The 144,179-nt window shown below is 34.1% G+C and overlaps 2 protein-coding genes and 1 pseudogene across 3 annotated transcripts; 1 reads left to right on the forward strand and 2 right to left on the reverse strand.

Annotated features, from left to right (window-relative positions):
- Nucleotides 1-29,057: 29,057 nt before the first annotated feature.
- Nucleotides 29,058-29,176, reverse strand: LOC145269003 (5S ribosomal RNA; annotated as a pseudogene).
- An 18,449-nt stretch (nt 29,177-47,625) lies between these two features.
- LOC145268697 (uncharacterized) lies at nt 47,626-76,742 on the reverse strand. Of its 2 annotated transcripts, none has more exons than XM_080124226.1 (5): nt 76,631-76,742; nt 68,264-68,357; nt 60,694-60,853; nt 56,310-56,465; nt 47,626-48,226 (listed from the first exon to the last, which is right to left on the reverse strand). In XM_080124226.1, coding segments are annotated over exons 1-5 (633 nt in total). In that variant the 5' UTR covers nt 76,633-76,742; the 3' UTR covers nt 47,626-48,005. The 2 variants fall into 2 exon arrangements, with proteins under 2 accessions (XP_079980352.1, XP_079980351.1); XM_080124225.1 differs by lacking the exon at nt 76,631-76,742 and adding an exon at nt 73,292-73,499.
- Nucleotides 76,743-84,914: 8,172 nt separating this feature from the next.
- LOC145268698 (uncharacterized) lies at nt 84,915-115,560 on the forward strand. Its single transcript, XM_080124227.1, has 2 exons — nt 84,915-84,936; nt 114,411-115,560. Exon 2 carries the CDS (start codon nt 114,447-114,449, stop codon nt 115,542-115,544), a length of 1,098 nt encoding a protein of 365 aa, XP_079980353.1. The 5' UTR covers nt 84,915-84,936; nt 114,411-114,446; the 3' UTR covers nt 115,545-115,560.
- Nucleotides 115,561-144,179: the final 28,619 nt, after the last annotated feature.

Raw genomic sequence — 144,179 nt, forward strand, 5'->3', positions numbered from 1 at the left:
TTAATATAATACATTTTTGAAATTACGAAACTACCGCTAAAAAGGTGTTACATTTCAATATTTAATGTAAAACATTGTTAACAATTACGAAACTATCACTACAAAAAGTGTTGTATTATAATATTTACTCCAAATCATTTTTTTATTATTATTGCAAAACTATCGCTATAAAAAGTATTGCATTTCTATATTTAATGCAAAACTTATTTTAAAATTACGAAACTATTGCTAGTATTGCATTTCAATATTTAAGGTAAACGTTTTTTTAATTACGAAACTATCGCTACAAAATGTGCTGTATTTCAATACTTAAATCATGTTTTTCCTTAAAATGATACTTGCACCATTTTATTTTTTAGTTTGAAATTAAAATCATCTTTTTGTCTGCGTGTAGATTTAATATATTCGCCATTTTCCTCGAATAATTGACTTAGTTTTCTGAATTGTTAAAAAAAAACTCGTCTTTGGTAACAATGGGGAAAAAGTAGGAAACAACAATAGAAAAGAGGATATAAAAAACAAGAAATGTAATTAAATCCAGTTTTATTACTTTGAAGAAATAAAAGCTGTTGCTTTTGCTTTTAAAAACGCAGTTAACTGCATTAACTGAAGTAACAATTTTAAAAAAACGTAAAATTAACACATAAAAAAGGGAATCTCTATAAAAGAGACAATTCTCACCCAAAATGATGATCACGATGTGGAGAAAAACGGGAACTAGTATGGCTTTTAAACAAAAGTTAGCAGGCCGCCCAGCGTTGCCCGGTTGTAAGAAGGTTGTAAGAATACGCTTAAATATATTATTTTAGTGTATTTATTCTTATAGTATCAATTCTATAATAATTATGATAATGTACCCAATATATAGTAGAAATCCTCTGCCGTGCCACGGTCGTAAAATACACTTAAATATTTTAATCTGTGCAGACGTTGTATTTATTATTATAGTGCCAATTCTCAATTGATTACTATATTGTGCCCAATAAATAATAGTGGTCTGCTGGCATAGCCCAGTCGTAAAATACGCTTAAATATGATATTTTAATGTATGCAGACTTTGTATTTATTATTACAGTGCCAATTCTCTATTAATTATTATATTGTACTCGGAGTGGTTTTGTGGACTGTTGGTCAGCAAAGTGTCTCCCACAGCAGGGGAAGGATGCTAACATTTTCCCTACACTATTTGGTCAAGGTCGAGTACCCACTTAGGCCCCCGATCAGGGTTAAATATTGCCAACCCCAACTGCCTGTGGTGAAAACTGCTTCGCTAACGGGGCTCTAGCTATGGGCGAGCGGTCAGCGCTCTAAAAAGTAATTGACGGCCGGCTGTCTTGCAGTCTAGATTTCTTTTCTTGCGCCAAAGGTTAAGGGTAAGGTCCCAAACAGAAATCTTGGAGGATCAGCACCCCATAGCACGAGCATCATTGCCCACCGGTGTGTGGACACGCCCTGGTGTTGGTGCATGCTGACCCAGCTATAGGCTAAATAGTAATAACCAGTGGGGAGTCTGTCGGGTTAGGCCGACTTTCGACAGACTGGATTTCTGGCAGGTCGCTGCAGCCAACTAATGAGACAGTCGTCACGGCTCTCATCCGTGCCACTGGAACCCTCTGAGAGCGGTCAAGATAGTGGACTGGGGTTTATGCACCCCTCTTACACTTATAATTATATTTATCACTCACACCCGAGACCTGCGGCGATGGGCTAACAGGTGACAGGGGCAGGTTGGATGAAGTTGGGGGCCTCTAGCTCGTTTTCTGCGCGTTAGGAGATCCTGACAAGATGGTCGTTGAGAGTTTAGCACCGGAACAGCGTCTCTCTTCGATCCTACCAAGGTGACTGAGCAGTCCTATTCCGGAACCGCACTGCTCACCTCCAAATAAAGGAGGAGCCTGAAAAAGGTTGCCTAAACACTGTCTGTTCAATATTTCCTGTGTGGACAACCGCATCCACCAGGACAACTCACTTGCGGTCAAAACATAAAAAATAGCCAACAGCGGCCTCTGACAGTCGCTATCTGGAATGTCAGAACCCTTCTAAACTTTATCACAGAAAATCGCCTTTGGCGTCGCACCACCCTTGTTGCCATGGAACTCGCCCGCTATAACATTGATATCGCTGTCCTTAGTGAGACGAGGTCTACTGGTGAGGTGTCCCTTGAGGAGGTCGGGGAGGGCTACATATTTCTCTAGAAAGGTCTCCCAGAGGATGCCCGTCGCATTCACGGTATCAGTTTTGCCATTCGGTCATCTCTGCTTCGCCATCTACCCTAGACACCGGCTACAATCGATGAACGTCTTATGACCTTACAGCTTTCACTAACCAAGAATCAGTGCCTATGCTCCCACGCTTTACTCGAAGGAGGACGTGAAAGAACGTTTCTATGACAACCTCACAACTACCATTAGGAACACCCCAAGAAGCGACAAGATCATTCCGCTGGGCGATTTTAACGCCAGAGTTGACAGAAACCATGAGATATAGTAAGGAGTCATTGGACACATGGTGTCGGAAACATGAACAAAAATGGTCTCCGATTTCTGTCTCTCTGTGCGGAGCTGAGTTTTATCATTACCAGCACCACCTTTCAGTTTTGTGACATGTACAGAACGTCCTCGATGCACTCAAGGTCCAAACACTGGCACCTTATCGGTTTCGTCATCGTCAGACACTGTGATCTGTGTGATGTGCTCTTGACTCGTTCCATATGTAGTGTTGAATGCTCCATTGATCACCGCCTGATTCACTCGTCTCCAATTAAACGCGCGTCCATCTGCCCGACAATCTCAGCCAAATTGTGTGATGCCATCTCCGAGTCTCTCTCTGCCCCCGCTGCTGTCTCAGCAGCAACCAACACTACTCTCACGGCAGAATGGCAAGAAATCTCGGTCGCTCTTTATGGTGCCGCAGATTCCATCCTTGGCTATTCTAGTTCGACGATTGTGCAGGAGACATCAAAGCCCTCATACGTGAGAAAAATGGCGCTCATGATGCCCTTCTTAGAAATCCAGCATCTTCCACACGTTTCTCCTCCTTCCGTGCCGCGATGCAGCGAGAATTGCGTCGGATGAAAAATGAGTGGTGGCTGAAGAAGGCTAAGGAGATCCAAAGCCGTGCGGATCTTGCCGACACCCAAAGTTCTACGAGGCAGAAAAGTTGATTCATGGTCCAGGGTAACGCTCAACGCACCGTGTTCGTAATAGGGATGGTGCTCTAATCAAAGAGGTGAATGGTATCCTAGAGAGATGGGCTAAGCACCTGCGGGAGCTGCTTAATAAGATCAATGACACCGATCCCTCCATTGTTGATGCTCTCCCCACTCTGCCATCCATTCCCGTGCTGGACAACTCACCATTCCTCAGCAAAAGGAAAGCGGCCGTTCACAGCCTAAAAACAACAAGGCAGCTGGTTTCCGACATCATACCCGCTGAGATCCTCAAGTCTGGCGGAGTTGACCTCCTCCCACGTCTCCATTGCTTCATTCTGGACTGCTGGTTTCCCACAGCAGTAGAAGGGTGTTACTATCATCGTCGTCTACAAACGGAAGGGTGACCACGCTGTCTGTCTGGCAACAGCTGGGGCATCTCTTTCCTCTCTGTGGCCGGCAAAGTATTGGCTAAGATTATGCTCACGCGATTTCTGGAGACTGTTGTCGCTCTTTTCGTCCCAGAATCATAATGTATTTTCTGTCGAGAGCGTAGTACCACTGACATGATTTTCGTTGCTCGTCTCCTCCAGGAGAAGTGTTCCTATTTATAATGCCTCCCCACGGGACAGAGTTAGACACCAGGGGCGTTTTTTAACGTGGAGAAAAGAAACAAAAATAAAAATTGTCTCAGTCGTGAAGGATTTCTCCTCCACTGACAGAGAACAAGAAATTGAAGTGCAGCATCTGAAGAACAGATACTACACTTTGAGGTATTCATTTGCTCCCCCACTGAGCAAATTAGGCACAAGGCCGATTTTTAATGTGAGGAGTGAAGGGGAAATGGGGACCAACTCCCCGGGGAGTAGGGGAGCAGGATAGTGACAATTGGTATGAAGGGTTGCCCCTACATTGACCAAGGTTTTATCTGTGGAGTTGCCCCCACATATGGTCTTTGCTTGCAGTAGGTATTTAATCTCTCCCCCAAAGCTTCTTTATTAGAACTGCACGCCTATGGAATTGTCTTCTGTTTTCCTGCTTTCCAGCTATGGTTGTGTTCAAGTCTAACGTAAACAAGTTTTTGATGAGCCGTTCCATATAAGTTAACAAATTTACCAAATCTCCATTACTAACGGTTACTATATTGTCCAATTTCTACTGTACACTCTTTAACCCTTATCCTCGAGTGGCCTCTTGGCCTTGATAAGTGGTGATTCCCATGTAAAAAAACACACACACACACGTGCACAATACCACGCTGCCAAATACTCAAATACACACATATTCACATAACGAACATTTTGACTTGTAACTTCAATACACTCAAGCTCTTCAGAAAAACACATGTTGAACTATAAACATCTTTGTTACTGTAAAATATCTTATTTGTTCTCGTATAAAAGGTTTTGTATTAAAATTTTGTTTTATATCTGTGGATTGTACTACAAACACGAAACGTTTTATAGCAAAAAGACGGGCAGAATTCAGACGTCATCAGACTGAAAAGGGAACTCCAAGAGTGCATTCTCTCCAAACCATCCCCGTAAACCTCTGGTGCACCCGGGAGTGGCAAATAGAAAAGGACTCTACGACTTCATCTACACACATGCACACACATATGTACATGATTATATATATATATATATATATATATATATATATATATATATGAACAAATGATTAATAAAACGTGTTAAAAGACATCTTGAAAAAGAGTTAAAAACATATTTAATTTTAAAAAAGGAAGCACAAGATAAGTGGATAGTCCTTAATCCGCGGAGTTTCGAAGAAATACTCTCCTTCTCATCAGAGGGCAGGAATTAGCAAAATGCGGGATCGGATTTTGCATATAAAAGTATTTAATGAAACTACAAGTAAGTAACAGATCTTACTTGGTTAAAAAAAAAAAAAGGGTGAGGGGAACAGGAGACAAAAGAAAAATGATAAAAAGATTTCACATGAATGGATAGTCCGGTGAAGGGTAAAAATCCAAAAATGGTAAAATCCAAAACGGTCAAATTTTATTATATATATATATATATATATATATATATATATATATATATATATATTCCATCCCATGTAACAACTGTCAACAAGCGTACATAGGTGAAACACAGCGAAAATTGAAATAAAGACTTTATGAACACAGAAGAGATATAAGGAATGGTAACGCCCTAAATGCACTCTTTTGTCATTTAATTTAGATCATGCGAAAATTATAAAATACGTGATAGATAGAGCTAAAAGAAGACTTTTAGAATCAGCACTAATATTAAATACTAATACTATTACGCAAAGAAAAGGCTTCTGCCATTTAGCCCCTAGCATAGGGAAAATAATAATTAAAGAACAAAATATTAAAACAGATCCTGGTTAACCGTTTTTCCTTAAATATTTCAACAAAATGAATAAGTTTATAGAGAGGAAAAAAATGTACATATTTATTTAACGCATTTTTAAAAGTGTATATATGGACATTGAACAACCCAACCTTCCCATACGCACACACATATTTGTCCTTCCTGACATGGGTAGGATTCAAAAACTGTTCTCTTTTTCGTATGGTCTATGACTTTTTCTTTTCTCGCATTTTTACTTCAATATCCTGAAGATGTCCCCTGAAATAGGGACGAAACGTTGATTTATTTTTAATAATTTCATTCGGTTTTTCTATTTTTCTCAAAACATATATATATATATATATATATATATATATATATATATATATATATATATATATACGCACTGCAAGAACAAAGAAAACGTACACACATACAAATTGCCACGCTGCCAAATACTCAAATGCGCACATATCCATACAATGAACATTTTGTAACTACTATTCACTCAACTATTGAACATTTACTAGAACGAAATTAACTTTTATATTCTCATTTCTTGTGTAAAATGTTTTCTCATAAACTTTCTCCATTCTTCATTCGTAAACTATTCTTTGTGTTTTAGGTAGCACTTGCCACCTGGTGACCCATCTATTATTTCAATATTTCATTTTATTATCCATGCATGTTTAATATATAATCCTTATTGTCTGCCTTTCGCTGTAGCATGACCTTTATACCCCCGTTCACATTAAATGTCGGTGTGGCCTTGGACTATGCACAAAGATGTTAGCGTCGTTCAAAGCCAGAAACCATATTACAAACTTAAGTATCGCAAAAGAAGCGTAAGTCCGCGGATCGTTCGTGTTCATTGCCGGAATTATCCAGGTCGATGCTTTTATTCTCCCTGTACCATGTCTTTATTTTGTGACGTAATAACTGATGATTGTATCGCAGAAGAAACAGGATATATGGTAGTACAAGCTTATGTGGCCTACACAATATGATTAGACTACCAATCTTCGGGGGGGGGGTTGATTTGCTTTGAGATTTCGAGTGATGTGTGTTTGGGGATTACATAATAGAATTGAATTCACCGACCAGCGAGAGTGGCAAATAATAATTGTTTAGGTTAAAGATTTAATTCTGCGCAAAAAGTTAAACAATTAATAATTAATAGTTTAATCATTACAAGTAACCTTCTCAACCACTAATGGCTATAGCTAAAGATACATTACTTGAAAGTGTTGTATATTATAGGAGATTATAATAATATTAAAATGTGTCATGTTATCTAGTGGATGTGAGATATTGTTCTTTTAACGGACAGATAATAAACGTATAAATCGTATGTATGTTGTTTAGATAAGAGGATATGATATTGACGTGTAAACTGAGTCATGTTGTATCAGACTTATCACATCGGAATATTTTACAGTTCATATATAACAATAATAATATATGCTTCATACCTTTTTTCTTGAAGAGTTCTTCTATCTTCCTGCTGCTCCGTGACGAACCAGGAAACGACCAGCATCATCCAATTGAGACATCAGTTTTTACTTGTGAAACCACAAAACAACTCTTTATATTTTTATAGTATAAATTTATTACAGTTGTCTCAAATGGTTTTCACGGGATCTGCAGTTCGTCTACATTTTCTATTCTTACAGCCCGCTCCCTGGCTGTCTGTCCACTCCTGTCTAGATCGTCTGTCCGCTCTCGTGGTCAAAACTCAACTCTCTCAATCTCTCCAAAACTAATTGCATCACGTGTTCCTTTACGTCACCTCATTACGTGCCTCCGACCAACCTAATGCCCTCATCTAGTTATTTGTTTATCCAAACCCAAAATAATGTTTACATCTATTTTCTATTTTCGCATTCCTTTTGCGATTCCACGTCAATCATCTCTTCCAATTTAATTGTTTATTCTTCTAATCATAATAACTGATCCAGCGACCATCCGTCGCTCAAATCAATTAATAATAATAATAATAATAATAATAATAATAATAATAATAATAATAATAATGTTTAATACCTTTAAAACGACAAATTATAGTAGCATATCCCTTTTTTACTGTATTCTTGTTTTATTTTCTCACTGACAAGGAAACAAAACCAAACGCCGCTTCTGTAAGGTTTCTTGTCTTTTGATTCGACATGTTTAGGGAAAATATCCCAAGCGATTATTTTCCCACCGGTATTTTTTTTTTTTTGTACTAAATTCTCGTTTTATTAAAATTCTTTATTTAGACTCAATCTCTTCCAAATATGATATTAATTCCAGTCAGTGATTAAATTCAAATGTATCTAAAATATCCCCCCAGCCCAAGAAAGAAGAAAGAGAAAAAAGAAAAAAAAAGATGGGTTTTTTTAGGACTATCTGTATATTTTCTCTAAGTATAAACGGGTCTTTTAGTATGCCACTGGTACATTATTTCTCCTTCCGCCTGGAAAAGCACAGCCACCCCGACAGACGTGGTTCGATAAATGGAAACCTACAACGCATTGGATACGTGTCAGATAAGTAGAAAAATGTTTAATACCTTTAAAACGACAAATTATAGTAACATATCCCTGTTTTTACTGTATTTTTGTTTTATTTTCTCACTGACCAGGAAGTCAAACCAACCGCCGCTTCTGTAAGGTTTCTTGTCTTTTGAGTCGACATGTTTGGGGAAAATATCACAAGTGATTATTTTCCCACCGGTATCTTTTTTGCTGCTAAATTCTCGTTTTATTAAATTAAATTCCTTAAATTTTTAATTTTTATTATTATTATTTTTTTTTGAAATTTTTGTCCATGTCTCATATGTATGTGTGATAGTGCACGATACCTCCTGTATACATGGGAGCGTTACACTATCCCTGCAGCAGAACCACAGGTAAAACAACTCTGGGCCCGGTGTTGCCACAAACACCAAAATATGAAAAATGTTAATTACAAATAATCCAAACCGTGGGACCCAGAAGAAAGATCTGAGTGTCATGATCGGCAGGTGCTCATTCGGTAGCCAGCATGGCGGACCCGGTCGTCATCCTGCGAATGTTGGCCAACTTTCTAATTTCAGAAACTCAAGTAACACGGATGCTGAACAGGTAAGTATAACCTCTAATTTCAGGGAACAAAATGATACCGAACAAAGACAGCACAGCCATGATAACAATCAAAAGGGGAAAAAAACGAAGAAAGAAATGGACAACAAAAGAGAATAGACTCGTAATGGAATGCTACTATAGAAGTCATCCTAAATATAGATATGGAGGTTATCGGAAACGAATGAAAAAACTATGGGACCTCTCCAGTGACCACCAAGCGACAGAACAAAGAATTGCGGACCAAGCAAGACTGATACTCAAGAAAGGTTGGCTCTCTAAACTAGAACTAACAGAAATACAGTGAAAAATAAATGATGAAACTGAACAAGAAGCAGCCCCAACGGAACTGCACGTAGAGCAACACCACAAGTTGAAGCCTCACAAGTAAAAACACCAAAGGCCAAGGACCAACAAAGAACGAAGTCTACAAGCGTGGAAACCGAGAACAATGAAACAGAACTAACAGGGAATGAAGCAAATGAAGTAAATAAAATAACACAGCTGATGAACGAGGAAAAAACAAAGCTCCCATCGTTAAGGAACCAAGAGCAGAAGAAACTAAAAACAGAAACAGAGAAGGTTAACAAGCTCCTCCCACATATCCCAACAAATACAATCACAGACTTAAACAACCTAATTTACGCAGGTGCCAAAATGGTAAGTATGAGTCTCAAATCAGAAAAACAACCGGAGACAAGCGGACCAACAAAACCTGGATGGGAAATAAGACTAGAAACCCAAATACACAAACATAAAAAAGAAACCAAAATGGTCAACAGGAAGAAAGCCATGTGGAGAAAACGGAATATTGGAAATGTAACTGACAGGGAGAGGCCAAACAAGAAGCATGAAGAACTGGACCAAAAAGTAAAAGCAAAAGAAGCGAGATTGAGACGATATAGATATAAATCTGAACAATGCAAACAAAACAGAACATTTGAAACTAATGAAAACCAATTTTACCAAAATGTGAACGGAGGAAAAACAAAAACAGAACAACCAAATCCGACAGAAACAAAACTCTACTGGAGTAAAATATGGGAAGAGCGACGAGATCACAATAGAAATGCCGAATGGCTGAAAGACATGAAAGAAGAGTTACAACAAATAGAAGAAGGAACAATGAATGAAATCAACACGGAAACCCTAAAGAAAACCATAGGAAAAATGGCAAACTGGAGAACACCAGGGCACGACGGGATACATGCATAATGACACGAAAAAAAACCAACAAAACAGAAAACAGAGAGACAAACGACAAAACGAGAAAAGAGAAATGAGAAGAGAAACAACTCCACGGAAGATTCATAAGAATGACAAAAGATGAGAATAATGAAAACACCTGGACATGGCTGCGAAAAGGACATATAAACCGAGAAACTGAATCTCTAATAACTGCAGCACAAGATAACTTGATAAGATCCAACCATATCAAAGCAAGGATCGATAAAACACAAGAAAATAGCAAATGCAAACTATGTGGACAAAGAGACGAAACGATAAACCTTATAGTAAGTGAATGCAGCAAACTGGCCTAAAAAGAATTAAAAAAACAGGCATGATCAAGTGGGGAGGGTGGTACACTGGGAATTGAGCAAACGACTGCATTTTGAGCGTACAGACAAATGGTACAAGCATAAACCCGCAACAGCACTTGAAAACGAGAACCACAAAATCCTATGGGACATGGACATACAGACGGACAAACCCATCCAAGCAAGAAGACCAGATGTCGTAAAAATTAACAAGAAAGAAAAATCTTGTCAGATCGTAGACTTTGCTGTCCCAGCTGACCACAGGGTGAGTATGAAAGAAAAGGAGAAACGAAGCAAATACACAGACCTAGCCAGAGAGTTAAAAGGGATTTGGATGATGAAGAAAATCAAAATAGTAACGATAATAGTAGGAGCACTAGGAACAATTCCGAAAACTTCGAAAAAAGAATGGCAGAAAGTGGAATCAGAGGAATAACTGCAAAAATACAACGCCTAAAGATAAAGAAAACGGCTGAAATATTAAGGAAAACCCTAGAATGTGGGGAATAACGCAAGACAATATAACAAAGAAGCGTTACAGGGAATGAAGAACACCGAAGCTGTATATCTACAAGTTCTACGCTACCATCATGCATCCCCCATTGTCTCATCGCCGTTCCTCCCCCACCCCAATAGAAAAGTGATACCAAAGAGGCGAGAAGGGTCAAGGAGGATGGAAAGACCGAGGAGAGAGCACTGGCCAGACCTCCGCTGGACAAGCGCGAAGAGAACTGGGATCGTGAGGAGGCTTAGTACCACTCAAATTCCAGTATAAACCAATGGCCACTACCAGCGAGAAATCAATGGTAAATGGCTCTTGCGATGATGCAAATTCATTTGCAAATGCTATCGAAAGAGGTGGAGAGAGCTGGACGTCTGGGGAGACTTGTTGCCACTCAGCTTCCAGAGAACACCACAGGTTTCCAATCAGATCGTTTGTTGACTTGTGTGAAAGCTCCATGTGAGCCAATAATAATAATAATGTTTTTGCCCTTGGCCATGCTTGCCAGAGTTAACACAGATACTACGCTATGATCACAATCTAAAAGGGTCATAACATTAGAAAAGTACTTCGTTCAAACTCCGCGGTTTAACGTTCACAGAGAACATGAGTTGGAACAGATATATCGAGACCATTGCCAAGGCTGCTGCGAAGAAGGTGGGCTCTCTCTACCATGCTAGAAAGTTACTTATGCTTGAAAATATCCTGTACCTCTACAAGGCCACCATTCGCCCATGTATGGAATAATGTTGTCACATTTGGGCTGGTGCATCTGCTACTTGTCTCTCACTTCTGGACAGGGTTCAAAAGAGAGCAACCAACCTGATAGGTCCTGAACTGTAATCTAGGCCCATCCCATCGACGAAATGTTGCATCCCTCTGCCTGTTTTACAAGTATTTTAATGGTGAATGCTCCGACGAACTACAAGCCCGTGTACCCCTTCGACGTAAATACCCCCGACAAACCCAAAAAGCAGCAAAGACTCATCCCTACACACTAGAGATCCCTAGACGTAAGAATAGTCCCCCCCCCAGAACTGCTAGACTTTTGAATTCCCTTCCGGATTCCTGTTTCCCCAACTGTATTGACATGCATGTTCGTGTTCGTGTAGTTTGAACAGACATCTTGCTACTCAACTCCCTACATAGTGTCCCTGCAACTTATGTCTCTGATAGTAGCTCCCTACATCAAAGTGACACTGTGCCTTGTTAGGGGTGAAAATGTTTTTTTGTTTTTTTTTTTCAATTTTTAAAGTCGGTTCGCTTATCATTTTGACTCGCTGAGTAATGGAATTGAGCGCACCGACAGGGACGAGCATGGTTTGAGTAATCGGTTATTTATTTTCAATTTGTTAAAACACACAAACGGAAAAACCAGTTCGTGTTGAGATTTCGATTGAAAGGATTAATTTAAAATTGGTTATTAAAGATTGTCTCCGAAAAAAAAAAAAAAAAAAAAAAAAAAAAAAAAAGGAAAAGTCATTTTGATTGATGATAAAGGAAATCGCCAAAACCGGAGAATTCACCTATTGACCCTGGCTAAACCCTGAGGCATATAGTCATCGCGTGTCATTGGGGAAACCCTGAATTGAGTTCGCCGGTCTGACGTGTCCGATTGACCAATCCACTCCTGCATGAGTCGATGTGGCACATAAAAATTGATACAGGGGGGACAACATAAGCAGCAAAACTAGCCTGCCAGGACACTATATTTATACAAATGTAGGCAAATTTGGCCATATTTTATTGGTTTGAAAATATAGGTTCTTTTTTACTTATTGTCATAAAATTTTAACAATAGAATAGTATTATAATCTTCAGAAAGACTACAAATTTTCAGGTAGTTTTGTCCTACAGAACCAAAGATATGAGCATTCCAATAAGAAAATCGAAAAATAATCTAATAGGGAATTAATTTAAACGAATGTTTAAAAGAATATGTAAATTAGCTAGATCTTTTGCAAATTAATACAATTCCACGACACATATATAACAAAGTTGTATTTTATTTTTAAATAAATAGAAAAAAAAGGGTTTTCACATGAATATCAATACACAAAAAAAATTATAAAAGTAAATATATATGCGTAGATCACTCTGACTGACATTAAAAGCATTTAATAAGAATAAATGTTTAGATTCAACTGTATCCCTCGCGGTTTACGATAACCGAGTGGTTCGGGTCCTTGATAATGAAACCAGACATGACTTCTGTTGCCGGGGTTCGAATCTCTCGATTGGCATTAATCGTGACACCCTGCACGGATGATTACCAAAAGGATGAAACACTAGTGTCTTTAGGTATTTAATAATCAGTACAGTAAATAATAATTTTTATATATATATATATATATATATATATATATATATATATATATATATATATATATATATATATACACACACACGTGGATGCGCCGTGAAATAAATCAAACCGGATGTCTATTTTTGGGTTTGTATTACTGTATACATAGATTCGAAAAAGTTGTCAAAAAAACAAATATATAACAAATAAATGTTATCAAAGGCAAGATAAGTTACTTTTCTGCCAAACTGGATATAGTTTTCGTGTTTTTATTCAATGTAACATATTTATTCAGCTCGAAAAACATACAGTGTTTACCGATGCATTCGAAAATTCAAGATGGCGTCTCACACCCTCTTTAACACCCTAAGTTTGGAAAAAGGTGTTATAAATAAAAAACTATACAAAATACTATTAAAAACCCGCCGAATATATGTCAACCTATGTCACAGTAACATGTATTCAGCAAGTTTTTAACAGTATTTTATCCGGTTTTTTATTTATAACATCTTTTCCCAAACTTACCGTGTTAAAGAGAGAATCATATTCCATCTTAAATGTTCCAATACATCGGTAAACACTGTATGGTTTTCGAGCTGAATAAACATGTTACATTGAATAAAAACACGAAAAATATATCCAGTTAGGTAGAAAAGTAACTTATCTTGCCTTTGATAACATTTATTTGTTATATATTTGTTTTTTGACAACTTTTTCGAATCTATGTGTACAGTAATACAAACCCCTATTTTTATTTTATTTTGTTTTTATAAATCAAACCGGATGTTTTTTATAAATCAACCCGGGTGTCTATTTCTATTTTGTTTTGTTTGTTTTTTGTTTAATTTTGTTTTGTTTTGTTTTGTTTTGCTTCTTGTGGCTTTATTTTGTTTATTGTTGGTTTTTTTTTTGTTTTTGCGTTCGTTTTTTTGTTTATTAGTGTTACCTTTTTGTTATTTTTTTTTTTTTTAATTTGTTGTTTTGTTGCTGTTTTGTTTATTTTGGGTTTTTTTTTGTTCGTTGTTGTTTTGTTTTTGTTGTTTTTTTTTTTTGCATTCATATTGTTTAATTTTGTTTGTTTTTGTTTTGTGTTTATATATGGGTTTTGTTGGGTTTTTTTGTGTGTTGGTTTTGCTTTGTTTTTTCGTTTGTTTGTTTGTTGTTTTTTTTTTGTTTTTGTTTTTTTTTGCTTGTTATGTTTTGTGTTTTCGCTTGATTATTGTTTGTTTATTCTTTTCTTTAAGTAGTTAAAACACGCGCACACGTCTTCCGTACGAATACTAAACACGGATCTAACATACGCGTTTCTCTGATTCTCATACATACATGCACACACACACATATATATACACACACATACACACACAAACATATATATATATACACACACACACACACACATATATACACATACATACACACACACACATATTGTTTAATTTTGTTTGTATTTGTTTTGTTTTTATATATGGGTTTTGTTGGGGTTTTTTTGTGTGTTGGTTTTGCTTTGTTTTTTTGTTTGTTTGTTTTTTGCTTGTTATGTTTTGTGTTTTCGCTTGATTATTGTTTGTTTATTCTTTTCGATTCGTCAACCATACTGAACAAAACGATCAATTAATTACAATATTCCATTAGCGACATTAATATTAATTACGACACTTCTTCGGTAGCAGGCTAGGTCAACACGTACCAGAGGACTCCCACGACCTTTGAAAGAAACTAATTAACACTAATTATTGCAATTCAGTTAAGTAGGAGATCAGGCCGACCAACTCACCGGCCTGTCGAGATAATAGCCTTTAAGTAGTTAAAACACGCGCACACGTCTTCCGTACGAATACTAAACACGGATCTAACATACGCGTTTCTCTGATTCTCATACATACATGCACACACACACACACACACACACACACACACACACATATATATATGTAGGTATTTAATTATTATAGTAAAAAAAAAAAATAATAATAATTATATATATATATATATATATATATATATATATATATATATATATATATACTAGCAAAAGTACCCGTCGTTGACTGGGTTCAAAAACAGCCTACAGAAAATGGGCTCTGATTTATGAAAGTATGATAGGTTATGAAAACGAAGGGTTGTAAAGAGATAGTTTCGAATTTGGGGGTATCAAAACCAAAGCAAAATATGATGAAAGTAAAAATAAAATAGATAATTTATTATACCATACCTGTTCACGCTGAAACACTTATCACAATATTCTGTGGGTCTATATTAAAAATCCTTGTAAAACTTTGTGACATATTTCCATTCTATGGAGGTTAGGCGCGAACGAACACCCCATAATTTTCTCATACCATATTTCTTCAAACTGAAACATAATTATCAAAGTATACTTACGCAGATAGATATGAAAAGTCTTTATTAAAGTTTGTGCCTATTTCCAATCTATGGAGGCCAGGCGCGAACACAGACCCCACAATTTTATTATAACATCCCTATTTAAGTTAAAACATACTTATCAAAGTATTATTATGTGCATCTATATCAAAAATACTTGTAAACGTTTTTTTTTTAATTTTTTATTTCCATACTTTGTTGACCAAGCACGTACGCAGAACCCACAATTTTAATGAATCATCATTATGCCAGATCAAACATAACCATTCCTGTGTCTCGATACATCTTCTATCATTATATGTGATCAGTTTTCTATAATAGTCAACCATATAGGAGCCTATTCGTGACCAGACACACACACACACAGACGTTCACCTTTATATATATATATATATATATATATATATATAATTACTTCATTTTCTCACATAAAATTAATATACGAAAGTATAAATTTATGCGTAAACTTTAAATATTTACTTCAAAAGTATTCAATACGTTGGTAGAGCTAGTTAGTAAGTTATAAAATATATATGGCGATTAAGCTACACTGAATAGTCCGCGTTTCATCCACTCTAGGACTCTTCAGGCTTATGCGCATAATCGCCATATATATTTTATAACTTATATATATATATATATATATATATATATATATATATATATATATATCCTGCATAGGCTGTGACCACAGTGTTGTGAGTGTGTCTTTCAGCGTGTGTGTGTCTCTCTCTCTTTCTCTCTCTCTCTCTCTCTCTTTCTCTCTCTCTCTCTCTCTCTCTCTCTCTCTCTGTGTTTCTCTCTTGGTGTTTTTCTCTCCGTATTCGTCTCTCATTCTCTCTACCTCTTCCTTCCTCCTACGGAGTATGAGAGCGTAGTGTTTTCCCTGTAACAGCTTTCTGTTCCGCATTTAAGCTCCAATACCCAACCCATCGCCGATGCGTGAAAAGTCCGTAATGAAAGCTATACATTCAATATACGTGACTTGCCAACCGGAATATCACACGCCATCCTTGTCCTTCATGTTGTCAAGATCTCCCGGCCATTATTCACTTCGTTTGATAATTCGATGCAAATGCATTTAGCCCACTCCGTAATTCCACGCTCCCAAAATTGGATGGCCGCGTTTGTTCTCAAAACTAAGAGAGATCGGTTAGAGTACGCTATGCCAACAATCTGCGCCGTCCGGATACAAAGAAAACTGAGTGTTAAACAGTACGTTTATCCGTTGCGCCATGTGTCCATGTATAAAATTATTGTATTATTTGCATAAACTTTTAAGCGCATCTTTACTATGAGTGCACTATTAACTAAAGTATAAACTAATAACTCACTTATGTTGTCCTTTAATCATCATATTCCTATGTGCGATGTTTCTGACAATGGGGAAAGAATTGCTGTTTTCTAGGTCGAAATCTATGCATATAACACTTGTCGTTCACTAATTTAAAAAAAATTTTTTTTTAAATCTTACATAAAATTGCTTGTTTGGAGTGATTTCCATAATATATATATATATATATATATATATATATATATATATATATATATATATACTCGGGTTTTTGTTATTCAAAAGTAATAGACTAGTGAATTCAACGAGGTTGTTAGATAGTGCTCAATAAAAAGAGCTAATAATACTTGTTTATTGTTATATAAACATGTTTACATCCCGCTGCTACAAACAGCCATTTGTTTCAATCAAACAACAGATATCATCAGGCAGCGACTTGACTATTCAAATGTTTTAATAATTTTGATATATTGTTTTATCATTATTTTTATATATTTATTTAATAAAAATGTGAAAACTTTAAACTTATATCATTTAGTATAAAGGGCTTTATTAATTGTAGACGTATGTTTAAACTGCGTTGATATTACTCGTGGACGTATGTGAGATGATAAATATGTTGGTTGCTTACATTCGCTGTCACTTTTGACATGTACACTTTTAACGCTAAGATTGTATTTTTTGTTTGTGTTGTAATTACGCGTCTCGTTATTGTAATGTATAATTGTCCATAAATTAGTTGACACGCAGATCTTTTCCCTTTCTATATCCTCTCAACATTCTAAACTTCCCTTCCTATTAATTCTTACTTTCACTCTTTCTCTCTTAAACTATATTTCATCATTCTTTCTTTTCTCTTCTAACCCTTGTTTTCTTTATAATAACCCTTTATATCGTTTTTTTCTTTTTCTTCCCCATATTTTTCTCTATTTATTTTCTTTCTCTATTTATTTTTCTCCTCTTAATCATTCTCTCTCCATTATAATTTTTGAACTTTACTTAGATTGCCCCTCCCTCTTTACATCTTATAATTAAAGTTCTGTGTTTTAAGATTTTTTAACTCCAACTTTTAAAGAGTTCCTACCTAAAAAAAAAATCCATTATTCATTGAACATTTGAATAGTCAAGTCGCTGCCTGATGATATCTGTTGTTTGATTGAAACAAATGGCTGTTTGTAGCAGCGGGATGTAAACATGCTTATAAAACAATAAACAAGTATATATATATATATATACATATATATATAGTCATCCACATACAGTACTGTTTCGCAGCTCATCAGTACAGCTAGATAAGTAACTACCTCAAGCCAGGAGGCTTGTTTAAAAGGATCGAAACCCGACCTCCCAAACGACAGTCAAAGCTTCTAACCATTGCGCTATACGGCTGCTGCTATGAGGGTAGTGAATTAACAGTGTTTTGAAAATGTCCAAATATCTAAGCTCAATTTGTTTACACAAAGAGCATCATATATATATATATATATATATATATATATATATATATATAAATATTAGGAAGCCGCCCGGCATTGTCCGGTCGTAAAATACGCTTAAATATGATATTCTGATTAATATAGATTTCGTATTTATTATTATATCATATTGGACCCAATATATAGTAATGATTTTAAAAGTTTTTAAAAGATGTCTCGTGCGCCACCACCGAGAATCGAAACCAAAACGTTTAGCTTACGATTTACTTTTTCCTTTGACATTAATGCATGAGCTATGAAGACATGTTTGCTGCATGGATAAAAATTTAAAACATGAATCAATAGCTATTACATTACGCATGCATATTCGTAAAACCGTCGCTCGACCTTCACCTGGCAAATTCCATTTTTTTTTTTTTTAACTTTCACACTTTTGCACCGATTTTCGCAGGCTAAAACCCAAATCTAAAGGTTCGCATTGTTCGAAAATCCTGTATATGAAGTTTCATGTCTGTAGACCAAAAACTGACGGAGGAGTTTGGTAAGCAATTTTTTTTAACAAATATTTACACGCATACATAAATATATATAGAAAGAGGTTTGTGTTTACTATAAGCTTTTTATGCAAATATTACGCAAGTGTAAATCACATATAATATCTGCATGAATATAATTACACGTAATAGTTAACTAAAGTTGATCATCCCATAAGAAAACCGAAAAAACTAATAGGGAATTAATTAAAATGAATGTTTAAAAGAATATGCAAATTAGCTAGATCTTTTGCAGATAAATGCAATTCCATGAACCATATATAACAAGTTGTATTTTATTTTTAAATAAATAGAAAAAAGAGTTTTCATATAAATATCGATACATATTCAACTATAAATATGAATGCTAATTTCATATAAGAAAGCGAGCGTATTATACCATTGAAAACTTCGATATTGTTTAAAATTTTAAATGAATGCTTATTTTACTGTTTTCGTGTTATATACCATTTTAAACTGTTATATTCCGTCGATTTAAAAAGTGAATTCTAATGTTATACCAATGAAAACTGAAAGATTGTTTAAAATTTTAAATGAATGCTTATAATACAGTGTTAGTATCATATACTATATTAAATTATAATATTCCTTCAATGTACAGAATAAATGCTCATGCCAAATGCTAGCGTATTATACGAATGAAAGCTGCAATATTGTTTACAATTTTAAATGAATGCTTATTAGTCCCTCAACAAAGGGAGGGTGGCCCTGAAAATTCATTCTTGTCCGTTCGTCTGTCCGCACTTTTCACAATAACTACACCTTGGATTTTTTTTTTTTTAATTTGCACAAACATTAAACATGATATGAGTAAAAAGTAACAGAACGGATTTTCCAGGAAAACTTCGGTTGCCCTCCCCCCAGGGGTGCCTTTCGTGTTAAAATGGCTAAAATTTACACTTTTGTGCTTATTAATAACAATTGATGCCTTGGATTTTTATAAAACTTTCTGAAAAGTTGTAGCTAACTGATTTCTATATCATTTTGTTTGTCTATACATCGCGATAACTCTTGGGTGTTCCCGCCCCAGGGACTCTTTTAGGGTAATAAAAACACTCCAGTTTTGGGACTATTTTACTATATTTGTCCAAAATTTTCTGTATACGTCTATTTAACAGTTTTGCATGGTGCTGAACTCAAATATGGCGACTTTGGGACTAAATGGGCGGGGGGGGGCAAATGATGGACTAAGTCATTTCTTTTCTTTTTTTTTTGCATGGTGCAGAACTCAAATTTACATATGTTAAAGCCTAAAACTGCACCGTTTGTTCATTTTCACCATGATTTGACGTCCCCTAAGGACTTTTGGGGCTAAATGGAGGGAAGGATGCTGAACTTAGTCATTTTTTTATGCCTCGTTCACTGTGCACTCACGGGGGACCATGCATGCTTCACTTGATCTATTATGCTGGCGTTATATACCATTTAAAACTGTAATATTTCCTTAATTTTAAAAAGGAATGCTAATGTTATACTAATGAAAACTGCAATACTGTTTGCAAATTAAAATGAATGCTTATTTTACTGCGTTAGCGTTATATACAATTTTCGACTGTCATCCTACTTCAATTAAACAAATGAATGCTAATGTTAATATGCTAGCGTATTATAGCGATCAAAACTGTTTAAAATTTTTAATGAATGCTTATTTGACTGTTTTAATGTTACCATTTTAAACTGTAATATACCAGCTTTGAAATGAATGTTTATGGATGACAGTTTATTCTTTCAACTTTGTAATGAATGCTTATTTAATGTTTTAATGTTAAACTCCATTTTAAACTGCAGTATGCGATGAATTTTGTAATTAATGTTTATTTTAGCATGTTAGCGTAGCTTACCATTTTCAAGTGCAATATTCCACCAATTTAGAAATGAATGCTTATTATTTTTACATGTTAGTTTTATATGCGATTTTAATCGCAATATTTCTTCAATTTTGAACGGAATGCATGCTAAAATGTGGATGCTGAATATCAATTTAAAGCGAATATTTATAGATGAATTATATTTAAACATGTTAGTGCGGAAGGTCAACATGCCTCAGCTGTATGAACGCAACAGTTTTTATGCCGTGCAATTTTTTTTTCATATATAGTTATTATTTTTAATTTTTATTATTATTTATTTTTATTATTCTTAATTCTGTATTTCTTTATCAAACACACGCTCGCTTCTTCGCGCCATTTTTACAACTTACATCTTTCACGTTCACGCGTACACAAAAAACACGATCGGACATCTTTTGAAGACAGGGGGGGGGAGGCGTTCGAAATGAATGTTTCTGTTTAGAGCACAACTGAACCATGATACTTGACTTTTTCATTTTACACTTTAAGTATAGCCATTATTTACAAAATAATTTTATAAAATAAACAGTAGATTCTCTACAGTGCAATGTAGACTATAATGTATTGTGGACTAAGTCACTACGGGAAGGCATGTGAAGCTTCCTCCCGGTACATTACATGGGGGGAAGTCCTTAACAATGCAATCAATCGATTTGATTTTACAAAATTGATGATTTCAACGATTTTCATGAGCAAAAAAAAAAATAGGGGAATATGAAATATTTGTTGAACCTCATTCAATCCCGAACAACGTCGGGTCTCCCTGCTAGTAAATTATATAAATTAATGTTGTCAATGAACTGATTAGATTCGATCCCTTATACATTTCTGCGCTCCCTTAAGCTTTGTTTGCCTAAAATAGGAAGTTCCCTTCATTATTCCTACTACTGCTAGCCAAAAAAGTCACTAGGTCGCTGAAAAAATGGTGGGATCCTTCTACCGCTCCTCTGCAATTCTGTACGTAAATAAAAGCCAGGTACGTTCAAGGATGTAGTACTGTTGCCACATCTGGTCGGGAGCTGCAGTTTAATTTGTTGCTGGCTATCTTGCTCTTGCTTGTTGCTGGATCTCAACATTTTGAACTGAGATCTTGACATCTTGGGCTATTTGGCGAATAGTAATGCGCCAATCTTACAAGAGAGATTTACGAGGAGCGTGCAATAAGTAATGCCCCTGACCCACTTCCAGTTGTCTGATCTAGCTGAAATTTTATATGTGCAATGACATATCTCTAGGGGTTATGTGGCAAATTACAGCTCTAAACTAATGGTGGTTTCTGTTTTACAGGTGTTTGAACTGAGTCAGGTGTGAAATGGAGCCTGTTGAATGTCGAGCAGTGATCCGGTTTTTGTATTTGAAAGGACGCACACCACAAGAGACTTTTGATGGAATGAAAGAAACTTACGGTGATAATGCCCCATCATATGACCTTGTAAAATGCTGGCATCGTGAATTCAAACATGGCCGGAAGTCTGTGGGAACAGCTCCCAGACCTGGTTGTCCCCCTTCTGCCATTGATGAGGCATCTGTCCGTCAAGTTGAGGCTGCCATTTTGTAAGATTGGCGCATTACTATTCGCCAAATAGCCCAAGATGTCAAGATTAGTACAGGCTGTGTGGAAACTATCATTCATGATCATTTGCATATGCATAAGGTGTCTGCCAGATGGATTCCCAGGTTGCTCACACCATTCCAGAAGCGAGAATGCGTCAAGTGCTCGAGGATGAATTTGGAGATGTGCCAAGAAGATGAGTCAAAGTTTTTCAAAAGACTGATTGCACAGGATGAAACCTGGGTCCATCACTATGATCAAGAGACCAAACCCCAGTCAATGCAGTGGAAGCACTTGGACTCACCACCTCTAAAGAAGGCAAGGGTGCTGCTCTCGACTGGCAAGGTAATGCTCACAGTCTTCTGGGACCAGGATGGAGTAGTGATGACAGATTTCCTGGCAAAGGGCACCACAATTACAGGAGCCTATTATGCTTCACTTTTGAGGAAATCAGAATCAAGAGGCGGAGCAAGATCAGCAAAAGTACCCTCCTCCTGCAGGACAACGCTCCAGTTCACAACACGCATGTCGCCAGATCAGAAGCATGGGCATGTGGTTATGAAATCCTGCCCCATCCTCCCTACTCTCCTGACCTTGCACCCTCTGACTTTCACCTCTTCCCAGCCATGAAGTTTTTGAAAGGAAACCAGATGATGCAGCCTTGATTTCTGAAGTCACATCGTGGTTGGAGGACCAACCTGGGGTGTTCTACAAAAACGGTCTCCAGAGCTGCATCAAACGATGGGAGAAACGCATAACTCTGGGTGATTCCTATGTAGAGAAAGACTAATAAGTGTGCCAAGTTTCGTTGCTGTACTGCTATGGGAAGCAGGTCAAGGGAAATTACTTATTGCACGTCCCTCGTAGCTGTCGTACAAAGCTAAGACTCTGTAACATCATCTTTGTATAGATACTCCCTCAGTCATTTGGGCTCATGGACTTTAAGTGTTTGAGAGAGTGGCACTCGTCTGACAAGACGTTGCAATCATCATGTATGTATGTGTATGTATGTATGTATGTATGTATGTGTGTGTATGTATGTATGTGTGTATGTATGTATGTGTGTATGTATGTATGTGTGTGTATGTATGTGTGTGTATGTATGTGTGTATGTATGTGTGTATATGTATGTATGTGTGTGTATGTATGTGTGTGTATGTATGTATGTATGTATGTATGTATGTGTGTATGTATGTGTGTGTATGTAAGTGTGTGTGTGTATGTAAGTGTGTGTATGTATGTGTGTGTATGCATGTATGTGTGTGTATGCATGTATGTGTGTATGTGTGTATATATGTATGTATGTGTGTTCATGTGTGTATGTATGTGTGTATGTGTGCATGTATGTGTGTATGTATGTATGTATGTATGTGTGTATGCATGTATGTATGTGTGCATGTATGTGTGTATGTATGTATGTGTGTGTATGTATGTATTATGTGTGTATGTATGTATGTGTATATATGTATGTCTATGTGTATATATATGTATGTGTGTATGTATATAAGTGTGTATGTGTGTATGTGTGTGTATGTATTATGTGTGTGTGTATGTGTATGTATGTATGTATGTATGTGTGTATGTATGTATGTGTGTATGGTTCGACAGAGCTGACGGATTTTCACGAAATCGGTATTGAAGCTCGACCCTTCAGACGACAAATATCAAACATTTGGCTAAAAACATTAATTTCTTCATACTCAACTGAGCACTTTTCTACAGGAAGGGGTCGCTTTTTTTGCCGATATTTTCGAAAGTCATCCCCTCTTTTCGATTGACTAATTTAAACCTTCACCACTTCTGGTTTGGCGATAGACACAACGACAAAGACATACCTTTTTTTTTCACGTTCTTCTCTTCCTTCGCGGTACAGGTTTGAACCTGCCTGCCTATTATCACTTTTTTTTTTTGCTCAATTCACACCTCCAAACACCCGGGCAACGCCGGGCACCCAGGTTAGTCTATTATATAAATGGCAGAATAGGCGCATGCGTTTGTGTATGTCCACGAAAGGCTTTTTGCATCGGGGTTCTCGCGTCAGTTAAATTCCGTGAGAAGTTTTTGCATACTTCCCAAATCGTAATATCTCGCATTCGCAAACGGGCATCGTGTCTATCTTTTTTTTAATTTGCTTTGATCGAGTTAAATAAAATTCCCACCGTGCTGTCATCTCGGCTGTTTGTTTGTCTTTTTTATAAAAGTTGTTGATTGGTTGTTTTTGTTTTACGGCATATCAATCCTTTTCGGGTTATTTAATGTCGAATCCAAAGATTTTGAAGAAAATTTTTTTAATAGAATATATTTGTTGTTTTCCAGTCGGTTTCTATTTAACCCATAGTTGGGACCCTAATAGGTACTACCACTCCGGGTCAGAGTGGACCTGGGAGCAATGGTAATTAAAGGGTGGCTCCACTCCCCAAAGCCCGCAAGCTGGGGTCTTACCATCGGATATAGTTTAAGGTCATATCCAGGAACCTTTTTATAAAAGATAAATAAAGCGAAACTATTCGAACGCAAACGCCTTCAGACCGACAACTTCCGGCCGGGTTGTATCTATTCTGTAATTGGTCCTTGGTCAATCTAGGGGAAACCCTTTATACTGAGACAATTACTATTTATTTGAATACTGCCAATTACTATTTATTTTAATACTGCCAGAGTGCCCCCTTTTAAAAATGACTTTGTGTCTAATTTGTTTTCCTCAACGGTTTAAAAGCAACGTCATTTCTGCAAGTCATCTTTTTTTTTTTTGATTGACTACGTTAAATTTGAATGCTTTAGACTTCTGGTCGCGTCATGGAGTAGCGGTAAGACGTCAGATTTTCTTTCATTTTCTTTTCTGCCTTCGTGTCACGGGTTCGAGCCTGCCTGCTACCACTTTTTTTTATTTTTTTTATTTTTTATTTTTATTTTTTCTCAACACACACCTCCAAATAGCCAGGCAACGCCAGGCACCCAGGCTAGTTTTTTAAATAATTGCCAGAATTTCATCCTAAAAGGCCGTAAATGACAAAGTTCTCTCTAATTCTCTCTTCTCTGATCTTGAGCGCATGGTACAATGGGGGAAGAGGTGGCTGGTCACTTTTAATGCATCCAAAACCAAGCTTCTATCTTTACATCATCAACGCTCTGATCCCCATCTGGCATCAACTGAAATGGATGGCTCTCGTCTTGGGGAGACTCCATATTTTGACAAGCTTCTGGGTTTGACCTTTACTCCTGATCTGAAATGGAACACGTACATCAAATCTGTTCCCAGGGACGCTGGGAAAATGGTGGGATCCTTCTACCGCTCCAGAAGATATCTCACTACTAATGCAATTCTCTATCTGTATAAAAGCCAAGTACGTCCAAGGATGGAGTACTGCTGCCACATCTGGGCAGGAGCTGCTAAAAACAGCCTATCCTGCCTTGACAGAGTACAAAATAGACTTTGTGGCTTAGTGGGGGATGCCCTTTTCTCTTCCCTGCAACCTCTCTCCCACAGAAGAGATGTTGCGAGCCTGTCTTTGTTTTATCGTTATTTCCATGGCAGGTGCTCGTCTGAGCTCCAATCCCTCGTCCTCCCTCGCCAATCTTTCACGAGAAACACCCATCTGGCTGAAACTACTGTCAATAATTTTCCCCACTCTTTATCTGTGCCTAAATCCAAAAGTAGATTCCATGAGCAAAGCTTCTTTCTTAGAACTGCACGCCAGTGGAACTCTCTGCCGCTTGCCTGTTTCCCACCTGACTACAACTTGGACGTCTTCAAGTCCAACATAAACAAACTCCTGACAAACCGCCCCTTTAAGTAAGACACTATCAAAACCCCCAATACTAATGATTACTACAATACTATCTCATTGATTACTGTACACTCAATAACCCTTATCCCTCATTGGCCTTCGGGCCTTGATAAGTGGTGACCCCCATGTAAAAAAAAAAAAAAGGTTGTGTCTTTTTATTGTTTTCCGTCTGTACCTTAAACAGACATATGAGGTGCCTTCAATAAGTTTCCAGACGTTTTTGTACAGACATTTAAATTGTCGTAGACTCTTGAAAATGCAATATGTTATTGCTATATATCTGAAGATATGACTTACCACTTTTTTACGATTTCAGGTGAATTTCAAAATTGCAATCTGGACGCAAGAACACTTTAGAAGAACGATATACAATAAAATTCTGTTTTAAACTTAGAAAAATATGCCACAGAAATGTATAGAATGCTTCAGACTGCTTTTGGACCATCTTGCATGAATCCAGCATCAGTTTTTGAGTGGCATAAGTGATTCAAGGAAGGCATGAGTCTGTGAGGGATGATGAGAGATGTGGGAGGAGCAAGGAAGTCGGAACACCAGAGTTGATTGGCCAAATAAAATTACTTCTTACGAGGTGACTTCAATAAGTTTGCACTCTTTTTGCGTACGGGCACTTTTATTGATAGTGCACACATGGTACTCTAGTTCCCTTCGAAGTAATCTCCTCCGGTTGCAATGCACTTGTTGTACCATTTCAACCTACTGGAGAGAACTTGAATGCCTATTAGACATTATCCTCGAGTATCTAAGGTCTCTCTGTACAGGGGTTTGTCAGACCAACCTGGCATTAGGATACTTTTCTCTAAAGGTAAACCCTGACTAAATATTTAATATCACATTTTGTATTCGCAGCTCAAATTAGCTTTCTATAATTTCTTCATATCTTCGAAACTACTTGTTTCCTGTGATTTTTATTGTAATTTTCGTTTTCAGCACCCTCGAAAACCTAAATAGTGGTGATTTTAAAGGAATTTTCGTGGGTGCAAAAACATTGCACCTTTACCAATATCATTATTTTCCTAGTTTTGCATATGAATTACAAAATATCTGATACTTCCCCAAAGCCTTTGACCTTGATGGAGGGAAGACTAAAACTTGCTGCTATGGTTTCAAATGAAATAACAGCAAGGGGAGACTTGATTCCAAATATTTCTCTTATGTTATACCTCCCTTCTTTCGGTTTTCATACATAAAGTAAATTTCACAGCATACAACGATTGTTTGATAATGGAGATATTCATAATTGTACACTATTTTTTAAAACAGGAGAGATGTAACATAAGAGACATATTTGGAATCAAGTCTCCCTTTGCTGCTATTTCAGATCATTTGAAACCATAGCAGCAAGTTTTTGTCTCCCCTCCATCAAGGCCAGAGATTTGGGGAGAAACATATGTAGAGGATGAGCCAAAAGTAGGTTTACAGTTATTAAACTACCTTTTATATGGTTGAAGTTACTTGCTAATTAAAATGTACAAACAATATAAAATACTCCTCAGAGTATAGATCTAATTTACATAAACAGCTTGGGCCCATTTTTTTTAATGGACCTGTAAATGAGGAGAACTACCTGAACATGCTTTGTGAAATAGTAGTACCACAACTCAGAACTAAACCTGACTTTGATGAACATTTCTTTCAGCAGGATGGAGCACCACCACATTATGCGTCTAGAATAAGAGACTACCTTAACCAAGTTTTTCCACAGCGTTGGTTCAGAAGAAAGGGCAGCATTGAATGACCACCATGTTCACCTGACCTAAGCCCAATGGATTTCTTTTTTTGGTGTGTTGTTAAGAACAAGGTTTGTGAGAAGAAACCCAAAACAATAAATGATTAAAAAGATTGCATTCATGTCGCATTCACAGAAATTGATGAAGATTGGAATTTATGTCGCACTGTGTGTCAAAGTGTCCTGGAGAGATTTGAAGAATGTTGCAATGTTGAAAAAGCACATTTTGAGCATCTGAGAGATTAAATAATATTTAAATTATTTTAAGTTTTTCAGATAACCTAGTTAAAGAATTTCAAATATTAAATAACTATAAACCTACTTTTGGGCCATCCTGTATATATATATATATATATATATATATATATATATATATATATATATATATATATATATATATGTGTAAAAGAGATTTAGAAGGCTGTCACAATGCGAGGAATGAATTATAGTCGCTGTTGGTAAGAGGAGACGAGAACAAGTGGCGATTTACAAATCAATAAGTACATATATATATATATATATATATATATATATATATATATATATTTTATATATATATTTATTCAGTTGCATGGTAAAATGTCTTACTTGTAAGCCTATGCGACGTATTCCATTATTAATTTCGGAAAAATTTTCCCTTTTCAAATGGTGTGCGTAACAGGTTGATTCAAAGCATGCTGGATGAAGAACCGGAAGTTGTGTAGCTATATATATATATATATATATATATATATATATATATATATATATATATATATATATATACGAGCAAACAGTTAATAAAACATGTTAAAAAAAACACTTTGAAATGAGTTAAAAACATATTTAATCTGAAAAGGAAACACTAGATAAGTGGATAGTCCTTAATCCGTGGAGTTTCGAAGAAATACTTTCCTTCTCATCAGCAGGTAGGAATTAGCAAAATGCGGGATCGAATTTTGCATACAAAAGTATTTGATGAAACAACAAGTAAGTCAAAGATCTTACTTGATAACAAAAAAAGTGAAGCAGAGGGAATATGGTGAAGAAAAAGGTGATTACACGTGAATGGATAGTCTGGTGGAAGATAAATAATCCAGTGACGGTAAAATCCAAATATATAACTTCAAGAAAGTTAATTGAATTTCCATTTGCACAAGTGTATATATATATATATATATATATATATATATATATATATATATATATATATATATATATATATATATATATATATATGTGTTAGTGTTGAGACAATAAATCCGAATCGGGAATCGGAAAAATTAGAACTTTTTTGAGTATCATTAGCTTTTACGGTGCACCTTCTCCAAGTAAGTTTACTTCAAGTAACAACACGAAGATGGACACTCCACCAGACTAGATGTCTTGTGTGTGCAGCCAGCACTAACCCTATTCAGGGTTTAACCGGCTTCCTACGAATTCACAAGCGGTCTCCAGTCGCATGTATATCCCCGTTAGGGGAGATGACGACGTTAGGTTTTTGCAACTTTTTGCAGGGAGGTGTCGATGTTCTCCTACATACAGCGCCTGGACTTCCCAAATTGGTCACCCATTTTAGTAATGACCAGGCACAAGGTTGCTTAACTTCGGTGGTCTGACGGGAACCGGTGTATCAACGTGATTATGCCGTATATATTGTCCTGTCTTGACCAAAACAACACATGAAAATGGTTAATTAGTAAGAAGAAAATGAAAATTATGTTCTCAATTTCATAAAACTAACTCAGTGTTTGAGAAATAAAAAAACTTTAATGTAACATTCGAATATCTCATATAGAGTTCAAGTGTTAAGCCCAGATAGGGGGGGGTTAGGGTTAGGGTTAGGGTTAGGGGGGGGGTCCCTTGATTTCTGAGAACTTTGACGGAAGTAAAATAAAACACAAAAAAAAAGAAAGAAAGAAATCTTTTATAATCGTTTCCAAACTTTCCAACGCGTGGATAGAGAAATCAAATTAATTCTCGGCGCACGTGGAGATGCTGCTAATAAATTTCACCACGTCTTACATTATATATATATATATATATATATATATATATATATATATATATATATTAGTTTTTCAGCCCGGCGTTGCCCGGGTGTTTGGAGGTGTATGTTAAGGAGAAAAAAAAAGTGGTCAATTTTTTAAACTTTGACCTCTATTATGACCCCTTAATATTTATTGTTTTAGGTTCAAATTAAGTTGTTAAGTTAGATCCATGTCCAAGGAACCTATATCTAAGATTTCAAGTGTTTAGACCCAAAAGTGGCGGAGGAGTTTGGTAGAGTTATCAAAGGTCAAATCGTTGAACTTTGACCCCTTAACAGCCAAATTTCTGGCCGAAAAGGGATTACAAAGATTTTCCCAAATCTCAATACCCTGTATATCAAATTTCGAGTCTGTAGACTGTAAAATTGACAGAGTTATTGCATAAGGAAATGTACACAGACACACAGACAGACACGCACACACACACACACATGTAGACACTTTCACTTTTATATATATATATATATATATATATATATATAACTAGCATTTCAGCCCGGCGTTGCTCGGGTGTTTGGATGTGTATTTTTAGCAAAAAAAAACAAAAACAAAAGTGGTAGTATGGAGGCAGGCTTGAACCCATACCGCAAAGGAGGAAAAGGACAGGGAAAAAACCTGACGTCATTGCGGTTACGACCACCGTCAAACCTGAAGTGACTTATGTTTACATTAAGGCTAGACAATCGAAAGGAGAGGATATCTTTCAAACATATCGGCGAAAAAAGTGACCCCCCCCCCTGTAGAAAAGTGCCTAGTTGAAGTTGAAGATGTTAATGTTTTTAGCCAATTTTTCGATATTTGTCGTCTGAAACGTCGAACTTCAAAACGATACTGATCTTGGTAAATTCCGTCGCCTCTGTTAAAAGTTTTAGGCAGACATGCAAACATACATACATACATACATTAATATATTGGTAACTAAAAATTGTCGACCCAAACCGATGAAAAACCTTGCCCTATCTCTGAATACCCTTTATGTAAAATTTCAAATGTTTAGACCAGAAATTGTCTGAGTAATTAGGTAGAGATCGCAGAGGTCAATTTTTTTAAATTTTGTCCTCTATTATAACCCCTTAAAATTTATTATGTTGGGCTCAAATCAAGTTATTAAGTTAGATCCATGTCTAAGACACCTATATCTAAAATTTCAAGTGTTTGAACACAAAATTGTCGGAGGAGTTTGGTAGAGTTCTCAAAAGTCAAATTGTTGAACTTTGACCCCCTTAACACCCAAATTTCTGGCTGAAAATGGATCACAAATATTTTCCCAAATCTCAGTACCCTGTATATCAAATTTCGAGTCTGTAGACTTAAAATTGACAAAGTTATTGCATAGGGAAATGTATACAGACAGACACACAGACACGTTCATTTTTATAGATATACTAGCATAGGTGCCCGGCATTACCCGGGTGTTTGGAGGTGTATGCTGAGCAAAAAAAAAAATAATGGTCTATGTTTTTAAATTTTACCCCTATTATGACCCCCTTAACATTTGTTGTTTTGGGCTCAAATCGGGTAATTAAGTTAGATCCATGTTCAAGGAATCAATATCTAAAATTTCAAGTGTTTAGACACAATATTGTCAGAGGTGTTTGGTATAGTTCTCAAAGGTCAATTCGCGGTTCTTGGACCATATAACATCCAAGTTTCTGGGCGAAAACCAATCACGAATATTTTCCCAAATCTCAGTACCCTGTACATCAAATTTTGAGTCTGTAGACTTAAAATTGACAAAGTTATTGCGTAGGGAAATGTACACAGACAGACACACAGACACGTTCACTTTTACAGATATACTAGCATAGGTGCCCGGCGTTGCCCGGGTATTTGGAGGTGTTTTTTGAGCAAAAAAAAATAATAAAAGCGGTGAATTTTTTAAACTTTGACCCCTATTGTGACCCCGTAAAAATTATTGTTTTGAACTTAAATTAAGTTATTAAGTTAGATCCATGTCCAAGGAACCTATATCTAAAATTTCAAATGTTTAGACCAAAAATTGTCGCAGGAGTTTGGTAGAGTTCTCAAAGGTCAAATCGTTGAACTTTGACTCCTTAACAGGAAAATTTCTGGCCGAAAACCGATCACATCGATTTTCCCAAATCTCAGTACCGTGTATATCAAATTTCGAGTCTGTAGACCGAAAATTGACAGAGTTATTGCGTAGGGTAATGTACACAGATAGATAGATAGATAGATAGATAGATTAAACAAAAATATATACGTATATATAAATATATATGGAAACAATATTGTGTGTCCTGTAAACTTTTTACGCAAATATTATGCAAGTATAAATCATGTAGAATATCTGCATGAATATAATTACACGTAATAGTTAACTAAAGATGATCATCCCGTAAGAAAACCGAAAACATTAATAGGGAATTAATTAAAATGAATGTTTAAAAGAATATGCAAATTAACTAGATCTTTTACAGATGAATGCAATTCCACGACCCATATATAAGAAAATTGTATTTTCTTTTTAAATAAATAGAAAAGAGAGTTTTTAATATGAATATCAATACACACAAAAGATACACGAATTTATAGGAATAAAAAGGAAAAATAAATAGATAGACTGGCATGAGTGCCCGGCGTTGCCCGGGTGTTTGGAGATGTGTGTTGAGCAAAAAAAAAGTGCTAGTAGGAAAACAGGATCGAACCCTTACCGCAAAGGAGAAAAAGCACCAGAAAAAACGTGACGTCTTTGCTGTTACGACCACCGCCAAACCAGAAGTGACGTAAGTTTAAATTAAGGCTAGACAATCGAAAAAAAGGAGATGACTTTCGAAAATATTGGTGAAAAAAGCAACCCCTCCCTGTAGAAAAATGCCCAGTTGAGGGTGAAAAAATTAATGTTTTCAGCCAATTTTTCGGTATTTGTCGTCTGAAGGGTCGAGCTTCAAAACGATACTGATCTTGTGAAAATCCGTCGCCTCAGTCGAAAGTTTTAGGCAGACATGCAAACATACATTTATATATTTGTTGCTCAAATTTTCGACCCAAACCGATTAAAAAGCTTGCCCTATCTCTGAATACGCTTTATGTAAAGTTTCAAATGGTTAGACCAGAAATTGTCTTTAGTAATTTGGTAGACACCGCAGAAGTCAAATTTGTTAAAACTTGGACCCCTATTATGACCCCTTAACATTTATTGTTTTGGGCTCAAATTAAGTTGTTAAGTTAGATCCATGTCCAAGGAACCTATATCTAAAATTTCAAGTCTTAAGACCCAAAATTGTCGAAGGAGTTTGGTAGAGTTCTCAAAGGTCAAATCATTGAACCTTGACCCCTTAACAGCCAAATTTCTGGCCGAAAAGGATCACATAGATTTCCCCAAATCTCAGTACCCTGTATATCAAATTTTGAGTCTGTAGACTGAACGTTGACGGAGTTATTGTGTAGGAAAATGTACAGATAGACAGAAAGGCAAACATACACTTTCACTTATATATACTAGAAGTTCCACCCGGCTTTGTTTGGGCCCCATGTACTGTACATAAGGTTATGTGCATATGTGTATATTAAAAAGTGTGAATATGTAAAGTAATGCCTTTCTGTATAATAGTCTTCTTTAACTACCATAGAGAAAAGACAGACAGACATTTTTACTTTTATAGATATATAGATAGATAGATAGATAGATTTGATGCAATATATAGTAATGATTTAAAAAGGATAAAAACAAGACTCATGCGCCACCACCGAGAATCAAAACCAAAATGTTCAGCTCACGATTTATTTTGCTTCTGTCGTCAATGACTGGGCTATGAAAACACGTTCACAGCAAGGCTAAAAATTAAAACATGAACCAATAGCTATTACGTTATGCATTCGTAATGCCGTCGTTCGACCTTCACTTGGCAATTTTTCTTTTTAATTTTCACACTTTTGCACCAATTTTTCTGGGCTAAACCCCAAATATAAAGTTTTGTGTCGATTAAAATACCTTATATATGAAGTTTCATGTCTGTAGACAAAAACTCTAGAAGGAGTTTAGTAGGCAAAATTTGTTAAACAAAAATATATATGTATACATAAATATATATATAGAAACAATTTTGTGTTTACTATAAAATTTTAGACAAATATTATGCAAGTATAAATCATGTAGAATATCTGCATGAATATAATTACACGTAATAGTTAACTAAAGATGATTATCCCATAAGAAAACCGAAGCAACTAATAGGGAATTAATTAAAATGAATGTTTAAAAGAATATGCAAATTAGCTAGATCTTTTGCTAGTGAATGCAATTTCACACCCCATATATAAGAAAATTGTATTTTCTTTTTAAATAAATAGAAAAGCGGGTTTTTAATATGGATATCAATACACACAAAAGAAAAACGCATTTATATATATATATATATATATATATATATATATATATATATATATATATATATATATATATATATGAGTAAAAGAAACGCGAATGTGTAAATATCCAGAGGATTTCACAATTATTCGCATAGGCGTATTATTATGCTTTAATTTTATTGGTTACTGCGTTATATTTTTTTTTATGATCCGTTTGATTGAAAAAAAGCAGAGTCAAGTGTTCACACGAATAAATAATAGAAACGGGTTTGTCGCTAACGCCTTAAATTGAATATACGCATTTGTAAGTATTTTCAATGCCCGAAGAGAAGAAATGTCCTTCAATTGAAAACGATTGAATCCTTTCTTGCCCCTCAGGATGTTTCAAGGTTAGACAACGAGTGGATGTCTTTGACGAATCTTTTCTCATCTTTTTTTCGGTTATATATATATATATATATATATATATATATATATATATATATAAAAGATAAGAAAGCTTGCCGCGCACACATATATACACACACATACATATATGCCACACGCATATACCCACACATATATATACACATATATTCGCTCATATATGCACACATATATACATATATATACAAATAAATATAAGTATATACACATGCATACACATATACAATAAATAATGCGGAGAAAGATAAACGCAGAAAAAGAATATTTTGACATTTTACAAAAGAAAGTGCGTATATATATATATATATTATATATATATACATATATGTATATATGTATACACATACATATATAATCATATATATATATATATGTATAATTGTCACTTCTTGACAGAAGCTTGCCGCTATCATATATATACACACATACATATATACACACGTGCATATACACACACACATATATATACACATACACACTCACATATTAGTGTTGGGACGATTATTCGGAATCGGGAATCGAAAAAATCGGAACTTTTGGGTATATCGGAATCGGAAGATTATAGCCTAATTTCCGATTCCAAACCGATTCTTTTAATTTTTTTTTTTTAACAATAAAAATAAAACAATCACAAATTGTTTGTTTTCATTAGAAGTTGTTCATTTACAACATAAGACTAAGAAGGACCACAGAATTTCATTTATGGATTTAACATTGATTCACAGAGTTTCATTTATTTTATTTATTGATCATTTATCAATAATTTGCCTATTTTCCTGCTTTCCAGCTGACTACAATATAGTTGTCTTCAAGTCTAACGTAAACAAGTTCTTGATGAGCCGCTCCACTTGTTAACAAATTTACCGAATTTCCATTACTAACGATTACTATATTGTTCGATTTCTACTGTACACTCTTAAACCCTTATCCTCGAGTGGCCTCTCGGCCTTGATAAGTGGTGATGCCTATGTAAAAAAAAAAAAAAATTACCTCTGTTACTTTTCGTATCTATTCGCTAAATGTCTATATGGCCCCCATCCGAGGGAGTTCACTTGACTATTAAAAGGTTTTAAATGCTCTGGACAGGGTTTTTAAATTTCGTTGGCGCCAGCTGTACATTGGCGGTGTCTATCATCGGCTTCTTCTGAAATAATGAAAGTTTTATCGCGCTTCTCTTTGGACGCAAGTGAAAAATATAGATGAAAATCTCCGATGAAAAATCTTGGATAAAATGCATAAAGATAAAACAATCTGAAGTTTGTTTGTTTTTTAATTAAAAAGAAAATTATATCTATATTTAAACTTCCTCAAAAAGGAGAATTGGATTGAGATATTTATTACTGTAATTAACAAAAAAAAATAAAAGAAATGATAAACAAAGAAAGGCAAGACTCTTCTACATATCTGAATAAATTTATTTGTGTTTAAACTTCTTTTAAAGTGCGTTTTTGGATTAAAACAAATTCAGTGTCTCCTGTTTGAGTTAGAATTTTTTTTTAAAAAATGACTGCCCAATAACCCCGGCAGAAGAGCCATTGATAACCGCTCAAAGTTGAAAATCAAACAAACGCTGGTAGAAACACATAAATAAATGTTAACAATGGATCGAAATGCTTTACGAGTATTTTGTTTAATTTTCGATTTTTGAGCGATTAAGCAATAACGGGACGGAAATTAGTAACATTTTACGTTAATTTTACTTTCGAAACAGTTTTCTTACTTTCGAAACAGTTTTCTTACTTTCGAAACAGTTTTCTTACTTTCGAAACAGTTTTCTTATGCAAAATTTTAAAAATAATTGGGGGTTTTTCTTTTTGTTTTGTTTTTTTGTTTTTTTTTTCACCACATAATCATTTAAAAATGTAAAATCCCATTTTGGGGAAGTTATTTAGCTAAACGGATTAATATATTTGCCACTGCTGCTGCTATTATTATTATTATTAGTAGTAGTAGTAGTAGTAGTAGTAGTAGTAGCAGCATCTGTGATTTGTTTTTCTTTTGCAGTAACACAAATCAATCTAATAACCGACCAAATGCGTATAATTGTGAGAAAAAAAATATGCACATTTTTCAAAGAGGGAAAGTACAGAATAGTTAACAGAAATCCCTCCTGATGTTAAGAATGTTTTTCTAAATAGTACACTATTATGTAGAACCGCATTCTTGACATTGGATGGGTTTTCTTAACTATTCTCTCCCTGCACTGTTTTCTTATTTTGCATCCCAATCGTCGGGTAATTCTTTTTAGGACGCCAGCACAACAGATATCAATCCGCCATTTTGGTTCGTTGAAAATGACGCCAAAAATGTACGCCAGCGTGCTAAATTTTATTCCGTCATAAAAACAAATTTCTACAGAAGAAAATTATTTTTACATTTTTATCTAGCGAATAAACATAAATTACATATGAAAAAAAAAACTATGTTTATTATTTAAAAAAAAGAAATCCAACTTATGCAATGATGCTGAAATTGATCTTTTCGATTCTAAAACAAACAAACATGTGCTGGTACAAGGTCGCCAATCAATAAAAGAGGCACGTGATCAAACTATAGGTAGAAACCTACTTCCAATAATAAAAATAAAGAAAATACAACCACAATAGTAAATAGAAATTAACTCAGACACAATGTCTGTATATTAAAGTAATATTTTTTTTTATTTAACCCAAGTAGCTTTATGCTGATCCAACCAGCTAATTTACCCCAAGTCAATGTCTCACAAGTAGGAGTTTTAATTCGAAAGGACGATGCCATCCAGCAATGCTAACCAAACAAGCAACTTATGATAGGATTTTCAGAATGTGAGAGATTGTATATAATAAATTCCACAGCCAAATAACGTCGCAGCCCACAAGAGCCATGACAGTCAACGAACCTACTTGTGAGACATCGGCTTGGGGTTATTAGCTGGTTGGATGATCGCGTCCCTTGTCGAGATGAAGTAGGTTCATTTCACAGTCGGATTTCGGCGCGGTTTGCTTGATATGTGTTGGTTAATAGAAATTCTTGTGTATGGGGCGTTTGCTCCGTTGGTAGAGTGCTTGCCTCGCATGCAAGAGACTCGGGTTCCGAATCCTGAGTTCGGATGTGTCTAACTGATGAGCCCAAATGAGGGCGAAACTTGAGTCTTGGACTTCCGGTTCGTTGACTGTCATGGCTCTTGTGGGCTGCAACGTCGTTTGGCTGTGGAATTTATTATATACAATCTCTCTCATTCTGAAAATCATATATATATATATATATATATATATATATAACTACTTAATTTACTCACATAAAATTAATATACGAAAGTATAGATTCATGTGTAAACTTTAAGTATTTACTTCAAAAGTGCTCAATACGTAGGTAGAGCTAGTTAGTAATTTATAAAATATATATGGCGATTAAGCTACACTGAATATTCCACGTTTCATCTACTCTAGGACTCCTCAGGCCTATGCGCGAATTCTGTGGTTGTTTATCGTTTTTATATGCTCCTCTTCTATTGAGATTTTAGTTAGCCAATCAGCTTTCTAGAATCCACCGCGCCCTTCCTATCAGCCAATGGGCATGCATTTTATCGGACAAAGGATCTGTTTTAGAACTAGGTTAGTATTTCTTTTTTTTTTATCGTTAGTTTATATATAAATATATATATGTGTACATACATATATGCACATATATATACATATATATATACATACATATATGTGTGATCGTTTATGTATATTCATGTTTATTTAATTTATTTATTTGTTTATTTTCTATTGTTTTTGTTAGTTTTAAAACTATTTTGTATCGCTATCCTAGAGTAAATTTTATCTCGTGAACACAGTTATTTGCTATTTCTCTTCTACAGTTTAATAGATGTTGGGGTTCTTTAAAGTACAGGATAGAAAATTTTTCATGAAGGCATAATCTACATGGGTCGTCTAGGTCCTACACGTGGTAGCTTGTCTTATTATTTTCCATTCGACTACCGGCGAATGTCCGCTTTCTTTGAGTTCCAAGTATTTATTCACTTAAACACCGTATAAAAACAACATTAGCAAATAAATACTGGGAACTCAAAGAAAATATAATGTAAAATGATCCCATTTCCGGTACATTCTAACTTTTTAAGCAGTAAAGTAATTGTTACCACTAATTCTAAATCCGATCAGCAAAATTATAAAATCACATGTAATTGCTTTATTTTTCGTATTACCACCCAGACTTAGGGTTAGTAATAGGAAAAGCGTGTGGCTTTTTTGAACTTTTAACAATTACATATTTTATACTAAAGTCTGATTTGGAAGATTAGCATTCCCAAGATTCAATACAAATAAAGTTGGTTACATGTCTTTAAAAACTTGTCTGGTCAACAAGGTGTCACCAAGTTATATACGAAACTTATTGTTTGGTTTTTTATTGTATTTTTACTACTAGATTTTTAAAGCTGTTTGTATGTAATCGCTTAAAAATGGAGAATCGTGTTTTTCTTTTTTAGGTGTATTACAATATAAGTGTGATTTTAATTTTTAAAAATAATAAACGTCGTTTTTCATACGTAATCTTATGTTCATTGGCTAATTAAACGGATAAGGATTCTTGTAAAAATAAACTTTATTCATTTTTATTTTCCCGGTACGCCACGCAGGGATTAATCAAAAAAGTTAATCTTGTTTCAGAAGCAACATATCGATTTAAAATGGTTTTTCATACAAAACTTTTATGTTTATTCGCTAGATAAAAATGTACAAATAATTTTTGGTCCCCAACAAAAGGAGGGTGAACCTGTAAATTCACCCTTGTCCGTTCGTCTGTCCGCACTTTTCTCAATAACTACGCTTTGGAATTTTTAAAAATTTTGTACAAACATTAACCCACCAAATTTTTATGATTAAAATAAAATGTCTAGTTCATTCATAGAGAGAAGGTACAGATTAGTTAGCAAAGCCCACGCACTCCTCATGTTAAAAATGGCTTTCTAAATAATAACAGGTATCGTCAACTATTTTCAACTGTTTATGAAAACTTTCAAGTAGCAATGTTGTACACTAACGACGAACTGATACAATCTGGTTTTGTTTTAAAATCAAAACTAATCTTTTGTTGTCTTACAATTTTCAATTAATTACAAGGAAAATATGTGAGAAAAAAATGTATGCAAAAATTACCTGGGAATTTGAAAATTTACAAAAAAAAACAAGAAATTTTTAATTAAATAGTTATTAATTTTAAAAGAATTGGAATCGGGAACCATATTGGAATTAGAAATTTAGAACGGACTTTTTAATTGTATCAGAATCGGGAAAAATTTTGAAATCGTCTCATCACTAATATATATATATATAACGTTATTTCAAGCAGTTAATGGTAGCCGAATAAATTAGGTCTCCGCTAATCGAGCCAGAGATGTCTCGTGATGCGGGGTTCGAATCGTTCGACTGGTAGTAATCGTGACACCCTGCACTGAAGATTCCCGAAAGGATGAAACACTAGTGTCTGTAGGTATTTAATTATTATAGTAGAAAATAATTATATATATATATATATATGTACCATGAGAGTGACCTCCCCTGTAAACAGAAGGATCGGGTAATAATACGAATTCAAACACCAAGCAAAAAAAGAATATTAAAATAAATACGCATAAATATAAAAATAAAATGATATAAAATTATATGATAATTGCGAAAGGAAAAAAAAAACAAAAAATTATGGGTTAAAACGGAAAACTATCTTCACTTAACACCAAAAGATGGAGGAAGTGAGGAAGCATGGCCTTGGAAATCTTTTTATCCAAATACGATGTTCAGCATGTTAAAAATATACCTTTTGTTGTACAAATCTAATGGATAAACATCTGAAGAAGTTGATGGGGACCGGATATTTTTATGGACACATAAATCGTAAAATTGCCTACTCATCAATGAAACAGCTGTAATGGAAAAAATCCAGGAAATAAACAAAGGTTATAAAAAAGAAAACGTGAGTCTTTAATTTTCAACAAAATTTTACACTAATATATATATAAATTCATATATGCACATATGGATACCTGCATATATATGTTTATAAATATATATATATAGAGAGAGAAATGGAGAAAGAGAAAGAAGGAGGGAGGGAGAGAGAGAGAGAAAGGGGAGAGAGAGAAAGACAGAGAAATATTTTTTTAAAATTGAAAATGGGTGTATATTAAATGAATTAGTCATATATATATATATACATACACAAATATATATATATATTACAATAGAAAAATGCGAGCATGAAAAGCAATATGGTTAAGCTAAAACATGGAAAAGAAAAGGACAAGATATTCTTGTAAAAGATATAATAAATTTATGATTTAAAATATTGCAACATTAAGAATTGATTATAATATAATGTTAAATTTAATTTTTAAAAAATTTTTAATGCTGCAATATTTTAAGTTATAAAATTATTATATTTTACCAGAATATCTTGTCCTTTTCTTTTCCATGTTTAAGCTTAACCATATTACTTTTCATGTTCGCATTTTTCTATTGTAATCCATGATTTTTCTAGGCTTCCAATAAATCCACTTGTTCTGTGTTTAATTTCAGTCTTATTTTTTGCCCCCATAAACATACACATATGTAATAACAATGTATGGCACTCGTCTGCTTTCAATAAAATTCCCCCAATTATCTCCCTTTCATTCTTTCATTCTCTCTGTTTCACTTGTTACTTCTCTTTTTGTGAGAGTGGTGAAATAGTTGCAACTGAAGCAACGTGGTTGCTATGGAAATCAGTCATAAAAAACGTCGCTCGGCTCCTTACAAATTTTTTACGATTTTGAACACCAGTAAATTCATCATAACTTTTGTTTTACCGAACGAAAATTGAAAAACTGTTTTTCCTAATATAGCTGAGAAGGTGATCTATAAACTGTAATAATTGTTTGAAATGTGGTCGAAAAATGAGTGAGCGATGAAGCTTTAAAGCAGTTCTAAATGACTAAAACTGCTACTTAAACATATATTCATATGTGTGCAAATGTAATATATATATATATATATATATATAGACAGAGAGAGAGAGAATCATCCACATACAGTACAGAAAGTTGGGCGCCATTTTGAATTTTCCACTACATTGGTAAACACTGTATGGTTTTCGAGCTGAATAAGCATATTACATTAAAAACACTAAAAAAGTATCCAGTTAGGTAGAAAAGTAACTTATCTTGCCTTTGATAACATTTATTTGTTAGCAACTAGCTGAAACCACCGTCAATAATTTTCCCCACCCTTTATCTGTGCCTAAATCAAAACGTAGATTCCACGAACAAAGCTTCTTTCTTAGAACTGCACGCCTGTGGAACTCTGTTCCACTTGCCTGTTTCCCTCCCGACTTCAACCTGTATGTCTTCAAGTCCAACACAAACAAATTCCTGATGAACCGCCCCCTTAAGTAATGACACCTTATCAATTCTCCAATACTATTGCTACACTATTCCATTGAGTACTGTACACACAATAATCCTTATCCCCGAGTGGCCATTGGGCCTTGATAAGTGGTGAACTCCATGTAAAAAAAAAAAATTTATATATATTTGTTATTTAACTACTTTTTCGAATCTATATGCAAAGTAATACAAACTCGAAAAAATGAATACAGATAGGCTGGTTGCATGTTTTTTCTTGCAGTGTAACCTGAACTGAATAATTACATTTTGATAAACCATTATTGATTAACCGTTTAACCCCAGACCAAACTAGGCAATGGTCCAAGGTGAGATAATCTTTGAAAAAAAAAAGTAGAAGACGAGTGCTCGCCCTTGCTTAGAACTGAACTTTTGTTTTTATAATGAACTATATACAACGACATATATACCCCTTTCTTGCATGGATATACAACTTTAGCATGATTTGTACATGTTTTTTCTTTTTTTTTTTTTTTTTTTACACAGTGATCACCACTTATCAAGGCCCGGAAGCCACTCAGGGATAAGGGTTATTGCAAGTACATTACATTAGTGTGGAGATTTAATGAAGTGTTTAATTAAGGGGGCGGTTCATTAGGAATTTGTTAACATTGAACTTGAACACATCCAAGTTGTAGTCTGGTGGGAAGCAGGCAGACGGAACAGAGTTCCACAGGCGTGCAGTTCTAAGAAAGAAGCTTTGTTCATGGAATCCACATTTTGATTTAGGCACAGATATAGAGTGGGGGAAATTTTTCACAGTGGATTCAGCTAGACGGGTGTTTTTCGTGAAAGATTGGCAAGGGGGGGACCAGAGATTGGAGTTCAGATGAGCACCTGCCATGGAAATAATGATAAAACAAGGATAGGCTCGCAAAGTCTCTTCTGTAGGAGAGAGGTTGTAGGGTAGAGAAAAGGGCATCTCCCACTAAGCCATGAAGTCTATTTTGTACTCTGTCAAGGCAGGATAGGCTGTTTTTAGCAGCTCCTGCCCAGATATGGCAACAGTTAGAAGAGGTGACACAAGGTATGTTGCATGAATTTTGATTTTTTTGCAGATGGACTTATAGTCAAAGAGATAGCCTGTACGAACCAGCTAGTGTTGTTGAGTGACAAGTTATTACTGGACATTGCTTATTCGGGACTTAAGGAGATGTGAGACTAATCACCAATAGATCAAGAACCGACAAAGGGCGTGTGGACGGCTTAGACTCAACCATTTCCTTTGGAAGCTGGGTGAGCTAAGGAGGTGAATGTGACCCAACCAGCTATGATGGTCGAAAATTGCCTCAGAGGGGAGCTAAAGAAAGCTGAATTAAAGCTTTTTATTTATGTGAACAAACCTGGGGTATTACCAGGTAACCTTGCTAGTTAAAAAGAGGCTTGATCGCAGATATGAGATATATGAAGAGAAAGAAAAACAATTTCAGGAACTTTTAACAATATTATTTGTGAACATGATTGTTTTGAGTTATCTAACCATGTTTTAGTCTAGAAGTGACCTTAAAGGTCAAGACCGAGGTTGGCCGGTGTGCGAGAACTAAATAATAGAAATGTTGGTTGCTGATGGAAAATCACTGAGTTAATATGCATAGGTGAGTTGGCCAATTAGCCAATCAAGGCAAATCAGAGTATGGCATAGTGAACAAGGATTGGTTGGATGGGAGACCCAGACTAGCTAGACATTACCAACCCCTTCGTGTAAAACTGACTGCAGAGTGAAAAAACGTCAGTGGTTGTTGGGAACCCAAGCAAGAAGAAATGTTGCCAGTGTGAACCAACCAGCTATGATGGTCGAAAATTGCCCCAGAAGGGGGCTAATGAGAGTTGAATTAGAGCCTTTATTTATGTGGACAATCTCGGGGTATTACAAGGTAACCTTACTAGATAAAAAGAGGCTTGATCGATAATGGAAATGTTGGTTGCTGACAGAAAATCACCTGATTAATATGCATAGGTGAGGTGACCAATTAGCCAATCAAAGCGAATCAGAGTAGGGTATAGTGAACAGGGATTGATTAGATGGGAAACCCAGACTAGCCAGACCCTACAAACCTCGTCATTTAAAAAGGTCTGCAGAGTGAAAAAGAATCAATTGTTAAGTTTTTGTTAGTTACGAGTCGTTGTTGAGAGCCAGCATTACTGTCCACCACCACTCCACATAAAAACACCCCATTTACTGACCGACCGATAAGTAAGGAAGAATCGGTTAAAAACAGAAAAAAAAGGATCCGTTTGAATGACTATCGAAAGACTGCGTAAGAAAATCTGAGATATTTTTTTCCTGTTGATAACATACATAATTACCATTTTTCTTTGTAATTATTTTTTTCAGCGAACGACCAACAGGGAGGAGTGGATTGCCCGCTACTGCACGACACCCAGCCTGTAGTGCCATATCAACCCAAAATTTTTTAATAGAATATATTTGTTTTTTTCCAAAGTCGGTTTCTATTTAACTCATAGTTGGGATCCTAACAGGTACTACCATGCCGAGTCAGAGTGGACCTGAGAGCAATGGAAATTAAAGGGTGGCTCCACACTCCCCAAAGTCTGCAAGCTGGGGCCTCACCATCGGATATAGTTTAAGGTCGTATCCAGGACCGGTATGGTGTGCAGGTTTAGTCTTTGGCGCAGAGTGGAAACTAGAATATGATTTCCACTGCGAAGACATTTGTATAGGCACCAGCTGAGACAGAAGGTGGGCCGGCCAATCTCAGCCACTGACAGCCGATATAGCGTGATAGTTGAGCCAAGATAAACAAAAGAATCCACATTATCTAGGTTAACTTCATCTAGCGTGAGCAACTGCCAGGTATCCTAGTCAATCAATTTGGAGACATTAATGACATCCCTATTTTGCAAATGACAGTCTACACTCGATTGGGTACAGCCTGTACCTCCTCACCAGTCGATCCAAACAAGATGACATCTGTGTAAGCAAGATAAAACATGGTTAAGTGTTGCCCAACCACAACACCCTGGTGACCTTGAATGGCTTCGTCAGGGATATCATTCAAACACTAGCATGTTTGAATATCTGGTTGAGTGTTAGTTTTAGTCATTTAGAACTGCTTAAAGCTTCACTGCTCACTCATTTTGCGATCAAATTTCAAACAACTTAGTAGTGTTGGGACGATTCCTAAATTTTTTCCAATTCCAGGGAAATGTTGATTAACGATTCCGATACCAAGTCCATGTTAATAATTACATAAACTCCGGCAAAAAAAAAAAAAGAACAAAAAAAGGAGAACAAAAAAAACCAAAAAAAAAAAGAACAGATAAAATCATAACAAAAATCGGTGAAGCTTAGATATGTAGGTCCGGCAGACGAGCCTCGTTCTGATATTTGGAAAATTTAGGTTAACAACCAGTGAAGCTACCAAAAAGTAACCCTTTTGAATGAAGATGGATATATAAACAATATTTTTTAAATTAATTTCTTAATTTTACTTAAAAACAAAATGTAAACATATATAAACAAAATGTTTTAGAAAATAATTTCTTAATTCTTATTTAAAATTGATTATAAATAATTTTTTTTTTTAAATAATTATTGAAAAATATTGCAAAGCGTTTACATAGCTGGTTCTTTGGGATAATAGGGACGCCTGAAACCTCCAATCCTAAACAAAAAAAAGTGTTTTTACTATTTTAAAGCGCTTTTCTTTTATTTTTAAGTTTGAAACACAAGTAGTGGCTAGTTACCTTAGAACAAGTGCGCATGGCGGAAATTCTTCAGAATTTAAATGTATTGTAATGCTTTTATGGTGGTCAAAAAAACGTTTTTCAGTCGCCATATTACTTCCTATTTACTTGCCTCCCCACGAGGGCAGAGTTAGACAGAAGGTCGGTTTTTAATGTAGAGAAGCATTTATTACAAAAAAAACAAAATGGTGAAATATAAAAGCAAATTAAGCTAAAAGTAAAAAAAAAAAAATTATTTCTTTAAATTTAAAGAATTAAAGAAAGAAAAAATTCAAAGAAATTTCGAAACTCATTAAGATAAATAAAGATTACCTTTAAAGTAGCTAATAAAATTCTAGTACATCATCAATATGGTTGTCTCCAAATCTTATGTAAATTGTTTTTGATGAGCCGTTCCATATAAGTTAACAAATTTACCGAATTTCCATTACTAACGAGTATTATATTATCCACATTGACTACAATATGGGTGTCTCCCAATCTAACGAAAACTTGTTTTTGATGAGCCGTTCAATATATATACAAAAAAGGTGCATGACATTAAACACCAAAAAGAAAATATTTCAAAGCAAAACCTGAAAAAATCATGGATTACATAGAAAAATGCGAGCATGAAAAGTAGTATGGTTAAGATTAAACTTAGAAAAATAAAAGGACTAGTTGATGAAACTGGAAAAGAAAAAGACAAGATATTCTCGTAAAAAATATGATTCATAGCTTAAAATATTGTAGCATTGAGAATTTTTTTTTAATTCAATTTAACATTGTATACAAATTCTTAATTCATAATTTTATGTGCATTTATATATATATATATATATATATATATATATATATTAAAAAGTTTGACTCATGTCCAAGTAACCTACATCTAAAATTTCAAATGTTTGGACACAAAATTGGGGGAGAAGTTTGGTAGAGTCTGCTAAGGTCAACTCTTTCAACTTTCACCTCTTGGCAGCCAAAATTTCGCCCAAAAACTGATTAAAAAGCTTGCTGCATGTCTGAATACCCTTTATGTAAAATTTTAGATGTTTAGACCCAAAATTGCCTGAGTAATTTGGTAGAGACTGCAGAGGTCAAATGTTTTTAACTTTGACCCCAATTTTGACCCCTTAACATTTATTGTTTTGGGTTCAAATCAAATTAAAAAGTTTGATCCATGTCCAAGTAACCTACATCTAAAATTTCAAGTGTTTAGACCCAAAATTGGTGGCGGAATTTGGTAGAGTTTTCAAAGGTCAAATTGTTGAACTTTGACCCCTTGACAGCCACATTTCTGGCCGAAAACTGATTAAAAAGGTTTTCCCAAATCTCAATACTCCTTATGTCAAATATCGAGTCTGTAGACTGAAAATTGACAGAGTAGTTTTGTAGGGAAATGTACACACACACAGAGACACACACAAACACAGAGACAAACTATTTCACTTTTAGATTTGTACTTATTGACTGTTCATCGACGGCTCTGTCATTTTGGTTTGTTCTGTAAATCAGAATCAGACAAAACATTTATGCCAATGAAAGCATGGCTTTTAAATCCGCATAAATGAAGATGGAGATATATGACTTCTGTCCGTGATAGTTGTCACACACAAACTCAAGTAATAGTGGACTAAAACTGATAGATGTAATTTGTATCATTTTATCATTGATGTGCTACACACACACAAACACACATTCATATTTGGGTCTAATCTTCTGCAAGGTTTTAATAGTTACTAACCTACCCGTTGACCCTTAAAGAGTAAAATGAAAAATATTCAAAATAAAAAGTGATTTTAAGATTATATTGTCTTTTATCGTCTTGAGAAAACATTTTTTTTTAAAGTGATGAGTGAAAAAGAAATAAAACTCAGGAAGCCTCTAGAGCACTACTGTAAGCACTAATTAAAATTAAGGAGGCCTTACTAAAAGCACTACTAAAACCAAATTTCTTCCTTCATCCCTCCTTGTAAAGAAAATATTTTTAAGCAAGGCCTGAAAAAAAAAATAAATAAATCATCAGAATCCACAGGAGCACTACTGAAAGCAGTAAATATGGTTGTAAATAAGATTTTGTATTTTTATATTCAAATCAGTTTTTTTTTTTTACTCAACAGGGTTAAATTACATTTATTTGTAAGGAAAACACGTTAAAATAAGTTAAAACAAAAAAATATTGTTGACCTTGTGCATGCTTTGAAAAGCAGCAGTGGCTTTTAATATCGGACTTAAGACAGGGCGACCATGAAATAGGTAAGAAGACAAATCTTTTGAAACCGGAAGTCACAAACCGGATGGACGGTTTAAACGCCCAAGCAAGCTGATCTGAGTTTTATAATTATATAGATGATATGCCGACGCCCCCATTCATAACATGAAATTTAATTGATTCTGAGGACATTCAATTGATTGCTATACACACACACACACACACACTCACATCTGTATTCAGAAATAATCTTCTTCAAAAATTTAAATTGTGCGTTGAGGTAAAAAGGCTGAGGATGGAGTCTCAGGGGCAAGGGATGCAACTGAACATGAATGATGTTAAAATCGTCCTCATTTACACTCTTTTCGCCTCCGCTTCGTCTTCATACCCTCTACGACAGGTTCATCTGTTTCTACGCTAGAGCTTCTTTCCTCGTTTACTCGTTTGCGTGCCTGTCCCACCATTGTTGAGCACCCGAGACTTATGCCCAATGAAGAAGCGATTGACTTCGCCCAAAGTGCCAACTCAACTTTGTGAGGGGTCCACTTGTCGTCTTTAGAAGCACCAGAATCTGCAACAACAAAGAAAACACAAATTATGTAAATACATATTTATATATCTATGAAAGTGAGAATGTGTGTCTGTGTCTGTGTGGGGGGGGGGACAACTCTCAACCTATATACTCAGCAAATGTTTGATCTACATACTTGAAATTTGGTATATAGGGTATTCAGACACGTGGAAAAATTTTTAACTGGGTTTTCATCCGAAAAAAAAAAGGGCTGTTAAGTGGTCAAAATTAAAAAATTGGCATGTGGAGGGGTCTGGTTGTCAACTGTTTCACAGCTGTGTATGCGTGAATCGTTCACATGACAGCTTCCTTATGTTAAGAATAAGTAGGTTTGAAAATACTTTTTAAAGATCATGGCAAGCTAGTCTAATGGTTATCATACTTGACTCCTTGTCTTTAGGTTTTGTTTTCGATCTTAACTCAAGTATTTTTTTTAATTTTCGAGAAATGAACGGTTTAGAAAAAACAATACCTTCATGCACATGTCTCAGTTTCTGTATGAATTAAAATATAGTACTTATATGTACTTTACAACACTTGTTACATTCACAGGTGTAAAAATTAAAATATGGACGATATGAAATATGGTTTTTGAAAAATAATATTTTCCTTTATTTTCAACAATAACAAAACAAACGAAAAGGTTTGTTCACAAATATTTACAACAATAACAAAACAAACGAAAAGGTTTGTTCACAAATATTTACAACAATAACAAAACAAACGAAAAGGTTTGTTCACAAATATTTACAACAATAACAAAACAAACGAAAAGGTTTGTTCACAAATATTTACAACAATAACAGAACAAACGAAAAGGTTTGTCCACAAATATTTACAACAATAACAAAACAAACGAAAAGGTTTGTTCACAAATATTTACAACAATAACAAAACAAACGAAAAGGTTTGTTCACAAATATTTACAACAATAACAAAACAAACGAAAAGGTTTGTTCACAAATATTTACAACAATAACAAAACAAACAAAAAGGTTTGTTCACAAATATTTACAACAGTAACAAAACAAACGAAAAGGTTTGTTCACAAATATTTACAACAATAACAAAACAAACGAAAAGGTTTGTTCACAAATATTTACAACAATAACAAAACAAACGAAAAGGTTTGTTCACAAATATTTACAACAATAACAAAACAAACGAAAAGGTTTGTTCACAAATATTTACAACAATAACAAAATAAACGAAAAAGTTTGTTCACAAATATTTACAACAATAACAAAACAAACGAAAAGGTTTGTTCACAAATATTTACAACAATAACAAAACAAACGAAAAGGTTTGTTCACAAATATTTACAATAATAACAAAACAAATGAAAAGGTTTGTTCACAAATATTTACAACAATAACAAAACAAATGAAAAGGTTTGTTCACAAATATTTACAACAATAACAAAACAAATGAAAAGGTTTGTTCATAAATATTTACAACAATAACAAAACAAATGAAAAGGTTTGTTCACAAATATTTACAACAATAACAAAACAAACGAAAAGGTTTGTTCACAAATATTTACAACAATAACAAAACAAATGAAAAGGTTTGTTCACAAATATTTACAACAATAACAAAACAAATGAAAAGGTTTGTTCACAAATATTTACAACAATAACAAAACAAACGAAAAGGTTTGTTCACAAATATTTACAACAATAACAAAACAAATGAAAAGGTTTGTTCACAAATATTTACAACAATAACAAAACAAATGAAAAGGTTTGTTCACAAATATTTACAACAATAACAAAACAAATGAAAAGGTTTGTTCACAAATATTTACAACAATAACAAAACAAATGAAAAGGTTTGTTCACAAATATTTACAACAATAACAAAACAAATGAAAAGGTTTGTTCACAAATATTTACAACAATAACAAAACAAATGAAAAGGTTTGTTCACAAATATTTACAACAATAACAAAACAAACGAAAAGGTTTGTTCACAAATATTTACAACAATAACAAAACAAATGAAAAGGTTTGTTCACAAATATTTACAACAATAACAAAACAAACGAAAAGGTTTGTTCACAAATATTTACAACAATAACAAAACAAATGAAAAGGTTTGTTCACAAATATTTACAACAATAACAAAACAAATGAAAAGGTTTGTTCACAAATATTTACAACAATAACAAAACAAACGAAAAGGTTTGTTCACAAATATTTACAACAATAACAAAACAAACAAAAAGGTTTGTTCACAAATATTTACAACAGTAACAAAACAAACGAAAAGGTTTGTTCACAAATATTTACAACAATAACAAAACAAACGAAAAGGTTTGTTCACAAATATTTACAACAATAACAAAACAAACGAAAAGGTTTGTTCACAAATATTTACAACAATAACAAAACAAATGAAAAGGTTTGTTCACAAATATTTACAACAATAACAAAACAAATGAAAAGGTTTGTTCACAAATATTTACAACAATAACAAAACAAATGAAAAGGTTTGTTCACAAATATTTACAACAATAACAAAACAAACGAAAAGGTTTGTTCACAAATATTTACAACAATAACAAAACAAATGAAAAGGTTTGTTCACAAATATTTACAACAATAACAAAACAAACGAAAAGGTTTGTTCACAAATATATACAACAATAACAAAATAAACGAAAAGGTTTGTTCACAAATATTTACAACAATAACAAAACAAATGAAAAGGTTTGTTCACAAATATTTACAACAATAACAAAACAAACGAAAAGGTTTGTTCACAAATATTTACAACAATAACAAAACAAATGAAAAGGTTTGTTCACAAATATTTACAACAATAACAAAACAAACGAAAAGGTTTGTTCACAAATATTTACAACAATAACAAAATAAACGAAAAGGTTTGTTCACAAATATTTACAACAATAACAAAACAAACGAAAAGGTTTGTTCACAAATATTTACAACAATAACAAAATAAACGAAAAGGTTTGTTCACAAATATTTACAACAATAACAAAATAAACGAAAAGGTTTGTTCACAAATATTTACAACAATAACAAAATAAACGAAAAGGTTTGTTCACAAATATTTACAACAATAACAAAACAAACGAAAAGGTTTGTTCACAAATATTTACAACAATAACAAAACAAATGAAAAGGTTTGTTCACAAATATTTACAACAATAACAAAACAAACGAAAAGGTTTGTTCACAAATATTTACAACAATAACAAAATAAACGAAAAGGTTTGTTCACAAATATTTACAACAATAACAAAACAAACGAAAAGGTTTGTTCACAAATATTTACAACAATAACAAAACAAATGAAAAGGTTTGTTCACAAATATTTACAACAATAACAAAACAAATGAAAAGGTTTGTTCACAAATATTTACAACAATAACAAAACAAATGAAAAGGTTTGTTCACAAATATTTACAACAATAACAAAACAAATGAAAAGGTTTGTTCACAAATATTTACAACAATAACAAAACAAATGAAAAGGTTTGTTCACAAATATTTACAACAATAACAAAACAAATGAAAAGGTTTGTTCACAAATATTTACAACAATAACAAAACAAATGAAAAGGTTTGTTCACAAATATTTACAACAATAACAAAACAAATGAAAAGGTTTGTTCACAAATATTTACAACAATAACAAAACAAACGAAAAGGTTTGTTCACAAATATTTACAACAATAACAAAACAAACGAAAAGGTTTGTTCACAAATATTTACAACAATAACAAAACAAACGAAAAGGTTTGTTCACAGATATTTACAACAATAACAAAACAAATGAAAAGGTTTGTTCACAAATATTTACAACAATAACAAAATAAACGAAAAGGTTTGTTCACAAATATTTACAACAATAACAAAATAAACGAAAAGGTTTGTTCACAAATATTTACAACAATAACAAAACAAACGAAAAGGTTTGTTCACAAATATTTACAACAATAACAAAACAAATGAAAAGGTTTGTTCACAAATATTTACAACAATAACAAAACAAATGAAAAGGTTTGTTCACAAATATTTACAACAATAACAAAACAAATGAAAAGGTTTGTTCACAAATATTTACAACAATAACAAAACAAACGAAAAGGTTTGTTCACAAATATTTACAACAATAACAAAACAAATGAAAAGGTTTGTTCACAAATATTTACAACAATAACAAAATAAACGAAAAGGTTTGCTCACAAATATTTACAACAATAACAAAACAAACGAAAAGGTTTGTTCACAAATATTTACAACAATAACAAAATAAACGAAAAGGTTTGTTCACAAATATTTACAACAATAACAAAACAAATGAAAAGGTTTGTTCACAAATATTTACAACAATAACAAAACAAACGAAAAGGTTTGTTCACAAATATTTACAACAATAACAAAATAAACGAAAAGGTTTGTTCACAAATATTTACAACAATAACAAAAAAACGAAAAGGTTTGTTCACAAATATTTACAACAATAACAAAACAAACGAAAAGGGTCGGTTAACAAAAGATACCGTAGTTTAGAATTACTACTATCAATATTAGAAGAAATAGCGGCTTGGTGAAACTCGGGTTAAAAACCAAGACGAGAAAGTGGAGGGTACGAGGGAGAAGGGAGGTAGTCAAAATTACGAACCGCTAACTCTGAGTGACTATTCACTCTATTAATAATGAAATTCAATGACAATAAGATTCCTTTTTGTTTTTCTTTTAAACGTTTGGTCAATGAGAAAATTTCAAAATTGTATTTACCACTAGTTCAAAAAACAGTTTCTGCAAACTTGCTGTGGGTTGAGGAGATATATTTTCCTTTTTTTGTTTTGGATTCTTTCGGCTGGACTTATCCATGAATCAGGGACGAAGTTACCTTAACAGGAACAAGCTGATAACTGATCCGTTTCCCTCTCCACCTTTATTTATATGGCACCTTAACCCATTCTAGATTATTGCAGACCCCTCTGAGACCTTCTAGATCATTCTAAAACTTCTAATCCTTCTAAACTTTCTATTACTATACTCTGGCCCTTAAACTATCTTGTGAATTAAAAACTTTTTAGATTTGATCATTAGGACTGTCTAGAATACGTTAGCACACATTTTAAACTGTTTCATTGATTTTTTTTTATTATAACACAGGGCAATGCTGGGCAGCCTACTAGTTGAATATAGATTAGAGAAAATAAAATTTAATAGCCATACAAATTTGGTGTAGCTCTTTATAAATTCCTCCACCTAGGGATGGTGCACACCAAGTTGGGGTTCGCCACTATCACAGGGGTTACCACCATGGTGCCGGCCAACTTCTTTGTGAATTTGAATAAGATCACCCTTCTCCATCCTCATCCCCTCAACCAATCTTGATGAAATTTGGCATGATAGTGGTCCCTAACATGGGCCAGAATTTATTGCACTGTATCTCTTAACTTTGACCTTCCAAAATAATGCTACCAAAAACGGATCATTATGGATTCTTATTTTCTTGAGATGCATATAATTCTCTTGAAAAATTTAAGATATCACTTTCCCCCTTTTCAGATACGTGCTAAAGATGCCACCCTGAAATAAAAGCAATTATCTTAGTTTTTTCGATGCTTAATCAACAGATTGATTTTCTTGAACATGTCGTTTTAAGCAAAAATAATATTGCAATGTCGAAAATAGTAATATATCCAAAAATTACAAAAAAATCATCGCATAAGAAGTTATTTATAGTTAAAAGTAATTTTTACGGAAAATTGCGTAAGATTGCATTTTACTTAGACGTTATAAAGTAGGCAGTAGGAGACTACATGCAGGGGGACATAACTCCGAAAGGAATATTTTGGATTACTTGTTCATTGTTGTTATATTTGTTGTCTATAGCGATACAATTTTTTTTACTAAAAACACAATAGCAATTGTTCTACACAATGAATTTTCATAATTTTGGGATATATTACTATTTTCGGCATGACAATTACGTATGTAATATTGTTTTTGCTTAAAACGATATATCTTTAAAAAAACGATTTGTCGACTGCATCTTAACAAGCGCCAAATTTGGTTAAGAAATCTTGCCTCATCCTCCATAGTCTCTTGACATATCTCCATCAGATTATCACTTATTTTAAGGATTGCAAAATCATTTAGATGGCCTTTGGTTAACATTACGAGAGAAGATTGAACACGAATCAGCTTCATATTTCATATCAAAACCTAAGAAATTTTTACAAGCAAGGCATTTATAAGCTCATTGACAGATGAAATCAAACTATAGTGGGCAAAGGTCGTTATTGTTCTTTCCCGACTGCTAGAAAACTGCTTCTGTCGTACCAGTTTTCAAGAATTCTGAAGAAAGAACTCACCCATTAAATTATCGCCCCATTAGCCTTCTCACACTTTTCGCCAAAATATTTGTCCTTAATTAATCAAGCTCTAGTCCATCACCTTACAGCTGCTAAACTCCTGACTGACAATCAATATGGATTAAGGCAAGTCCGTTCAACAGCAGATATCCTGTGATCTTTGAACGTATATACCGTTCACTGGACAAAACAGGGGAGGGTAGAGCGGTAGCCCTCAATATATCTAAACTTTTGACAGGGTATGGCACAATGGTCTTCTAAGGAAAATTAAATCATATGGTATCACTGGAAGAATACATAATGTAATTAAATCCTTGTAAAGTAAGAGAAAAATCCAGGTTGTTCTCGACGGTCGTACATCTAAACAATATGACATAAATGCGGGAGTACCTCAGGGGTCTATCCTTGGACCTTTATTATTCCTGATATTCATAAATGACCTCCCTGATAAAATTGTTTCTGAAATGGGTATATTTGCTGATTTGCTGATGACGCCACTCTCTATAACAGGCACGAGGGGAAAACAAATGAACACATATCTAAGGAAATGGCAGAAACACTAGAGGACAACCTCCAATCCATAGTGGAATGGGGACAAAAATGGTTGGTCACATTCAATGCTGCCAAGACTAAGCTTGTTTCCTTCAATAATTACAAGAAACCTTTTCTACCACCAATAGCAATGACCAAGAACACATTACCTGAAAGTACTTCCTTCAAACTCCTCGGCCTAACGTTCACAGGGAACATGAACTGGAATAGATACATTAAGAGCATTGCCAAGGCTGCTGCGAAGAAGGTGGGCTCTCTCTACTATGCTAGAAAATTACTTACGTCTGAAAGTATCCTGTACCTCTATAAGGCCACCATTTGCCTATGTATGGAGTACTGCTGTCATATTTGGAATCGTGCATCTGCTACTTGTCTCTTACTTCTGGACAGGGTTTAAAAGAGAGTCGCCAACCTGATAGGTCCTGAACTGTCATGTAAGCTTCAGCCTCTGTCCCATCGACGAAATGTTGCATCCCTCTGCCTGTTCAACAAGTACTTTAATGGTGAATGCTCTGACGAACTACAAGCACTTGTACCCCCTCAACGTGAATACCCCTGATAAACAACTAAATCCCACCCCTTCACAGTAGAGATCCCTAGATGTAAGAAAGCCTTCTAATAGTTTCTTTCCCAGGACTACTAGACTTTGGAATTCCCTTCCTGGTTCCTGTTTACCCGACTGTACTGACATGCAGAAGTTCAAGTGTAATGTGAACAGACATCTTGCTGCTCAACTCCCTACATAGTATCCCTGCAACTTATATCCCCGATAGTAGCCCCCTACATAAAAGTGGCACTGTGCTTTGTTTGGGATGAAAATTAAAAAAAAATATATATATATATATATATATATATATATATATATATATATAAAGATTTTCAAAAACTCCGCTTTTCATTTTCAAGATAAAATTTTTAAATCGGCAAAAAATTTTTACACTGATCTAATATTAAATTCTCTACGAAGTCCTCTTAGGAGACCATTGTTGTCCAGCACATAAGCTGACAAGACAAGAACAATCTATACCTGGCAGATACCTTTGCAATGATCTATTAGAATGGCTATAGTGCAGAAGTCAAATTTAGCTAGTACGGCAAATTAGTCGACTGCAAACAAATATTTACCTCCTCCTTCTTCCCCCACCCCCAACCCATCCACTCACTCACCTTCTCTGTTCAGTTTGTTCACTAAGCTTTTAATGGCATCTCGGTAATCAAGAAAATAAGGCAATGTGTATGCTTTGGGACGACCAGGAAGCACCGCCAACATACTCTCGTCTGCCATGAACGGCACTTGATCCGGAGCACCTGCAGCTAATATGGCTGAAAAAAGAAAGAAAAAAAAAATGATTAGTGTTAGAATTATGAGGTGCAGGAATTTAAAATTGTCGTAGACTCTTGAAAATTCAGTATTCCAATACAAAACCTATCTAAGAACACTGCCAGGCACATGAAGTACCTTTGTGTGAAATTTCATCAAAATAGACCCAGCCGTTTTTGAGTCCATAAGGAATGAATTCACTTATGATGTACCTTCAATTAGTTTCCAGAATTTTCGGAACAGGCATTTAAACTTGTTGTAGACTCTTGAAAATTCAGTCTTGTTATTGCTATACATCTTATGAGATGTCTGACCAATTTTTTATGATTTCAGGTTCAAATGAACAGCTACAGAAGGAATTGGAATACACCCTACTAAAGCCTGATTGTCACAGCTGATGAATTTCAAAAATGCAATCTGGATGTGAAGACACTTTAGAAGAACGATATGCAATAAAATCATGTTTTTAAACTTGGAAAAAAAATGCCACAGAAACATGAAATGCTTCAGACTGCTTTTGGATCATCTTGTATAAACCCGGCATAAGAGATTCAAGGAAGGCAGGGAGTCTGTGAGGGATGATGAGAGCTTTGGAAGGAGTAAGGAAGTCAGAACACCAGAGTTGATTGGCCAAATAAAGAATTTCATGGATAAGGATCGTCGTGTGTTTATAGAGACAATAAGTGCACAGTTTGATGTCAGTGTGGGAACTGTACACACAATTATTCGTGAGGAACGGAAGATGCGGAAGATTTGCGTGAATGCACCAGTCCAAAACTCCATCCTTGTCTCAGACTATTTGACCAAATTAGGCATCAACACAGCTCCTTGCCCTACCTATAGTCCAGACTTTGCTCCCTGTGACTTGGTTATTCCCTCAGCTCAAGGAAAATCTTAGAGGCTGTCATAAGACAATTGAGATGATAAAAGAGGCTGCGACGATGCACACAAGACGACTTCCATGGGGCTTTCCAGAAGTTGTAGGAACAGTACAACAAGTGCATTGCAGCCGGAGGAGATTACTTTGAAGGGGACTAGAGTTTCATGTGTGTACTATCAATAAAAGTGCCCATATGAAAAAGTCACCCTCTCTCAAAAACTTCAGCTTCTTACACATGCATAATGCTTCAAGCGAACTACAACAGCTTTATAATTTCTAATGTTTTACCAAAAAAAAAAAAAACCTATATAAATAAAGCAGTAAATGTATATATGTGTGTGTGTTCGCCTGTCTGTGAAAATATTTAACCGATAAACTAATAATCACATGACACTGAGATTAACAGGAAATAGTAATCATAAGCCAAGAATAGTTTACAAGTAAAATCTTTGTTTGGGTGGATGAATAACGCATACAGAAATATATCGGCAAGTTGAAATGTAAAATTTTTGTTTCAACTTGCCGATATATTTCTGTTTCTTTTGTGAAAATCCATTCATTGCTTGAAGTGGTTTAATTTTAAATCTTTCTTATCTATCTGTCGATAGCTCAAACAGTAGGGAACACAGCTGAACATATATACTTTTTAAACCGTAAAAACAAGTATAAACAATAAATAGATAAATAAAATAAATAAAGTGTGATAAAAAAAAAAAAAGAAACAATGTGAGGTCGATTCCCGGTAAGAATAGATATAAACAATGGCTGAAGAGAATCGGATGTTTTTCGACCATAAATTGGTCCGCTTATATATTCTTATATTGAATTCTTCTTTATAATTGGACACTTTTGCTGGGGTTCTTCTACACAAACACCACACAATATATGTATATTTTGCTAATTCCTACCCTCTGATGAGAAGGAAAGTATTTCTTCGAAACTCCGCGGATTAAGGACTATCCATTTATCTAGTGTTTCCTTTTCAGATTAAATATGTTTTTAACTCTTTTTCAAAGTGTTTTTTTAACATATTTTATTAACTATTTGCTCATATATATATATATATATATATATATATATAGTCATCCACATACAGCACTGTTTCATTGTATCACAACTCATCAGTGTAGCTAGACTAGCACCTTTCCCTAGCTGGGGACTGAACCTACAACCATCGCATTGAAAGTTGGCAGTTCTATCCATCGGCCCATGGGACAGGTGCTCGCAAATGACCTCAACAAATGTCTATTTAAAAAAACACTCACCCATATACATATATATATATATATATATATATATAAATATATATATATATATATATATATATATATACGAGGGGCATGCAATAAGTAATGCCCCTGACCCACTTCCAGTTGTCTGATCTAGCTGAAATTTTGCATGTGCAATGATTTATATCTCTGAGTTATGTGGCAAATTACAGCTCTGAACTAATTGTGGTTTCTGTTTTACAAGTGTTTGAACGGAGTCAGGTGTGAAATAGAGCCTGTTGAATGTCGAGCAGTGATCCGGATTTTGTATTTGAAAGGACGCACACCACAGGAGAATTTTGATGACATGAAAGAAACTTATGGTGATAATGCCCCATTCATATGACCTTGTAAAACGCTGGCATTGTGAATTCAAACATGGCCGGAAGTCTGTGGAAACAGCTCTCAGACCTGGTCGCCCCCTCCCCTTCTGCCATTGATGAGGCATCTGTCCGTCAAGTTGAGGCTGCTATTTTGGAAGATCGGCGCATTACTATTCGCCAAATAGCCCAAGATGTCAACATTAGTACAGGGTCTGTGGAAACTATCATTCATGACCATTTGCATATGCATAAGGTGTCTGCCAGATGGATTCTCAGATTGCTCACACCATTCCAAAAGCGAGAACGCGTTGTGTACTCGAGGATGAATTTGGAGATGTGCAAAGAAGATGAGTCAAAGTTTTTCAAAAGACTGATTACACAGGATGAAACCTGGGTCCATCACTATGATCCAGAGACCAAAGCCCAGTCAATGCAGTGGAAGCACTTGGACTCACCACCTCCAAAGAAGGCAAGGGTGCAGCCCTCCTCTGCTGGCAAGGTCATGCTCACAGTCTTCTGGGACCAGGACGGAGTAGTGATGACAGATTTCCTGGCAAAGGGTACCACAATTACAGGAGCCTATTATGCTTCATTTTTGAGGAAATTAAGGGAAGCTATCAAAATCAAGAGGCGGGGCAAGATCAGCAAAGGTACCCTCCTCCAGCAGGACAACGCTCCGGTCCACAACTCGCATGTCACCTGATCAGAAGCACGGGCATGTGGTTATGAAATCCTCCCCCATCCTCCCTACTCTCCTGACCTTGCACCCTCTGACTTTCACCTCTTCCCAGCCATGAAGTTATTTTTGAAAGGAAAGCGTTTCCCAGATTATGCAGCCTTGATTTCTGAAGTCAAGTCGTGGTTGGAGGACCAACCTGGGGTGTTCTACAAAAACGGTCTCCAGAGCTGCATCAAACGATAGGAGAAATGCATAACTCTGGGTGGTTCCTATGTAGAGAAAGACTAATAAGTGTGCCAAGTTTTGTTGCTCTACTGCTATGGGAAATGGGTCAGGGGCCTTACTTATTGCACGCCCCTCGTGTGTTTGTGTGTATATATATATAAAATCTGATCCCGCATTTTGCTAATTCCTACCCTCTGATGAGAAGGGAAGTATTTCTTCGAAACTCCGCGGATTAAGGACTATCCACTTATGTAGTGTTTCCTTTTCAGATTAAATAGGTTTTTAACTCATTTCAAAGTGTTTTTAACATGTTTTATTAACTGTTTGCTCGTATATATATATGTATATATATATCGTGTGTGTGTGTATATATATATATATGATGATGATACGATGTTTGTTCATTGCTTGCAAAGATGGTCGTAATCATGCAAATGTTTTGTGTGTTCCAAGATCGCTTGTTAGACCAATTCAAGCTCTTCTAAAGTATTTGGACACGTGTGGGATGATTCTGTAGCAGAGATGTTGATTGCTCTGTCTTTTCTAAAGTCATGTTTCCTCTTGCATTCTTCATTGGATTTAGCGAGTTTTCGCATGCCAAGAACATCTGTCTTGGGTTAGTTTTTCCCATGAGTTAGAATACAAACCGAACTGTTTGAGACAGACCTTCAGATTGTTCTTGAACTGTTTGTGGATTTTTTTTTTCTTTTGGACAGTTCACCGTAAAGAGGTATAGTTAAATATTTAGCGATTTATAAAGAATCAGAATCAGTAATTGTATCGGAATTGGAAAAAATATATGATTGTCTCATCATTAATATATAAGAGAAGTTAAAATGGGGCAATGATACTTACCCGAGGCCGTTGCTGGTCCGACAGCCTTGAGAACTGTCAGGGCTTTTATGGCCTGTTCCACATCAGGCAAAAGGTCAAAGGCCGATTGGCTGGCATCAAGGACAATTTGAGGACTGTTAGTCTGCACCATTTCAGTTAATCTTGGACGGAACTTTCCCCTCTGAAAAGAAAAAGATATTTATTATGCACAAGCATACAGCTTGTTTCAAAAAAGATGTATACACCCTTTGAATCATGATATTTACTGCGAGGTGACGGCGGCCAAGTGATTAACAACACGGAATGATGACGCCAAGCTTCATAAAAAAGAAAAGATTGGTATAAAGAGTGATAATTATTATCTCAATTTTTTTATATTTTCTGTTCGGACTCATCAGAAGAATAAGAACTTATCAACTTCCAAAAGAAAAGAAAGAAAAAGAATTGGGGCATGATTACATAAATCCGAAAAAACCTGAAGAGTAGTTGCAATTGTGTTTTATATTTATGCCATCTTTGATTTTTATCAAATTTTATAAATATAATAATTATAGGATTGTTTCTGTGCTACGAAACAGATATTGTTAAGAATTGAACATTTTAACATGTTGAAAGAATAAAACTGTAAGATGAACAACATCTTGGAATTTGAAATTTAGACTTTTTGTCATTTTTATATTATTCATATATATATATATATATATATATATATATATATATATATATATATATATATTTGCTTACTGTATTTTGGAGAAAGAGTTCCAACAAAGTGCTCGATTACAAAGAAAAACTTTTTCGGTATAAGAGCTAAATATTTGTTTATTAATTATACAGAAGTTCAGAAAAACATTGGTACCGTCGGTTTCAAGCCCAACACAACGGGAAACCATTAATAGTAACACTATAAATGATGTTCAGCTGACGAGAGCTGAACATTATTTACGTGTTACCATTAACGGTTTCCCATTGTGTTGGGCTTGAAACCGACGGTACCAATGTTTTTCTGAACTTCTGTATAATTAATAAACATATATATATATATATATATATTATTATTCTTTATGTAAATACCGTCATATCTTGCTACGATGTGCAGACCATTTCGATCATAACAGATCTCATCAGGCAAGAAAAATTAAAAATTAAAAAATTAAAAATTAAAAAATTAAAAATGGTTCAAGACCATTTTTAATTTTAGAGTAGATATACTTTGCCATGACTGTCGTGGAGCAAGGTTAAAGATCTTAACCTCGCTTCACCTTGAAAAAAAAAAATATATATATATATATATATATATATATATATATATATGTATATATTAATTATTATTATTATTAGGGGTATACTGATTAATCGGCAGGTAATCAGTAATCGACCACTTCACCGATTAATTGGCCTATTTGCTAATTAATCTGGCGATTAATTACTTTTCTCTTTCCTATTAAATTTAAATCATTTCATCAATGCCAAGTGACTCATCAGATAGCTTTGACACATTAACAAAGTAACTGCCAATTTAACTTAACATTTGTTACGTGTTTGACCACTATTATAGATTTTCGACTTTATCAACTAAAATTACAATTTCCAATTCTTAAATGAATATAATTAAACAATTAGATAAAAAAAACAATTACAAACCAACTACAAAGTACAATTGTAATTCTTTAAGTGAATAACTATAAGCTGAAGTTCTGTACCTGCTGCTCCTCTGCTTCCTCTTCTATTCTTGCTGTCTTCCTCCTCTGCTCTCATAGACTCGTCAGTATCTGAAGCTGAATACTTTTAAATTGTAATGTTTCTCTATTCTCAGGACACAACCTGTTCCTCGTAGGTTCATACACATAACCATCTGTATTAAAGAGCCTCTCACTCTCCACAGATCAAGGTGGTGCGTTTAAATATTTTGAAGCCAGTTTACTCAGCAGTAGTAAGGTCTCCTGTATCTTCTTCCACCACTGAAATGGATTATCACGTCTTATGAGTATTGGTAAAGCTACATAATGGTTAAGTTCTTTTTTGCACTTAAGCATAAGGGATTTACTTTTGAGTTTAGATTGTGGTTCTTGTATTTCTGTTGTATTTGCAATTTTCAGATTTAACTCAACTAAGTTTTAATAAGTTTTGATTTATTACTGTACACTTATTCGAAGCTAATTCATCAAACAGTCTTTAAAGAGATACAGTTTTACTATCACTTTGATCTTCTTGGCCCTCAACAAAGCTTGAAGAAGTGTATCCTGTTGATTCTGTTCCATCATCATCAGTAGAAGATGTAGATGTAGAATCCAATTCTTAGTGTTTTCCATGTCATTCTTTTGAAATTTAAATCTGAATCTTGGATCTAGGAAAGTGGACACACACCTATTTATCATTTTATCATTTAGATAAAAATCTTGTTTCCATTGATTCATTGGTAAGGATTTCTCCATTAAAATCAGAAATATCAGAAATAGATGGACAACTTTTGAAAAAAATAATCTCAAAGCTAAAATTGTAGGTATTATCATTGATATGGTTGAAGTCCTGTGACTTGCTTCTTTGGTGATTTCTTCAAATTGACTCGGTAACTGGACAATTTTTTGAACAAGCCCTCGTTCGTAAGTTGTTATGGTAGAAATCTTAACACCATATGCTACCAGAGCTTTTTGTTGTTCTACATTTCATTTTAGCATATAATATGTTGAATTCCACCATGTGGTCACATCTTGAATGAGTTTATATTTTTCCAAATTAAACTGATCCTGTATTTCAGTTAATTTGCTAATGGAGAATGTTTCAAATGAGAGACAATATTTCTGTTAGCTGTAATGATTGTCTTTTAACAGACTGTTGTGAAAATAATGAGTCATTTATTGAGAGTTGCGATGAATGTATAAAGAATGATATTGACTCTGAACCACATTCAATTACACCAGAATTCTGCAAAGATCAAGAACACTATGTTGAAGATTTTACCAAGAACATTATGCAATTCTTCATTTATTCTTGCACCCATGTGTGCACCAGTGCACCAGGGAATGGCCAACTCTAAGCACAGCTCTGCATGGTTCAAAGTCATTCGAAAGCCAGTGATCTGTCAAACTCAGAAAGAGAGCATTATCTGTTGTAGCTGTCCAAATGTCTGAAGTCCATGAAATGCTGTTAATTTTAGCGAGAGACAATTGAATTTTTGTTTTACTTTTATAAATATATCGAAACTTACGTTATAGTGAAGTACATTTTTGATGGAATGCTGTAATTGAACAAAGTTTTGCAATAAGCCTATTAAATCCAATGTTAGATGTTACGGAACATGGATGAATATCAACAGCAATCATTTCTCTTCTCAGATAAGTAATCTCTTGTGACCTGTGATCATTAGTATTCCAAACTTTCTTTTTCGCCAATATTGATTCTATAGTAGTTTGGTGTTTTGCTGGAGGCTCGTAGTTGCTGCCACTTGTTCCTATATTCGTGGAGCTTCGTTTTCTTATTTGCAACTTTTGCTTCTTTTGCACGTAGCTTTCTAAGATTCGTTAACATATCAGTCATTGTAAAACTTTTTGCTGATTTGCCTCCCTTTGATGTGATGATTTGACATAACTTGCAAGCAGCTGTATTCTTATTCTTGGGATTGACTTCCAGCAGAAATTGTTTGCCATAATGGTTGAAGGTTATTGTCATTATTTAATTAATTTTTTTTTTTACCTATTTGAATTACTCATGTCTGATATCTAATCAGTAAGTTAAAAAAATAAACACACACACGTTTATTTAAAAAATAAATACACACATATTATTTTAAAAAATACATACACACACATAATTTTTAAAAAATGCATACACACACACATTTATTTAAAAAATAAACACACACATATTTATTAAAAAAATGCACACACATTTATTTAAAAAAATAAACACACACATTTATTTAAAAAAAATAAACACACACACATTTATTTAAAAAAATGCACACACATTTATTTAAAAAAAATAAACACACACATTTATTTAAAAAAAATAAACACACACACATTTATTTAAAAAAATAAACACACACACATTTATTTAAAAAAAATAAACACACACACATTTATTTAAAAAAATAAACACACACACACATTTATTTAAAAAAATAAACACACAAATTTATCTAAAATAAATACAGACACATTTATTTTAAAAAAATGAACACACACATTTATTTTTAAAAAAAATGCACACACACATTTATTTTTAAAAAATAAACACACACACATTTATTTAAAAAAAATAAACACACTAATTTATTTTTTAAAAATTCACAGAAACACACATTTATTTTTTTTTAAAATGCGCACACACACACATTTATTTTTAAAAAATAAACACACACACATTTATTTAAAAAAATAAACACACACACACATTTATTTAAAAAAATAAACACACACACACATTTATTTTTTAAAAAAAATGCACACACACTTATTTAAAAAAATAAACACACACACACATTTATTTAGGTCATCTCAATAAAATATATATTATCTAAACCATAAAAATAAAAATATATATGTAATAGTAGCAAGAGTCCGAAAATGAGGAACAAGAGTATGACTGATGAAGAATGCTTTTTTTTTTTTTCGGTTCACACATTTACTGTACAATTCTTCAACATGAAAACTGAAAAGTGAAGTAATAATTTTCTTTGACAATGATTTAAAGTAAAAAATAACGATCAGACGAGAAAAGAGGGAAATTTTTCATATGCTGACATGTCTTTGCCTCAGATTCATTGAAGTTGTAAAAATCTACATGTTAACAGCGCGTCATGCCTCTTATTTGATATGGTGTAAAGATAAATCGTCACTGGCAAGCGAAAAGGGAGTTAACTTATCATCGTTTACAATATAATGTAATTAATATTCGTATCATTTTTGACAACAAAATATGCTGATAAATCGACATTAGAAAACCGATTAATCGGCCGATTACCAAATACCGATTAATCGGTAATTGATGAATTTGCTAATCGGTACATCCCTAATTATCATATATACTACTTTTAGGAAAATGTATAATATCAAGCAATCCCTTTATCATGATATCATCTAATGTAAAATATTTATATTAGTCAATTAAATACAGCATGTTTCAAAAAATGTGCTCACACTTCGAATGACGATAAAACGTTTATTTATGAACATAGAATGAAATGGAATAGTTTCAAATACAGAAGACAGATGTAATTGAAGTTTTTAGCATGTGTTTTGTGTTTAATAGCAGGTTATGAGTACGAAAAGAAAAAAAAAAGTTTATAGCATAACTTTTAATGATTCATATTTAATAATAATAATAAAAAAAAATGCATTTTGTGCATAGCGAATTAAAATGTCTCAGTTGCTTGTTTAGAAAAAGTTAAACGATTCATAATAAATTAGCGTGACCCGTGGAAATTCCACAGAATTAGAAATATATTTAATCATAAAGCTGATATCTACTACTGCCACCACCACTACTGCAACTACTACCACAACCATTACCACCACCACCACTGCAACTACTACCATAACCATTACCACCACCACTACCACCACCACCACCACCACCACTACTACCACAACCATTACCACCACCACCACTGCAACTACTACCACAACCATTACCACCACCACTACTGCAACTACTACAACTACTGCTCCTACTATTTCTATTACTAATACTACTGTTACTACTATTATTACTAATTTTTTTTTTTTTTACACAGTGGTCACCACTTATCAAGGCCCGGAAGCCACTCAGGGATAAGGGTTATTGCAAGTACATTACGTTAGTGTGGAGATTTGATGAAGTGTTTACTTAAGGGGGCGGTTCATTAGGAATTTGTTAACGTTGGACTTGAACACATCCAAGTTGTAGTCAGGTGGGAAGCAGGCAGACGGAACAGAGTTCCACAGGCGCGCAGTTCTAAGAAAGAAGCTTTGTTCATGGAATCCACGTTTTGATTTAGGCACAGATAAAGAGTGGGGGAAATTTTTCACAGTGGATTCAGCTAGACTAATACTACTTCTACTACTACTACCACCACCATGAACACCGTCACTAATTGTCAAAATTGTCATTCTGAAACCGAAAAGGTTACTTTGAATAAACAAAATATTTTATAACCAGCTGAGTGTTTTTATTTCGCTGCCAAGTGTATATATGGAGACAATGCCAAAAGTTGATTTTTTAGAAAGTGCATAGACTGAAAAACACATTTGGACGACCGGACGCAACAATAAAAACGAAGGAATTGTATCTAAATCTTATTTTCTTTCGATGTTTGGCCCGTTTTAAAAATAACAATGTTACAAGTCTACTCCAGTACTTTTATGGAATGTGCCCTGATGAACTCGTTATACTTGTGCCCCCTCATACATACATACCATCCGACTAACCCGACAACCAGTAGAATACCACCCCTTCACTGTTGAGATCCATAGATGCAGGTAAGCCTTTTACTCTAATATTGTCTTTCCACGGACTACTTAACTTTGGAATTCCCTCCCTGTTTATTGTTTCCCTGACTGTACTAACTTGCAAATGTTTAAATGTAATATGAACAGAAATCTCGTAGCTCAACTTCCCATATAGTTTCATGATCCCAATTAGTAGCTCCTTACATCCAAGTGGTAATTTCTAGATATATGTCCAGAAATTACCATTTATATATATACTAGCGAGGAGTACCCGGCGTTGCCCGGGTGTTTGGAGGTGTGTGTGTGGAAACTCCGGTGGTGGTGGTGGGGGGGGGGAACAGTAAGTATGAGGATCGAACCCGAACCGGTGAGGCAAAGTTGTAAATTAAAGTGTGAAAAAAAAAAAAAAAAACGTGCGATGTTAAGCAATGCCCCACCGCGAGATGCTAACGGAAACACGTTTGAATTTATTTAATTACTTGGATTTGGCAGGTGCCCGTTTTGATGAGTTAATGAGGTCAAGTTTGACTGCGGGATTTTTATTTTCCCAAGATGTTATAGGAAAAAGATTAACCCACATGTGGCGAGTGACAAATGTTGAATATTTATCTTCCCAAAATCGAGCAAATTAAATCGACAGGCGAGCTTCGTTGTTAACTGTGAGATATTACGACTTATATGTGATATAAAAAGTTTTTAAAAAGTTGTGAACCGACTGACCGAGCGCTTCTCTGAAAAAAGCCTTTTGTAGGCATACAGAAAAAGTGAACACACATACATACATACATTTTCGCTTTTATATTTATATATATATATATATATATATATATATATATATATATATATACTCCATTGCAAAACACAGCAACTCTGCCATAGGCGTCATCACCAATGTCAAAATTGTCATTCTGAAATCGAAAAGGTTATTTTGAATTAAGAAAATATTTTATAACCAATTGTGTGTACTTTTATTTTGCTGCCAAGTGTATATATCGAGACAATGACAAAAGTTAATTTTTTTAGAAATTATATAGACTGAAAAACGCCTTTGATGACCTGCCATAGCAAATATATATCAGAGTGGCCCCCGGGCCTTAATAAGCAGTAAGCCCCTTACCAGTAAAACAAAAAAAAAAAAAATGGATTGAGTAATTGTTTACCGTCAATTTCCATTTCATCAATTTGCATAATTCTGAATGGGTGATGAATTTCGTTTTCCTTCCCTGAATCACAACCGGGAGTTCGTGTTGATACCTGTCGGCAAAACAGAAATTTTGTTTTTTAATTAGAATTAGGAGCTGCTAAAATAAAAATATACCTATATTTTTGGGATTAATCAAACTGTTTTTAAGGAGTCGGTCACTAGCTTTTAGGGTTTTAATTTAGAGTGTTTTGTAATGGGAGAAGCACTTTTAGGATGAGCCGGATTCATAGAAATATTTTCAGTGAAAAAGGATTTGCAGGTTTTATAATCAAATGTGAGAAAAACGAGAGACATTGTCATACGATAAAACAAAAAAAAAATAATGAGTTTAAAAGACATACAATCACAAAAGAGATAATTTATATATATATATTTAAAATGGAAGGTTTACCGCTATAGGAAAACATTGAATGTTCGTGAATATTTTTAGGATATTTTTAGGATAATTTATATATATATTTAAAATGGAAGGTTTACCGCTATAGGAAAACATTGAATGTTCGTGAATATCTTTAGGATATTTTTAGGATAATTTATATATATATATATTTAAAATGGAAGGTTTACAGCTATAGGAAAACATTGAATCTTTGTGAATATTTTTAGGATATCTTTAAGATAATTTATATATATATATATTTAAAATGGAAGGTTTACAGCTATAGGAAAACATTGAACCTTCGTGAATATTTTTAGGATAATTTATATATATATGGAAGGTTTACCGCTATAGGAAAACATTGAATGTTCGTGAATATTTTTAGGATATTTTTAGGATAATTTATATATATATTTAAAATGGAAGGTTTACAGCTATAGGAAAACATTGAATGTTCGTGAATATTTTTAGGATATTTTTAGGATAATTTATATATATATTTAAAATGGAAGGTTTACCGCTATAGGAAAACATTGAATGTTCGTTAATATTTTTAGAGTTCTTGTAAAAACCAGAAGGTTCATTAGCTGAGACATTAGAAGAAGCTTGGATCGATTAAGATCCATAAGTTTCAGGGTTCAGGAAAAAGCATTTTTAAAACTTATCTGTTCGTTTATATAAATTGTAATTCATTGAAAGTTGTTCATGAAAGCCATTGTTCATTTGTTTTCACATTAGTAAAATAGTTCAGTGAAAAAGAGTGGGAATATTTCAGTTGAAGTGTTGTTATAAATGAGCAGACGATATTAAGGGATTCAAGCAGTCATTTTGTGTGTGTGTGTGTGTGTGTGCGTGTGTGTGTGTGTGTGTGTGTGTGTGTGTGTGTGTGTGTGTGTGTGTTGAAAGTTGTTCATAAGAGTCATTGTTCATTCGTTTTTATAAGATATTTCAATGAGAAAGATTGGGAATATTTCAATGAATAAAGTTTATACAGATTGACAGGGCAACCATTCGCCCATGTTTGGGATATTGTTGCCACATTCGGGCTGGTACATCTGCTACTCGTTTCTCTCTCTTAGACAGAGTTCAAAAGAGAGTCGCCAACCTAATAGGTCCCCCATTATCAGCTAGGCTTCCACCGTTGTCCCATCGACGAAATGTTGCATCCCTCTGCATGTTTTACAAGTAGTTTAATGGTAGATGCTCTGACAAACTAAAAGCCCTTGTAACCCCTTTAACGTAAATACTCCCGACAAGCAGCAAAATCTCACCCCTACACAGTAGAAATCCCTAGATGTAAGAAAGCCTCCTACTCTAACAGTTTCTTCCCTAGGATTGCTAGACTTTGGAATTCCATTCCGGGTTCCTGTTTCCCCGACTTTACTGACATGCAGAAGTTCAAGTGTAATGTAAACAGACACCTTGCTGCTCAGCTCCCCACACAGTACACCTAAAAATTATGTCCCAGATAGTAGCCCCCTACATCAAAGTGGCATTGTGCCTTGTTTGGGGTGAAAATGCAATAATATATGTGTGTGTGTGTGTGTGTGTGTGTGTGTGTGTGTGTGTGTGTGTGTGTGTGTATTTCTAAATAAAATACAAAAATCAAATAGAATTCTCTGGCGACATCATACATAAAATAAAAAAAATTGGGCCCATAAAAAATGCCAAAACAAGTAGATGGTAGGATACCAAAGAGGGTACAATTTTAATTAGTTGACAAAAAGAAACTGTTTTTATTTAGGATTCAACCTAATTAACAAAACAAAACTACAGAAAAAAAAAAAAAACTTTACGACATACGTGCTCGTCACGAAACGAAAATGCCATATTCTAAAAATCACGTAACTTGATCAAGTACCTTTAGGAGCTTATGGCAACAAAAACTCCGATCAAGGGGAGATAACCAGCATAAATATAGTAAAAAATAAGCATATTTTGTAAGGTTTAATTTGGGACGCTAAATAATCACTGAAACAAAAAATATTAAATAAAATTTAAAAAATGATTACACGAATACTATAGCAGAGTCCCGGAAATTGTCAAAACAGTTTACGAAAAGGAAACAAGTTAGCGATCACACTAGACTAGAATGAGGTTAGTTCCGGTCAATTTTTACAGTATTTTACAGTTTATTAAATTGCTAGGTGAAACTACAGAATAGTTATAAAGAAAAAAGTTTCTTGTACAGTTTAATCAAGACATTCAAAAATGAAAATATCAAAAAAAAAAAAAAAAAGGTTATATTGTACGTATCCGTTTTGGTCTGAAGATCTCAAAAAAAAAAAAATTTAATTTTATCGAGTAGATTTCTTTTTTTTTTTTTTTTTTACATCGAAAAAACACGGGGTTTGTATTACTGTACACATAGATTCGAGAAGTTGTCAAAAAACAAATATATAACAAATAAATATTATCAAAGGCAAGATAAGTTACTTTTCTGCCAAACTGGATATATTTTTTGTGTTTTTATTCAATGTAACATGTTTATTCAGCTCGAAAACCATAGTGTTTACCGATGTATTGGAACATTCAAGATGGCGTCTGATTCTCTCTTTAACACGGTAAGTGTGGGAAAAGATGTTTTAAATAAAAAACCGGATAAAATACTGTTAAAAACTCGCTCAATATATGTTACCGTGACATAGGTTGACATATATTCGGCGGGTTTTTAATAGTATTTTGTATAGTTTTTCATTTATAACACCTTTTTCTAAACTTACGGTGTTAAAGAGGGTGTGAGATGCCATCTTGAATTTTCGAATACATCGGTAAACACTGTATGTTTTTCGAGCTGAATAAACATGTTACATTGAATAAAAACACAAAAAATATATCCAGTTTGGCAGAAAAGTAACTTATCTTGCCTCTGATAACATTTATTTGTTATATATTTGTTTTTTGACAACTTTTTCGAATCTATGTGTACAGTAATACAAACCCAAAACACGTTTTTATGAGAACGCGTTGAAGTCAGCCATTATGGGATTTTTTGAACACGCCACGGGGAGATAACTCCATGTAAAGCGCCGACACTCCCTCTCCATCTTTAATACTCGCTTTTCTTCCTAAAAATCGAACTTTTTGCTCGGTATCATAAACTGTTTTTTCGCTGCAAAAAAAAAAAAAAAACTGCTTGATGAAATTAAGTGAAATTTTTATTCGGAGAACTTCATTCCATAACGGATACGTACAATATAATCTTTTTTCGATATTTTCATTTCTTAATGTTTTGATTAAACTGTATAAGTACCTTCTTTTTCTTTTTTTTTTCTTTCTTTTTTTCCAGGATGGCAACAGTGTGTCAGAAATTTCGTGAAAATAGTGAATAATTCCACCCCATCTTTCCAAGCTTATAACTCCTCGAAAAATGCAATTCAAGCCCTAATTTTTTTTTAATTAAAGGAGCAAGGACCAAGGTTTCATTAAAAAAAAAATTTTTTTAAAAAAAAAAAAAGTGTTTTTTTTTTAAAAAGGTTTTAAACTTCGGACTTTACAGGTAAATTTCTAAAAAAACTATATTTTTTTTTGTTTTAAATTTGAATATATTATGTATTGACCTTTTCTCTTCAATTTGTGAGTAAATAATTATTTACTTTTCGGTGTCTAAATTAATTATTATTAGACATTTCAAAATGGGAGGCGTGAATTATTCGACCCCCTGTCTTTCCAAGCTTATAACTCCTCGAAAAATGTAATTCAAGCCCTAATTTTTTTTTTTCAATTAAAGGAGCAAGGACCAAGGTTCCATTAAAAAAAAAAAAAGAAAAAACAAATAACGTGGTTTAAAAAAAAGGTTTTAAACTTCAAACTTTACAGGTAAAATTCTAAAACAACACTATGTTTTTTTTTTTTTTAATTTGAATATATTATTTATTGACCTTTTCTCTTCAATTTGTGAGTAAATTAATTATTTACTTTTCGGTGACTAAATTAATTAGTTACTTTTTAATAGACACTTAAAAATAGGGGGGGGCGTGAATTTAAAAAAAAACGTTTGTCTAAAATATTATATTCGATTTATTGGAAAGAACATAAAATTTCACATTGACCCTGAAAATATCGTAAAAAAGAATCAATAGAAAAATTTTGATAGATTTTTAAAGTTTAAAAATTGAAAAATATTGAGTTCGGAAAATTCATTACTGTTTTAAAAAAAAAAAAAAATATTTCTATTACTTTTAAAACAACTGTAATAGTTTATTTTGGAAGTATAATCCATAAAGAAAATAAATAACCCACTTTTAACAGAGAAATTACGAGATTTTTATATTGTATTCGAAGTTTCGTGTTAGGGGTGTCAAAAATTCCTACAAAAATTCTGATCCTGCTATAAGGCAACACGAGACAGTTCTTTGTTTACTTACTTATAAAATTTGATACAGTCTGGGTGCAATGGAGTGGAGCTCCAGCTCAGCTGTAATAACCGACAGAATAATACAAACTAAAAACTGCGTAGTTAAATATGAAAACTATTTAATCAATTTACATCATTTTTGGAAAAGACATCTTTGTTTACATATTTTATGTTTTGTTTGTTTGTTTGTTTTTAATTAGGTTCAATTCTAAATAAGAACTATAAAAAAACGATGTGGGCGCTAATACCAGTTATCGAGTTCGACAAGGGCCTTTGCGTCCGCTTTTTTCTTCATCGTGTCCGCCTTGCTCCGTAGTACTTTTTCATAAGCGTCTAAAGCTTCCCTCATCTTGACGGGAGTTTACTTCCTGAAAACCTGAAAACCACGTGTTTCCAACGCGGGAGAAATTGATTGACACAAGGGGAAAAACTCGCAACGAGCAAAGGGGAGATAATCCAGATTTTAAAATGACTTTTATCCCTACACATTTATTTTTTCGGTTTATTTTATTTTTTTTGTTTGTTTGTTTTTTTTTGTTTTTTGAATTTTTTTGTTTTAGCTTTTTTATTGATAAATTTTTCGAGATTTTTATTGCCGTTTAGTTGCATGAATACTCTAAAAAAACAACAAATATATAACAAGTAAATGTTGTCAAAAGCAAGCTAGGTTACTTTTCTACCTATGGATAATTTTTTAGTGTTTTTATTTAATGTGACATGTTTATTCACCTGAAAAAAACATAGTGTTTACCAATGTATTGGAAAATCAAAAATGGCGCCGGACTCTCTGTTGAACACAGTAAGTTTGGGAAAATGAGTTAAAAATAAAAACATATATACAAAATACTGTTAAAAATCCACCGAATATATGTCAGCCTATGTCACGGTAACAGAATTTTGTATAGTTTTTTGTTTTTTTTCTAGGCCTTCTTTCTTTCTTTTTTTTTTTGTGTCGCCATCTTGTCTTCTTGTTAGAAGCTGTGTTTGGCAGGTCTTCTGGGCGCCAAAATTGAATTATGTCATTTTGGGTTGTACCACTCCCTATATTGGTCTACCTTTCCCTACAGTTGTTCTTAGTTCTGATTGATTGTAGGTTTAGGGTGGATGGAGACTAATAAGTAAAATGGCTACTATTTTAGTAGACTCCTTGTTAAAAAAGTTAAAGTTGACTAGAGATAAATTTTTAGTCATATTCGAGTCTCTAGAATTTTCAGTTGTGGTCGAAAAATTTAAATATGCTTTGTATAAAAGTTAAATGAATAATTATTTAGCATCTGTAGGCTTATTGAAGGAGCGGATCGTGGATCTTTATTTAGCTGAAGATGCCGACGAAATCGTCGTTGAATCTTTCAGCAAAGATGGTGCCTTATTTAAGATACAGGTACTGGAAAAATTATCTGGATTACAACCTGTCCAAGTCCAATAAGAATTGGTTTTATTTTTTTGTTTGTTTTTTTTTTTAAATTGGGGAATGAGTTAGCATGCTTCAGGTATAAGACGCTTATTTTCGGATTTGTGTCTAGTCTCTTCATATTGAGTTACATCGTACCACGTAGAAAAGTATTCTTCTGGGATTGTTGGGATATGTTGCTCAATTACTTCTATGTAGATGATTTGGTGAAGACACACCTGTCGCCTTGAGTTGTATGTTGGGGCTGTAAGTATCATGCAGGCAGGTGGATTTGAACTTAAGACTTGTTGTAGTAATAGTAAATTGGTATTGTGTTGCATGACGTTTTCTTTTTTCTTTTTTTTTTTTTTTTACAAAGGAATCACCACTTATCAAGGCCCAGAGGCCACTCGAGGATAAGGGTTAAAGAGTGTACAGTAGACGAAGGGACAATATCATAGTAATCGTTGAAAGTGTAGATTTGGTAAAATTGGATTACTTAAGGGGGAACCGCTCATCAAGAACTTGTTTACATTGGACTTGAAGACGGCCATATTGTAGTCAGCTGGAAAGCTGGCACATGGAAGAGAGTTCCACAGGCGTGCAGTTCTAAGAAGGAAGCTTTGTTCATGGAATCTACGTTTAGGTTCAGGCACAGATGAAGAGTGGGGAAAATTATTGATAGTGTTTTCAGCTAGACGAGTGTTTCTCATGAATGTTTGGCGAGGGAGGACCATAGATTGGAGCTCAGACGAGGACTTTCAATGAAAATAACGATAAAGCAGAGAAAAGCTCGCAATGTCTCTTCTGTGAGAAAGAGGTTGCAGGGAAGAGAAAAGGGCATCCCCCACTAAGCTATAAAGTTTATTTTGAACTCTGTTAAGGCAGGATAAGTCCTTTCTAGCAGCTGCAAAATTTCGACTCGATCCAATCTATGAGAGGACTTTCTAGCGATCTTGGCAACATTGGACTTAAATTTATTTTTTCTACTTACCCCACTCCCTATTTAAAAAATTATTATAAAAATTGAAAAATTGATATATTCATTACAATTTTTACCATAACTGAAGAATATAGATTGGCTACTGCAAAGACATTGGGGCTCTCTCTACCATGCTAGAAGGTTACACACACCGAAGATTATCTCGTATCTCTACAAAGCCACTATTCGCCCATGCATGGAATATTGTTGTCAACTTTGGTCTGGTGCATCCGTTACTAGTCTCTCATTGCGACAGTGTGGGACCTATTAGATTAGCGATTTTATTTTAACCCTATCTTGGACAGAGTGGCAAATTTTCTGCACAAAGTTTTGGTGTTTAAGTTTGATGGACGCCAACAATTTTTTTAGCGGTGATTTTGCCAGGGTATTCCAATACTCACATTTACCATTTAAAATACATCTATGTATATTTCAGACCGGGCAAGCCTCCTCCTTAGCTAGTCTTCTATCTATAAATATAAAAGCGAAAATGTATGTATATGTGTATGCGTGTTCGCTTTTTCTGTATGTCTACAAAAGGCTTTTTTCAGAGAAGCGGTCGGTCGGTTCACAACTTTTTAAAAACTTTTTATATCACATATAAATCGTAATATCTCAGAGTTAATAACGAAGCTCGCCTGTCTATTTAATTTGCTCGATTTTTGGGAAGATAAATATTCAACATTTGTCACTCGCCGCATGTGGGTTAGTCTTTTTCCTATAACATCTTGGGAAAATAAAAATCCCGCAGTCAAACTTGACCTCATTAACTCACCTGCCAAGTCCAAGTAATTAAATAAATTCAAACATGTTTCCGCTAGCATCTCGTGGTGGGGCAATCGTTAACGTTGCACTTTTTTTTTTTTTTTTTTCACACTTTAATTTACAAACTTTGCCTCAACGGTTCGGGTTCGATCCTCATACTTACCTACCAAAACATTTTTTTTAACCCCCATCCCACCCCCGGAGTTTCCACACACACCTCCAAACACCCGGCCAACGCCGGGTACCTCTCGCTAGTCTTTAATAAAATTCAGATTCCTTTTCAACTGTCGTCGCATTTCCGACATTTTAATAGAAAGTACAATTCCTCTAAGTTGCATTGGTTTTTCCGTCGCAAATTTTCTTCTGAAAAAAACAAAAAAATGGTGTTTGTTTACATTAACGATTTTTTAACCCAACGCGTTTCAAGTGAAAACATTATTAAGTACTTACATGTCATGGGAAAATTAGTATAAATTCTAAATAATACGAAAAACGATCTAGTCACAAAAATAATTGCAAGTTAAAAATAGAATTTATGGAATTATCGCGTTTTATATGTTTTCCTGTGGAAGAGTTCTGCGGCCAATTCAGTATAACAAACAGACTTATCTCCCTTGATTTAAATTGACAAATTATGGGTACGCTATTTTTAAATCATTTCAGGATGTAATTTTGGATGATTTGTTATTTAAAATACTTCTACTGGATTCGTATTTTGTTTTTTGTTTTTTAATTTTTTCTCTTTTTTCAATATATATACTTATTTCGCCATGATACATAAGTATGTAATGTTTTCACCTGAAATGCGCTGGTTTAAAAAATCACCAAATATATATATTTTTTTTTTACACAATGGTCACCACTTATCAAGGCCCGGAAGCCACTCAGGGATAAGGATTATTGCAAGTACATTACGTTAGTGTGGAGATTTGATGAAGTGTTTACTTAAGGGGGCGGTTCATTAGGAATTTTTAACGTTGGACTTGAACACATCCAAGTTGTAGTCAGGTGGGAAGCAGGCAGACGGAACAGAGTTCCACAGGCGTGCAGTTCTAAGAAAGAAGCTTTGTTCATGGAATCCACGTTTTGATTTAGGCACAGATAAAGAGTGGGGGGAATTTAAATCTTAGCAGTTATTTCCCTTGCATCCATGTCGATATTTGTTAACGTTGTGAGATACGGTGTGATATATTCTCTCACCTCGGTTTTGCCGTTGGCAGAATGAAAGAAAGCAAACAGAAATCACAAGTGGCTCACGTTTAAACTTCAATGAGTGAGTAACACCCATATGGGTAGTAGTTCATGGTTTATCTTCGTGTTTGCAGGATCCAAGTCTCCATGCTGTTCGAAGAATAACTGCAACAAGTCAATAAGTTAGTGACGCCTTCCAAAACAACCTATCCTGCCTTGACAGACTACAAAATAGACTTCGTGGCTTAGTGGGGGATGCCCTTTTCTCTACCCTGCAACCTCTCTCCCACAGAAGATACGTTGCGTGCCTATCCTTGTTTTATCGTTATTTCCATGGTAGGTGCTCGTCTGAACTCCAATCTCTGGTCCCCCCCCCATTGCCAATCTTTCACGAAAAACACCCGTCTACCTGAATCCACTGTGAAAAATTTCCCCCACTCTTTATCTGTGCCTAAATCAAAACGTGGATTCCATGAACAAAGTTTCTTTCTTAGAAGTTCTGCACGCCTGTGGAACTCTGTTCCATCTGCCTGCTTCCCACCTGACTACAACTTGGATGTCTTCAAGTCCAACGTTAACAAATTCCTAATGAACCGCCCTCTTAAGTAAACACTTCATTAAATCTCCACACTAACGTACTGTACTTGCAATAACCCTTATCCCTGAGTGGCTTCCGGGCCTTGATAAGTGGTGACCACTGTGTAAAAAAACAAAAAAAAAAAAAAAAGGATTAATGCTGTGAGACTGGTAATCATCATGGAGTTCACTGAGAATAACCGTCCGAATGGCGGACAAAGGGCAAGTCAAAATGTAGACCTTAATTTCGTCTCTGAGAGACATTATTTAAGTCATGAAGAAAGTCGATTAGTTCGTAGAACACAACAGTGTGCGACGAATATAATATTTCACTCAACATAAGGGCATTGGTGTTTGCAAATGATAATAACATTTCGCTCCACATTCAGGCATTAATACGTCTCAACATGACAAAAAGGTTTGCGGCTCCATGCCTCAGATAAAGAGATGAGTTTTCACGTCCATTCAACTTGCTGTCCGTTTGAAAACTGGCGCCCCGAAAGATAAAATTAGCACCAAGAATACACCTCGACAGATAGTAGCAACAATCAATCTGATTGGTCCAAACAAAATTGTGGGCGGCCAAACCGACCAATGAGGTGCCTGCTTATTTCTGTAGAATTTCTGACAATATAGAGTCGACAGATCGATTTTTTTAATATGTGGTTTTAAGCAAAAACAACAGTACTTACCTAACTGTCATGTCGAAAATAGTAATATATCCAAAAATTACGAAACTTTGAGTAGAACAACTGCTATTTTCTGTAAAAATTACTTTTAACTATAAATAATTGGTATTTTTTACATTAGGTTCACCTCCACAATTGACGATAAAATGACGCATGATAAACAAGTTTACTTCGCTGTGAAGTAGACTTGTTTATCGTGTGTGTACGCGCGTAGAAACATGGCCACCAGAGAATCACAGTGCCTTATACAGGTCTTTATATCTCAAAAACTACTTGTCTCTGCAAATTTTAAATGAGATTTTCGTATTCAACATAATCGAAACCCTGAATAAGTCGTCATTTTAGAGAAAATTTTGGAGGTGGACCTTAGGCACCTCCAAAATTCATCACAGAATTACCCCCCCCCCCCGTATGTGACACGATGTAACTTTATTATAAATTAATATTATCAGCATAACTTTTATACAATTTAAAAGAAGAAGGTCAAAATAAACCAGTAATAATTTAAAAAAAATTTTTTTCATCGTACGAAAATAATGAAATTGCGAGATGAATATCGTGTTTACATAATTGGCGTTCCCATGTTACTACATTTCCAAACATGAAAATATACCAGTGTTTAATAAATCTAGCAAAAATCAACTAATCATCAGATTTTCGTGCAATTTTCGGTACTTATCCGTTTTAGAAGGAAATTACATATAAAATGCAGTTTCCACAACATATATGAACGGAAATACTTTTTTTGGTGCGTGCCCCTCACCCATTTATTTTTTCGAAATTTGAACAAAATATATTTAAATCTATCGAAATTTCTATTTATCATGAAACATAAGAGTTCAAATAAATAAAACATATATATATTTTTTTTTTAATTTAAATACACGTATTGAACAAAAACTTACCTTGAAGTTGCAATTAAAAAATTGATATAAATTTAATATTATTATGTTTTTTAAATAGCGTTTTTTCTAGGCACCGCCAAAACTGGGGGGGGGGGCAGGTCAGTACTTTTTGACGGACCGTCTTTTTAAAAATCTACCAAAAATCAGGTAATTATCTGATCAATACGAAATTTTCAGCGATTATTAAGAGAAGAATGAACTTTATAACGGTGTACTTATTTTTCATAAACGATATATATATATATATATATATATATATATATATTGCTTACAACCCCCCCTTGTTTTGAAGTGGGAACAAATATGCTTAAAATAATCATCTGAAACTGAACACAACATATTGTGTTCTTGTAAGGGACAGAATTATAGATTAAAAAAAAATTGTTTGCATACCTTATTTTGACGTCTGAATATCAGAACTTCGATTGTGTTTAATTATCCCGCTTTTGAGTTTTGAAGTGTGAAATTCGGTGAATATGTTAAGTAAAATAATTAATTTAAGTTAAGCAAAACAAAAAAAAAATTTTTTTAATATTTATACGAAAAAAGCCATTTTAAAATTTTTGATAAATAAATTAACAATTTTTTTTTTAGCGAGCCGAATAATACATGAACATTATTAAACAGGACATGCTTTGAATAATCGATACAAAAAAAAAAATTCGATAAATGTTGTGCCCTTTGTGTTAAAAATAGCATCATTTTTTTCGATTCCGTTTGAAAACGTTTGCCGCCTTTCGACTACGGTGGACCAAACGCGCTGAAATAATTTTTTTTATTCTGCTTTAAATTACCTCCCCCCCCATTTTGGGGAGCCTGGCCCCCACACACATACACATTAAAAACCAAACTCATACAAATGGTCACCCATCTGGTACTGGCCAGCCTCAGCTTAATAATACATTGAAATTTTCGTCACTGAAAAATAAGTTTTTTTGGCCTGTTTGGTCTTCCATAGTTTTCTTCTTATCAAACGCAAACGTAAACAGTGTCGATCTAGACTCTAGATCGACGCGAAATAACTGGTTATATATATGAATAAGAGGAATTATTTGAAATCCAGGTACTTATATTATAATATTTTTGCATATTCTTTTAGAAAATCATCCTAAATCTTAGTTAGACAATAAATAAATAAATTAATTATTTCAAAAACCTTTTTTTTTTAAATATTTATGTACGTTTTTTGTGCAAGACAAAAAATGTCAATTGTTAACTTTTTGGGAAAATTTAACATTTAAAATTTAATTAAAAATAGTAGAAAAAGTTTTACATTATTCTGTTTTCTATATGATAAAATTCAGGGTTTTATCTTTCTGGAAAAAAAAAGTTACTCAGAAATAATGGATTTTAATAAATGTAATTTCGTTTTAAAAAACAACAACAACTTGATTTTGCGGCCATTTTTGGCGGTGCCTAGTTTTTTCTAATTAATATATAATATAATCAGTTGAATTGCCAAGAAATAGAAACTTACTAAAAATTAATTAATTTTTAAAAGATTAAAACGATTAAAATTCCATTATTTCAAAATGTCCCGTTACAACATTGATTTTTAATTGTGTTTACATTTTTTTTTAAGTATTAAGTTTTAATATAAACATGGCTCTTGTCAGCTATTTTATCGCCAGATTAAAACCAATTTTAAAATATTATTGCACAAATATTAAGCATTTTGTAAACACCCCCTCTCCCTCATATTTTGTTTGTCTCTTTTTACCAAACAAAAGTATGGAAGCCTGTAATTAACACCCGTACATATTTGATAAAACCGTATTTCATATTTAATATACAAATGTTTATAATATTATTAATCGTTAAACTGTGTAAATCTTAAAACCTAACAAAATTATAACAAAGATTAATTATTAATTGCAGTTTGAAGAAGATAAACAAAGGTTTTAAAAAACCATTAAGCCGCTTCTGCTTTTTCATAGTTCGTATAGTTAACACAAGTCTGACGTCACGGGAACATGCGTTCCATTTTTCACAATCATTTGGCAGACCCTAGAGGACCTAATGTAAAAATTTTCCAAATAATTTTCTACCCGATGAAGTTTCGTAATTTTTAAATATATTAATATTTTCGGCATGACAATTAAGTAAGTACTGTTGTATTTTGGGGTTTGTATTACTGTATACATAGATTCGAAAAATTTGTCAAAAAAAAAAAATTAACAAATAAATGTTATCAAAGGCAAGATAAGTCACTTTTCTGCCTAACTGAATATGTTTTTAGTGTTTTTACTTAATGTAAAATGTTTATTCAGCTCAAAAAACATAGTGTTTACCGATGTATTGGAAAAAACAAAATACTGTTAAAAACCCATCGAATATATGTCAGTCTATGTCGCGGTAACATATATTGAGCGAGTTTCTAACAGTATTTTGTCTATTTTTTATTTATTTTTAACACCTTTTCCCAAACTTACCGTGTCAAAGAGAGAGTTGGGCGTCATTTTTAATTTTCCAATACATCGGTAAACACTGTATGTTTTTTCGAGCTGAATAAACATGTTACATTAAATAAAAACACTAAACAATTATCCAGTTAGGTAGAAAAGTAACCTATGATACCATTTATTTGTTATATATTTGTTTTTGACTACTTTTTCGAATCTTTCTGTACAATAATACAAACCCGTAGTTTGCTTAAAACCACATATAAAAAAAAAAATTTAAGAAAAAATCGATCTGTCTTTACAAGCACCTCCATGTCTACAAGAATACCAGCGCCAAAATGTCGAGTTCGGAGTGGAAGAGTTGTGATTGATCTAAGGGGGATAACTCCATTTTACTAAGAGATTCGTTCATTTTTATTTATACGAGAATTTACGACGCTTCTTCAATAGCGAAATCCAAAAAAAATCGAAATATTGAATTTTTATTAAGATCAATGGTATCTACTAAATCGTTGTGTCGAATTCTGTATCAAATCCAGAAAGTACGAAAAACCGCTAACATAGAAACTTAATTATTAATGAAAATAAATTTCTAAAATTGCCAGATTGGCCATTTTAAAGCCTAAAGCCAAATTGCGTGCATCATGCAGGTTTTCTTGTTTGTTTGTTTTTATTTATTTATTTATTTATTTTTTATGAGGAGGGGGATTCTGAACAGGCACAAAAATTTTTATTTATTTATTTATTATGCAAATAAATATTGGGCCCAACTTTACTATAGTGTGTCTTCGGAAAAATGTATTTCAGAGAAGAAAAAAATATTATGTAATTACGTGTCATGCCGAAATTAGTATAAATTCCAAGAATTACGAAAAATGGTCCAGTAGAAAAATAATTATAGAAAAGAGGCTTGCCTTTTTTCTGTTGTTCTTGGCCTTTTGGCCAAGATCAAAGTGTAGTATCTGGTGGAACGGGCAGTCTATCAAGTAGACGGGGTTGGGAGGGTCCTACTAACCGCCCTCGACACAAATGAATTATTGTACCATTTTTATTGTTATCTTGTTTTTTTTTACACGTCAATAAAAAATGTTTTTAAAAAAAATTGGGAGTTAAGTAGGATGTCCCCCAGTATGAAAGGGTGAATGTGGTATTATGGTGAAAGATACTAGCTGGGAGAAACTTTTGATTTTGTTTAGTTCTGGAGTGACAAAGATGACCAACGACACCCACAATCCCCCCTTTTGAGTTGGCCATGTGCCTAAGTTTTTTGTTCATTGTTGATTTTCAATGTATTTTTAACATGAATAAAGGATTTAATATCTCAAAGTGTAGTATCTGTTCCGGCAGATACTGCAAGCAAAGACCATATGTGGGAGTAGCCTCACATATCAGACCTTGGTCAATGTAGGGGAAACCCTTCATACCAATTGTCACTATCCAGCTCCCCTACTCCCCGGGGAGTTGGTCCCCATTTCCCCTTCATTCCTTACTTTAAAAATCGGCCTTGTGCCTAATTTGCTCAGCGGGGGAGCAAATAAATACCTCAAAGTGTAGTATCTGTTCTGCAGATGCTGCCACTTAAGGTAATTTGTTCCAGTCAATGGAGGGGAAGCCCTCTATACTGGGACAATAATTATTTTTGGTCTCAACCAGAGTGCCCCCTTTTTACCCTACTTTTAGGGGAGCTGGTTTTCCCCCACATTAAAAACGGCTTTGTGCCTAATTTGCTTTCGTGGGGGAAGCAAATAAATACAAAAGACAGAATTTTTCAGCGTTGCAATTTCACTGTAAATTAATCCTTCAAAGGCTTGAAATCAGGGGAGATAACCGCTGCTTTTTCTCGATAATACTACATGCTCCCCAACCCACCCCCTAAAAAATCAGCTCTCGCACGTTTTCTACTGGACGGTGTTACTATTTTCGACATGACCCGTAAGTACGTAATAATGTTTTTCTATGATATGCCTTTGATAGAAAATACATGATTGGATTGGACGACCCACTGTAGTAAAGTTGCACCAAATATTGTTCAAATGAAACGCAAGTTTGAACCAGAAAACAGGAAATATACGGGAAAAAATTACAGACGGGAATTTTTTCATCGAACACCGTTTCCAATTTTTAAACATGGTCGATCGTTCAAAGGAAACGCGCTCGCTGAAACACTTTACCAAAGGTTTTTCTTCCTTTTTATATTTTTTTTATAAAATCCAATTTTTATTATGGTCATAAAGAAATAACACAGAAACAGGTAAACGTTACTATTGCCGACATAAATTATTTTCAAATAAATAGAATTGAAAAATAGGTTTGTATTACTGTATTCGAAAAAGTTGTCAAAAAACAAATATATAACAAATAAATGTTATCAAAGTCAAGATAAGTTACTTTTCTACCAAACTGGATATAATTTCCGTGTTTTTATTCAATTTAACATGTTTATTCAGCTCGAAAAACATACAATGTTTACCGATGTGTTGGGAAATTCAAAATGGCGCCCGACTCTCTCTTTAACACGGTAAGTTCGGGAAAAGTGTTATAAATAATAAACTAGACAAAATACTGTTAGAAATTCGCTAAATATCTGTTACAGTGACATAACTTGACATATATTCAGTGGTTTTTAATAGTATTTTGTCTAGTTTATTATTTATATATTATTATTATTGTTGTTGATGTAACAGTTTATTATTTATAATAAACTATTACATCAACATCACATCCGCTCGTGCCCCCAATTGTTGGAAAAAAAAAAGTCATATAACTAAGAGTAGCTAACCTGAAGTGAGGTTGCGAAAAAAAATACAATCTTCTTCGCGACCTTCTTCTCAGGTCTTGTAACCACAGTAACATAAAAAGAATAATGAAGACTCTTCACAAAGGAGGAAGGGTTTTATAACAATTTACCTTACTCTATTAGCATAAATAACCACAATGCTATTGTTCTTCTTGATTGTTGGAAGAACATCCTCACCTCCGGCAGCTACACTCAGGTAAGCTATGTATTATTTACCACACAATGTAAACAGTAAAATCTTCAGAAAATGTTAAATGGTGTTCTAATTGATAAATGTCGGTGCGTGCGCTGCCTGCGTTACTTACGGAAAAACGTTTAACTAAACTGGAAAAGCCACATAAGTTCTATAATTGAATCCCCCTCCCGCAAAAAAAGAATGAAAAACATAAAGATGTTTGGTGCTTATGTTTTTGTAAACCACATTAAAAACTACGTGAGACAAAAAAAAAAAAAAAAAGTCCCCCAATTTGTTGTACTTTTCTTTAACTGTAAGTCATTAAAAAATGTCAGTCCGTAATTTTTTGATTGGTACGCCATGTGAGAAGGCAGTTTGCTAGGTGAAGCATGAAGCAAGCCGTCGTTCATGCTGCAGCGCACGCGCGTAGCGTAAACGGGAGCTGCAAAATGGTGGAAAGTTATTCGTGGGTTCGGGGATTAATACCATGCAAACGGTAAATTTGCCCCAAGTTTGACTATCAAATTCGTTGTCAGCGACCTCAATTACCTCTAAAAAAAAAAAAAAAAAAAAAAAACAAATTAGAGTGGTCGGTGTTCTGTAGTAGCGGATCTGGATATTTACCAAAAAAAAAAGTTCAAAATTAAGGTTTGCAATGTATTGTTTACAAAGGCATTCGACGGCAATAACGATAGACAAATTTTGCCGCTGTTTTACAATTTGTCATTGTTCTGAGGGGGGGACAACTCTGTTTTACTAAGAACAAATAGGTATTTTTTTTAGATTAGGTCCACCTCCACAATTTTCTTTTAAATTACGATTTTTATAGGTTTTCGACTATGCTGAATACGGAAAGCGTATTGAAATTTTACAGAAAGAAGTAGATATCGAGATATAAAAAGTTGTATTATGCATTGTATTCTTTAGCGGCCATCTTTGTTACGCACATAGATTTGTTTATAGCACGCGCGTAAAAAGATGGCCGTCAAAGAATGCATAATACAACTTTTTATATCTCGCTAACTACTTATTTCTGCAAAATTTCAATGCGATATCGGTATTCAGCATAGTCGAAAACCTATAGGAGTCGTAATTTAAAAGAAAATTGTGGAGGGGGACCTAATCTAAAAATTTACCAACAAATATATAACAAATAAATGTTATCATAGGCAAGATAAGTTACTTTTCTACCTAACTGGATAATTTTATAGTGTTTATGTTTGATGCAACATGTTTATTCAGTTCGAAAAACATAGTCTTTACCGATGGAAAAATTAAAATGGCGCCGGCCGGACTCTGTTGAACACGGTAAGTTTTGGAAAATGAGTTAAAAATAAAAAAAAACTATACAAAACACTGTTAGAAACCCACCGAATCAGTATCAGAATTTTTGTAGGAATTTTTGACACCCCTAACACGAAACTGCGAATAAAATATAAAAATCTCGTAATTTCTCTGTTAAAAGTGGGTTATTTATTTTCTTTATGGATTATACTTCCAAAATAAACTATTACAGTTGTTTTAAAAGTAATAGAAATATTTTTTTTTTTTAAAACAGTAATGAATTTTCCGAACTCAATATTTTTCAATTTTTAAATTTAAAAATCTATCAACATTTTTCTATTTATTCTATTTTTACAATATTTTCAGGGTCAATGTGAAATTTTATGTTCTTTCCAATAAACCGAATATAATATTTTAGACAAACGTTTTTTTTTTAATTCACGCCCCCCCCCCATTTGTGTAAGTGTCACACATTTTCAAGTTTCTCTTAAAAAGTAAATAATTAATTTATGTTTAATAGTTTTATATATCACAAATTGAAGAGAAAAGGTCAATAAATAATATATTCAAATTTAAAACAAAAAAAAAAATCCCTTTTTTAGAAATTTACCTGTAAAGTCCGAAGTTTAAAACCTTTTTTAAAAAAAAAAAAACACATTGTTTTTTTTTTGTTTTTTGTTTTTTTTAATAAAACCTTGGTCCTTGCTCCTTTAATTGAAAAAAAAAATTAGGGCTTGAATTACATTTTTCGAGGAGTTATAAGCTTGGAAAGATGGGGTGGAATTATTCACTATTTTCACGAAATTTCTGACACTGCTATGTCAGCCTATGTCACGGTAACATATATTGGCAGGATTGGAGTTTACGTGGCGATTAACCTCGAACCCAAAACAAAAGCGAAAGGGACACAAATATCGAGTCAGCGAGTCACCAGTTTGTATTTTTTTTTTTTTTTTTACACGATGGTCACCACTTATCAAGGCCCGGAGGCCACTCAGGGATAAAGGTTATTGCAAGTACAGTACGTTAGTGTGGAGATTTAATGAAGTGTTTACTTAAGAGGGCGGCTCATTAGGAATTTGTTAACGTTGGACTTGAAGACATCCAAGTTGTAGTCAGGTGGGAAGCAGGCAGACGGAACAGAGTTCCACAGGCGTGCAGTTCTAAGAAAGAAACTTTGTTCATGGAATCCACGTTTTGATTTAGGCACAGATAAAGAGTGGGGGAAATTTCTCACAGTGGATTCAGCTAGACGGGTGTTTTTTGTGAAAAATTGGCGAGGGGGGGACCAGAGATTGGAGTTCAGACGAGCACCTGCCATGGAAATAACGATAAAACAAGGATAGGCTCGCAGCGTCTCTTCTGTGGGAGAGAGGTTGCAGGGTAGAGAAAAGGGCATTCCCCCACTAAGCCACAAAGTCTATTTTGTACTTTGTCAAGGCAGGATAGGCTGTTTTTAGCAGCTCCTGCCCAGATATGGCAGCAGTATTCCATCCTTGGACCTGGAAACAGTGACCATTTTTATTTACATTGTAAACATATAGAACTTTTTATAATTTAAAAAAATTTAAATAATACGAACAGAATTGTTCTGATACTTTGGTTATCCTGACGCTCCGCACTTCTTTGTTTACCTTGGAAGTGACGTCACACAAATCTTATAATACGAATGGCTACAATTGTAAAAATAATTTGTTTTATTTTTCTTTCATTTTGAGCTCCTTTTTTCTCCCGTTTAACTTTTTTTTTTCTCCCATTTCTTATTTTGAGCGGAGAATTTATTTTATTTTCATTTTGAGCTCTTTTTCCGATCCAGCGTTACCTTTTATAAGTACTCCTGCACTGCAGTCCTGCACTTGACGACCCGAGCTATTTTTTAACGCTATTATTTAGAAATTTAACATGGGGGAAGGGAGGGTGCATTGTAACTATTCTGTACTTTCACCTAACAATTCAATTAAAAAAAAGATAAATATGAAGAATTACTCCACCCTCGAAAATTCCTTTAAAATTACCACTCTTAAAGGTTTTCGGGGTTGCTGAAAACGTAAATAACGTTTAAAATTACGGCAAACGAGTAGTTTCCCAGATATGAAGAAATGTTAGTTTTAAAAAGTGTGGATCACTAGCAGTATCAGAATTTTCAGCCGAGTCGCCATAAGAAACAGTTGTTTGAATAGACACCTGTCTATCAGATTATAACAATATGAAAACGTAATTTAAACCCGTAAATTTTATTTCAATAAAACGAGCAAAGATCAAATTTTAATATCATAAAAGCTTTAATAGAGAAATAAACAATTTTATTTATTTTTCCTTGGATTTCTTCACTTAACATTTCACGGAATGTCTAACAAAACACTAGTTGAATCTTACGATATATTTTTAAAATGGCAAAATATATAACTTACCTGGTTAATGAGTAAGATATGCTTTCTTTTAATCTTCCTGTATGAGAATTTATTCATATTTATGTATTATAATCCATGTATTTTTTAAATGGAAGGATTTTTCCAACACATATCGCGACAACGCGTGTCTTTCAAGAAAATTTTAAGAAACCGGATGTTAAGATTATCACTTTATTATCTACAGAAGCCTATAAGTGTAAAAAAACACTAATTCAGAAATGTTAGTAATCTCGATATGGGATTATATTCCTTCAAATTTTCCACTTTTAAAGGTTTTCGGGGGCGCTGAAAACAGAAATAACCATTTATATATACGGCAAACGAAACTAGTAGTTTCCAAGATAAAAAATTTTACAAATGGTCACAAAGTGGGGGGGTCACTTTTCTATAATGATGTGACGTCAAATGGGCACCCACTTTATGGCCACATTGCAATGAACAGATTTGGCCGTAATTTTAAAGGAATTTTCGATACCAAAAGGAGATAACTTATCGTCCTTTTTTTAATGTTGGCGCGTTTACGCTATCGTACATGAAAACTGGGATCTTTTATTTTTGGATTTACACGGATTACGGGATGACGTGGATATGAAATGTAAATTTTTTTTTTTTAATATCTTAAAGAAATACCTGAATTTTTTATTTATTATACTATAAATCTGCATTATATGGTATCGTATTATTTTTTTTTTATATCGAAATAAAGGAAACCAGGAATTAAATATAAAAATATACACTGACCGAAAAATATTGACTGGAAAATTCTAAACAAAAATTAAGCTCCCACGTAAAAAAAAAAAAAAACACGTGGTTATCGAAAAAAGAAGGATTTACATTTTGGACTTTACCGGTAAATTTACAGATAAGTGATATTTTTTTGTTGTTTTAAATTTGAGTATTTTATTTATTGATGTTTTATCTTCAATTTGTGATATAGAAAACGTGTCGACCAAAATTAATTATTAAAATTCTCATAGACATTTCAAAATGAGGGGGGGTGAATTTATAAAACAACGTTTGTCTAAAATATTATATTCAGTTTATCGGAAAGAGCATAAAATTTTACATTCACCCTGAAAAAAACGTAACAATTGAACGAATAGGAAAATTTTGATAGATTTTTAAAGTTTAAAAATTGAAAAATATTCATCTCATAAAAATCAATTGATTTCACTACGTAACAAGCCTGAGCGCACGCACGCACTTTGTAAACACTGTTTTTTAAAAAATGAAAAATAATATTTCTATTATTTTTCAAACAACTTAAATAGTTTATTTTGGAAGTATATTCTGTAAAGAAAATAAATAACCCACTTTAGAAAGAGAAATTACGAGTTTTCTATATTTTATTCGCAGTTTTCTGTTAGGGGTGTCAAAAATTCCCCCAAAATTCTGATACACCTAGTGGATCACTTTTCTATAATAATTTAACGTAAAATGAACATAAACTTTTTAAAACTAACATTTCTTCATATCTTGGAAACTACTCGTTTGCCGTAATTTTAAACGTTATTTTCGTTTTCAGCGACCCCGAAAACCTTTCAGAGTGGTAATTTTGAAGGAATTTTTGAGGGTGGAGTAATTCTTCATATTTACCTTTTTGTTAATTGAATTGTTAGGTGAAAGTACAGAATAGTTACAATGCACCCTCCCTTCCCCATGTTAAATAATAGGTTTCTAAATAATAGCGTTAAAAAAATAGCTCGGGTCGTCAAGTGCAGGACTGCAGGAGTACCTATAAAAGGTAACGCCGGATCGGAAAAAGAGCTCAAAATGAAAATAAAATAAATTCTCCGCTCAAAATAAGAAATGGGAGAAAAAAAAAAGTTAAACGGGAGAAAAAAGGAGCTCAAAATGAAAGAAAAATAAAACAAATAATTTTTACAATTGTAGCCATCCGTATTATAAGATTTGTGTGACGTCACTTCCAAGGTAAACAAAGAAGTGCGGAGCGTCAGGATAACCGATACTTTTGCTGAATTGTTTTGCAAATATTCTGTACTTTCACCTAGCTGTTTATTTTATTTATTTATTTTTTTTTTTACAGAATCCATTTTTTAAAAAAATTTGTTTTTTTTTACAAAAATAACTGAAAAAGAGAAACTGAAAAATTGATTAGCGTGTAGGGTTAATTTTAATATAAATGGTGATTAATTAATCACGTGGTCAATTATTCGACTTATATAATTAATCACGTGATTTCGCCTAACAATCTACTAAAACAAAACATCACTTAAATTGAATTAAAAAAATATTGCGGTACAATAAGTCCATTAATATGAAAAAAATCTAGTTATAAAAAAAAATTCCGTGCCTAACAATTTAATAATAAAAAAGTCGAATAATTGACCACGTGATTAATTAATCGACCATTTATATTAAAATTAACCCTACACGCGTATCAATTTTTCAGTTTCTCTTTTTTTTTTTTCGATTGTTTTTGTAAAAAAAAAAAAAAAAAAAAAAAAAAATTAAATTGTTAGGTGAAAGTACAGAGTTGCAAAACAATTCTGCAAAAAGTACCTGAACAATTCTGTTCGTATCATTTAAATTTTTTTAAATTATAAATAGTTCTATATGTTTACAATGTAAATAAAAATGGTCGCTATTTCCAGGAATATAAACCGGTGACTCGATATTTGTGTCCCTTTCGCTTTTGGTTTGGGTTGTTTTGGGTTCGAGGTTGTGCGAACATGATGAGAATTAGCAGCGAACCGGATGTTAACGCATCCACCATGAGAGACAAAATGAAAAATCGTCTTTTGCACATGACTCGACGCATCGCTTCCGCTTGGGAAGAAAAAAATAAGATAACCACAAAATAATTATCGACCAATGGCAGAGCTCAGCGCCTAAAATAAACACCTCAAATATCACAGTCACTGGGAGCCAGTTTGCGACTATAAAACGAGGGTTTTTAGGGAACCAGGAGTGAGGAGGAGAAAGACAATGAAGCCGCCGGGCTTCTAGCGCTGATGAAAGAAGTCACCCGCTTTCCAGTTACAAGCCAGGACACGCGTCACTGACAGCAGGATGACCGGCCTACCCTAACCCTCTCCATCGTCCAAAAGATAAGTTACATTTTACGAACATTCATTCCTTGTCAATTCACACATACCTACAAAAAGTTTACGAACATTCATTCCTTGTCAATTCATATATACCTACAAACATTTTACGGACATTCATTCCTTGTCAATTCATACATACCTACCAACATTTTACGAACATTCATCTCCTTCGTTAAATCACATTCCATCCTACGAACACTTTGCCTCGTCTAATACAAGTTGTTAGTAGTAAATAAAATCGGTTCTCAACCTTCAATATTCGTCTGGCTTTAATTATCTGGAGTCAGAATCTACACACTTCCAACGTTGTTCATTTCATGTATGCTTTGTTGTGACCTCTATGGCATCCTTTCCGACCTCTAATCGTTTTTCATAAACACCGAGGCCATAAGGTTAATTGCCACTTAAACTCCAATCCTGCCCATATATTGAGCGAGTTACTAACAGTATTTTGTATAGTTTTTTTATTTTTAACTCATTTTCTCAAACTTACCGTGTTCAACAGAGAGTCCAGTGCCATTTTAAATTTTCTGATACATCGGTAAACACTGTAGAAAAGTAACTTCTCTTGCCTTTGATAACATTTATTTGTTATTTATTTGTTTTTGACAACTTTTTGAAAACTATGTGTACAGTAAAACAAACCCCATTTTGTATTATTAATGTGTTCAACTTTGTTACGTTAAAAAAATCGTTGCAGCTTTCTTGTTTTAATGTTTTGATTTAATTAAAAAATATCGTTGAGAATTATTTAATTAATTATTTAATGTTAAGAACGGCTTTCGAGGTTGGGGATGTTTATTCCGAAAGCCGTTCTTAACATGGGGAGGTTGGGAGTGTTTATTCTGAAAGCCGTTCTTAACATGGGGGAGTGTGGGGGTGTTTATTTCTAAAGCCGTTCTTAAGATGGGTAGGTTGGGGTTAAACACTATGCTGGGTACTCTCGTAAAAAATACCAAAAAATTCAAAACGAGGCTTGCTTTCCAAAGAAAATGCTGCCATTTTTTTTTTTTTTTAAATCCGCTCTGAAAAACTGAATTTTTGAGATTAAATAAAGAGCAATAAAAACTACTTGAAAACCAAAACTAATGAGCCAGGGAGATATAAAATTAACTTTTATTGGCTACAGTAACATTTAATTCTTGTGTGTGTTGTGAGAAATTCCAGTTACATGCCATGTTTCAATGTTTTAAGCTGCCTACGCACAATTCTAGTAGGCAGCCTGTGATTGGTTTATTTGTATGGACCAAGTTAATTACTGGGCGCCTCTTTTTGTAAGCATCCATTTTGTTTTCAGTCTATGATAAACACCCGGCAAGAAAGACTCGCCAAAAGTTGGCTCCAAGAAGAATGGTTTATCAAGCATATAGCCGGCACAATTTCTTCATGTTATATCACCTAAATGTTTGGTGAAAAAGGACTTGAAATCTCTACAAGCAGAGACACCTTCATATTGTGCCGAAGATATTCCAATTAGAGGATGGCATCATTTGAACATTTTCATGTTATATCTACTCAATGTTTGAACTTTTCTCAATTCGATTAGGGTTCGAAGGGACTCGATTTATGCCTAATTAAAGACACTAGAACTCTTGCCAAGAACACCATGAATGGACCTTTTTGAAGGAAAACCGGACTACCACTCTACCAGAAGGAGTTAACTACTGGCTTCCTATTCGGGAAGCAAAACTGACCTGCCGTTTTGCAAGGACTGTACTAGTAGCAATACACATGAAAAAATTAAAATAGCTGAATATATTTCAATATTGGTATCTATAGAAAGAGCTTGATGAGCTAAGAAAAATCTTTTTAAATTTTTAAAATCCAATTGAAATTAAGGAAGTTATGACTATTTTTGTGCCTCACACGTTTGGATATTTTTCCCTCTTTAAGACCATATGCGTTTTGTCACATTTTTTGCACTACTTTTTCAGTAAAAATGTCATATCTTTGTTAAAACACAAGATTAAGCAATAAAATTTACCATATAAGTGTATTTTTGTGCTGGGAATTAGAATATGCTATTGAAAATCTCCAAAAATTAATAGTTTGTAAATAATCTGCAGTAAATGCACATAAATATGCTGCAATTCCTTAAAAATGCCATGTATTCATAAAAAGAAAAGAAGTTAAAGAACTCAAAGCTGAATTGTAATGTATTTTTTCTACAAATAACTGAAATCGAAATCTAGAACTGTTTAAAAATGAATATATTACAATATTTCTTTGGTATTATTGAAGATTAATACCTTCCGTTAACCCTCTCTGACCACCTCTCCAAAATATGCAATTTTACCTTTGTAGGCAATTATGTGTGAATACCTTAAAAAACTTTAATGAAAGATAAACAAGTATTATTTTAGAATTTAATGTAAAATGATTCCCTATTTTGAGCCATTCTAGCGTTTTAGGGCACTTAACCATTTGCCCCCCCCCCCTATCAGATAAATCCTGTGCACCTTTTTTTTTATATAAAGACGATTATGTGTGGTTTTAAGAGTCTTTGTGCAATTACAAGAGGGTGGGCAGGTTGCCACTCTGACTTTGGGTTAATGATAGAGCTAAGGAAAATTATGTGTGAACATCCTGAAGACTTGATAGAAACAAAACAAAAACAAATTTAGAATTTAGAGTGGGGGTTAGTTTCACATAAATTTAATGTAAAATAATTCACCATTTCGAGACCATTCTAGCGTTTTAGAACAGTTGACTAATTTATTTTTTTTGTGGGTGATAAATGGTGTACTTTTCTTTAAGGAAGGATTTTCTTTTTAGGCACTTATATGTAGCTTACCAAGGAACTTTGTTTGGTGAGGAGCTTGCCACTTAGACTTAGCGTTATTGTTAGGGCTAAAGGTTTTAAGAGGAGGAGGCTTGCGACTCGTATCTAGGGTTAGAGGTAGGATTAAGAGAGTTTTTTTTTTTTGTTTTTTTTTAAAGGTGTTTGACCCCCATATTTACAGCTAGTGGGTCAGGGTCAGGGTCATAATTATTGGCCTTTGAAAATGTTATGCCTTGGATTTTGGACATCAAATTATTTTTAAATATGAAATTTATTTTTGTTTGTTTGTCATAATTCTTAAGGAGTGTGAAACTTAAGAATTACGACAAATAGACAAAAATAAATGTCATTTAAAACAAGTGACATCACTAACAGAAAACGTGACGTTTGGAAAACTTATTAAGTATCTTTGTACTTATTTAAATATCAAAAAACATTTTTTGCTAAAGCTAACAAATCGTTCACAAATTTTTGATAAATTTAATTTTTATTTTTTTCTACCTGGACTTCGGGCCAAGATCAGTGTAGTATTCTGATACTACATTTCGCCTTTTCAGTGAAGGAGAAATCCTTCATGACTGAAACAATTTTTATGTTTGTTTCTATCCAGATTGACCCTTTTTGGGAAGCTGGATTTTCCTCGCATTAAAAATTGACCTTGTGTCTAACTGTCCTCGTGGGGAGGCAAGTACATAGGAACTTAACTAGAAACTGAGCACGTCCTACAAATATTTAAATATTGATTTTGTATTTTTTATATATATATATATATATATATATATATATATATATATAAAAATATATATATAATTGGGTAGATTAGTGTCCATTCGATTATAATCCGCTGAAAAAAAATTGTAAAAAAAGACGAAAAAAATATATTGACAGCATGTGAAGCAAAAAAAATCATATTTCACATTTTCGTTTTTTTTCGTTTTAACGAAACACTGTTTAATTCACCGCTAAAAACTAATGTAATGGATAAAAGTGCACATGTTATATATTTGTTTTTCAATTATATTTTTAAAATCTGACCAAAAATAATGCCGGATTGCTTTAAAATTATATATTCTGATAACCAGATAACTCTAGTTAAGCTAATTATGTTCTAATATGAGTTCCAACTAAATATGTAAGAACATTTTTTTCATATTTTCATTTTTAAAAAGTTTTTTTTAAATTTAATATCAGTGATAGTAGCTGCTGCTGCTTCCATGGATCATTTTTAGATATTTTTTAAGAATAGAACGATTTTTTTCCAAATATCACGATTTTAAATTTCTCGGTACCACAAGAAAAAGCCGGTTACATTTTTATTTTTAACGAATAAATGTAATAAAAAGATTGATTTATTTAACAGTGGGTGTCTGAAGAAAATTCTTTTCAAAATTTTCCAAACTTGTCATGTTGAAGTCTTTTTTTCTTTTAACATAACAAAAAAATGAGCTGTCAAAAGAATTTCAGACAACCGAATCTATTAAAAGTGATATCTGTTCTAGTTAATTTCCAAGTTTCATGACGAAATTCTTAAGAGAAACACGGTACGACTGTTTACAAATCGGGGGGGGGGTACATTACAAAATTTCCCAAAAACGCTGTTTCATGATGTTTGTAGAGGACTAGGATATATAAATCCTAATCCCGTTACAAAAGAAAATAATGAAACGAATGGAATGAAGGAAACAAAAACTCAATTGCTGGATAAAATAAACGTGTCGTTTATTTATTGTTGAAAGAATGAATGTTTTAGATATAACACGTGTTCATGTCCGCGCGGGTGTAACCATTGTTTGTCGCGGAACTGGTGGTGTAGAAAGAAAAAGGAAATGTGGGTTCATCTCACGTTCGGGTCACTATCGTTCGCGCGTGGGAAGAGAAGTGAGTGAATGTAGTGGAAAATGGGAATGATAGTCCAGCGTGTAGACAAAGAAGATAGAGGGTTGACATCAGTTAAACTGTGCGCCATGTTAGCCATCAGCTACGCGGTGGTGTTCTCTGACACAAGTAGTAGATAGAGAAAGAGTGAGAATGTCAATCCAGTTCGTGGAGAGAGAAAGCGTATAAAGTGTACATACTGTTTGTTGGCTTTTTGTCCCACATAGTAGCAAGTGGCGTGAGACACACGCGCCTGCCGAAACGGCGGCGGCTGGTGCGCCGACCACTCACCTCGGAAAGCGAGTTGGAAAAATGTCTGAAAACAGCTTGTCTCTTGCTTTTATAGGTGTTTCTGGTGGTCTTTTGCGCATGTGTGGATTTCCTTTGAAAGGGGAAGTGACGTCCATGCGTGTGTGTGTGTATACACATGAATGTGAGTGTATGTATGCGAAGTGAATATGTGGACGTGCGCACGTATGTTTGTGTGCGCGTATGTATATGACAAGTAATATAGCTTCAGATGTGAACGCATGTTTTTGTGTGAGACTAGAAAAGGCTCGCGCGTGTTAACATTTTTATCAGTTTATTTGCTCAAAACTCTTAAAATATATAATGTACATTATTATTTATTAATTCATTTGAAAGTATATTCATTTTCGAACAAAACGGTGGTATTTCGAGGACTTAAGGTGCTTTGGTTTTTAAAATATGACAATTTTAGCAGAACCCCGTTGAAATCCGTAATTATCCAAAGCGTTTTATCGTCCGTATGTATTGCTAGTAGTACTAGGACTAATAACTTTTCTTTGCTGTTATAACTGAATAAAATTTGAGTTTAAAGGTATGGTTTTGTAATTTGTGGAATTATTTTGCCTCTGCCAGGGAGTATTGAGTTTGTGAGATTAATGTCTCACCTTCTTAATTTTGCAAAACGATCAGATTCTTAATTTTGTTTGATAATTTGATCAAATTATTGTTAATTCGGTACTTATACAGTTTAGTCAAGACATTAAAAAATGAAAATATCGAAAAAAAGTTTAAATTGTATATATCCGTTATAGAACGAAGTTCTCGGGGGAAAAAAATCACTTAATTTCATCAAGTAGTTTTTTTTTTTTTTTTTTTTACAGCGGAAAAAACATGTTTTTATGAGAGCGCGTTGAAGGCGGCCATTTTGGATTTTTAAAAAAAATTGTTTGAATTTTAGAAATGTCACAGGGAGATAACTCCAGTTAAAGCGCCGACACTCCCTCCCCATCTTTAATACTAGCTTTACTTCCTAAAAATCGAACATTTTGCTCGGTATCATAAATTGTTTTTTCGCTGTAAAAAAAAAAAAAAAAAAAAAAACCTACTTGATGAAATTAAGTGAAATTTTTTTTCAGAGAACTTCGTTCCATAACGGATACATACAATTTAAACTTTTTTTTCGATATTTTCATTTTTTGATGTCTTGTCTAAACTGTACAAGTACCTTTATTTTTAACTATGCAGTTTTTAGTTTGTATTATCCTGTCGGTTATTACAGCTGAGCTGGATCTCCATTGCACCCGGGCTGTATCAAATTTTATAAGTAAACAAAGAACTGTCTCATGTCGCCATCCTGCAAAAAAAAAAAAAAGTACTTATACAAAAATGAAAATATCGAAAAAAAGGTTCTATTGTACACATCCGTTATGGGATGAAGTTCTCCGAATAAAAATTTCACCTCATTTCATCAAGTAGTTTTTTTTTGTTTTTTTTTTTTCTGCAACGAAAAAACAATTTGCTATGATACCAAGCAAAAGGTTTGATTTTTAGGAAGAAAAGTTAGAATTAAACATGGAGTTTGATAATTTGAGCAAATTATTGTTAATTCTTCTTTTACTAGTTTCTACGTAATCGATTAACGAGAAGATTTTGATAGACTTAGTACTAATGAAGACTACGGATGAAGAGAAATCGCATCTTTGTGAGAATTCAGAGGAGTTTTCTTTGGAAATTGAAAAATTGTTATTGTTAAAATTGAAAATAGATACGCCACGAGATATTCAACCTACGACTGTTATGTCCATAAAAATGCAACTGGACTGTCCGAAGTTTTCCCGTACGTCCATAGATAAGTTTTCTTTCAGAATGTTTTTGAATAAATTCAAATTTTGTACAGATAATTTGAACAAGGCTGACAAATTGTTAGTATTTAAATCTAAGCTAGATGGACAAGCCTTTGAAGTGCTCTCCAGTCTAGATGTAACATCAGACAATTATGATGTAGCCCTGGAACTTTTAAGAGAAAAATATTTAAATCCAGAGTTAATGAGAAATCGGGTTTTCGAAGAGATCATTCATAGTCCTTCTCGCCTAACGGATCTAAAAAATTTAAGGTAATTTCTCGAAAAGATTAAACAGGATATGATGAACTTGATAAGTCGTTCGGGACTGACTTTTTTATTGAGGGTAGAACCTCGGGGGCATTGATAGCCCATGTATTATTTGCAAAATTTCCTAACATTATAAAGAGGGTTTAATGAGTAGAAGTGGCGAACGGTTCCTTTCTCTAAATACTATAATGTCCCTCGTGTTCGACATTACGGAATGTTTAATTGCTGCCCCGCTTGGTGTTCGGCGGGAAAATTGCACACCAAGATTGGTGCCTTCTTCACCTAATACAAAATCCAATATGGCGTCTTCTCCACGTGAGGTGAAGGTCATTTTATTATGCAAGCTGTGCGATGTTACAGACCATTTGATTAAGAATTGTAAAAAATATCCTTCCTTCGAAGCTAGATGCCGAAGGGCCAAGGAATTGAAATTATGTACTCGGTGTCTGGGTGAACACTCGGATGCTGTTTGTCGAGGAATTAAGGGGTTTCCTTACCCATATGGAGTTTGTGGATTAAAAAGCCACTTTAGTGTAATGTGCCCTAAAAGAAATAAGTCCTTTGTGGGCAGAACAACTTATTCTGGATAACAGGACAGTATTTTTTCTGTCCTTAGAATACTGATGAAAGCTCATGGTCGACCTATTTACTTTTTCTGTTTGATTGATACTGGGAGTCAAAGTTCATTTTTCACGCAGGCAGTTCTATTTAAATTATGTTCGGCTAAAACCATAAAACCCAAGAAGGTGAACACGTTAATTGGCAGTGACTCCTTGAGATTGCAGGAGTACAATATATCTATAAAAATTAGGTGATCAAAATCCTTTCAAATTTGAGGCGTTATTTTCCAGGGATTTGAATTTAAAATTCGAAGTTGATAATTTTGATAAAGGTGTTAATAACTTAACTCAAAAGGGATTCCGGTTCTGTCCCGGTTATAAGAATTTAAACAGAACTCCCATCAACGGAATAATTGGTTTGGACCTTTTGGGTAAATTAAATAATGTCAGAGTGGTTGGGTGTCTTAATGGCAACGCATGAAGACACGATGATTACGTAATTCCATTTGGCGAGAGCCAGCATTTTTTGAATAAGGATTTGAGTAAAATAGATTTGCCTCCCTTTAATAGCATTGTGAAATCCTTTCCTGAATGCAACAGCTATTTAATCAATTCCGTTCTAAATCCGACCCTCTCCTCTGAGGATGGATTAAAACCTTTCTTCTCCGAATCTACAGTTGAACGAGGGGTAGAGAATATTTATTTTTATTTCGGACTATTATTCTCATCTTTATTAGTTGTTGTTTTTCATCTTTTATTGGTTTGTTTATTCACAACGTTTCGGCCAACTATCCATCTGGTGGTAACCGCGACGGATAGGAACTTCGAATCTCCTAACTACATTCTCAGCCATCACTGCCATCCGTAGTTGTTGTCGTCTCACCACATTTTTTGGCCAAGTAAACCTCTGGCACGCTTTGGGTGGGATTGAAACCACTATCTTCAGACAATGTTCATCTGGAACTGTAGAGATTCAATGTCTCTATCAACTGTGTCACGGGCCCCGAAATAAAAATGAATTAATATATATAATGATCATCTCAAAAATGAATTCCAATTAAGGAATAATATATAGAGGGGTAGAGAAGTTACTCACTCTTGGCTCATTGGTTATCGACAAAGAGGTCAAATTATCTGCCGTGGATAAAGAGAAGATTTAAAGTTTAAAGACTCCATTGTCTTAAGGGAAGGAAAATACTATATAAATTTACCGTGGCATCATGATAAACTCCCACATGTAAAATGGCCCTGTCGGTGGGGCATTAGAATACGCCGACTGCTCCCCTGCAGAGAGTAAAAGTCCCTCAATGGGGGTCCTGGATATGACCTTAAACTATATCCGATGGTGAGGCCCCAGCTTGTGGGCTTTGGGGAATGTGGAGCCACCCTTTAATTATCATTGCTCCCAGGTCCACTCTGACCCGGAGTGGTAGTACCTGTTAGGGTTCCAACTATGGGTTAAATAGAAACCGACATGGAAACAACAAATATATTCTATTAAAAAAATTTTTCTTCAAAATCTTTGGATTCGGCATTAAATAACCCGAAAAGGGTTGATATGCCGTAAAACAAAAACAACCAACCCACATGTAAAAAGTAACTTTGTGCCTTCTTTAAAGATAATGGAGAGAGTGGCAAAGTCCTTAGAAAGGAAGGGGATGTATAATGAGTACCTCCAAGTGTTTGAGGATTATGAGGAATGTGGAATAGTGGAACAGTTTTTTGTCCCGCCTGAGAATTATTAAGATTATATTTCGGTTCCTCATAGACCTGTTATTAAAGAGGGACCTGGAGTGGCAACAAGAATTTGTCCCGTGTTTAACTGCTCCCTGAAACGTCGAGAGGAGACATTAATTAATGACACTGCCTACATTGGCATAAACTTAACTGCTAAATTATTAGATTTATTGCTGTTTTTCAGAAAAACGAATATGTCCTTCTAGGCGATATAAAGAAAGCCTTTTTACAAATTTATCTTAAATCGGAAGAGAATAAAAACAGATTTTGCTTTTTTTCTTAAGAAGGGTGACAGATTATGTACATACAGGTACCCCCTCGCCAGTCTTTCACAAGAAACACCCGTCTGGCTGAAACTATTGTCAACAATTTTCCCCACTCTTTATCTGTGCCTAAATCCAAACGTAGATTCCATGAGCAAAGCTTCTTTCTTAGAACTGCACGCCAGTGGAACTCTCTGCCGCTTGCCCGTTTCCCACCTGACTACAACTTGGACGTCTTCAAGTCCAACATAAACAAACTCCTGACAAACCGCCTCCTTAAGTAAGACACTCTGTCAAAACCCTCAATACTAATGATTACTACAATACTATCTAATTGATTACTGTACACGCAATAACCCTTATCCCTGAGTGGCCTTCGGGCCTTGATAAGTGGTGACCTCCATGTAAAAAAAAAAAAATAAATAAAAAATAATTATATTTGGGTTCAATACTAGCCCCTTCATACTGAACTTCATATTAAAATTCCATGTAGAAAAATATGTGAAGGATTCAGCTTCGCATGCTATTTCCAACAATTTTTCCATGGATAATCTTGTCACCATCAGTTGTGATGGAGAATCCTTACTTTTTTATAACAATGTTTGCAGTAGATTGTTAGAGGCAGGATTCGATCTGCAATTCTAACTGCTCTAAGATACAAGATAAAATATTGGAGGATGAAACTATTTCATCTCCCTTCCCAGCCTTTGAGAAGGTATTGGGATACCAATATGATCCTCTTCGAGATACATTCAAACTCTCTCCCACTTTAGTCGACCTTGGGGTTAATACCAAACGGAGGATTTTTTTCGCAAATATCAGGAGTATATGATCCTTTATCATGGCTTCTCTCCGTCATGATACAGGGGAAGATCCTTGTCAGCTGGATCTGGAAAAACAAGTTGTCTTGGGATGAGCGGATTCCTGAAGAGCTCATTAACCTGTGACAAAACCAAGGATCTAAATAATTTGGGGAAATTTGAATTTCCCAGGCGTGTATTGTCTGAAAATCGTTCTGTCAAATTTATGTTTCTGTGACGCGTCGAAAAACGCGTACGGACTCACCTTGTATGCGAAACAGGGAGCTAAATGTTCCCTGTTGTTTACAAAGGCCAGAGTGGCTCCCATTAAGGGGGAGTCACTTCCCACTTTGGAATTAATGGCTATGTATTTAGCCCTTAAGGTAGCCCCTCAGATTTTGGATGCTTTGTGAATTTTTTTGTAGTTTTTTGATACATTACGATTTTCGGCGTGTCAATTAAGTACATAATACTGCTTTTGTTTAATACTATATATTATATATATTTTTAAATCGATCTGTTGACTGTATCTTAAGAAACATCATCGATGGTGAAGAACAGGCTGATGGTATTGATGACATTGCTGTCCATTCTGTTAGAATTTGCAGACAAGGTCAGAGTAAAATCATGACAAGATCCAATCCAGACGAAAATTTTACTTTGAGAATCGTCAAAAAAAAAAAAATGAACATACACAGTAGCATAGACTGGAGGCTGAGTGCCACCGCTGCAATAACAAAACCCACCATCAGAAACAATTGTGATAGGATTGGCCACTATGCCCAGTGCTGCCACACGAGAAGGCTGCATGAAATTAAACATAGTTCGGATGACTGAAAGTGACCAGAGTGCATACCTTGGTGTCCTGATGATATCAGAGATCAGTACGGATAAACCTTGGCAAACCGATATTGCCATCAATGAAGTGCCACTGACTCTCGGGCAGATGTGACCGCAATTCCTGAACACATTTACAAATTAAGGAGGGACCTACCAGACCTCTGGGACACCTACCAAATCCTTCGTTGTCCAAGATGTATTCCACTCAAAGTATCTGGAATGATCAGTGCAACTTCTTTTTTTTTTTTTTTTTACAAAGGCATCACCACATTATCAAGGCCCAGAGGCCACTCAAGGATAAGGGTTAAAGAGTGTACAGCAGAAATTGGTCAATATAGTAATCATTAGTAATGAAAATTTGGTAAATTTAATAACTTATATGGAACGGCTCATCAAGAACTTATTTACTTTAGACTTGAACACGACCATATTGTAGTCAGCCGGAAAGCAGGAAAACGGAAGACAATTCCACAGGCGTGCAGTTCTAAGAAAGAAGCTTTGTTCATGGAATCTACGTTTAGGTTTAGGCACAGATAAAGAGTGGGGGGAATTATTGATAGTGTTTACAGCTAGACGAGTGTTTCTTGTGAAAGTTTGGCGAGGGGGGACCATAGATTGAAGCTCAGTTGAACACTTTCCATGAAAATAACGATACATCAGAGACAAACTCGCAACATCTCTTCTGTGAGATAGAGGTTGCAAGGAGGAGAAAAGGACATCTCCTACGAGGCTACTGTCTCGCATAAAGAGCTTTCAACAGAACAGCGGATATTTATTATCCCCAATCTTGAGGAGCTGCTGTTAGGAAGACAAGCCATCGAGGCACTTAAGCTTGTAACCGTCTACCCAAACTTACATACCATCAGGAGCCAAAAACGACTATTTGATCCAAAAAAGGAAATGCCTGGCCTATTCACATTTGGGGAGGAATATAACATACTGTTACACCCGGATGCGAGTCCATAATCAGTACCCACGCCACAGCGCATACTACTACCCTTGATGGAGAAAACACAGGCAGAACTCCTGAGAATGGAAAAGCTGGGGGTCATAAGCAAGATTGACAAACCCACCGAATGGTGTTCCCTTATGGTGGTAGTACCGAAACCAAACGGGAAGATTAGGATTTGTTTAGATCTCACAAAACTCTCAATAAGTACATAGAACGTGAACTCCACATGCTCCCCCACGGTTGACCACTTTTTGGCCCAGTTAGGGGAAGTAAAAATCATGAGAAAATTGGACGCCAACAGCGGATATTGATAGATTCCACTCTCATCAGAATCCTGTGCGCTGATGACCTTCATTACCCCATTTGGACGATACCAATTCAACTGTAGCAGAAAAAAATAGAACTCTTTTCTTGTGCGTCAGTGCCTCCCCTGACTGTGCGATATGACACATACTGACCAATCAGAGGCATAGCGCAGGGATCTTCCTTATCCCCTTAAGGAACTATAACTGCTTCCGTCCCGGACAAGAAAAACTCTTTCCTTTTCCAGCGAGACGTCAAAGAGAGTAAACCTGTTTCCTCACTCTCTCTCTCTCTGCCTACATCGGTATCGACGATCCCCACTTGGGAATAACTACCAGGCAAAGGCAGACGAGTTCTATCCCAGCTATATCTAAATGGCATCTCGCCTTACTTCAATAAACCTTTTCCTTGCAAGTTTTACAAAGTCGTTTGTTCGTTTATTCAGTAGCTTGTGTTGAAATATTTATTTTATTAGGGAGTGCCTGAAAAGCATTAACTCCACTCCCTAAACAACCACCTCCCATTTGGTATTTCATCAGCTAGTGAGATTTACCAGAGGCGCATATTACAAGTACTAGAGAATTAAAAAGAGTTTACGTATCTGGGCAGCAACATAGTTTCCACAGAGAGAGATATCGGAATTTGCATCTCAAAAGCATGGACCGCATTGGATGGGCTACATTCAGTATGGACTTCGAGACTGGCTGACAAACTGAAAAGGCAGTTCTTCAGGGCAGTGGTAGAATCTGTCCTTGTTTACGGTGCTACAACCTGGACACTCACCAAAAGATTGGAAAGAAAACTAGACGGCACATACACCCATATGCTAAGAACAATATTAAATATATCTTGGCAAAATCATCCCACGAAGCAGCAACTTTATGGCAATCTACCTGCCATATCTAATACCATCAGAGAAAGACGCCTACGATTTGCCAGTCATTGTTTGAGGAGCAAGCATGAATTGGTGAGTGATGTATTGCTATGGACTTCACGACACGGACGCGCAAGCAAAGGACGACCTAGATCCACGTACATCCAACAAATAGCACACGACGCCAACTGTGAACCTGAAGATCTGAGGCAACTGATGGAAGACAGGAAACTCTGGAGAGGAAGAGTCACATTGGTCCGGACAAGGAGCCCGTCATGATGATGATGAGAGAATTAAATCAGAGCAATATGCATGCAAGATGACGTGGAAAAATATGATGATATGGAGAAAAAGATCAACAAGAACATGATGCCCAACTAAAAAATGCACAAAAAAAAATTCAGGCTGCTGGCATTACATTCAACACAGAAAAATGCAAAAATATCCAAATCATCAGTGAAATGTCTTGGACATCTACTTAGTGCTGAAGATCTGCGACCAGATCTGGAAAGGGTCACTGGTGTCTTCAAATTGAATATAGAAGCACCTTGTTTTTTTTGTTTTTTTTTCAATTTTTATCTTTGATTTTACAAAATAATAGCTTGCCAACACCTGATGTTTGGTTTAAAAAAAAAAAAAAAAAATCCTAAATATATTCTTATTGTAATGGTTATATTTTTTAAGTCTTTTTTCAAACTTTTATGGTTTGAATAAAGAATTTTTCATTTTTTGGTTGGGGGGGGGGTAAATTTTAACTTTCTTTGCACCTTACTGATCACCTTTAAAATGGCGACTCTTATAGGTTTTCAGGTAAGCTGAAAACGAATATCGCATTTAAATTTGGCACAAACAAGTAGTATTCTAAATATTAAGCAATGTAATTTATATTATCATTGGTGGTGATTTTGTACATGCAAGCGTGCATATTTTTAACAATGAAAACCTAGAATCATTTTACTATTGAAAAAAAAAAATATCAAGATCTTAACTATAAACAATAAGAAACCTTCCCAACCACCTCTAGCTATGGCTAAAGATACATTACCTGAATGTACTTTATTAAAACTCCTCGGCTTAACATTCACAAGAACATGAGTTGGAACAGATACATCGAGAGCATTGCCAAGGCTGCTGCAAAGAAGGTGGGCTCTCTCTCTATCGTGCTAGAAAGTTACTTATGCCTGAAAATATCCTGTACCTCCACAAGATCACCATTCGCCCATGTATTCGGCTACTAGTCTCTCGCTCCTTGACAGGGTTCAAAAGAGAGTCGCAAATCTGATAGGCCCTAAACTGGCATCTAAGCTTCAGCCTCTGTCCCATCGTGGAAACGTTGCATCCCTCTGCCTTTTCTACAAGTATTTTAATGGTGAATGCTCTAATGAACTGCAAGTACTTGTGCCCCCACGACGTGAACACCCTCGACAGACCCGACAAGCTGCAAAATCCCACCCCCACACTGTAGAGATCCCTAGATGTAAAAGATCTTTCTACTCCAGTAGTTTCTTCCCCAGAACTGATAGACTTTGGAATTCCATTCCAGGTCACTGCTTCCCCAACTGTACTGACATGCATAAGTCAAGTGCAACGTGAACCAACATCTTGCTGCCCAAATCCCTACATAGTACCCCAGTAGATGTTTCCCCTGATAGTAGCCCCCTACACCAAAGTGGCAATGTGCCTTGTTTGGGGTGAAAATGTAATAAAAAAAAAATTTAAAAAAATGTATGGAGTATTGTTGTCACATTTGGGTGCATCTGCTACTAGTTTCTCATTCCTGGACAAGGTTCAAAAGCGAGTTGCCAACCTGATAGGTCCTGAACTTCCATCTAAGCTTCAGTCTCTGTCCTATCAACGAAATGTTGCATCCCTCTGCCTGTTTTATAAGTATTTTAATGGCGGGTGCGGCAACGAATTACAAGCCCTTGTATCCATCGACGTAAATACCCCCCGACAAGCAGCAAAGTCCCACCCCTTCACAGTAAAGATCCCCAGATGCCAGAAAGTCTTTTACTTTAATAGTTTCTTTCCCAGAATTGCTAGACTTTGGAATTCCCTTCCGGATTCCTGCTTCCCCAACTGTACTGACATGCAGAAGAATTCCGGTCGATTAATATGTCGGGTTGCGAACAACATACATTTCTTTTTTTGAACGGACATTTTGCTGCTCAGCTCCCTACATAGTATCCCTACTAATTATGTCCTAGATAGTAGCCCCCTACATTAAAGTGGCACTGTGCCTTGTTTAGGGTAAAAATCCAACAAAATAAATATGCTAAACCACACAAAACTTACCCAGGTAGGTAGAAGAGCAACGTATCTTGCTTTTGGTAACATTTAATTGTCATATTTGAATTTTTTACCTTTATTTGTTTTCGTTTCTTGGCTTTTCTTCTAAATCCTTAATTTTTTTTTTGGGGGGGTATGTACTCATCACGGAATGAAGATGTCACATTCCAAAAATTACGTAAATTGATGTAGATTTTTTTTTTCTTATTGAAAATCAATTTTGACGATTTTTAGCAATTGAGTATTTTTGCCAGCCATCGATAATCTCTTCCATGATCCATAGCCTTGAGCCCCTGGAGGGGCATAGGCCATCCACAACTTTGTAGATGCTTTTGTAGCAAGGAATTCTTTTTCAGGGTGAGGGTGCTGGGCCCCATGTTCAACCTTCCTAGAAGGTACTATTACAGTCTTGGTCTGGGTTTAAATGCACAGAAGTAATTTTGACTCTAGCACACAGACTTAGGATCATGTGTGCACCCGGCTTAGAGAAGGGCAAGGGACTATACCCCCAAAAATGAATACTCGGTTGGTTCCCATCAAGCTATCACCTGAATCCAGTTGGGTGTAAGCAAATTTAATTGTCTATCAAATTTTCCCGAATCTCCACTGAAAACGGTTAGAAGCGAAGCGTGCAAAGAAAAATATGAGACAAAAATTCAACACGTAAGAATGAGGAGGCCGGAGGCAGAAATATAGTTATATATATATTTTTTTTTGGGGGGGGGGTATTTTTATTTATTTATTTTTATAAACAAACAAAATAGTCTAGAAATGAAACAGCAAAAAAAAAAAAGTTTGATGATGGAGGAAAAAGGTAGTCGCCATTAATCCCAGAGAAACTGGGGGGAGGGGGGATCAGTTCCGAGATGAAATCAACAGTTTGCCAAAATATACATTTGCGCTGATAAATTCCGGTCGATTAATATGTCAGGTTGCGAACGACATACGTTTCTTTTTTTGGTAGGGGAGAGACAAAAAGAATTTCACAAATCTTTTTCTCACATTCGAATCCAACTTGATAATCACTTGACGAGACGCACAAGGAAGAAAATCCTTTTTCCTCTTCATGTTATTTCTATTTTGTTCTTTTTCTCTTACTTTTCAGCACCCAGTGAAAAACATCCGTCACTTCCCAGACTCTCTTCTTTTCAACGCTTTTGACTTTACGGGGGGGGGGGGGATGGGCCAGAGAAACATAACTCGCGTCCAGTGTCCAACCAAGAATTTCCTTTTCTTTTTTTCTTCACTTCTCCTTTCTTTCTCTCCCTCTCTCCTCCTCGGCTGCGCCCGGTGTCCCCTACATGACCTCGCAGCATCGCCTTACATCAATTCTAAAAATAGCTTCACCTTAGCAACGTCGCAATTGTTTGGTTTCTTTCTGCCATGGACTTACGTCCACTGCTCGACTTATGTCCACTCTTGGGTCTTATTTTTCTTCCTCCGGCGTTTTCCAGACCTAGGACCATGACAGTACGTTCAGCGCTTCGCCTTCCCAAATGGCCGGGCTCAATGTTGCTTAACTTGGTTACCTGGCAAGACCCGGTGTGTCAACGTGATTGTGCCATACATTTATAGAGATATAGGTAAATCTCGTTAGTCGAATCAAGTTGAATATAAATGCGTCCTAAACTACTCTCCCATCTGGCACGTCATAGAATTCAGTTTTCTTAAATCTATATATATAAAAGCGAATATGTGTGTATGTTCACTTTTTGTGTATGTCCAAGAAAGGCTTTTTTCCGAGAAGCGGTCGGTCGGCTCACAACTTCTTAACACTTTTTATATCACATATAAATCACAATATCTACGAGTTAACAACGGAGGTCGCCTGTCTATTTAATTTGCTCGACTTTGGGAAGATAAATATTCAACATTTTTCGCTTGCCGCATGTGGATTAGACTTTTTTGTATAATAAAAGCGACACTAATACTGGTGGTATTTTTCCGGTCGCGATCGCCGGAAATGTCCAAAAGCAATCAGATTTGATCAATGTGGAAATATTTTCCTTATATCAGACAATTGCTATTCAATTTGGACAATCCCCTTTTTATGGGGAGCTGGTCCCCCCCCCCAACATCTTGGGGAAAATAAAAATAAAAAAAGCGTTCCCGCAGTAAATGAAATACTACCCCGCAGTCAAAGTTGATTTCATTAAGTCATTAAAACGTGCACCTGCCAATTCTAAATACTTAAATAAATTAAAACGTGTTTCCGTTAGTATTTCGCGGTGGCCCAATGGTTAACGTTGCATTTTTTTTCACACTTTAATTTCCAACTTCGTCTCAAGGGTTCGATCCTCATGCTTACCTATCAAAACTTTTTTTTTTATTTTACCTTCCCCCCCTCAGAGTTTTGATTTGCCCAAAACCACACACACCTCCAAACACCCGGCAACGCCGGGTACCCCCCCCCCCCCGCTAGTAAAACTAATTAATTTATGATTAATTGATGTGATTTTAAGGCAGTCTCTACAACTGTGTTCCCAAAATTAAGATGGTGGAAATGGATACATTTGATGTGAATATGGAACAGAATTCACTAAGCATGAAACGAAATACAAAAGAAACATATGGAAATATTTTATTTAAAAAAATTATTTTAGTTTTAACTGGTGTCGGGGTGAATTATCGAAATCGGAGAAATCGGAACTTTTTGGGGTATCAGAATGGGAAAAATTTGTCCCTATTTTCCAATGCCAAAAACGATTCTCTTAATCGTCTGTTCTATTTGATTTTGTTTTTAAAAAAATCTTCAGCTGTTGATAAAAATGATAAATATTTTTAATCACCAGTCGCTTCATCCGTCGCTTCCCAGACTCTCTTCTTTTCAACGCTTTTGACTTTGCGGAGGCCAGAAAAACATAACTCGCATTCAGTGACCAACCTCAAAAAATAAATTCTTGACAAAAAAAAAAAAAAGTGTAGATAATCGTACTGATTGTAAAATTTACCTATGGATTTGTGTTCATTACTTTTACTTAGCTAAACACGGGTATTTTCAATCATAGTTATTTTTTTTTTTTTTGTGAGTGGTGGGGATGCAAATTTTAAAATTTATAAAAAAAAAAAAAAAAAAAACCTCCCCATCAGAAAAAAAAAAATCTAAAATGTTTAAAATTTTTAACCTCCCAATCTCTCTCTCTCTCTCTATATATATATATATATATATATATATATATATATATATATATATATATATATATACTAGCATTTCAGCCCGGCATTGCCCGGGTGTTTGGATGTGTCTGTTGAGCAAAGGAAAAAAAAAAAAAAAAGTGGTAGTAGGAAGGCAGGCTCAAACCCGTACCGCAAAGGAGGAAAAGAACGGGATGGGGGGGGGGAACTGACGTCTTTGCTGTTACGACCACCGACAAACCGGAAGTGACTTATGTTTAAATTAAAGCTAGACAATCGAAAGGAGAGGATGACTTTCCAAAATATTGGCAAAAAAAGCAACCCCCCCCCCACTGTAGAAAAGTGCCCAGTTGAAGGGGAAGATATTGATGTTTTTAGCCAATTTTTTTATATTTGTCGTCTGAAAGGTCGAATTTCAAAACGATACTGATCTTGGTAAAATTTGTCACCTCTGTCAAAAGTTTTAGGCAGACATGCAAACATACATACATTTATATATTGGTAACTAAAATTTTTTGACTCAAACCGATTAAAAAGCTTGCCCTATCTCTGAATACCCTTTATGTCAATTTTAAATGTTTAGACCACAAATTGTCTAACTATTTTGGTAGAGACCGCAGCGGTCAATTTTTTTTTTTTTTTAAACTTTGACCATTTATTGTTTTGGGCTCAAATTAAGCTATTAAGTTAGATCCATGTCCAAAGAACCTATATCTAAAATTTCAATGGTTAGACCCAAAATTGTCGGAGGAGTTTGGTAGAGTTCTCAAAGGTCAAATCGTTGAACTTTGAACCCTTAACAGCCAAATTTCTGGCTGAAAATGGATTACAAAGATTTTCCCAAATCTCAGTGCCCTGTATATCAAATTTTGCGCCTATAGACTGAAAATCGACAGAGTTATTGCATTGGAAAATGTACACAGACACGTTCACTTTTATAGATATATATATATAGATAGATATGTATAATGTGTATGTTTGTATGTACCGCGCCGAGTTATAGAAATTTTCAGGTTGGTATCTGGGGGAGCATTAATTCACTGGAAGAGATGCACCCGCAGTCTTCGTTAAGTCATGAATCTACGAGAAGGAAACTGATGTAAAAACCTGCGGTCTACTGTATACTCTGTCCTGTGACAGTCATCTGCACTGACAAAGGTTAGCAGTAATACCAAATTGATTGGTTCTACACAAAGCCTTCACCACTATAAAACAAATCATTTGTGTGGATTTCGAACAACTTAGTTGTTGTGGTAGAGCTCATATGTCGAAATTGACAGGAGAATCCATTTATATATATATATATATATATATATATATATATATATATATATAAGAAAATTGAATGAATAAAATTAATGCCCCTCCCTCCCTAATTGAGAAACAAATCGATTATCTGTCTCAATTCATCTTTATTTTATTAAATTTATATAAAAAAAGTCATCCCCAAAATTTAAAATGTTTATTTTTTTTAAATTTCATTCTTTGCGGATATTTTTTCCATATAATTTGCACTAATCATGAAACAAAATAACGCGTACAGAAATATATTGGCAAGTTGAAATGCAAAGCCTTCATTTCAAATTGCCGACATATTTCTTTTACTTTTATGCATGTAAAAAATTAATTTATAGCTTGAAGTAGTTTGATTTTAAGACCTTTTTACCTATCTGCCGATAGCTCAAATGGTAGGGAATGCGGCTGGAGTGCTGAATGTTTTAGTTTCGATTCTAACTGATAACACCCAAGTCTTTTTTTTTTTTTCAAAATCTGTATTATCCCTATATATATATGAAATGAACTGATTTTTCCCTTCTGATTTTGACCTTAATAGGATTGAAAATCAAGAGATTACATGCAAATGTAATATGCACAAACTGCAGCGCATTATCTGAGGTGTGTTATTGGCCTATTATCTCTACACTTCCTTGATAATCGTGGATTTCTATATTTTTTCTGGTGAGAGTTCATGGCCAAAATCGGTTAGAGTCAATGGAAGTTGTAAAATCTTTTCTCTCTGTTAAATTCCTCCTACCACCGCTACCACTTACACTGTTGCAGATTCGTTCACAAGGGACAGTACGAAGAAACCCCGGTTTGGGGTCGTAGTTGCTTAAAAAAATAATGGAATGGCATTTTAACGTTCCTTTTCGTTCTATGTTTTCTACTGGGTGAAACGCACCATTGGATTTAAGCGAATCAAAGGGTTATTTATGCCATTTTTTTCTTCGCTTTTCACTGTGTTTTTTGTTTTCGTTTTTCACAAAACGTCCATCGTCTTTCTCCCTGATTTATGCTTTTCGTTTTTCCGATTTCCTTTTTAAAGAAATTTTACGTTTGTTCGCTGTTTTTTTTTGGGGGGGGGGTTACAGAAGTTTAACATCGTTTTTATTTTTATTTTGATATTTAAACAGGGTTATTTCTTCACTTATTCTTTTAAAAAAAGATATTATATTCGGTTTATTGGAAAGAGCATAACATTTCACATTGACCCTGAAAATATCGTAAAAATAGAATTAATAGAAAAATTTTGATAGATTTTTAAAGTTTAAGAATTGAAAAATACTGAACTCGTAACATTCAATTAATTTCATTACTATTTTTTTTTAAATATTTCTATTACTTTTTATACAACTTTAATAGTTTATTTTGGAAGTATAATCCATAAAGAAAATAAACAACCCACTTTTAAAAGAGAAATTACGAGTTTTTTATATTTTATTTGCAGTTTCGTGTTAGGGGTGTCAAAAATTATGATACACCTAGCTCAGCGCCTGTCCAAATTCATCTTGAATTGTTGCCCTGGATGCATCTATTACCTCCCTTGGAAGTCTTTTCCCAGGTTCAGGGATTATGATTGAGAAAGCTTCCCTCCTTCGGTTTAATCAAAATCCCCAATGAAATAGTTTCTTGTAGGATCCACGTTAACCTCTGTCTGGTGCAGGAGTTAATAATAGGGCCTGAGGTATATCATAATGCTTATTGATGAGCATGTATGCCAAAATGAGATCAGTGTAATCGTTGGCGCTCAAGAGAAAAAAATGTTAAGCTTTTTAAATCGGCTTTCATAGGGCAGATTTGATAGCCTCCGCACCATTTCGAGTAGTTGATCTCTGAACTCTCTCCAAATCCTGGATATCATATATTAGAAGAGGGGGGGGGGAACATTGCCTGCCAAAAGGTGCTGGACTGAAGGAGTAAATTAAAAAAATATCTCTTACAAAGTAATTTGTTTTTGTATTGAACTATGTAGCACAATGTTACTGAGTATTTATTAGTACTTATTGATTCATCTCATTTGGCTCAGTTCTATATTTAAAACTAGCGGCTATGCCATGTCGGCACACACAACACAGAGTCAGACACAAAATCAAGTACACTCAACATCGTCTTACCATCAACGCTTACCTTGTGAACTCGGAGTATGAGAAATTCCCATATGCACAAAACAAAATCACTGAAAAGCAAAAATACCCTAACTCAGGGTAAGGATAATGAGTAAACGTTGGATAAAATAATTACGAACTTGCCAGAATTTGAACCTTGAATCTTCTGATCCATAGTCAGATGTGTTATCCATTTGGCCACAAGTCCTGTCCGTATGCCGAAACATGTTACTGCGACACAGTGCTAAATTCTGTTGACATGGGCAGGTAACTTTTTCGAGAATTACACAAAACGGCCCAAAGACCCTTATTTCAGGCTTTTTGTGAGTGTGTGTTTTCTTTTGTTTTTTTTTTGTGAGTGTGGTTTTTTTTTTTTTTTGTGAGTGTGTGTTTTTTGTTTTCTTTTGTGAGTGTGTTTTTTTTCGTTATGAACCATACATAGATAAAGACAATCTAGGGACTCATACCTTTCATGGAAACACACACACAGAATTTTATTAATAGTATAGATAAAATAAACACTATTTCCTTGTATGAAATCTATTTGTAATATTTTTTTTTTTTTAATTTCAGATTGAATCTCCTTCTCTAGTCTGTCGGACGTGTGCCATGGCAGAAGAAAGGGTTGATCACCCAGTCATTTTGGATGACCCTTTTTCTACTAGTTTAATTGCTTCATCTCAGGACTTTCAGTTGATAGAACCTGCTATTAGTTCTGAAACCAGTTGCCCACTCAAAGCTTTTGACAACACCGAGACCCTGCGATTGGCCCCAGAAGACATCGGAACCAAAAAGTCCCTCCGATGCCAGATCTGTTCAAAAGAGTTTAAACGGAACTTCCACCTGAAACGCCACCAGCTGACTCACACAGACCATCGTCCGCACAAATGTGACCAGTGTGAAAAGGCCTTTTCTCGAAGTGCCGATCGAGATCGCCACCAGAAGACGCATGGTAAGCAAAAGAGAGAGCACGTTTGTCCAGTCTGTTGCCGCGCCTTCCTAACTCCGACCCACCTACACCGTCATGTTGCTACGCACGAGGGTAAGAAACCCCATCGATGTCAGCTCTGCGATCGCTGCTTTTCGCGACCCTTTGAGCTAAAACGACACAGCCAAATTCACAGCGGCAAACGACCCTACAGCTGTGTGCTGTGTAAGAAGGCATTTGCGCGACGTTCAGATCTTCAGCGGCATCAACTGACACACTCTGGCTCCCGTCCGCACACTTGTATAATCTGCAGCAAGTCCTTTAATCAAGCTTCCCACCTGAAAGCCCACAACCGAACACACACGGGCGAGCGTTCGTTTACTTGTTCTGCATGTCCTCGTGAATTTTCTGATCGCTCGCAGCTGAAGCGTCATGGTTTTGTACACAGCCAAATCCGGCCGTATTCCTGCAAAACATGCAGCAAACGATTCTCGTGCCAGTCAGGGCTGCGTAGACACGCCAAAGTCCATACTGCGGAGAAGCCATTTGTTTGTGCTGAGTGTGGTCGGTGTTTTTCAAATCGCACGAACCTTCAAATTCACTCGTCTTTGCATGCGGATTTGAGGCCGTTTGTTTGCGAGCAATGCAGTAAAAATTTCACGCACAAATCTTTGCTAAAAAGTCACATGCGTCGCACGCATCGTTCAAATTCTGATTTTTCCACAAATGACTCTTCAAAATTACAACCAAAATCTGTTTCATTGGATTTGCAAAGTTAATAAAAATAAACATTCACTTCTGCTTTTTTTTTTTTTTTTTTTTTTTTTTTGGTATAAGAAGCATTTATCAAATTAAGTGAAAATTTTTTTTTTTTTTTTTTTAAACTTTATTCCATAGCAGGTATGTACAATATAATTATTTTTCAATATTTTCATTTTTTTAATGTCATGATTAACCTAAACAAGTACGATTTAAAAAAATTTGTTTTTTTTATTTTTCATTGTATTTTTTTTTTTTTTTTTTTTCATATTACAAGTTCCAGTGGTTTTCATATTTTATTTTCATACTTGCAAGCCCATGTACTCCCCCTCAACAGCTGCCAGTGTAACAAACTAAGGGAATAACCCGAAGTCACAGGGAGCAAGGTCTGGAGTATAGGGAGGATGAGGAACTGTTTTGATGCGCATCTCAGTCAAATAGTCTGATCTTCTATGAGCACCCTTGGAACAAACTTTGCACAAATGTTTCACATCTTCAGTTCCTTGTGAATAATTGTGTGTACAGTTCCCACACTGACATCAAACTGTCCACTTATCGTCTCTATAGACAAACGATGGTTCTTATCCATGAAATTCTTTATTTGGCCAATCAACTTTGGTGTTCTAACTTCCTTACACCTCCCACCCATCTCATCATTCCTTGCAGATTCCTTTATGCCACAAAAAAACTGATGCTCAATACATGCAAGTTGGTCCAAAAGCAGTCTGGAGCAGTCCATTCGTTTCTGTAGCATTTTTTTTTTCCAAGTTTAAAAGAGAATTTTATTGCATATCCTTCTTCCAAAGTGTCCTCACGTCCAGATTGCATTTTATACTGTACTAGCCTGGGTGCCTGGTGTTGTCCAGGTGTTTGGAGGTGTGTGTTGAGCAAAAAAAAAAAAAAAAAAAAAAAAAATGCTCAAACCCGTACCGCGAAGGAGGAAAAGATGAAAAAAAAAAAAAAAAATGACGTCTTTGCCGTTGCGTCCACCGCCAAACTGAAAGTGTTGAAGGTTTAATTAAATCAATCGAAAAGAGGGGATGACTTTTGAAAATATCGGCGAAAAAGTGACCTCTCATTGCAGAAAAGTGTCCAGTTGAGGGTGAAGAAATTAATGTTTTTAGTCCATTTTTCGATAATTGTTGTCCGAAGGGTCGAACTTCAAAATGATACCGATCTTGTGAAAATCCGTCGCCTCTGTCAAAAGTTTTAGGCAGGCAGATATACAAACGGACAGGTGAGATTTCTGTTATAGATTATTCATTAGATTTTCTTTTTAGTGAAATTGGTTTGCTTAAATCTCATTCTTTTTAACCATTTTTTTTTAACAAAAAAAAAATGGTTAAAAAGAATGAGATTTAAAAAAAAAAAAAAAAAAAAAAATACACCACACTATTTTCACACCTTTCCATTTAAAAAATAAAAAAAATTTTTTTTTTTTTAAATTTAGAATATTTTCGTGTTTTCCATAAGAGCTCCGTGGGCCAAGAATCTAGCCCGCGAGCCGTAGTTTGGAGACTCCTGGTCTAGAGGATCGATGGCGTCACATGACTGATATTTGCGGAAAGTATCAGAGTTTGAATTTTATCTTATTTCTTTTTATTCCTGTGAACCCATGTGGGCCCCTCCTCCTCTTTTGACACTGCCAAAAGAGAAGACGGTTGACAAGAATTACAGTTAGCAGATCAGAAGCATCAGCTTCTGATCTGCTAACTGTAATTGTGACAGACACAGCCTCGACAGAATGTAGATTAGTGTGTAGAGGATTGATAGTGTCACATACACACCAAAAGTGCAACTGACATTTGAAAAATCTATCAGAGTTTGTGTGTTATATTTTATTTTGTACTTGGGGATCCCTCCTTGGCAGTGGCCAGGGTGAGAGATGACAACACTACTAAAAGAGAAGACAACGGAAACCTGGCCTGGTGGGAGATGTCCTTTTCTCTTCGCTGCAACCTTTATCTCACAGAAGAGATGTTGCGACTTTGTCTCTGCTTTATCGTTATTTTCATGGAAAGTGTTCGACTGAGCTTCAATCTATGGTCCCCCCCCCTCGCCAAACTTTCACAAGAAACACTCGACTAGCTGAAAACATTATCAATAATTCTCCCCACTCTTTATTTATTTATTTATTTTTTTTTTTTTTTCATATTACAAGTTCCAGTCGTTTTCATATTTTATTTTCATACTTGCAAGCCCATGTACACCCCCTCAACAGCTGCCAGTGTAACAAACTAAGGGAATAACCCGAAGTCAAAGGGAGCAAGGTCTGGAGTATAGGGAGGATGAGGAACTGTTTTGATGCGCATCTCAGTCAAATAGTCTGATCTTCTATGAGCACCCTTGGAACAAACTTTGCACAAATGTTTCACATCTTCAGTTCCTTGTGAATAATTGTGTGTACAGTTCCCACACTGACATCAATTATTGTCTCTACAGACAAACGATGGTTCTTATCCATGAAATTCTTTATTTGGCCAATCAACTTTGGTGTTCTAACTTCCTTACACCTCCCACCCATCTCATCGTTCCTTGCAGATTCCTTTATGCCACAAAAAACTGATGCTCAATTCATGCAAGTTGGTCCAAAAGCAGTCTGGAGCACTCCATTCGTTTCTGTAGCATTTTTTTTTCAAGTTTAAAAGAGAATTTTATTGCATATCCTTCTTCCAAAGTGTCCTCACGTCCAGATTGCATTTTATACTGTACTAGCCTGGGTGCCTGGTGTTGCTCAAATGTCCAGGTGTTTGGAGGTGTGTGTTGAGCAAAAAAAAAAAAAAAAAAATGCTCAAACCCGTACCGCGAAGGAGGAAAAGATGAAAAAAAAAAAAAAAATGACGTCTTTGCCGTTGCGTCCATCACCAAACTGAAAGTGTTGAAGGTTTAATTAAATCAATCGAAAAGAGGGGATGACTTTTGAAAATATCGGCGAAAAAGTGACCTCTCATTGCAGAAAAGTGTCCAGTTGAGGGTGAAGAAATTAATGTTTTTAGTCCATTTTTCGACAATTGTTGTCCGAAGGGTCGAACTTCAAAATGATACCGATCTTGTGAAAATCCGTCGCCTCTGTCAAAAGTTTTAGGCAGGCAGATATACAAACGGACAGGTGAGATTTCTGTTATAGATTATTCATTAGATTTTCTTTTTAGTGAAATTGGTTTGCTTAAATCTCATTCTTTTTAACCATTTTTTTTTAACAAAAAAAAAATGGTTAAAAAGAATGAGATTTAAAAAAAAAAAAAAAAAAAAAAAATACACCACACTATTTTCACACCTTTCCATTTAAAAAATAAAAAAAATTTTTTTTTTTTTAAATTTAGAATATTTTCGTGTTTTCCATAAGAGCTCCGTGGGCCAAGAATCTAGCCCGCGAGCCGTAGTTTGGAGACACCTGGTCTAGAGGATCGATGGCGTCACATGACTGATATTTGCGGAAAGTATCAGAGTTTGAATTTTATCTTATTTCTTTTTATTCCTGTGAACCCATGTGGGCCCCTCCTCCTCTTTTGACACTGCCAAAAGAGAAGACGGTTGACAAGAATTACAGTTAGCAGATCAGAAGCATCAGCTTCTGATCTGCTAACTGTAATTGTGACAGACACAGCCTCGACAGAATGTAGATTAGTGTGTAGAGGATTGATAGTGTCACATACACACCAAAAGTGCAACTGACATTTGAAAAATCTATCAGAGTTTGTGTGTTATATTTTATTTTGTACTTGGGGATCCCTCCTTGGCAGTGGCCAGGGTGAGAGATGACAACACTACTAAAAGAGAAGACAACGGAAACCTGGCCTGGTGGGAGATGTCCTTTTCTCTTCGCTGCAACCTCTATCTCACAGAAGAGATGTTGCGACTTTGTCTCTGCTTTATCGTTATTTTCATGGAAAGTGTTCGACTGAGCTTCAATCTATGGTCCCCCCCCCTCGCCAAACTTTCACAAGAAACACTCGACTAGCTGAAAACATTATCAATAATTCTCCCCACTCTTTATCTGTGCCTAAACCTAAACATAGATTCCATGATCAAAGCTTCTTTCTTAGAACTGCACGCCTGTGGAATTGTCTTCCGTTTTCCTGCTTTCTATAATATGGTTGTCTTCAAGTCCAACGTGAACAAGTTTCTGATGAGCTGTTCCACTTAAGTTAACAAATTTTACCGAACTTCCATTACTATCGATTACTATATTGTCCTTTTGACTACTCTACACTCTTTAACCCTTATCCTTGAGTGGCCTATGTAAAAAAAACAAAAAAAAACAAAAAAAAAAAACAGCGTTGAGATTATCAAGTAGGTAAGCAAATAGTTATTACAGAATATACTGTGGACAATTTTTACCTTCATTTTCGTCAGCAATCTTTATATCTATAAAAGTGAAATTGTGTGTGTACATTTCCGTACTAAACTACTCTGTTAATTTTCAGTCTACAGGCACAAGATTTGACATAAGGGGTATTGAAATTTGGGAAAATCTTTTTCGTTTTCGGCCAGAAATTTTGCTGTCAAAGTTCAACGATTTGACCTTTGAAAACTCACCAAACTCCTCCGTCAATTTTGAGTATAAACATATATACTTGGACATGGTTCAAACTTTTTCATTTGATTTGAGCCCAAAACAATAAATGTTAAGGGGTCAAAATTGGGATCAAAGTTAAAAAAAAAAAAAAAAAAAAATTGACCTCTGTGGTCTATACCAAATTACAATTTTTGGTCTAAACATTTGAAATTTTACATAAAGTGTATTCAGACATAGGGCAAACCTTTTAATCAGTTTTTGTCCGAAAATTTGGCTTCCAAGGGGTCAAAGTTCAAAAGATTTTACCTTTGCGGTCTCTAGCAAACTATTCAGCCAATTTTAGGCCTAAACATTTGAAATTTTACATAAAGGGTATTCAGACATGCAACAAGCTTTTTAATCAGTTTTTGGGCGAAAATTTGGCTGCCAAGAGGTCAAAGTTGAAAGAGTCTACCAAACTCCTCCACCAATTTAAGGTCTAAACACTTGAAATTTTAGATGTAGGTTACCTGGACATTGAGTCAAACTTTTTAAAATATATATATATATATATATGCACATAAAGTTATCAACAGTACATTGGGCCCGAGCAAAGGCGGGCGGAACTGCTAGTGTTAAATAAAGACACCAACACAATTTTTTTTTTTATTTTATAATTTTTATTTTTGTCAAAGATTTGTGATTAAATTATTAAACTTTCAAATGAAACAAAATCGATGATGCCAATAAATTAAAAATTCAATTTGAAATGAAATAAAAATTAAAAAAAAAACATGAATAAAAAAAAAAAAGTTTAATTTTTAATGGGAATAAACCCATCATCTTTTGGGTTTGGAAAAAAATGTTTAAAAAAAAAAAAAAAAAAAAGTTTTATAAAACAGGTTCTTGTATAAAATTCTCCCTATATTTAAAAAACAAAGAATAATCTGTATACTGTACATGCCTATAACAAAACGAAAATATATTCCAAAAATCATGTAACTTGATCCAGTACTTTAATTTTTATAAAAATCATTTTTAAGCGATTAATGGGAATTTGTAGTCATTACAACAAAAAAATCTTTCAAGTTTGAATTATTGAGTTATCTCCTTTCGTTTATTTCAAAATAGTGACAAAAGATAATCGCTAAAATTTGATTTTCTTGTATAAAACTACTTCATTTTTGGAATATATGTTCGTTTTCTCACTGGTACATACATTGTATGGATTTTGCGCAAGGGGGGGGGTCGTTTTAATATAGGGAGAATTCTGTGCAACAACCAAAAAATGATTTATTAAACAAAAAACAAAACAAAAAAAAGCGCTGTTTAATGATAAAAAAAAAGATGTATAAAGAAAATTGGAGAAAATATCAAAGAAAATTACAATTCAGTACAAATAAAAAATAAATCACAATACAAAAAAAAAAAAATGGATAAATATAAATAACATATAAATAAATATGAACAACATGAATAAACCAACAAAAAAAAAAACAGTCAATACTATTTGACGTTTTATATACATATATAGTGGACACAATGTGGGGGATCAATTGTCTACTTTATTCAATACTAAATCAATCTCCTACGAATGTCCGGTGCTTATTTTAGATTTGCACTCACAATGAAAATGTTAAGTAAAACAAATACAAAAAAGTCTTTATGATGTATGCCACGGAAAGAAAACTGCATATTCCAAAAATCACATAACTTGATCAAGTAATTTATTTATTTTTAATTAAAAAAAAAAAAAAAAAAAAATAGCTTGTTGGATACTAAAGAAACCAGTTGCCATATTTGATTGCATTCGAATTCATCCCTGGTTACCTCCCCTTTAACAACCTCTTCATGAAAAAGGTCTCATCACCTGCTGCTAAAAATACTTTATCGCTAAAAATCATAAAATTTGATTTTCTTTTAAAAAATTAAAAAAAAAGAACAAACTACTCGATCAATTTTTGGAATATAATAGCATCTTCATTCCGTGACAAGTACACCATAAACATATTTTTCTTTACTTTAGTTTTCCTAAATAAGGGCAAGTCTAAATAAACACCTAATGTCCTACAAGGAAGCACTGTAAGCCATGAATGCTCACAAAATAGGGGGGATTGTTTTTTGTCATTACATAAGTACTAAGCTGATCCTCCACTTAATGTCCAATAAAACAAACATTATTATTGAGGTGTATAAATAAAAGATGGAGAGGGGTTGCTAGGGGAAATGAGGACTTTATTTATTTTAATTCTAAACTGTCTCATACAACCCCAGATACACTATCTGATAAAAATCCATAAAATAACACGAAAACTGAGAAAAGACCTTTATTACATTTTTTTTTCTTTAAATTAAAGGTCTTTACATATTTCCCAACTTTCGATTTTTGAGGGTAGGATTCCAGTCAAGGTGGGGCAGGTTAGGGTTAGGGACGAGGAGGGTGAGATGGGAGCTGCTATTTTCTAAGATTGATTAAAAAGACTAACAAAATTTGATCCCATTATTTTGTGTGATAAATTCATTTTTTTTTTTTTTTTTAATTTATTAATGGAAAAAAAAGTGAGGGATCATTTTACATACTGTTATAAATATAAATATAATGATCCCCCACTTTCTCCAACAAGAGAATGATAAAAACTGAGTTGCCTTGTACGAGTCAATGTCGCCAAGAACACTTTTGATCCATTTGCAGACAATAAATATTTGATTATGATGTTCTTTTTGATAAATTTTAGTTAATATTATTAACCAAGAAACTAATTCACGTTGTCGCGTGTGACCTTTTATAAAGAGACAAAAATAAAAAAGTGAGGCATACGATGAGGTCATGCCATATATATATATATAGTAAGTTATAAAATATATATGGCAATTAAGCTACACAGAATATTCTGCGTTTCATCCATTGTGCACAAAATTCTCGCATAAGACTGATGAATCCTAGCGTGGATGAAACGCGGAATATTCTGTGTAGCTTAATCGCCATATATATATTTTATAACTTATTACCGAGCTTTACCTATGTATTGAGTACTGTTGAAGTAAATACTTAAAGTTTACGCATAAATTTATACTTTCGTATATTAATTTATGTGATTAAATGAAGTAGGTATATATATATATATATATATATATATAAACAGTTAATTTCTTCCGAATGTGTTTTTCTGTCAGATATATTAAAACGAACTACAAGAATTGGAATGTTTTTTAAAAAGAGTTCTGCAAAAGACTTGGATTGAGATGCTCCATATAAAACCCTCAAATAAGGGCATGTTTGTTTTAGTTTCATCACAAATAAATACTCAATTTGGTGCTTCCCATAAGAAATACGCATAAAATATGACAGTTCAAAATAAACAGACAGAAAAACTATTTGATATACCAAAAAAATTACGGAAAATTATCAAGTATAATTTTAATTAAAAAAATTATTTTACTATTTGTAGTCAACAAACTTTGGGGGCGTCTTTATATTAGAAAAAGGGAGATAATCTACAACACATTGGCTTAAAAGACACAAAATAAAAATATGAGTTAAAAATGAATTTTATCTATATATCTATAAAATTGAGGATGTGTGTGTCGATATAATCAGCTTGAGTATTATTTTATTTTTTTACAAGAAGTGAATTGTTTAGAAAAAACATAATATTCACATGCATATACCTCAGTTTCTTTCCGTTTTTTTTTTTTTTCATTTTGTTTAAAGGAATTTAACGTTATGTTTAATATTGTGCAACACTGCGTACATCTAGTTTATTACTAAAATTCTTACTCGATAATTTTCCGTAATTTTTGGTGTCAATTATTTTTGCCTGATATGTAAGCATGTCAAAAAATTTTCCTATTGATTTATTTTAAACTCATTTTATTTGTGTATTTTTTTTTCATTCCTAGTGGACATTATCACTAAATTTGAGTTGAAAGACCTTTAAAAAAAAAAAAATGTTGCCGTCATCTTGCTTGCTTGTCACTGTGCACTTTTCATCAACACTTGGAAACTAACCTCTCAAAATCAGAACAGAACCCATTCAAGACAGCAGATCTTATGCACATAAATATCCTTTCTACATAGTAATAAATTTGGCTCATCTTTAACTGCAGTTTCAGAGAACATCCTATCCTCAGAAATATAAATAAAATACACAACTAGTTACTTATTGAGTATATGGATCATGCTATAATTGGGCAGTTTACGGAAAACGCTGAGAAATGTCAAAACACTGAGCCCCTTAAACCTAATACAAAAGACCATAAAGAAAACATTTATTTGCTATCATTGGTTTTATTTTATATTTTTTTTTAATGTTATTGATTTGAATAAAAAACTCATTTTTTTATTGATTTAGATAAAAAAAAAAAATCATGAAAAGAAAAAAAAAATTTTTTTTTTCAAATTTCGTTTACTATTAGTTTGTTATTCAAAAAAAATTTTATTCATGAAACTCGCATTGAATTTTTTTTCCTTGATTTTAATTTTCTAAAAAGTTTCATAAAAATTTGTTTTTTTTTTCATTTTTCAATTAATCATTGAAATTGTTCTCATTTTTCAATCAAGTTTTCACTACAGAATTTCATTTTCATGGAAAAAATTGGCCAGCATTTTTGCCAAAAAAATCATTAAACTTTCGTTCAGCACCTTCTCTGTAATGTACCCAGATGATTCTGTCGATAGCATGTGCCTTATACTGCATAAATACCAAAGAACAAATTAAAAGTGATGACATGCAGTGACGTCACGCCAGGATTTGATTAATATGAGATGGTTTCTAGTTGATTTTTCTTTTAAGGTGATTGTTCAAGAATGTCAATATATTATCACTGACAATTGTTCAAGAATGTCAATATATTATCACTGCCCCATGAAAATGCTATAAAGTGTGAAAGATGAACCAAATTGATTATTTAATAATGTGATTCATTATATATTATTATTTCATGTATACAAATAAGTAGTTTCACTGTATGAAAATATTTAAGCTACACGTAGCCTGACGATTCCATATAGGCATGAAACACGAATGGCTCTGTGCGGCATAATTGTGATATATTTTTTTACCGTTATATATTACATATAAACAAAAATTTGAATGGGTTTATTGAACAGTACAACCCTGTGACATGCAAAAGTAGCCAGTTTAAAATTAAAACAAAAATGATCGGATTTCTGGAATCCAGAAAAGAGATTCAGCATCTGTACAATTTTTTTCTACAACAGATAAACATTATATAATGAGAGAAAAGAAAGAAAAAAATGGTGTACATTTGTTTCCATGAGTAAGCGTTATATATGTATGTGTTTGTGTGTGTGTATATATATAGGTGTGTGTGTGTATATGTGTGTGTGTGTGTATATGTATGTATATATGCTACATATTTGAAAAGTTGAAAGAATAACTTACAGATATAAATACATATTCTTAGAAAAAAAAAATACCAATTTGTAAGATTTCTTTGTAATGGAGATTTGGTTTGTCCATATTACAGCACATGAACCCATTTGCTCCCCACTTATGGGTTTGAACTCTCTAACGTAATTAGAATTCATTAGTTTCAAAATGTGTTAAGTAAGCATGTCTATATTAAAAGAAAGCAAGGTACATTAATAGCTAAGAGGAATAACTCTTATTCTCTTAGAGTTATTCCTCTTAGTTGATTTTTTCTTTTAAGGTGATTGTTTAACAATGTCTATATATATATTAATCACACTGCTGGATCGGATTAAGTATTTCTTTTTGATAGCTTGTAGCGAAGTTTATAGCAAATAGAACCATAACAGACAAAAATTGGGTAGTCAGAATCCAAATTTCATTTGCCAGTTTAAATGCTATTGATGTCCAACTTTAGAAATCCAGGCAGAGTAATTTTATATATTAGAAAGGAAGCAAATGGTTATGGCGCATTAGTTTCCCTTTGATTTAACATACAAGATGAATTCGATCGTTCATATGTAAGCAATTCAAGTGCCTTTCCAATGTCCTCCACTTAATTTTCTTTTAAAAAAGTTCTATAATGTGTACGTATAAAGTTGGGCCATCTATCGCACAAATAGTGAGATTAAAATGCCAAAAGACTATAATAGAAGACTATTAAAGTGCAGTTGTTTGTATTCCTATGTCCAGCTTAAACTTTAAAACACACACAACAAACCCTTTCAAAGTTGGTAGTTTTTGGGTTTTTTTAATCAACATAACATCGAAAAAATATTTAAAATTTAGAAAAAAAAACAAAAAAAAAACGATTCAAATGGCCATTTGTATGTTCCTATTTACTTGCCTCCTCACGAGGTCAGAGTTAGACACACAGTCGGTTTTTAATGTGGGGAAAATCTATCTCCCCAAACAGGATAGGAACAAAAATAAAAATTGTCTCAGTCATAAAGGATCTCTTCTCCACCGACCAAGAACAGAAAAGGTGAAGTCTAGCATAAGAACAGATACTACACTGTGTCATTTAATGTTATCAATAAATGGTAATTACTTTTGATGTAAATGACAATTATGGGTTGACATTAAAGAATGTCCACTGGTTATATTTCGACTTAAGTGACAACGGTTCTAGCAACAAAGAAATAGCTGTTATTATACTGTTGAAAAAATATTTGGTTCAGAGTTGATTTGAAATTAAATTAAAACCGATGGTATTTTTAGCACAATAAAGGATTCTGATTGGTTGTTTTGTGGTGGTCACCTGATCAAATGATAAGCCAATCAAAGGCTAGCATAGTGTCAGAACAACATGACTGTCATGTTGGAAATTATATAACATTTGTCAAGAGGAAGAAAAATAAAGCAGGACGTGGAGAAAATTTATTTTTTTTATTTTTTAACAACTTTACAAATTCTTTATTTAAATGCTCCAGTAAAAAAACAAAAAAAAAAAGCAAATCATAAAAAACGAACAATTTTAATTTTTTTTAATATCCTGCTTGATAATTCAAATCATTACCATGCCAGCATGGTTCAATAGTTTATATATCATTAATATTTAAAGAAGTTTGACAAAATTATTAAATTTAAATAGATATTTTGCATGCAGTTAGTATAAAAAAAAAAAAAATTTTTTTTTTTTTTTCAGATATCTATATTTTTATTGTATCAAATTTCTTTTATTAGGTGTCAATTTTTCTACCTAAATAAGTATTTTATTTATAACTGTCCTCAAAGAAAATAAAATATTTTCCTAACAAAACATCAATTTGCATCCTTCTCCCCTCCAAAAATTTTTCTTATAAAAAAACTTATCCTTTCACAAAAAAAAAAAAAAAAAAAATGTACAGATTTCTCTATTTCTTCATAATAACGCTTTTTTGATTCACCTCTATATTTTCAACTGGGTTCATTTAATTTTTGGTGTTTGTAAGAATTTAATTCTTTTTTTTTTTTTTTTTCCAAAAAAAGAGAAAGGAAAAGACAAAAATGTTTGAAAGTTGAAAAAAAAATTGTGAAAATGCGTTGGATTGGCTCAAAATTTGGTTTTTGAATTTTTTTTTAACATTAAAAAAAAAAAAAATTAAAAACGCACAAAAAAACTTAAAGTGACCACCACACAATAAAGATTACTGTTTTACAGCATATCAAACGTCTTGGAGCTATTTAAAGCTATTATTATAAACAATTCATTGAACATATGTTGCTTTTTGTACATACAAAAAAATATTCTATGTAAGGTGATAATTGCATGTGATTATATATATATTATTTACTATAATAATTAATATTGAGATATATATATATATTTATTATAATAATTAATATTGGAGATATATATATATATTTATTATAATAATTAATATTGGAGATATATATATATATATATATTTACTATAATAATTATTAATGATATTAATATATATATATATATATATATACACTAGCTGTATCTACTTGGAATTGTCCGGGATGCAGTGAATTCTTCTTAATAGGGACTTTGCACAAATTTCAAATTTATACAAAAAAAGAATTAAAATTTTAGACGTTTGGAGAGACCCATTTTTATATTGTTAGTATATTACAACAATTTAAAAGAAAAATATATTTTATTTATGTATCTTATCAGCTAAGAATATAGAGCCCCCCCCCCCATCCCACCTTGCCCCCAACCCCAAAATAATGGTTAGGAAACATCATGATCATGTTTGATTTGCATATATATAACAGAAGATCTGCACGACATCAGTACCATCGGTTTCAAATCACAACAAAGGGGACCTATAGTCAGTCTCAATTATCAGACCCTTCAGTTTCAGACATAAACAAAGGCTGAGGAGAATCCAACATAGACGATCAGATATTGCCTCCCTTTGGTTTGGATTTGAAACCAATGGTACCAATATTGTTCTGATCATCTCTAACATATATATATATATATATATATATATATAAGTTGTAGTTGGAATTTTCTTAATTATCAAGCACTCTGCTGGGGTTCTCTCCCACTACCAACTATATCTATATGTTGACTTATACCAAGTTCTAAATCTACAATTTCCAGATTTAGTAGTGACCCTGAAGGGCGTATGTTTGTGCTATAATAGAACCGCTGTCACTAGAAAGAGGAAGTGCTTGTGTATTGTTAGCAGTGACTTATAAATCTACTGAAACGTCAGCGTTACACTTAATGAACTATCACTATTTATAATAATATTTATAATAATAATAATAATAATAATAATAACACTATCACTAATAAAAAAGAAAGAGTAACTATTTTTTTTATTTTTTTTTTTTTTTGTTTTACACTAAAATATGGAAATAACTTTCTAGTAAAACACTTCTTTTTTTTTTACTGCGGTGGGAAACGGCAGAGTCTGATTTTGAGGGAGACATACAATCCAGTCAATGGTTGATTTACATGTATATAATTTTATTTTTATTTTTCTAAATTCTAATTTAACAAAAAAATGGATTGACAAAAGTAAAAGGGAATTGAAGAAAAAAAGAATTGAAGAAAAAGTTCTTTTGAAATAAGAAAATTAATAAAAAAAAATGATGAGATATGTCTAATGAATTGTAAGATTGGTTCAAGAAATTTGGTTCCAAAAACTGTCAAAATTTCCAACAGTTGCCCCCCCCCCCCACAAATCCCCAACCCACCTTGATAAAGCATCTCTTTTCTTTTAACTTTTAAGGAGGGGGAGGAAAAAAAAACAAAAAAAAAACACCTCTGGCTACTATTGGCCAATCCGAGGCAGACAACATCAATTTTGACAATGACTAAAATACAGAGAGGGAGGGAGGGAAGACGTGAAAAAAGAGGGGGAGGTAATAAGTAGGGGGGGGGGGCGTTTTATGAGGTCTCACATGTACTTCAGTCTACAAATGCAAACAACGAGCAGCAGCTGCTACTGGGAGGGAGGAGGGCAGGGACAAAATATTTCAAACAAAAATTTAAAAAAAAAACAAAAAAAACGGGAGGGTGGGAGGGGGGTGGGAAGACAATCCACTGGATTCTGGTGATGTTACATTTCGATTGGATTATCTGGATCATCATCATCAGCCAAGGTAATATTTCCTCACTCATCATAAAAAGAAAAAAACCTGCAAAAAAAAAAAAAATAAATAAATAAATCTATATATTAATACGATAGCGTTGTGTTATTTTATGTGTCACACACATTTTTTTTCTTCCGAGTGACTGTCGTTTAATTGTTATGACCTTCCATTTCTTGTAATAAATAATTTTACCAAGAATTCTTCATAAGTTTTGGTTTCGATTATAGCTGAAGAAACTAAAGTTATAGATATATTAGGTTGGTGAAGAAAATGTCGTTTTTTTTTTTACATTCAACTTCAAAAAATCATAACTCCTTTCATAATAAAATTTATTAATCGAAATAAGAACCATTAGAATCGACACATTTTTGCCAACAAGAAACAAGTTTATTCATCCCATTAGCATAGAAATCCAGAGTTCTGGAAGTGATAAAGTCATTGAAGGCCGATTCGGCATCATTTCGGCTTTTCAAGTATTTTCCCCGCAGGAAGTTGTCGAGATGCTTAAAAAAGTGATAATTGGTGGGTGAGAGCTCTAGTGAATATGGTGGATGAGGCAGAGTCTTGTAAGCCAATTCGTTCAGCTTCTGCAGGGTCCGTTGAGCAACGTACGGGTGAGCATTGTCATATTGACCAATCTCGGGCACATACGTTGGAGCTTCTGGTACATTTCATCAATTTGTCGGCAGTATTTCTCTGCCGTAATCGTTTCGCATAGATTCAAGAAGTTGTGATGGATGAGACCTGCAGCAGACCACTAAACAGTCACTGTAACCTTTTTTTGGTGCAATTTCAGCTTCGGGAAGTGTTGTGGAGCTTCTCCGGCATCCAACTACTGTGCCGAACATCGACGGTTGTCGTAGGGGATCCGCCTCTCATCACACATCACAATCCACTCGAGAAATGAGTCACTTTTGTTGCGCAGAAGGAGCGTAGAAGAGACCTCAAGACGACAATTTTTTTGATTATCATTTAATTCATGCGGCACCTATTTATCCAACTTCTTTGACTTTTTTTTATTTGCTTTAAATGGCGAATGACTTCAGTAGTCAACCTCGAGTTCAACAGCAACTTCTTGTGTGGTTTTGGAAGGATTGGCTTCAATTAAGGCTTTTAAATGTTCATTAACAACCGCAGTTAGCTGGCCACAACCGTCTTCATATTCGAGGCTCTCGTCACCATTGCGAAATTTCTTGAACCACTATTGTGCCACATAGTGGTTCCTGGGCCAAATGCATCATTGATATCACAAGCTGACTCGGCATCTTTTCAGCCCAATTTGAACAAGAACAAGAAAATCATGCGGATTTGAATTTTGTTCATGCTGTCGAAAAGCCTGCAAAAAAATGAATGAAGAGATTGAGAACAATAACGAATAACATGATTTGATAGAAAAACGCTTCAAAATGATATAAAAAATGTTTATATATATATATATATATATATATATATATAAAATGGTTATATATATATATATATATATATATATATATATATATATAAAATGGTTATATATATATATATATATATATATATATAAAATGGTTATATATATATATATATATATATATATATATATAAAATGGTTATATATATATATATATATATAAAATGGTTATATATATATATATAAAATGGTTATATATATATATATATATAAAATGGTTATATATATATATATATATATATATATATAAAATGGTTATATATATATATATATATATATAAAATGGTTATATATATATATATATATATAAAATGGTTATATATATCTATATTTTTATAAAGTAATAGGGTTCGTGTGTTTCTGTCTGTGTGTACAGCTCTCCATCATCAACGAAATATAAAGGAGTTAAGAGGGTAGATCTCTCCTGGTAGAGATACATTAGAACCCATTTTAGGATGTTTCTGTTATAGGAGACATAAGAATCTATGCCTAATTTCTTTATATACTAGTCTACAAACCACCCCCATATCGAATGACTTATGCTCATTTGCATATCACATTATATTAAATCTCTTTAACTAATTACCTCGACCTTATTACATATTGGAAATATTCTAATCATTTCAACTGTACTATTTACAAAATCTATTTAACATTTAATTATTTAATATATTTTCATTTAATTTTATATTCGATTTATTTCACTTTACGTATATTATCTGAAAGGTTTACTGTTTGTGCAATCGGAGATTTACGTCATTACATGTTGTCTGTAATAGATATTTTTCTTTTTATTGGATTTTTTTTCCACTTATTTTTATTATTAAATTTACCTTTTTAAAAAAAATAACAATATGAAAATGTTTATAATTTTAACTTCTGGTGCTTACGCATTAACACTTTTTTTTAACCTATTTTCAAAAATAAACAATAATTTTTATTTATTTTAAGCATAACTTTATTAATACTTTTTTTTTTTTAATCTAAACTTGAAATTTCACAATATTTATTTAAATTCCCACACCCCTCCTCACACTACGAATGCGGAATGCCTTTCGAAATAATAACGTATTCTTTCCGCACGCTACCAAACCTACAGACATATCTACGTTTGCTCTATCAACTGCTGGATTTTAAGTTAATACAACATTAAAAAATTGAAATTGATATTAAAAAAGGTTTGTGAACAATATTTCTTTCAAAATTATTTTTTATATCACTGTTCTGTTTATATTCCTATAAATTTATATTGTGAAAATTTACCACTTACCAATAATATAGACGAATTTAGGAAAACTCGTCTCCGGAAAACTCGTCTCGGGAAAACTCGTCCCCTTTCGCTAGGTAGGAAAACTGGTCCCTTATTGAATAAATATCGATCGTTCTTGAAGGAGATATTGCTTTTTAAAATAGACTATAGCCCCCCCCCTAATATTTTTAAAAAAATATTTTTATTTGTTTAATGTTTTTTTTTTTTTTTTAATAAAATCGATTGCCCGTTTTCTACCTAACTGGCTAAGTTCTTAGTGGTTTCACTTATTTTAAAGCGTTTAATATGTTCATACAAAGTTAATTACAATTTTTTTGTTTCTTATTTTAACGATGTTTTTTGGAGTCATAAAAACAATAATAAAAAACAAAACCAAAAAATTAAAAACTGGGAGCGTTACTTTTTTGTTTTGGTTTTTTAATTATGATAGTTTTTTGTTGTTATGTTTTTGTTTTCTCTCATACCAAATGCACTCATGCGTTATTTAAAATTATAATTTTATCCATTATCAACATTTATTGTCGTCCTGTCAAATTTTGCAAAAATTAACTAATAAATTAAAAGCGAAATATTTTTTTGGCGCGATAGATGCCATGTGCTTACAATCTCTCGTTAACTAATTTTTAATTTTTTAAATTTTTACTTCAAAATTCTAAAATCAATCATTCAGAGAAAAAGTAATCACTAGATAAATTTATTAATCAATTTTATTGAAAACTCCGCTATCGTTTATCAAGAATCTTTTTAATTTCATTTTTTTGTTGGTTGTTTTTCGGAGGGAGATATAGTTTTAACCCCCCCCTCTCTAAATTATATTTTAAAAAATATTGAAATTTGGGTTTGTATTACTGTACACATAGATTCGAAAAAGTAGTTAAAAAAACAAATATATAACAAATAAATGTTATCAAAGGCAAGATAAGTTGGGTTACCCGATAAGTTACTTTTCTACCAAACTGGATATAATTCTCGTGTTTTTATTCAATTTAACATGTTTATTCAGCTCGAAAAACATGCAGTGTTTACCGATGTATTGGAAAATTCAAAATGGCGGCCGACTCTCTCTTAAACAGGGTAAGTTCGGGAAAAGGTGTTATAAATAATAAACTAGACAAAATACTGTTAGAAATTTGCTCAATATATGTTACCGTGACATAACTTGACATATATTCGGTGGTTTTTTAATAGTATTTTGTCTGGTTTATTATTTATAACACCTTTTCCCGAACTTACCGTGTTAAATAGAGAGTTGGCCGCCATTTTGAATTTTCCAATACATCGGTAAACACTGTATGCTTTTTGAGCTGAATAAACATGTTAAATTAAATAAAAACACGAAAATTATATCCAGTTTGGTAGAAAAGTAATTTATCTTACTTTTGATAACATTTATTTGTTATATATTTGTTTTTTTGACAACTTTTTCGAATCTATGTGTACAGTAATACAAACCCGAACGAGAAATAATGTCCGGTAAATCACATCTTAGGGGTCTTGATAATCGCTAAAAAAATAGAAAATTAAAGAAATTACTGAGGGAGATTTAGTTTTAAATAGAAAATAATAAATTTTAATATTTTTTTAAATATAATTTAGAGAGAGGGAGAGAGAGTGGGGGGGGGGTTAAAACTATATCTCCCTCCGAAAAACAACCAACAAAAATGAAATTAAAAAGATTCTTGATAAACGATAGCGGAGTTTTCAATAAAATTGATTAATAAATTTATCTAGTGATTACTTTTTCTCTGAATGATTGATTTTAGAATTTTGAAGTAAAAATTTAAAAAATTAAAAATTAGTTAACGATAGATTGTAAGCACATGGCATCTATCGCGCCAAAAAAATATTTCGCTTTTAATTTATTAGTTAATTTTTGCAAAATTTGACAGGACGACAATAAATGTTGATAATGGATAAAAATATAATTTTAAATAACGCATGAGTGCATTTGGTATGAGAGAAAACAAAAACATAACAACAAAAAACTATCATAATTAAAAACCAAAACAAAAAAGTAACGAAAAATCGAATCGCTCCCTGTTTTTTAATTTTTTGGTTTTGTTTTTAATTATTGTTTTTATGACTCGAAAAAACATCGTTAAAATAAGAACAAAAAAATTTGTAATCAACTTTGTATGAACATAATAAACGCTTTAATATAAGTGAAACCACTAAGAACTTAGCCAGTTAGGTAGAAAACGGACACTTAGAAAATCGATTTTATTAAAAAAAAAAAAAAAAAAAGAAAACATTAAACAAGTAAAAATATTTTTAAAAAATATTAGGGGGGGGGGCTATAGTCTATTTTAAAAAATAATATCTCCTTCAAGAATGATCATAAAATGTGTTTTCAATCGGTATTTATTCAATAAGGGACCAGTTTTCCTACCTAGCGAAAGGGGACGAGTTTTCCGGAGACGAGTTTTCCGGAGACGAGTTTTCCCGGGACGAGTTTTCCGGCCACCAATATAGACAGTTCAGTTCCTTCGGTATTTGTGGTACCGTTCTGAAATATTAACGTTACTATTTTGAAAGCCATGAAGGCAAAGATGTTTTGTAACTTATTTTGTGCTTCCAACTAACAATTAAAAAAAAAAAATTATATCGTGAAACTTCAATTTTAGCTAAAAAAATAATGTTTAAAATAAATAAAAATTGTTAACTCTTGAAAATAGTTTAAAATTTCAAATAGTTTTCATATTTTTTATTTAGATGATCTGCTTATTTACAAATTATCGTGAAACCTTAATTTAACCTAAAAAAATATTTAAAACATCATATTACAAGAATTACGCCCCCCCCCCAATATTTTTTTTACAAGGTTTCGGAATAATCGCCGACAACGAATCTGATATTCAAACACTTCGCAACTGAATACTTTCGTAGATATTATTATTTTCCCAGTACAAAAGTTGGATAAAATTTTACTTTAATGCCCATATTACAGCTTGGTTCTTACAGTGCATAATTATCAATTTCTTCTACTGCTAAAACAATTTTTTGGTGAGGAAAGCTTTATGTTTTGGGATTGTATTGAAAATGTAATGGAAATTTCAATTTCGTTCCGTTTTAATCTTTTATATTTTACTTGCCAATATAATTGAAAGAATACAATTCAACTATCGTAATTTTATATAAATAAACAAAAACAAATATTTTAAAATAAAACTTTATTAAAAAAGAAATAATTTTATTTTTAAATGAAAAAAATCAATTTAGTAAAATAATTGTATTAAACATCCCAACCTCCCCATGTTAAGTATGGCTTTCTAAATAAACACCCCCAGCCTTGTCAGCAAACCTGTAAACCTATAAAAGTTCACATTTCGAATGTGAACAGTGATTTTTCGATTTTGTTAGCGCTTGCCGCAATTGAAGACAATTAAAACGGAACTAACTTTATTTCCATTCTATTTTTTAAACAACCCCCAAAACATAACGCTCTCTTCCAGTTATAGCCAATTTTTTTTTAATTAAATAAAACAGGTCAAAATAAACAGATAAGCGCATTTTCTTTTACATTTTTCTTACAACCATTGTCATTTAACCAACTACAGGATACCGTTACTTTTGTGGGGTTGTTTTGAAAATGGCACGGAGATTATAATTTCGTTCCAATTTAATCTTAAAGAACACGAACAAGGTTTTATTCAACTGAATTTCTTCTAGTTTACTAACAAAATATATAAATTTAAAAGAGATATAAATAATAAAATAAAAAGGTTATGTAATTTAAAAGAAATACACGTACTCACAAAAGCAGAATTTTTTTTACACATTTTTTTCTTTAAAACCATAACAATGAGACAAACAATTACCTAGATCTTAGTAATTATTTGTTTTAATAGAACTGTTTTAATTGTACTGTTTACATATATTAGTTAACCTAAGTTGGTATTACATTTCTTTTACATTTACTTTTTTTTTTTTTAATTATTACTTTTAGACTGTGACGTTTACACCCGGAAGTAATGAGTCACAAGTAGGTCGCTTTTATTCATTTTTGCTACAATATAATTGTTTATAATTGTACTATTCAGAAATATTATTTATAGTTCGTCCATTTCAGTTAGTATACATTTCCTTTACGCTTAATTTACAATCATTAATATCGTTAAACAATTCCGTTTAAAACCGAAATTATGCCACCCAAACGAAGTAGAAACGAAAGTGAGGAAGAAAGAATGGAAAGATTGGAAGCTAATAGACTAAGAGTTGCTGCAATTCGCTCCAATGAAAACAATTCAGATAGAGAAAGACGTCTAGAACTTAACAGGATACGTCAAAGAGAAAGGAGAGCAAGATTGTCAGATTTGGAAAGAGAAACCCAACGTGAAGCTGACAGAACTAGACATGCTGTAAGGCGGTTAAATTCATCACAAGATGAAATTCAAGAAAGGCAAAGATATGCACTGGAAAGAGAAGCAATATTACGATCGAATGAATTATATGAGGTAAGTAGACGTACACAAGGTGAGTTGAGAGTGGCTCAACGACATCAGAATGAATCGGAAACCCAACGAAGCTTTCGCCTATACCAAGGGCAACAACGAGAGGCTGCATGGAGAGAGAGTATGACTTTGCCCCAGCAATTGACAGAAAACGAGGCAGCTAGACAACGAATGACTGCTTTGAGACACCATGAAATAGAACACTGCAATAGAAAAGGATTGCTCTACAACAAAAATGACTCTCTCACTACAGCTGATATAGGAAAAATGGACAAAGTATGTCAACATTGCTCAGCTGTAAAATTTAAAGGAGAAACCCCTGGTTGTTGTTCTTCTTCTGGCAAAGTTGTGCTTGATAGCTTTCCACCACTGCCTCAGTTGCTTCAAGATTTGCTCTCCGGCAATGGTCCCATCTCTAAAGATTTTCTGCAAAATCTACGCAGTTATAACAATTGTTTTGCAATGACATCATTTGGTCACAAAATTGCGGCAGTACATGGGTGGAATCCTTCTTTTAGAATTCGAGGCCAGGTTTGCCACCAGATTGGGAGTCTTTTACCACCTGAAGATGAAACAGCAAAGTTTATTCAAGTCTACTTCTTGGATAGTCTGGAAGAGGAACTACATAATCGGGGACGTGACAGTAGACTCAATAGAGACATTCTCCGAAGTCTGACTGAATTTTTACATGAGAACAACAGCTTCATTTGTCAGCTGAAAACAACAAAGGAGAGGATTGAAGAAGAACACTTGGTAGAACATAAAGTTGTCATAAGGGAAGACCGAAGGCCGCAAGAAGAGCATCCACGGCGATTCAATGCTCCAACAACAACGTATGAGATTGGAATATTAATGGAGAATGAACCAACAGCTAACCGGGATATTGTCTTGCGTTTTAGAAATGATACATTAAAACGGATCTCCGAACTACATCCCCTCTACGATACTTTAATGTACCCGTTAATGTACCCCTATGGTTCTCCATCTTACAACATCTACATGAAGGCATCCAATGGGCGAAAAGTTACCCAACAGCAATTTTATTCGTACCATTTAATGACTCGGCCTGGAAACTATTTTCTCTGGTACCGAAGACTATTTCAACAATGGCTGGTGGATGTGTACTGCAAGATTGAAACAGAACGTTTACAGTTCCTGAGGCGTGAGCAACAGACCCTGAGAGCTGACAATTATAGCAACTTGAGAGATTCAATTCTTAGGGAGGATGGGAATCCAGAACAGTTTGGTCAACGAGTTGTACTTCCGGCAACTTATACAGGAGGCCCTCGATACATGTTTGAGCGTCAAAGTGATGCCATGGCATATGTTCGGCGAATGGGCCGAGCCGACCTCTTCATCACGTTCACAACAAATCCAAAGTGGACAGAAATTACAGAAAATTGTCTTCAAGGGCAAGACCCTCAGGATCGTCCAGATATTGTTGCCAGGGTTTTCAGGCAGAAGCTAAAAAAGTTACTTGAATTTATTAAAAAGGGAGGATTTGGCAGGTTGAGGGCTTTCCTGTACAGTATTGAATATCAAAAAAGAGGACTGCCGCATGCACACATCCTCACCTGGCAGGCCCCAGAGGACAAACTTCTACCAGAAAAAATGGATCTCTGCATATCTGCAGAGATCCCTGACAAAGAGGAAGATCCTGATCTTCATGCTAAAGTGATGGCACATATGGTGCATGGACCTTGTGGACCATTTAATCCAAATTGTCCATGTATGATTGACAACAAATGTTCCAAAAAATACCCAAAAGAATTTCTTCAGTGTACCGAGCAAGGCCAAGACTCTTACCCCAAGTACAGGCGAAGAAAACCAGAAGATGAAGGCCAGACTGGTACAATAAGGATGAAGAGAAATGGTCGGTATGTTAATCAAGAAATAACAAACCAGTGGATTGTTCCGTACAACAAGGTCCTCCTTCAGCAGTTCAACGCTCACATTAACGTAGAAATTTGCAGCTCGATCCAAAGCATCAAATATGTCCTCAAATACGTGAATAAAGGATGTGATCAAGCAGTGTTTGAACTACAAAGAACTGATGGAGCAGCTAACCAACAAGGCCAAGTACAAAGTCACATTGTGGATGAGATCCAGCAGTTCCAGAATGCAAGGTATGTCGGCAGTTCAGAGGCGGCCTGGAGGATATTGGAACATCCCATCCATGAACATTTCCCCCCAATTGTACAACTTTCTGTTCATCTTGAAAATGGGCAGCGTGTCATGTTCTCAGCTGATACTGCTCTGGAACGAGCCCAAGGTCCACCGCCTGCCACAACTTTGACAGCATTTTTTCAACTCTGCCATGAGGATGACTTTGCAAGGGGTCTCAAATACGTAGAAGTCCCTGAGTTTTACACTTGGAACAAATCGACAAAGAAATGGATGAGAAGAATGCGTGGGGTACAAGTTGAAGGTACTGAAAATGTATGGAAGGCACCATGCATTGGGAGAATCTACACGATTAGTCCAAAAGCAGGGGAGTGTTATTTCTTACGCCTGTTGCTCAATGAGGTTGCTGGTCCAACTTCATTTCAAGATTTGCGAGCATACAATGGTCAGGTGTTTGAAACATACAGAGCAGCGTGCCTTGCTCGAGGCCTTCTAGAAAATGACCATCACTTGCATCAAGCAGTAGGAGAGGCAAGTGCCACTCAATCACCTTCAAATTTGTGAAGCCTATTTGTGATAATTTTAACAGCCTGTGAGCCAAGCAATCCTCTTGAGATCTGGATGGCTTTTCGTGATGTAATATCTGAAGACATTCTTCACAGATACAGACAAGAAGTTAACAATCCAGAAGCAGATTTTAATGAGGACATCTACAATAAAACTCTTTGTCTAATTGAAGAAAAAGTTCTCCTTATGTGCGGTCAACCATTGGCAAGCTATGGATTACCTGCACCAACGCAAGGGAGAGATGAAAGACTCGCGAGAGAGTATCAACGTGAAGTTACTTATAATCTTGAAGAACTTTCCCTACAAGCAGAAAATATGCAAGAAAAACTGACCGATTCTCAAAGAGAAGTTTACAATTCATTCATGGCAATGTTGGAAGCACAAGGTGAAATGAACAAAAACATGATGTTTCTTGATGCTCCAGGTGGTACGGGCAAGACTTTTGTAATCAATTTGATCCTTGCAAAGATTAGATCCATGAGAAAGATTGTGCTTGCAACAGCATCCAGTGGCATTGCTGCTACTCTACTACAAGGTGGCCGCACTCTTCACAGCACTTTTAAAGTACCCTTGGATACTCATCGAATGGATCAGCCAGTTTGCAAAATTACTGGTAACTCAGCCATGGCAAATGTAATTAGAGACACCTCTGCAATCATTGTAGACGAAGCCCCAATGACGCACAAGAGTGCTTATGAAGCAATTGACCGAACACTGCAAGACATCACAGGAAACAAGAATCCTATGGGTGGCATTCCAACCTTATTTTGCGGTGATTTCCGTCAAATCCTCCCAGTGGTTAAAAATGGCACAAGGGCTAACATTGTCAATGCAAGTTTGAAACAATCCTATCTCTGGAGGCACGTTATAGTGAAGAAACTGACTATTAATATGAGAGCCTATATCTCTGATAACACAGCTGCAGCAGACTTCTCAAAATTGCTTCTCCAAATCGGTAATGGTCAGTTTCCTATCACTTCTTCACCTGACACAATTAAGATTCCAACTGCGCTTGGTAAATGTGTCGGTAATCAGAAGCAACTGAAAGACAAAGTGTACCCAGACCTGCAAAACAATGGAAAATCACCGGATTGGCTTGCTGAGAGGGCTATTATTTCGCCATTAAACAGCAATGTGAATCATTTGAACAATTCAATAATGGATGAATTTCCAGGAGACACAAAGCAATACAAGTCAGTTGATTCGGCTACTAATGAATATGAAGCTGTTCACTATCCTGTGGAGTTTTTAAACTCTTTGGAGATATCTGGAATGCCTCCACACATTTTAAATCTCAAAATTGGATCGCCAATCATGATTCTTCGATCCTTGGACCCGCCAAAAACAACAAACGGAACCAGATGTGTTATCACCAGATTGCACACCAATGTACTTGAGGCCACCATTTCCTGTGGTCCCTACAAAGGCGAAACCGTTCTACTGCCAAGGATCCCCTTAGTTCCATCGGACTCAGAACTTCCATTTAAATTCCGGAGACTCCAATTTCCTGTGAAGGTGTGTTTTGCAATGAGCATAAACAAAAGTCAAGGTCAGACATTTAACACCATTGGCGTAGACTTGACATCAGACTGCTTCAGTCACGGTATGTTCTACGTCTCCATCAGCCGGACAGGAAGTTCAGAAAAACTCTACATTCTGGCTCCAAATCAAAGCAGCAGAAATGTAGTTTACCCTGAGGCTCTTCAGTGAAAAGTTTGAGAAATGGATATGAGGAAATACTGACATGATCTGATTGTGGTAAGTTTTTAGTATTGAATGTGCAAGATAAAATTTAAGCAAGAGTTGAAAATTACTTCAATGAAAAATTTACTATGTAACATCAAGTAACCTTCCTTTTTGATGAAAATGTTTTGTGAAGTTCCTAATTGAATTTCAGTCACTACAAGAGGTAGTTAAAATGTTAATCACCTTATGCAATCGTTGCTCTTACAACATCAACTTACTGGAAAGGTGCCCACAGATTTTGGTACCCGAGTGCGCAACAAAGCTCCGTGCGAAGCACGGGTATCTTTGCTAGTATATATATAAAATGGTTATATATATATATATAAAATGGTTATATATATATATATAAAATGGTTATATATATATATATATATATATATATAAAATGGTTATATATATATATATATATATAAAATGGTTATATATATATATATATATAAAATGGTTATATATATCTTCTATATATCTATAAAAACAGAGATGTGTGTGCCACAGACGATTTCTGATTGGTTAATCCAATAATCACATCTCCTAAAAAACAATCGTTTCTACGCTCTTACCTTTACCATAAAATATTATGGCTTTATTTATTGTCCATCTTGGAAGGGTTTAATTTTTTAATAACTTGTTATTTACAAATTAAAAAAATACGAAACTATTATGCGAAACTAAACTACACGAAATACGCGCACACACGCACACACACACGTTCACTACCGTCACGTTGTTATGGCAACCAAACCCGCTGACTTCTTTTTCTCATTTCACTCGTGGTCTTAAATTAGATTCGAATAAGTTGCCAAAAAACAAATATATAACAAATAAATGTTATCAAAGGCAAATTTTTCGTGTTTTTATTCAATTTAACATGTTTAATCAGCTCGAAAAGCATACAGTGTTTACCGATGTATTGGAAAATTCAAGATGGCGGCCGATTCTCTCTTTAACACGGTAAGTTTGGAAAAAGGTGTAATAAATAAAAAACCGGTTAAAATACTGTTAAAAACTCGCTCAATATATGTTACCGTGACATAGGTTGACATATATTCGGCGGGTTTTTAATAGTATTTTGTATAGTTTTTTATTTATAACACCTTTTCCCAAACTTACGGTGTTAAAGAATGTGTGAGACGCCATCTTGAATTTTCCAACACATCGGTAAACACTGTATTCTTTTCGAGCTGAATAAACATGTTAAATTGAATAAAAACACGAAAAATATATCCAGTTTTTATCGGTTTTTTACCTTCTCTGCAGAAGTAAAAAAAAAAAAAAAAAAAAAAAAAAAAAAAACGGAAGGTACTTTTACAGAATGTTAAACTAACCCTAACCGATGTTTTATGTTTAGTTTAGGAAAAGTCAGAAGAAATAAAAGTCATTATTGCATGAAATATACGTATTTAGTTAAAGTATTGTTTGTCAATTCTTTCGAAGAAATTTAGCAAGAATACCTGTAAACCAGGAAATCGGTAAAATGTCATCATGGATGAATACTTGTCTATTATAATTTCTACCCTTGACAAAAACTTAGCCATAACAAAAGAGATTTATTGTTCAGATTGTTTTTGAGATTGATTTCTAAAAAGATATTTTATAAATAAAATCGACTTTAAAATTAAAGACTTAAATTACAATAATTGAATTTAAACATTCTTATTTCAATATTTGGCACATAACACCTGCAAAAATGATCACAATGTCAGGATTTCATTTTATTTCAGAATCGATGGCAAATACTAATATTTAACATTAGTTTATCATTTAAGCCGATAAAAAGCCCTTTTTTTTCCGAGTCATAAAAGGATTTGGAGTTTCCTAATCAACCTTTCGGGTGCAGTTGCACGCTCTCAAAATAACTAAAGTGTTGGCTTTAAAAAAATTGGTTCATTAAAACTAAACAGGTTTAGTTTTAATAAAAAAAAAAAATTAAAAAAAAATCGCTTTGGTAATTAGATATGTCGTATGGTTATCCCTAATCGCTGAATAAAACCGCTAACGAGTTGAATGATTACGACATAAAATTAAACTCGGGTTCCTGAAACGGAAACTTCGTTTGTTTTTGTTTTTTTCTTATCAATATATTTACATTGTTATTTTGTTTTCATTTTCAATCATTCGAACAGTTTTTCTTTTTCAAGTAATCCAAGTTACAAAATTCCCACTGTTTACTATGCTAAAATCACAATGACTAATGTATACCTATTAACCCTTATCCTTGAGTGGCCTCTGGGCCTTGATAAGTGGTGACACCCATGTAAAAAAAAAAAAAAAAAAAAAAAAAAAAATCACTCGAACAGTTTTCTTTTTATAATGTACAGTTTTAAAAGTTTAAAAACTATATAGTTTTTACTTCAGGAAAATTAATGGGTCAGTTTTTACGATGTGCCCTGTTAAAATACTGTTAAAAACTCGCTCAATATATGTTACCGTGACATAGGTTGACATATATTCGGCGGGTTTTTAATAGTATTTTGTATAGTTTTTTATTTATAACACCTTTTCCCAAACTTACGGTGTTAAAGAGGGTGTGAGACGCCATCTTGAATTTTCCAACACATCGGTAAACACTGTATGTTTTTCGAGCTGAATAAATATATTACATTGAATAAAAACACAAAAAAGATATCCAGTTAGGTAGAAAAGTAACTTATCTTGCCTTTGATAACATTTATTTATATATTTGTTTTTGACTATTTTTTCGAATCTATGTGTACAGTAATCTTGCCAGGATGCGGAGGAAAATGAATGAAGGGGGAGGGGAATAAAAATAAAAACATTTTGGAAACAGAGTAAGTTTGAAAGAATTGCTTTGCACAGAAAGAAATTAATGAAAAAATAAAATTAAATTTCTTTTCTTTCTTGATTTTTTTTTTTATTTTTTTAGGAAAAAGGAAGTCAAAATTAAGACTATAAAAAACAATTTTTATTAAGAGCGAACCTCAGTCGTCAGGTCTGTAAAAAAAAGACGTGGAATAATAAATGTTTTCTAATACAAATTGTTTTTACTTATGTGTTCATTTGTCTCTTTGAAGTTCGTTTGTTTAATATATCGGTT

The sequence above is a fragment of the Euprymna scolopes genome, chromosome 44 (genome assembly GCF_053919585.1).
Source record: "Euprymna scolopes isolate OS-2025 chromosome 44, ASM5391958v1, whole genome shotgun sequence".
In the NCBI taxonomy this organism is placed as follows: domain Eukaryota; kingdom Metazoa; phylum Mollusca; class Cephalopoda; order Sepiida; family Sepiolidae; genus Euprymna; species Euprymna scolopes.

What these genes read in the sequence shown, in the direction of transcription:
- LOC145268698 (XM_080124227.1), top strand. Translation starts at nt 114,447, where the DNA reads ATGGCAGAAGAAAGGGTTGATCACCCAGTCATTTTGGATGACCCTTTT.
- LOC145268697 (XM_080124225.1), bottom strand. Translation starts at nt 73,392, where the DNA reads ATGAGGGAAGCTTTAGACGCTTATGAAAAAGTACTACGGAGCAAGGCG. An exon ending in CTTGTCGAACTCGATAACTG is followed by an intron (nt 68,358 to 73,291) that starts GTATTAGCGCCC and finishes TTTTGCCGACAG; the next exon opens with GTATCAACACGAACTCCCGG. An exon ending in GAACAAACTGAACAGAGAAG is followed by an intron (nt 48,227 to 56,309) that starts GTGAGTGAGTGG and finishes TTGTTGTTGCAG; the next exon opens with ATTCTGGTGCTTCTAAAGAC.